Source organism: Oncorhynchus mykiss, chromosome 19 (genome assembly GCF_057628025.1).
Source record: "Oncorhynchus mykiss isolate SJ-2025 chromosome 19, ASM5762802v1, whole genome shotgun sequence".
Taxonomy (NCBI): Eukaryota; Metazoa; Chordata; class Actinopteri; order Salmoniformes; family Salmonidae; genus Oncorhynchus; species Oncorhynchus mykiss.
In genome coordinates, this window is record NC_143040.1 from 58432933 (window position 1) to 58577111 (window position 144179).

Genomic DNA, 144179 nt, shown 5'->3' on the forward strand with positions numbered 1-144179 from the left:
TTCTGGGTGGAGCGGGACGACTCCAGCAGGGCCTGTTTCTTCTGGGTGGAGCGGGATGACTCCAGCAGGGCCTGTTTCTTCTGGGTGGAGCGGGACGACTCCAGCAGGGCCTGTTTCTTCTGGGTGGAGCGGGACGACTCCAGCAGGGCCTGTTTCATCTGGGTGGAGCGGGCCGACTCCAGCAGGGCCTGTTTCTTCTGGGTGGAGCGGGACGACACCAGCAGGGCCTGTTTCTTCTGGGTGGAGCGGGACGACTCCAGCAGGGCCTGTTTCTTCTGGGTGGAACGGGATGACTCCAGCAGGGCCTGTTTCTTCTGGGTGGAGCGGGACGACACCAGCAGGGCCTGTTTCTTCTGGGTGGAGCGGGACGACTCCAGCAGGGCCTGTTTCTTCTGGGTGGAGCGGGATGACTCCAGCAGGGCCTGTTTCTTCTGGGTGGAGAAGGATGACTCCAGCAGGGCTTGTTTCTTCTGGGTGGAGCGGGACGACTCCAGCAGGGCCTGTTTCTTCTGGGTGGAACGGGACGACCAGCAGGGCCTGTTTCTTAGTCAGCCACCAATTGTGCAAGTTCTCCCACTTAAAAAGATGAGAGAGTCCTGTAACTTTCATCATAGGTACACTTCTACTATGACAGACAAAATGAGAAAAAAAATCCAGAAAATCACACTGTAGGATTTCTAATGAATTTATTTGCAAATTATGGTGGAAAATATGTATTTGGTCACCTACAAACGACACCAGCAGGGCCTGTTTCTTCTGGGTGGAACGGGATGACTCCAGCAGGGCCTGTTTCTTCTGGGTGGAGCGGGATGACTCCAGCAGGGCCTGTTTCTTCTGGGTGGAGCGGGACGACTCCAGCAGGGCCTGTTTCTTCTGGGTGGAGAGGGATGACTCCAGCAGGGCCTGTTTCTTCTGGGTGGAGCACGACGACTCCAGCAGGGCCTGTTTCTTCTGGGTGGAGCGGGACGACTCCAGCAGGGCCTGTTTCATCTGGGTGGAGCGGGCCGACTCCAGCAGGGCTTGTTTCTTCTGGGTGGAGCGGGACGACACCATCAGGGCCTGTTTCTTCTGGGTGGAGCGGGACGACTGAAGCAGGGCCTGTTTCTTCTGGGTGGAACGGGATGACTCCAGCAGGGCCTGTTTCTTCTGGGTGGAGCGGGATGACTCCAGCAGGGCCTGTTTCTTCTGGGTGGAGAAGGATGACTCCAGCAGGGCTTGTTTCTTCTGGGTGGAGCGGGACGACTCCAGCAGGGCCTGTTTCTTCTGGGTGGAACGGGACGACCAGCAGGGCCTGTTTCTTAGTCAGCCACCAATTGTGCAAGTTCTCCCACTTAAAAAGATGAGAGAGGCCTGTAACTTTCATCATAGGTACACTTCTACTATGACAGACAAAATGAGAAAAAAAATCCAGAAAATCACACTGTAGGATTTCTAATGAATTTATTTGCAAATTATGGTGGAAAATATGTATTTGGTCACCTACAAACGACACCAGCAGGGCCTGTTTCTTCTGGGTGGAGCGGGACGACTCCAGCAGGGCCTGTTTCTTCTGGGTGGAGCGGGATGACTCCAGCAGGGCCTGTTTCTTCTGGGTGGAGCGGGACGACTCCAGCAGGGCCTGTTTCTTCTGGGTGGAGAGGGATGACTCCAGCAGGGCCTGTTTCTTCTGGGTGGAGCGGGACGACTCCAGCAGGGCCTGTTTCTTCTGGGTGGAGCGGGACGACTCCAGCAGGGCCTGTTTCATCTGGGTGGAGCGGGCCGACTCCAGCAGGGCCTGTTTCTTCTGGGTGGAGCGGGACGACACCAGCAGGGCCTGTTTCTTCTGGGTGGAGCGGGACGACTCCAGCAGGGCCTGTTTCTTCTGGGTGGAACGGGATGACTCCAGCAGGGCCTGTTTCTTCTGGGTGGAGAACGATGACTCCAGCAGGGCCTGTTTCTTCTGGGTGGAGAACGATGACTCCAGCAGGGCTTGTTTCTTCTGGGTGGAGCGGGGCGACTCCAGCAGGGCCTGTTTCTTCTGGGTGGAGCGGGACGACCAGCAGGGCCTGTTTCTTAGTCAGCCACCAATTGTGCAAGTTCTCCCACTTAAAAAGATGAGAGAGGCCTGTAACTTTCATCATAGGTACACTTCTACTATGACAGACAAAATGAGAAAAAAAATCCAGAAAATCACACTGTAGGATTTCTAATGAATTTATTTGGAAATTATGGTGGAAAATATGTATTTGGTCACCTACAAACGACACCAGCAGGGCCTGTTTCTTCTGGGTGGAGCGGGATGACTCCAGCAGGGCCTGTTTCTTCTGGGTGGAACGGGCCGACTCCAGCAGGGCCTGTTTCTTCTGGGTGGAGCGGGACGACACCAGCAGGGCCTGTTTCTTCTGGGTGGAGCGGGACGACTCCAGCAGGGCCTGTTTCTTCTGGGTGGAGCGGGCTGACTCCAGCAGGGCCTGTCTCTTCTGGGTGGAGAAGGATGACTCCAGCAGGGCCTGTTTCTTCTGGGTGGAGCGGGACGACCAGCAGGGCCTGTTTCTTAGTCAGCCACCAATTGTGCAAGTTCTCCCACTTAAAAAGATGAGAGAGGCCTGTAACTTTCATCATAGGTACACTTCTACTATGACAGACAAAAAAATCCAGAAAATCACACTGTAGGATTTCTAATGAATTTATTTGCAAATTATGGTGGAAAATATGTATTTGGTCACCTACAAACAAGCATGATTTCTGACTCTCACAGACCTGTAACTTCTTCTTTAAGAGGCTCCTCTGTCCTCCACTCGTTACCTGTATTAATGGCACCTGTTTGAACTTGTTATCAGTATAAAAGACACCTGTCCACAACCTCAAACAGTCACACTCCAAACTCCACTATGGCCAAGACCAAAGAGCTGTCAAAGGACACCAGAAACAAAATTGTAGACCTGCACCAGGCTGGGAAGACTGAATCTGCAATAGGTAAGCAGCTTGGTTTGAAGAAATCATCTGTGGGAGCAATTATTAGGAAATGGAAGACATACAAGACCACTGATAATCTCCTTCGATCTGGGGCTCCACGCAAGATCTCACCCCGTGGGGTCAAAATGATCACAAGGTGAGCAAAAATCACAAAATCACACGGGGGGACCTAGTGAATGACCTGCAGAGAGCTGGGACCAAAGTAACAAAGCCTACCATCAGTAACACACTACGCCGCCAGGGACTCAAATCCTGCAGTGCCAGACATGTCCCCCTGCTTAAGCCAGTACATGTCCAGGCCCGTCTGAAGTTTGCTAGAGAGCATTTGGATGATCCAGAAGAAGATTGGGAGAATACCATATGGTCAGATGAAACCAAAATAGGACAAAGAATGCTGAGTTGCATCCAAAGAACACCATACCTACTGTGAAGCATGGGGGTGGAAACATCATGCTTTGGGGCTGTTTTTCTGCAAAGGGACCAGGACGACTGAAGGAAAGAATGAATGGGGCCATGTATCGTGACATTTTGAGTGAAAACCTCCTTCCATCAGCAAGGGCATTGAAGATGAAACGTGGCTGGGTCTTTCAGCATGACAATGATCCCAAACACACCGCCCAGGCAACAAAGGAGTGGCTTCGTAAGAAGCATTACAAGGTCCTGGAGTGGCCTAGCCAGTCTCCAGATCTCAACCCCATAGAAAATCTTTGGAGGGAGTTGAAAGTCCGTGTTGCCCAGCAACAGCCCCAAAACATCACTGCTCTAGAGGAGATCTGCATGGAGGAATGGGCCAAAATACCAGCAACAGTGTGTGAAAACCTTGTGAAGACTTACAGAAAACGTTTGACCTCTGTCATTGCCAACAAAGGGTATATAACAAAGTATTGAGATAAACTTTTGTTATTGACCAAATACTTATTTTCCACCATAATTTGCAAATAAATTCATAAAAAATCCTTCAATGTGATTTTCTGGATTTTTTTTTCTAATTTTGTCTGTCATAGTTAAAGTGTACCTATGATGAAAATTACAGGCCTCTCTCATCTTTTTAAGTGGGAGAACTTGCACAATTGGTGGCTGACTAAATACTTTTTTGCCCCACTGTATATCTGCATAGAGAGGGGAGAATGCAGAAATGAGTTAATTGCACGTAGAGAGGGGAGAGTAACGAGTAATTTGCCTGAGGGAGAAGGGCCCTGCAGAGAGGAGAGATAAGACAGATGTTATTTGTCTAGGGAGAGAGGGGATAAGACATGGTTATTGCCTTAGGAGAAGAGAGGGATGTTCTTTTCTTGCCTGAGGAGAGAGGGATATGCCGTACAGCCAAGGGGAGAGATCGGTTTCAAAATAGAGTGCATTCATTTACAGTCACTAAGAATGTACAACTTCTGATGTATCCTAGAAAATGTATGAGTAAGTTAATCAATTATAGCTGTCATAAACTGTTGTAGATTGCGTGATCGCCTACCACAGGGTTTTTGGGGTCGATCTTCAGGACCTCTTTGAAGGGGGAGAGTGCCTCTGAGTAGTTGTTCTGACTGAGGTAGACGAAGGACCTGAAACCCACACACAAGTCAGCTGGGTTACTTCAGTGATTCTGTGTGAAGATGTGACAATCGGCCATGTGACAGGAATTAACAGAAATGTCAATCAACACAGTGTGAATGGCACTGTTGTGTCTCCTAACAAAGCATCACAAAGTGGCAAATACACAAGTGTGACCCCCTGTTCCAACTCACATACTAGAATTGTGAGAGAAGTCTGACAGAATTACAGATAAATTCATCTCAGAAGTAATTACTTCCACTCATTCGTACCTGTTCATCAACACACGTGTCAGTAGGTCCAGTTCCCTTCTCCAGAGAAGAAATACTGCTGTTTTAATGTCTCCAATCTGGTCCAAAATAATCATTCAAACAAAAACACATTGGCATTATGTTGAGGAACCAAAAACACACTGGCATTATGTTGAGGAACCAAAAACACATTGGCATTATGTTGAGGAACCAAAAACACACTGGCATTATGTTGAGGAACCAAAAACACATTGGCATTATGTTGAGAAACCAAAAACACATTGGCATTATGTTGAGGAACCAAAAACACATTGGCATTATGTTGAGGAACCAAAAACACATTGACATTATGTTGAGGAACCAAAAACACATTGGCATTATGTTGAGAAACCAAAAACACATTGGCATTATGTTGAGGAACCAAAAACACATTGGCATTATGTTGAGGAACCAAAAACACATTGACATTATGTTGAGGAACCAAAAACACATTGGCATTATGTTGAGGAACCAAAAACACATTGGCATTATGTTGAGGAACCAAAAACACATTGGCATTATGTTGAGAAACCAAAAACACATTGGCATTATGTTGAGGAACCAAAAACACATTGGCATTATGTTGAGGAACCAAAAACACATTGACATTATGTTGAGGAACCAAAAACACATTGGCATTATGTTGAGGAACCAAAAACACATTGGCATTATGTTGAGGAACCAAAAACACATTGGCATTATGTTGAGGAACCAAAAACACATAGGCATTATGTTGAGGAACAAAAAACACATTGGCATTATGTTGAGGAACCAAAAACACATTGGCATTATGTTGAGGAACCAAAAACACTTTGGCATTATGTTGAGGAACCAAAAACACTTTGGCATTATGTTGAGGAACCAAAAACACATTGGCATTATGTTGAGGAACCAAAAACACTTTGGCATTATGTTGAGGAACCAAAAACACACTGGCATTATGTTGAGGAACCAAAAACACTTTGGCATTATGTTGAGGAACCAAAAACACATTGGCATTATGTTGAGGAACCAAAAACACATTGGCATTATGTTGAGGAACCAAAAACACATTGGCATTATGTTGAGGAACCAAAAACACATTGGCATTATGTTGAGGAACCAAAAACACATTGGCATTATGTTGAGGAACCAAAAACACATTGGCATTATGTTGAGGAACCAAAAACACATTGGCATTATGTTGAGGAACCAAAAACACTTTGGCATTATGTTGAGGAACCAAAAACACTTTGGCATTATGTTGAGGAACCAAAAACACATTGGCATTATGTTGAGGAACCAAAAACACATTGGCATTATGTTGAGGAACCAAAAACACATTGGCATTATGTTGAGGAACCAAAAACACATTGGCATTATGTTGAGGAACCAAAAACACATTGGCATTATGTTGAGGAACCAAAAACACATTGGCATTATGTTGAGGAACCAAAAACACATTGGCATTATGTTGAGGAACCAAAAACACATTGGCATTATGTTGAGGAACCAAAAACACATTGGCATTATGATGAGGAACCAAAAACACATTGGCATTATGTTGAGGAACCAAAAACACATTGGCATTATGTTGAGGAACCAAAAACACATTGGCATTATGTTGAGGAACCAAAAACACATTGGCATTATGTTGAGGAACCAAAAACACATTGACATTATGTTGAGGAACCAAAAACACATTGGCATTATGTTGAGGAACCAAAAACACATTGGCATTATGTTGAGGAACCAAAAACACATTGGCATTATGTTGAGGAACCAAAAACACATTGACATTATGTTGAGGAACCAAAAACACATTGGCATTATGTTGAGGAACCAAAAACACATTGGCATTATGATGAGGAACCAAAAACACATTGGCATTATGTTGAGGAACCAAAAACACTTTGGCATTATGTTGAGGAACCAAAATCACATTGGCATTGTGTTGAGGAACCAAAAACACATTGGCATTATGTTGAGGAACCAAAAACACATTGGCATTATGTTGAGGAACCAAAAACACATTGGCATTATGTTGAGGAACCAAAAACACTTTGCCATTATGTTGAGGAACCAAAAACACATTGGCATTATGTTGAGGAACCAAAAACACATTGGCATTATGTTGAGGAACCAAAAACACATTGGCATTATGTTGAGGAACCAAAAACACATTGGCATTATGTTGAGGAACCAAAAACACATTGGAATTATGTTGAGGAACCAAAAACACATTGGCATTATGTTGAGGAACCAAAAACACATTGGCATTATGTTGAGGAACCAAAAACACATTGGCATTATGTTGAGGAACCAAAAACACATTGGCATTATGTTGAGGAACCAAAAACACATTGGCATTATGTTGAGGAACCAAAAACACATTGGCATTATGTTGAGGAACCAAAAACACATTGGCATTATGTTGAGGAACCAAAAACACATTGGCATTATGTTGAGGAACCAAAAACACATTGGCATTATGTTGAGGAACCAAAAACACATTGGCATTATGTTGAGGAACCAAAAACACATTGGCATTATGTTGAGGAACCAAAAACACATTGGCATTATGTTGAGGAACCAAAAACACATTGGCATTATGTTGAGGAACCAAAAACACATTGGCATTATGTTGAGGAACCAAAAACACATTGGCATTATGTTGAGGAACCAAAAACACATTGGCATTATGTTGAGGAACCAAAAACACACTGGCATTATGATGAGAAACCAAAAACACATTGGCATTATGTTGAGGAACCAAAAACACATTGGCATTATGTTGAGGAACCAAAAACACATTGGCATTATGTTGAGGAACCAAAAACACATTGGCATTATGTTGAGGAACCAAAAACACATTGGCATTATGTTGAGGAACCAAAAACACACTGGCATTATGATGAGAAACCAAAAACACACTGGCATTATGTTGAGGAACCAAAAACACATAGGCATTATGATGAGAAACCAAAAACACACTGGCATTATGTTGAGGAACCAAAAACACACTGGCATTATGATGAGGAACCAAAAACACACTGGCATTATGTTGAGGAACCAAAAACACACTGGCATTATGTTGAGGAACCAAAAACACACTGGCATTATGTTGAGGAACCAAAAACACATTGGCATTATGATGAGGAACCAAAAACACATTGGCATTATGTTGAGGAACCAAAAACACACTGGCATTATGTTGAGGAACCAAAAACACACTGGCATTATGTTGAGGAACCAAAAACACATTGGCATTATGATGAGGAACCAAAAACACATTGGCATTATGTTGAGGAACCAAAAACACACTGGCATTATGATGAGGAACCAAAAACACACTGGCATTATGTTGAGGAACCAAAAACACATTGGCATTATGTTGAGGAACCAAAAACACACTGGCATTATGTTGAGGAACCAAAAACACATTGGCATTATGTTGAGGAACCAAAAACACACTGGCATTATGTTGAGGAACCAAAAACACATTGACATTATGTTGAGGAACCAAAAACACACTGGCATTATGTTGAGAAACCAAAAACACATTGGCATTATGTTGAGGAACCAAAAACACATTGGCATTATGTTGAGGAACCAAAAACACATTGGCATTATGATGAGAAACCAAAAACACACTGGCATTATGTTGAGAAACCAAAAACACACTGGCATTATGTTGAGGAACCAAAAACACATTGGCATTATGTTGAGGAACCAAAAACACATTGGCATTATGTTGAGGAACCAAAAACACATTGGCATTATGTTGAGGAACCAAAAACACATTGGCATTATGTTGAGGAACCAAAAACACATTGGCATTATGTTGAGAAACCAAAAACACATTGGCATTATGTTGAGGAACCAAAAACACATTGGCATTATGTTGAGGAACCAAAAACACATTGACATTATGTTGAGGAACCAAAAACACATTGGCATTATGTTGAGAAACCAAAAACACATTGGCATTATGTTGAGGAACCAAAAACACATTGGCATTATGTTGAGGAACCAAAAACACATTGGCATTATGTTGAGAAACCAAAAACACACTGGCATTATGATGAGAAACCAAAAACACATTGGCATTATGTTGAGGAACCAAAAACACATTGGCATTATGTTGAGGAACCAAAAACACATTGGCATTATGTTGAGGAACCAAAAACACATTGGAATTATGTTGAGGAACCAAAAACACATTGGCATTATGTTGAGGAACCAAAAACACATTAACATTATGTTGAGGAACCAAAAACACATTAACATTATGTTGAGGAACCAAAAACACATTAACATTATGTTGAGGAACCAAAAACACATTAACATTATGTTGAGGAACCAAAAACACATTGGCATTATGTTGAGGAACCAAAAACACATTGGCATTATGTTGAGGAACCAAAAACACATTGGCATTATGTTGAGAAACCAAAAACACATTGGCATTATGTTGAGGAACCAAAAACACATTGGCATTATGATGAAGAAAAGTAGTTGTAGTTCAAAGAGAGGCGTGTTCACCTGCAGGAATATGCGTCCTATCCCACTCAGCAGCTGCACTCTCTGCTGGGGCTCCTACTGAATGATGGAGTGATATGTCTCTACAGCTAGAACATAGTCCTGGAGAGAGAAAGACAAGAGGGGGGAGAAAGACGAGAGAGAGAGGGAGGAGAAAGTGAGAAAGACAGAGAGAGGGGGGAGAGAGAGAGAAAGATGAGAGAGAGAGATGGGGGAGAGAGAGGGGAGGGAGTGAAAGACAAGAGAGAGAGGGGGGAGAGAGAAAGACGAGAAAGAGATGGGGGAGAGAGAGGGGAGGGAGAGAAAGACAAGAGAGAGAGGGAGGAGAAAGTGAGAAAGACAGAGAGGGGGGAGAGAGAGAGAAAGATGAGAGAGAGAGATGGGGGAGAGAGAGGGGAGGGAGTGAAAGACAAGAGAGAGAGGGGGGAGAGAGAAAGACGAGAAAGAGATGGGGGAGAGAGAGGGGAGGGAGAGAAAGACAAGAGAGAGAGGGGGAGAGAGAGAAAGACAAGAGAGAGAGGGAAGAGAGAGAGAGAAGGAGGAGAGAGTGAGAAAGACAGAGAGAGATGGGGGAGGGAGAGAAGGACAAGAGAGGGGGGGGGGGGGGTAAAATCAGGTGTATTGACCATTAGCAGGGCAAGGTGTCCCTGGTCACAGTGTGCCCCTGCCATGGCTGTTCTTTAGCACACCATATCGCTCACATGCTGACTGAACTGCTGAACATGGTTGCTATGTAGCTGGGGATAGGAGAGAGGTCGGGTGGTGAGTTGGTGCAGTGGGTGTCTGTGTGTACATAAATATCACCAGCTGATGGCACTGTGGCTCTTTCAATTGTCCCCCCGGACAGAACACACTCTCCCTCTCCCTCTCCCTCGCTTCCTCTATTTCTCTCACTAACAAAGAATCCAGCCAGGGTGATCCTATGGGATACTTCTAGGAAGCCTGTGGTCTGCCATCATACATCTACAGACCAACACAAACAACACTTACACACAACAATCACTAACAAGCAACATCATTAGACAGGATTCTCTAGTGCTGTATAAAGTATAGAAGTCAATTAAACGTGATGAATGCAGTCTTCATCAAAGGATGATACAGAACCTGTCAAAATGATCATGTCTCCTGTGCCTGGCGGACACGGTGTGGTCCTCGACGGGTAGTGTTCTGCCTCTATCAATTACTGTAAAACTCCAGTCCATGGTAAGATCATCAAGCAGAATGGTGGTTTTGTTGCATGATAGTTTAGTGTTTCACCGTTTCTTCATTGGACTCTGAGGGTGATGATACTACTGAAGGTGTTATCAACTGGCAGGATAGATACACAGTGGCTTGGAGCAGGACATGCTTTAGCTAGCATCCGCCTGGCTATTCCACTGTCCGCATGTGTCTAGTCAGAGAGCAGGACGTGCTTTAGCTAGCATCCGCCTGGCTATTCCACTGTCCGCATGTGTCTAGACAGAGAGCAGGACATGCTTTAGCTAGCATCTGCCTGGCTATTCCACTGTCCGCATGTGTCTAGACAGAGAGCAGGACATGCTCTAGCTAGCATCCGCCTGGCAATTCCACTGTCCGCATGTGTCTAGACAGAGAGCAGGACGTGCTCTAGCTAGCATCTGCCTGGCTATTCCACTGTCCACATGTGTCTAGACAGAGAACAGGACATGCTCTAGCTAGCATCCGCCTGGCTATTCCACTGTTCGCATGTGTCTAGACAGAGAGCAGGACTGAGGGGAAGGTAGAATGAAGAGAACTGATCCACACACACGTACCTGACAAGACATCTCCAAACACACCCACTCACTGCACCAACACAACGCTGCTAAAACCTAATAACCCTTATTAGCCATTGTGTGTGTCCGTGTCTCTCGCTGGTCGTCATCCATTCTTCTAATTGCTCCACTAGCTTCCTGACAGCCCTGGACAGGCATGTGTGTGAATCTGTGACTGTGGGCATGTAAGAATGTGTCTAACTATGTCGATGAATGTGTGTGTTAAAGCATGGACAGTGGGGCAAACAAGTATTTAGTCAGCCACCAATTGTGCAAGTTCTCCCACTTAAAAAGATGAGAGAGGCCTGTAATTTTCATCATAGGTACACTTCAACTATGACAGACAAAATGAGGGAAAAAAATCCAGAAAATCACATTGTAGGATTTTTAATAAATATATTTGCAAATTATGGTGGAAAATAAGTATTTGGTCAATAACAAAAGTTTATCTCAATACATTGTTATATACCCTTTGTTAGCAATGACAGAGGTCAATTTTGGCCCATTCCTGCATGCAGATCTCCTCTAAGCAGTGATGTTTTGGGGCTGTTGCTGGGCAACACGGACTTTCAACTCCCTCAAAGATTTTCTATGGGGTTGAGATCTGGAGACTGGCTAGGCCACTCCAGGACCTTGAAATGCTTCTTACGAAGCCACTCCTTCGTTGCCTGGGCGGTGTGTTTGGGATCATTGTCATGCTGAAAGACCCAGCCACGTTTCATCTTCAATGCCCTTGCTGATGGAAGGAGGTTTTCACTCAAAATGTCACGATACATGGCCCCATTCATTCTTTCCTTTACACGGATCAGACGTCCTGGTCCCTTTGCAGAAAAACAGCCCAAAAGCATGATGTTTCCACCCCCGTGCTTCACAGTAGGTATGGTGTTCTTTGGATGCAACTCGGCATTCTTTGTCCTCCAAACACGAGTTGAGTTTTTACCAAAAAGTTATATTTTGGTTTCATCTGACCATATGACATTCTCCCAATCTTCTTCTGGATCATCCAAATGCTCTCTAGCAAACTTCAGACGGGCCTGGACATGTACTGGCTTAAGCAGGGGGACACGTCTGGCACTGCAGGATTTGAGTCCCTGGCGGCGTAGTGTGTTACTGATGGTAGGCTTTGTTACTTTGGTCCCAGCTCTCTGCAGGTCATTCACTATGTCCCCCTGTGTGGTTCTGGGATTTTTGCTCACCGTTCTTGTGATCATTTTGACCCCACGGGGTGAGATCTTGCGTGGAGCCCCAGATCGAGGGAGATTATCAGTGGTCTTGTGTGTCTTCCATTTCCTAATAATTGATCCCACAGTTGATTTCTTCAAACCAAGCTGCTTACATATTGCAGATTAAGTCTTTTTTTCTTCTAATTTTGTCTGTCATAGTTGAAGTGTACCTATGATGAAAATTACAGGCCTCTCTCATCTTTTTAAGTGGGAGAACTTGCACAATTGGTGGCTGACTAAATACTTTTTTGCCCCACTGTACATACACACAGGGGACTATGGTAGCTCTGTGCAGCTCTCCTTAGTGTTAGTGCCTCCCCCTCACACACACCTGTGCATGCACACACACCACACACACCTTCATCATGAGCAGACAGTTAGCCATGGAGTACATGACCCGACTCAGACAAGACCTCCACAGCTGAAGAGATTCTGCAACACACAAGAGGACAAATTGGTTTAATTTCAGTCATTTCTGACTCATTTACGCAGGTAGCTTTCGGGACAATTAATTAATTCATTCGATATTCCGCTGTACAAAAATACCGTTGACCATAACACACCCCAAATGCATGGGAGTACAAATATAGCAGCCCTCCCTTTTCTCTCCTCTCTCTATATCCAACTACCCCTCCCCTCATCAAACTAGTATTCCTATCACCTTCCAACCCATCAATTCATTACCCGAGAGAAGGAATTATAGAGGGAGAGAAGGCACTGCGACACCCTCTCTCTCTCTCACACTGTCTCTCTCCTCAGGCTAATTGTATAGGCTGTCACTGGGCTTATTTGCACTCATATGCAGTGGGTGTGTATTCATGTGTGAATGGGCCTGATTGTGCTTGGTGTGTACAGTATGTGTATAGAGAACCTGTGTGTGTTCAGTTGACTAAGACAATCACTCAGTGGGGATCTATTGAGATGCTCCAAGTCTGTGTTGAGACAGTGAGAGAGGGAGAGTGGGGGAGAGAGAGAGAGGGAGTGAGGGAGAGAGAGAGAGAGGGAGTGGGGGAGAGAGAGGGGGAGAGTGGGGGAGAGAGGGGGAGAGTGGGGGAGAGAGGGAGAGAGAGAGGGAATGTGGGAGAGATAGACAGACAGTGGGAGAGAGAGAGACAGACAGACAGTGGGAGAGAGAGAGAGACAGACAGTGGGAGAGAGAGAGACAGACAGACAGACAGACAGACAGACAGACAGACAGACAGACAGACAGAGAGAGAGAGAGAGAGAGAGAGAGAGAGAGAGAGAGAGAGACAGACAGACAGACAGACAGTGGGAGAGAGAGAGAGACAGTGGGAGAGAGAGACACAGACAGTAGGAGAGAGAGAGAGACAGTGGGAGAGAGAGAGACAGACAGTGGGAGAGAAAGAGAGACAGTGGGAGAGAGAGAGAGAGACAGACACAGACAGACAGTGGGAGAGGGGGAGAGGGGGAGAGACAGTGGGAGAGGGAGAGACAGTGGGAGAGGGGGAGAGACAGTGGGAGAGGGAGAGACAGTGGGAGAGGGAGAGAGACAGTGGGAGAGAGAGTGGGAGAGGGAGAGAGACAGTGGGAGAGAGAGAGAGACAGTGGGAGAGAGAGTGGGAGAGGGAGAGAGATTGGGAGAGGGAGAGAGACAGTGGGAGAGGGAGAGAGAGTGGGAGAGGGAGAGAGACAGTGGGAGAGGGAGAGAGACAGTGGGAGAGAGAGTGGGAGAGGGAGAGAGATTGGGAGAGGGAGAGAGACAGTGGGAGAGGGAGAGAGACAGTGGGAGAGAGAGTGGGAGAGGGAGAGAGAGTGGGAGAGGGAGAGACAGTGGGAGAGGGAGAGAGACAGTGGGAGAGAGAGTGGGAGAGGGAGAGAGAGTGGGAGAGGGAGAGAGACAGTGGGAGAGGGAGAGAGACAGTGGGAGAGGGAGAGAGAGAGTGGGAGAGGGAGAGAGAGAGTGGGAGAGGGAGAGAGAGAGTGGGAGACAGACAGACAGACAGACAGACAGACAGACAGACAGACAGTGGGAGAGGGAGACAGATAGACACAGACAGACAGACAGTGAGAGGGAGACAGACAGACAGACAGACAGACAGACAGTGAGAGGGAGACAGATAGACACAGACAGACATACAGACAGTGAGAGGGAGACAGATATACACAGACAGTGAGAGGGAGACAGATAGACACAGACAGACATACAGACAGTGAGAGGGAGACAGATAGACACAGACAGACAGTGAGAGGGAGACAGATAGACACAGACATACATACAGACAGTGAGAGGGAGACAGATAGACACAGACATACATACAGACAGTGAGAGGGAGACAGATAGACACACAGACATACATACAGACAGTGAGAGGGAGACAGATAGACACACAGACATACATACAGACAGTGAGAGGGAGACAGATAGACACAGACATACATACAGACAGTGAGAGGGAGACAGATAGACACAGACATACATACAGACAGTGAGAGGGAGACAGATAGACACATACATACAGACAGTGAGAGGGAGACAGATAGACACAGACATACATACAGACAGTGAGAGGGAGACAGATAGACACACAGACATACATACAGACAGTGAGAGGGAGACAGATAGACACAGACATACATACAGACAGTGAGAGGGAGACAGATAGACACAGACATACATACAGACAGTGAGAGGGAGACAGATAGACACAGACATACATACAGACAGTGAGAGGGAGACAGATAGACACATACATACAGACAGTGAGAGGGAGACAGATAGACACAGACATACATACAGACAGTGAGAGGGAGACAGATAGACACACAGACATACATACAGACAGTGAGAGGGAGACAGATAGACACAGACATACATACAGACAGTGAGAGGGAGACAGATAGACACAGACATACATACAGACAGTGAGAGGGAGACAGATAGACACACAGACATACATACAGACAGTGAGAGGGAGACAGATAGACACACAGACATACATACAGACAGTGAGAGGGAGACAGATAGACACAGACATACATACAGACAGTGAGAGGGAGACAGATAGACACAGACATACATACAGACAGTGAGAGGGAGACAGATAGACACAGACATACATACAGACAGTGAGAGGGAGACAGATAGACACATACATACAGACAGTGAGAGGGAGACAGATAGACACAGACATACATACAGACAGTGAGAGGGAGACAGATAGACACACAGACATACATACAGACAGTGAGAGGGAGACAGATAGACACAGACATACATACAGACAGTGAGAGGGAGACAGATAGACACAGACATACATACAGACAGTGAGAGGGAGACAGATAGACACACAGACATACATACAGACAGTGAGAGGGAGACAGATAGACACACAGACATACATACAGACAGTGAGAGGGAGACAGATAGACACACAGACATACATACAGACAGTGAGAGGGAGACAGATAGACACAGACATACATACAGACAGTGAGAGGGAGACAGATAGACACAGACATACATACAGACAGTGAGAGGGAGACAGATAGACACACAGACATACATACAGACAGTGAGAGGGAGACAGATAGACACAGACATACATACAGACAGTGAGAGGGAGACAGATAGACACAGACATACATACAGACAGTGAGAGGGAGACAGATAGACACATACATACAGACAGTGAGAGGGAGACAGATAGACACAGACATACATACAGACAGTGAGAGGGAGAGTGCTGTAACTATCAGATCAAGAGGAGACTAGTAAACAGAGCCTGAGCTCAGTCATCTGTTTATCCAATTATTGAAGTGTTGATCAACGTAACCAAGGTTTTATATATTGATTTATTTTCTCAATCTTCTAACCTTGTTTATGAATAAGTTCCTAAAAAATACATTATTTTGACAAACGGGCTTGACAGTAAATTAGTGGCTTTACCACCAAATTCGTTGCATAGGATTTTAAACCTTAATGGTTGTTTTGTGACCTTGTTAAAAGCTAGAGGGAAAGGAATGACTGATGTGAATAACACGGTGTCTGATATGCCTGTACTGTACCTTGTCTGTCCTGCTGGGTGAGGTAAATCATACAGCTGTCCCCAGACAAGCCCTGCTCTACAGGGGACACACATAGCAAGGTAGTCATTAACGCATCACTGCCTTAATTGGAAGAAAAAAGTGATGGAGGACACAATAGAAAGTTGGTGTGTGTATGTATGCGTGTATGTGTACACATGTTACTATAATTGTGAATGCCAGAAGTCCTCACAAGAATAGTAAACCAACTAAAATTCAGAGAATTGAGGACATTTTGTCAGTACTCCCTTATAAAAGCCTATTTTAGAGTTAGAAGTTAGAGGTTACGATTTTGAATGGGAATATATTGTTGGTCCCCAAAATGTCCTCACAAGTATAGGAAGACATAGATGTGTGTGCTCACAGTCTGACAGACAGTCCTCATGCTGTGTCGTCTGTCCAGAGACTCCTGTGGTTTCCCCAGGTACTGAGGCAGCTCTGTATGCAGCGCCCGCTACGAGAATGGAACCATGGAGCCTGAGAGAGAGAGAGAGAGAGAGAGAGAGAGAGAGAGAGGAGGGAGAGGTTGCACGCGTCGTTCACATACACCCACAGATGAAATGTACAGATGGCATTGTGAAATGCTTGCTGCAAAGCAGGAAGCCTTCTTTCTCCCTCTATCTACCTATCCAACACTCTCTCTCTTCCTCTCACCCTCTCTCCTCTCCCCTGAGGAAGGAAGGCCCTACCCAGAGGTGAGCAGTCAGACATGTGCCCGAACTCAAGAGTCTTTGATCTATGACTCTGATATCAGACACACATTCAGGTGGCTACAGAGCATCCTCTCTCTGTCTCTCTCTCTGTGTACAGCTCCTCTGGTAATCAGCAGCAGCCCTGAAAACCCCCATGACTCCTCTCTCTACAGCTCTGCAGTGACACACGGTGACATCACAGAGAGAACAGCCATGTTCTCCAGTACAAAGGGTCAGGGGTAAACCTGGATTCATCCTGACAAGTTAAAGACACATGCGATCATTTATCCACAACCTATGACTGGTGGATGAGGATCTTGAGCCTTAAAAATAAAAAAATTCCCTCTCACTTTGTCAACAGATTATCAGCTGATTTAGTTTTTCCCACAGTACATCCTGGTTGTTTGAGAGGAGAGGCTTGGTGCCCACTAAGGTTCCTTTTAAGAGTGAGATCATGGATAATAGATATTGGATGGGGGCAGCAGACCTTCAGATCTGAATCTTTGATGCCAGGCAGGAAGCAGTAGCCAGCATCTGGAGGCACCTACGGCAGCCCAAAGCATTTCATATTGAGGAATGGAAATTCAGTCTGCTCTCCCCTTGGACTGCTGTTTGGTGTAGCTTCACATGTTCACCTCGGTTCTCTGTGTGTGTCCACGGCCATGACTCAATAGCGATTGCCTCCACTACAGTAACCTCTAGGGCTGTAAAGACTAAAGCAATGGCACTCTATCAGAGAGCTGTTCAAGCAGAGTTAAACGGGGAAAACAACAACAACAGTGGCACTGAAGTGAAGTGTTGTCTTTGGTGGTTAGCAGGCTATTTCAATGGTTTGATCTGTGTCAGGGCGTTTGGTTAGTATTTGAAGTATACACTGAGTGTACACAACATCATGAACATTATTCTCTTTTATGGTGTCAATAACGGATGAGAAAGAAGGGTATTTAATGGGCAAGACAAAAGATTTAAGTGCCTTTGAACGGGGTATGGTAGATACCACTGGTTTTTGTCAAATCACATTTTATTGGTCACATACACATATTTAGCAGATGTTATTGCAGGTGTAGCGAAATGCTTGTTTCCCATGTGTATCACCACCCAAAGAACATCCAGCCAACTTGACACAACTGTGGAATGCTTTCAACACCTTGTACGGTCCATATGGGGGGGTGTAACTCAATATCAGGAAGGTGTTCTTAATGTTTTGTACTTGCGGTTACTAGTCCAACGCTCTAACCACTAGGCTACCCTGCCGCCCCACAAGGTGGTGTGTGTACCTCTCCTCCCAGGGTATACAGTATACTAGTATTCAGGGTATAGATCAGGTTGGTCCAGGTTTCCAAACGGCTCCAGTTCCATCTCAGCCTTCTGGAACAGACTCCAGCTTGGTGAGCAGGGCCAGGCGAACAAACCCCAGCTACAACAACACACACACATTACCAACTTTACATATGTGTGTGTGTGAGCCCGATACGGTCGTCCTCTGTGTGTGTGTCTTAGCCTGCCTCAGCCCTCCTGTCGGAGTGTGTGTGGTGTGTGCGTGTGTCAGCCCACTCTTGTCATCCGGAGTCTAATTTGTGCAGGCAGCTCCTGGCTTCCACCCCCATCCTCTCCTCTGCCACACACACATACACACGCTGCCACACATGCACATGTGCTGTGCCACACACACACACCCTGCCACACACACAGCCAGACAGGAGAGTATGTTAGACTTGCCTCTCTATTGCTGACACTGTACAGACACGTAGCTACATTAGCCCTGTCCCCGACAAAATAAAATCAAGAGTCTTCTGTTCTTTCGACCAATCAATTTTAAAACAGCCATTTCTCACTGAAACCGCTCTGTTACCGAAATCGCTCATTTGTTTCAGAAAAACATTCCTTATTCACTCAATCCTTACTCTCTTTACGTGACATATGTATGCATCTCATGGACGTGACCAATAGGGCCTGACCTATAGAATAGCATATAATTACATCAATAAATTGGTTATAACAAACTCTGAACTCCTAAACGGCAAAATAGATGCAGAGGACAGGACAAACTCGAAACGGGGGAATATTTAGGCAACTGGTTGCTCATGAGGTAAAGGGGAAGTTAGACGTGTGGAATACAATGTTACTAGTTGTAGAAAATCCTGGAGATAATAAATAAGTTAAGGAGGTAAGGTAAAGAGCAAGTGATGTGTGCATATTATGTGCTGTTAGATTACAATATCATTTTTCTGACCGTTTGAAACATTATTAACAACACTAAATAAAGTAGAAGTGTACCAGAGTCTGTTGCACAGTTTTTTTTGTCAAGCCTTTATTACAGCGAAGACTAAAAACGGCCTCAGTAAGTCACAGTATGAAGACTAAACAGGATGCGCTCTTAGGCCAACAGCTCAATGGTGGTTATACAAGTCTGCTATACTAAGCCTACTAATGATAATGACATGACTTATTATTATAAAGATGATTATAATAATAACAACAATAAGATGAGATCAAGAAAAAGGAGCATTAAATATTATTATTATAAATATTATTTTTTCGGACAATTTAGTAAACAACACTAAATCAATTATAAATTATACCAGTGGCTGTTCTAACGAGAAAGAAAAGTGGAAAGCCTTAATTAAAGAAAAGATTAAAAACAGACGAATTTGTGAAATGTTTTACTATTTAATTGCGTGAGGCTTGGTGTTCACGGAATCAGTAGGCTATTAAACACACACTTAAACAGGCAACAGAAGCAGTTTTATTTCTGTAGATATACATATATGGATGATTTATAAAGCCAGGCACATTTAACAGTAGCCGCACACAAGCCTAAGATCACCATGCGCAATGCCAAGTGTTGGCTAGAGTGGTGTAAAGCTCGCCGCCATTGGACTCTGGAGCAGTGGAAACGCATTCTCTGGCAGTCTGACGGACGGGTCTGGGTCTGGCAAATCCAGGAGAACACTACCTGTCCGTTCTCCTGGATTTCGCTACCTGCCCTCCACAAAACGGTAAAGTTGGAGTAGGAATAATGGTCTGGGGCTGGGGCTGTTTTTCATGGTTCCAGGCCCCTTAGTTCCAGTGAAGGGAAGTCTTAACGCAGCAGCTTGGGAAAAGCCCTTTCCAGCATGACAATGCTGCACAAAGCGAGGTCCATATAGAAATGGTTTATCAAGATCAATGTGGAAACACTTGACTGGCCTGCACAGAGCCCTGGGTGAATTGGAATGCAAGCCAGGCCCAATTTTTAATTTTTTTTTACCTTTACTTAACTAGGCAAGTCAGTTAAGAACAAGTTCTTATTTCCAATGACAGCCTGGGAACAGCCTGTTCAGGGGCAGAACGACAGATTTGTACCTTGTCAGCTCGGGGACTTGAACTTGCAACCTTCCGGTTACTAGTCCAACACTCTAACCACTAGGCTACCCTGCCGCCCCTAATCACCCAACATCAGTGCCCGACCTCACTAATTCTCTTCTGGCTGAATGGAAGCAAGTGCATATGTAAAACAGAAACATAACCACACAAAAACACTGTCACACTGTCACACAGACAGTACCAGTATCAAACTTCTATTGCCACACGGAAACCTAGACAGACAGAACAGACAAACACACAGGTACCAGTAGTGAGTCAGTGGTGTGGCTGGAGGGCTGGCCAGCCTTGCCTTAGCCCTGACCATGAGCTGTCAGCAGTCTGCCAGTCCGGTCCACTGCGGTGTGCCCGTTCTTAGTGCTCTACAGGTGCACAGGATGGGGACACAGCTGTTTCAACAAAACCACCAGACAAGGTGAGAGGACAGACACAGACACAATGACCCCCAACATGAATCAACCCCTGGCTGGCGGCAAACAGTTAAAAAGGACATCTTATATTTCTATATTTTATTTGTGATGGTAGAGTGGTGGTGCTGGTAGAGGTCAGTTAAAGGTCGGGGAAACACTGAGTAAGGTACAATGTGAGGGGACACACACATTAAAGCAACAGATGTCTCCGCAGGAGGGGGTGGGTACAGTACAGAGGACGAGGGGGTGGGGGGGCGTGTACATCCGAGCCTCCCCATCAGTAAGCATGACAAGGTCAGCCTGGAGATTGGGTTTTAACTGCACGGCAAAGGGCCATTCATCACAGTCAGCCACCTAATTAGGCATCAGAGAATTACACACTAGAGATAGAGAGAAAGACAGCCAGCCTCGACACCACGGCTGAACAGCCCACCCCAGATCCTGACCACAGCCTCCCTCCACACAACAGTAGAACAGACAAATGAAGAACCACCAACCCAGCAGACCCTACCCCCTCCTAGCAGACCTGTGAAAATCCTTTCACACCCACTGAGGGCACACAAAAGCCACAGATTGTCCTTAAGTGCTCCAATGGGAAATAGATAGAAGAAACAACACCCAGTGGCTAAACTCTGGTGCCCAAGCACCCAGCATGCCCTAAACTTGCTATCTAAGGACCAACTAGGGTCCCCCAGCCACATTCACACAGGCACAAACTATGTGAGATCACAGCAGGAAAGGGGTTACCACAGCACACAAGGAGTGATTTAAACACAACATTTATTTACTTCCCCGCCCTGCTACCATGAAAAGACCTTCATCCTGCTACCATACAGCAGGTAAACGCAAGCATTTCCTCTGACTGTGCCTCAAAACCTAACATCTACCTGGTCCACCACAACCCACAACCCTAAAAGACATGGCCTTCAACCGCAGCACCTCACACAGGCGCAATGGTCACCCCCCCCCCCCCCCCCCCCCCCCCCAGACCTGCGAGGCCCCCGCCCCCAGACCTGCACCTAGAGGACCTACATCCAGACCACAGCACCGCCAGGCACATCTAGAACAAGGCACCGCCAAGGACATCCAGAACACAGTACCACCAGGCACACCCAGAACACAGTACCACCAGGCACATCTAGAACACAGTACCACCAGGCACATCCAGAACACAGTACCACCAGGCACATCCAGAACACAGTACCACCAGGCACATCTAGAACACAGCACCACCAAGGACATCCAGAACACAGCACCACCAGGCACATCTAGAACACAGCACCACCAAGGACATCCAGAACACAGCACCACCAGGCACATCTAGAACACAGCACCACCAAGGACATCCAGAACACAGCACCACCAGGCACATCCAGAACACAGTACCACCAGGCACATCCACCCCCCCAACCCAACCAGTTAACACCCTCCCAAACTAACCATGGCCACAAACCATATAGGTCCCCCTAGATCAGCCCTGTTCCCCTCCTGCCCCCAACATGACAATCACACATAGACCCAGGCCTTGAGCAGAGCAACAGGCACAACCCCCACTCCTACACCCACCCAAGCCCCATCCTGAGACCTAAGAGGCATGTATCAGATACTCAGCATGATCTGCTCACAAATATTGGTCCAAGTGTAAACCGCACAAATAAGAACACTGGACACTATGGACCACAAAGCTTTACTCTCTCATCCTAGAATATACAAGGTCTTAGGTCATATGCTTTTGGTCTAAAGAGCAGGAATCCAGACACGTGTCATCCTGCAAAAACATGGTAAAGAGGAGACGGACCCACTGGTTGCCCTCTAGGTTACAGAGAGCTGGTCTCCCATCTACCAAACTACAAAGTGTTAGACAGGGAAGAGACTCAAAGTGTATGCTGATTTGGTATAGATCAGACTTAACCCACTCCATTAAATTAATGAAAACAGGAACATTGCACATTTGGCTAGAAATGAATAAGGAAATGATCTCAACAGAGAAAAATGTCCTCCTGTGTGCTACCTATATCCCCCCACTAGAATCCCCATACGTGAATGATGACAGCTTCTCCATCCTAGAGGGAGAGGGCAAAAATGTCCAGGCCCAGTGACATGTACTAGTCTGTGGTGACCTAAACGCCAGAACTGGACAAGAACCCAACATTCTCAGCACACAGAGAACACCTACCTGCAGGTGACAGCATTCCCTCAAATACACCCCCCTAGACACAACTACAACAAAACAACCAACAAAAATGGGTCACAACTCCTGCAGCTCTGTCACACGCTGGGTATGTACAAAGTGGGTAGGCTTTGAGGGGACTCCTACTCTAGGTACACCTATAGATCATCCCTTGGCAGTAGTAGGCCTTACTGTAGACTACTTTATTACTGACCTCAACCCAGTCTCTCAGAGCGTTCAGTCAGCCCACTGACACCCCTATCAGATCACAGCAAAATCACAGCCTAAATGAACAGAGCAAGTCACAATCATGACGCATCAAAGCCGAACAAACCACATACTATTAAGAAACGCTTAAGATGTAAGGAAAGTAGTGTAGAAACCTAACAAAAAATTATTGGGCAACAACAAATATATATATACATACATACACACACAGACACATACACTAAGAAAAAATAAGGAACAGCACATCAGAAATCAGCTCAATGTAATTGAAGAATCCATAGAATCTTACCACTTCTGGAAAAATTGGAACACACTAAACAAACAACAACGTGAAGAGCAACCTATCCAAAATTGATAAACCACTTCTCAAAATCTTTTCGGCTCTATAAAAAAAACATACAGTGCATTTGGAAAGTATTCAGACCCCTTCCCTGTTTCCACATTGTTACGTTACAGCCTTATTCCAAAACAAATTAAATTATATATTTTTTCCCTCATCAATCTACACACAATACCCCAAAATAACAAAGCAAAAAAAGTTGACATTTTTGAAAATATATTAAAAATAAATTTAAAAAAAATACCTTATTTAAATACAGTACCAGTCAAAAGTTCAGACACACCTACTCATTCAACGACTTTTCTTTATTTGTACTATTTTCTACATTGTAGAATAATAAAAGACATCAAAACTATGAAATAACACATATTGTCAATGTTCCAGGTGAATGGAATAAAGCGTAGTCAGGCGCAGGACACAGGTATGAGTAAAGCCATGATATTTACTCAATATCAACAATAATCCAACAAGGATAAACATGAACAATCCAGAACACGTACACGGAACACCTTGACGAAAACAATCACCCACAAAACAAAAGGGGAAGCCAGAGGGTTAAATAAGGAACATGATAATGGAATGAAAACCAGGTGTGTACAATGAAGACAAAACAAAACGAAAATGAAACATGGATCGGTGGTGACTAGAAAGCCGGTGACGTCGACCGCCGAATGCCGCCCAAACAAGGAGAGGGGCCCAACTTCAGCGGAAGTCTTGACACATATGGAATAATGTAGTAACCAAAAAAGTGTTAAAAAAAATCTAAATATATTTTATATTTGACATTCTTCAAAGTAGCCACCCTTTGCCTTGATGACAGCTTTGCACAAACGTGGCATTCTCTTAACCAGCTTCATGAGGTGGAATGCATTTCAATTAACAGGTGTCCCTTGTTAAAAGTTATTTTGTGGAATTTATTTCCTTCTTAATGCATTTGAGCCAATCAGTTGTGTTGTGACAAGGTATGGGTGGTATACAGAAGATAGCCCTATTTGGTGAAAGACCAAGTCCATATTATGGCAAGAACAGCTCAAATAAACAAAGAGAAACGACAGGCCATAATTACTTAAAGACATGAAGGTCAGTCAATCCTGAAAATTGCAGTCTCAAAAACTAAGCACTATGATGAAACTGGCTCTCATGAGGACCACCACAGGAAATGAAGACCCAGAGTTACCTCTGCTGCAGAGGATAAGTTCATAAATTCATGAGAATAACTGCACCTCAGATTTCAGCCCAAATAAATGCTTCACAGAGTTCAAGTAACAGACACATCAACATCAACTGTTCAGAGGAGACTCTGTGAATCATGTCTTCATGGTCAAATTGCTGCAAAGAAACCATTACTAAAGGACACAAATAATAAGAAGAGACTTGCTTGGGCCAAGAAACACGAGCAATGGACATTAGACAGGTGGAAATTTGTCCTTTGGTATGGAGTCCAAATTTTGGATTTTTGATTCCAACCGCTGTGTCTTCGTGAGATGCAGAGTAGGTGAACGGATGACTTCCGCATGAGTGGTTCCCACCGTGAAGTATGGAGGAGGAGGTGTGATGGTGCTTTGCTGGTGACACTGATTTATTTAGAATTCAAGGCACACTTAACCAGCATGGCTACCACAGCATTCTGCAGCAGTATGCTATCCCATCTGGTTTGGGCTTAGTGGGAGTGTCATTTGTTTTTCAACAGGACAATGACCCAACACACCTACAGGCTGTGTAAGGACTTGTTGACCAAGAAGGAGAGTGATGGAGTGCTGCATCAGATGATCTGGCCTCCACAATCATCCAACCTCAATCCAACTGTGATGGTTTGGGATGAGTTGGACTGCAGAATGAAGGACAAGCAGCCTACAAGTGCTCAGCATATGTGGGATCTCCTTCAAGACTGTTGTCAAGAATGTGCAAAGCTGTCATCAAGGAAAATAGTGGTTACTTTGAAGAATCTCAAATCAAAAATATATTTTGATTTGTTTAACATTATTTTGGTTACTACATGATTGCACATGTGTTATTTCATAGTTTTGATGTCTTCACTAATATTCTACAATGTATAAAATAGTAAAGATAATGAGTAGGTGTTTCCAAACTTTTGACTGGTACTGTATGTACAGACTCAGTGAGCATAGCCTTGCTATTGAGAGATGCCACTGTCGGAAGACCTGGCTCTCAAGAGAAGACAGGCTATGTGCACACTGCCCACAAAATGAGGTGGAAACTGAGCTGTACTTCCTAACCTCCTGCCAAATGTACGACCATATTAAAGACACACATTTCCCTCGGATCACACTGACCCATAAATAATAATAATAATTTTGTATTTCTTTTTTGGGGTTAGATAAACTCCCATATCTATTTGGTGAAATAGCGGTGTGCCATTAGAGCAGCAAGATTTGTGACCTGTTGCCACAAGAAAAGGTCAACCAGTGAAGAACAAACACCATTGTAAATACAACCCATATTTATGTTTATTTATTTTCCCCTTTGTACTTTAACTATTTGCACATCATTACAACAAATGGCAACAAATGATATGACATTTGAAATGTCTCTATTCCTTTGGAACGTTTGTGAGTGTAATGTTTACTGTTAATTCTGTATTGTTTATTATCTATTTCACTTGCTTTGGCAATGTAAACACATGTTTCCCATGCCAATAAAGCCCTTTGAATTGAATAGAGAGAGGGAGAGACCAGTCACAATAGACAGTTTCCTTCCTATACTGGAGCAGAGGTGGTCCATCATAGGAGATTTCCCTGGGACACTAACCAGGTTTCCATCTAACCGTTTTATGCCAGTAAAGTACATGTCAGATAAAACATGTCATGACAGGCCTGATGGAAACAGAACATTTGTTGGTAAACTTTCCAAATGTTGACAAAACAAAATACGCTAGAAAAAGGTTGGATGTCTTTCTGTTGGTAACATTAACTATGTGAGAAATGTTGGTGGAAACGCTTTCATGTGCAAATATTGATATAATAACCATTATATCAAAGTCAACTTAAAGTCACACGATGACATGTGTGGTCCTCCCAATACGACTCATCAGGAAAGCATGCAGTTTATTAGGCTACAGATTAAATACATTATGAACTTCACAGGGTGGTGAAAGTGCAAGGTGATGAGCTTGATGCTCCTTTTCAATAAATATTGAGTTGCTTATTCTGGTGACATGATCATCAATGTTTGTCTGCCATCTGACAAATGAAAATAATTTTGTCCAGAATAACATCATCATATAGGCTATACCCTCACTGTATCTGTGAGCTGCTGGCTGGAGAGCACGTGCCAATACCAGAGTGGGAACACATGCTATATAATGCAACATTTTGCTATATAAGGAAAAACAATGTGAGAAAACCATCAGAAGAGCTGAAAATGCAACGGAAACCCATTTAACTTGTCTTTTTTATTCGGTACATGGGAATCTAAGCTCAAAAGTTATTTTTATGTGCTCTATGTCATTAAGCACAGCCTTTGTCTTCGGTGCTTATTGTTCTTATGCAGATTTGAGAATAATTCCTTCAAAATTGGTTGCCAATTGGATGGAAACGTAGCTAGTGAAAGACATCCTTTCTCTCAGTCAAATGTTCTGTTTCCATCTCTTCTTCCCTTGCTCTCCCTCACGTACACACTCTCCCTCCCCCTCACCCCCTTGCCAGGGGTGCCTCTAAATCTTCATTAGGGGGTGAAATGAAGCCGAAAACGAGAGGCGGGGAGACGGCCAGAAGCAGCTGCATCCACTGAGACAGAACCCACAGCCCCCACAACAGCAACACTTCCTCACCCCCTCCCTATATTTGGCTCTGGCACTCACTGGGGATAGGCTCTATGATGTCTATGATGTACTGTACATACGCTCACACCACCCTTAGTATATCCACCATAGAGCCCAATGTAGTGGCAGCAAATCAGAAGTAGTGCCATCCCTGGTCAGCGAGGCTTCCAGCCAGGCTTACTGTGTGTGCTCATGACCTAACATGATGTCCTGCCACCCCACCTATGCACACCCAAACACTAGTAATGTGGAGAAAAAAAAAATCGAAACAGTTTCCTATCGCAATATTATAATCAATATTTTGACTCCAGGTATTGATCAGAAAAAATGTCATGAAATAAAAAGTAGCGTTAGCTAGCGCTAGTCGGCTGTACCTACGCCCAAAAATGTTTCTTCCTATAGCTTGTTTTCCATTTTATTTTTAAATGGTGTGCCCACATGTTTTCAGCACTTTGATCAAAACAAATGTTCTCGTGCTCTGTCTAGTCTCTCTGCAGCAGACATACACAGAGTATACAAAACATAAGGTACACCTTCCTAATATTGAGCATAGCCTACAGTATATCTACGATTTTATTACTTCTAAACTAAATAACTTTTTGGGGTTCTCGTAATCTTACAATGATGTTTTGATTCTTGCTTGGACAGTTGCTAATATTATATTTGGTTGTGATATTTGAAAAATAACTATTTTTGATACTTATTTTCCACCATGATTTGCAAATAAATTCATTAAAAATCCTACAATGTGATTTTCTGGATTTTTAGTTGAAGTGATCCTATGATGAAAATGACAGGCCTCTCTCATCTTTTTAAGTGGGAGAACTTGCACAATTGGTGGCTGACTAAATACTTTTTTGCCCCACTGTAGGCTGTAGCAGAAACTAGCCAAAGAGACATTTTACAGGTTGAAGTGTTTTTATAAGTTGATTTGCGATGACGACACAAACATAGTAAACAGGACATTCATACGAGGCTTAAAATCAAATTATAATCCAAAAGTAGTGTGAAACCCACTCATAAGCAACATGTAAATAGAGGCTTTTTTGCTAGCGTTCTATAAGGGGCTTGTAAGGTCCTGGGTGTCGTGAGGGTGAAATGAGGCACAGGAAAGCAGAGAGTTCAATAAAGTGCTACTTTAATGCACACACGGTGAACCACGGCCACCCCACTTTTGGATGCTCAAACAAAATGCCTGAGACACAGGGAACGAAAAGAGTCTAGCACTAGATACACCGACCACAGCTGGTGCAGGGGGGGCCTCCTCCTCCGGTACCCCTCGGCATGGCCCCTCCCAACTCCATCGGAACGGGAGCGGGGATGGGGAGTCCTGAGCTGGGGGAGCCGAAGGTGGAGAGAGGAGACCACTCCTCTCCCATCGGTCCATTCTCTCCATCACCTGATCCATAGCCGTTCCGATCCGATGGAGAACGGTGGTATGGTGGAGAACCCGTTCCTCCATCGATGGGAGAGGGTTGGCCGCTGCTCCTGCTGACTCCATTTTACCGGTGCGGGATTCTGTAAGGTCCTGGGTGTCGTGAGGGTGAAATCAGGCGCAGGAAAACAGAGAGTTCAATAAAGTGCTCCTTTAATGCACACACGGTGAACCACGGCCACCCCACTTTTGGGTGCTCAAACAAAATGCCCCAGACACAGAGAACGAAAACAGTCTAGCACTAGATACACGAACACGTACGTCTGTAGCAAACACCAGGGTTACAATAATCAATCCCGTACAAAGAAACGGGCGGGCCGGCTGACTAATAAAGCCCAACTAATTACAACAAACTCAAAACAGGTGTAATCAATAAACACATAAGGAGGGGAAGAAAAGAGTCACTGGCAGCTAGTAGGCCGGCGACGACGACCGCCGAGCGCCACCCGAAAGCGCCACCTTCGGTCGGAGTTGTGACAGGGCTCCCGAGTGGCGCAGCGGTCTAAGGCACTGCATCTCAGTGCTAGAGGTGTCACTACAGACACCCTGGTTCGAATCCAGGCTGTATCACAACCAACCATGATTGGGAGTCCCATAAGGGCAGCGCATAATTGGCCCAGCGTTGTCCGGGTTTGGCCAGTGTAGGCCGTCATTGTAAATAAGAATTTGTTCTTAATTGACTTGCCTAGTTAAAGTGTACATTTAAAAATATATATATACAAAAAAATAACAATCCCCTCTTGTTCTGCCACCAACTTGCACGCATTGCCCTTGTGCGGCAATGTTTGCAAACACAGAAAGGGGTCTATGGGCTGTAGTAGTAAAGGCCAAATTAAAGGGTCCAAAAATTCTAAATCAAATAGATAAATGTTCCATAGTATGACAATCATAAAACAAATCCATGTTATCTTAGACCCACCCCCCCAATAAGACCCCCCCCCCCCCCCCCAATAAGACCCCCCCACCCAACAACATGAATAATAGAATGGTGTATCCCAAGTGTGAATCATTTCAATTAGAAGAGGTGGGAGAGAAAACAGTAGAGTGATAATGCCAGGATTGATCATTTAGCTCCACTCATAATAATCTGCAATAAGAGGTACTCGGATCCCCCCCAAATCAAATGAGAATGAGATAAAATACACATTATATTGGCTGAAATTGAATGAGGAAATGCCGATGAACACAATGCGTATTGAGCAAGGCCACAGTGCAGAGCTAAATTAATACTCCCTCGTCTCTCACACTGGAGAAGGAAGTGGATTAGCCGTGCATAGTGTTTGCACACAGACACCAGCCAGGGAATCAACTTCATTTTAGCTCATCCCTTTTAATTCACCTATACTAAAAGGTTCAACAGAAGCCCTTAAGAGCATAGACATGTGCACGCACACAAACACACAGCTGGGGGAGAGAGAACTAAGAGGATGACAAGTCAGCTATTGTCAGATCATACACTGTTTGACTAGCCACAGTTCTGAGGGGTAGCAGTGAGTGATTCCATAGGAGAGCAGTTGAAACCAAGCAGGCCTTGGGCAGCCAGCCACCAGGGAGCTCCATCCCAACTCCATAGGAGAAGAGCCTAATACTTCAATAGAATGCCACTGGATTCCCTACTCATACACACACACACACACACACACACACACACAAGGCTGGATTATTAATTAGCAGCATTGTGGGTTTAAATAGGCTGAGCATTTCTAATTGTGTTGAAGATCACAAGTTCAGAGATTTTCTTTTGGTGAAGTAAAAACGCCCCGAAACCAAGCTGGCTGCACGCCCACTGCCAGGGCTCTCGCGAGGTGCCAGCCTCCAGCCAAACACAGTACAAAGGCTTCTCGCCCTATTGCGGGCCCTGTTCTGCATAACACACCAAGTTCCAGTGACACTTCAATTTAGCCACAGCATTTTGAATGAACACAGAGGGGAGAGAAGTAAGAAAGGCAGAGTGCACAATACACTAGCATCTAGGTGTGGATAGTGGTTAACTTGTCTTTGATGGTTTGGTGGAGGGCTGGAGTCCTTGTATTAGCGGCCCTGAGAGAGCCAGACTAGGGCTTTGCCTCCAGGCCAGAGGATGGGCTGGTGGCTGACTGTTCTAAAGACCACAGTAGTTTCTATTTGAAGGCGTCCAGACATCTAGAGCCCTGGGACAATAGAATAAAACAGATCATATGTGAAGTAACTATCTTAGGGCTTGCATAGAAACGATGTATTAAGCTATAATGGCGGTCTTGGAGAGTTCCAAACGATTCTCCTTTGGGTGACATCAGTCATTCACTGATAGACAGACAAACCGCTGACTTAGCACGGCCAAGTCTCAGTGTTGTAAAAGATTGTTGAGGTAATGCCAATTCTCTGGCTGTACACCTCCAGGTAGCTATAACGCAGATCAATGTGGTTACATAGGGGAGGGAGCATCAAGGCCGAGGCTGACCCAGCCAAGGTGGGAGTAACACCGTACCCAAAACCGGCCGTGCGCAAATTGATTTTGTCCCCCCACACCAAACGCGATCACAACACACAGGTTGAAATATCAAAACAAACTCTGAACCAATTATATTAATTTGGGGACAGGTCGAAAATCATTAAACATTTATGGCAATTAAGCTAGCTAGCTTGCAGTTATTAGCTAATTTGTCCTATTTACTTAGCTTGCTGTTGCTAGCTAATTTGTCCTGGGATATAAACGTTGAGTTATTTGACCTGAAATGCACAAGGTCCTCTACTCCGACAATTAGTCCACACATTAAACAGTCAACCGAATCATTTCAAGTCATCTCTCCTCCTTCCAGGCTTTTTCTTCTTTGGACTTTATATGGCGATTGGCATCTAACTTTCATAGTTACCACAATGACCGACCAAACTCAGTTAACCTTTCAATCAACCACGTGGGTAACCAATGAGGAGATGGGTCGTGGGTATCTGCTTCTATAAACCTATGAGGAGATGGGAGAGGCAGGACTTGCACCATGTTCAGCGTCACAAATAGAACTGACTTCTATTTTAACCTTTGGCAACAGACGCTCGTTGGCACTCGCAAACAGTGTGGGTGCAATTAAATAACATGTATGTTTACATTTATTTTGCGACGTGAGCGGTGTGGTCAGCATGTAAGGTGGAATGATGTTGATCATACCTCCCCCGGCCCCCGCCCTGTCCTCCACTGGACATTTGGCCCCAGCACACAGGCTCCAGGCCCAGACACCAGCACACTGGTAGGAGAGAGAGTTCATTGGCCGCAGAGGAAGAGAGGGATGGCGGGGGAATGGGGAGGAGATAGTTGGCTAATCAAAGTGACAGATTAGCCAGCACTGGGCCCTGCTGAGAGAGAGGGGACGCTGACCAGCCACAGGGAGAAATATAGGCCCTAGGCCAGAATCACTATGGAGAGGGATTCGGGAGAGGGGGCGACAGGTCACCAGAGGGAGGGAAGGTGACAGACAGAAGCCATGGATAATGCTGTGCAAGAGCGGGCAGCAGACATTGGCCACAAGAGAAGGAGGAGAGACAGGTCACACACACAAGCCTCCAAGGAAATGAGGGTGGGGTGAGAGGGAGGGAGGCCTTGAGCTCTGCTGAGCAAGAGGGGAAATGCTGACTAGCCGACTCAGGGGAGAGGACAGACGGGTCACTAGCCCTGAAAGGAAGAAAATAGAGAGGGGTAGAAGGAGAGAGAGAACCTGAGGGACAGATGGGTCACTAGCCTTGAAAGGAAGAAAAGAGAGAGGGGTAGAAGGAAGAGAGAGAGAGAACCTGAGGGACAGATGGGTCACTAGCCTTGAAAAGGAAGAAAAGCGAGAGGGGTAGAAGGAAGAGAGAGAGAACCTGAGGGACAGACGGGTCACTAGCCTTGAAAGGAAGAAAAGCGAGAGGGGTAGAAGGAAGAGAGAACCTGAGGGACAGAGGACAGACGGGTCACTAGCCTTGAAAGGAAGAAAAGAGAGAGGGGTAGAAGGAAGAGAGAACCTGAGGGACAGAGGACAGACGGGTCACTAGCCTTGAAAGGAAGAAAAGAGAGAGGGGTAGAAGGAAGAGAGAGAACCTGAGGGATAGAGGACAGCTAATCCAGCACAGACAAAAAGGACCTCTCCACAACATTATACAGGGTTGGGGTCAGTTCCATTTAAAGTGACAGTGTGTAGCTATGATATTTGGACTCAGTTACTGTATGTAAAGTTGGTGCTAATAAGATGTTAGTTGAGCTCTACCACATGTGAATAATGTTCACTCAGTGGTGCATATCACTACTGCCACTGTCTGTGGATCATCAGGGGATTGAATGATGGAGTGAGATAGATAGAGGAGAGAGAGAACACAGCATCTGTTCTCAAAGCCTCACTCTTACCACAGAGGCTGATTCCTCCTCTTTATCCCTCACATCCCCTCCCCTCATCTTTCTTCTTTCCCTGCCTATTAAATCTTCTTCCCTCCCTTCCTCCCCATCTCTTCTGTCATACTCCCTCTATCTTTCCTCTCCCCTTTCTTCTTCCCTTCCCTCATCTCTGTGCTCCTCCCTCTGTGTGAGCCAGCGTTTGTGTGGATGCAGTGGGTGCAGTCACACTCTGGCACTGCAGCATGAGTCACTACCAGCTCCCAGCAGCCCCAAGAATCAGGGGGGAGGAGTGTACACACACACATCTCACTAGTCAGAACAACCCCAGGGTACACACAGCTCTGTACAACCAGACACACACACACACCTTGCCAACATTTACTGAGCGAATCGAGAAAGAGACTACCCAGTTGTCTCAAATTTGGTGCAATCAATCAGAGGTATTGATCAGTGTAAGGTTGACTGGCTGAGTCGGTCTGGAGCTGTGAGGAGCAAAGCCCACTGACATTTCAACAGACCTGCCTGACTCACTCTACTTCTTTTTATTTTTCTCCTTCACTCCCTCTTTACACTGGGGGGCCGCCCACGCTGGCTGGTGTGCATCGGTAGAGTCAGTGACGCACACACACCAGGTGGTATTTTCAGCCTTCGGTCAAGTGGTCTACTCTGTGAGAGGGTGTGTATGTGTGCATCCATGCAGACTGCAGTCCAGCACCAGATGTGTATGTTTGTGTAAGCAGAGACCAGAAGGCCTTGAAATATGTACACAGCTCCCATGCATTATACATTGGCACAGCAGGAGAGAACTCAGAGCCTGGAGGATCTCCTCCCTCCCTTCTATTCTCTCTCCATCTCTCTGCCGGCTGCTATGGTGCATACGTTTTAAATACCAAGTGCAGGTCAGGGTCGTTTGCGGGTCAGCGGCTAAGATGGTGGGAGGAGGATAGGGTGAAGGAGGAGGAGAGGTCGCTATTCAGACTAATCTTCATGCTTTATGTAGGGGTAGGGGAGAGAGGTGAGCCAGAGAAATGATAGGGTATTTTATGGAGCTGTGCTATTAACAACACCATTCTATGAGGAAGGTGTGGCATACTCTAGGTAGTCATCACAGAATATCAAGGGTATCTATCTGCTGCATGCACACTACCCAGACTCAGCAAACATAGCCATTTACACGGTCTTCTATCACTGAATAAGTAGAAGTACAGCGATCTAAAGGTGAAAGAGGTAGACAGCACCTTCTGGTCTCCTCAGAGGGCAGCCATGCGCCGTACCTCTTATCAGCTTCACTCATGTTCAGAGCCTTGGCAAACGGGCAGTCTCCACCCGAGAACAGCCTGGTGAAGGGAATGGGGGTTTGTTCAGTCTGGATAGGCCCAAAGAAGGAGTTGGGGGTGGGGGTACCGGACTCTGAAGGCCCAAAGGTGGACAGAGAGGACCCAGAGGAGGCAGAGAGTTGGTGTTCCGGTGGGGCGGATGACTTTGGGGACTCTGCGTTAGGGTTGCTGACAGAGATGAAGGAGGAGGAGGTGGTGAAGGAGTCAAAGAAGTCAGTAGCCGGGTTGATATCGCCACTGTAAGAAAATAGCTTGGTGAGGCTGGCGGACCAGAGGAGCCAGTTTACTAGGGGTAATCTCTGTGCTCCCCCTGCCGCAGCCACTACTGAAGCTGGGTGATTTAATGAGGGTGGGCTGGAAGCAATGTGGCACCAGGGCCTGGGCTTTGGGCTGGCTGAAGATGGTGCACACAGGGATGGGCTCGTCCTTGGTTGTGGTCCCTTTGCTGCTGGCCTCCAGGGGTGTTGCCTCATGCTTAGGGGTGCCTGGGCTGGGGGTGCTGTCCTCTGGGGTTACAGCAGAGACGGAGACAACATCCTGCTCTTCAGTAGTAGGCTCTGGTTTCACATCATCCACTGGTTCCTCAGGGCTAGAGGCTACTGGACTTGTCTGTATCATCGCAGCCTCTATCTTGATCTCAGTAGTGTCTTGTCCAATCAGATCATCCACTTTCTCCTCCTTCTTCTCTTTCTCCACTGAGGTCTCTTTAACCACTGCTGCTGCTGGCTCCTCCTCTCTCTCCTCAAATTGCTCCAGCAGGTTGTCCATGGGAACCACATGTTCCTCCTCACTGTTGTTGGTGGAGTCAGAGATCATGACACTCTCCATCATATGGTCGTTGAGCTTGTCCATCAGGCTCTCTGAGGGTGTGCTGTGGCTGTCCTCCTGGGGAGTGATGAAGGACTCGCACCCCAGGTCAATAATCTCCTCCAGGAACAGGACAACAGAGGAGGGTGAGAGGGTGGGGGCTGGCTCTGGAGGGATACGGTCTTCACTCAGGTTGGGTTCAACCTCCACTGCCCCTGTGATGTCCAGGGTGACAGGAGTCTCGTTGCTATCCATATTTTCCCTGAGAATAATAGTATGTAGGAATCATAAATCCGGTTACCTAAAAATATGATGTATTGTAAGTACTTTATCATGTTCTTTACAATGAAATGTATCATACGGGCTTAGAATACAATGATTAATTCAATTTCTATGGCTAGTAACTTAGATTGTTGTGCTTTTTGGGTAATGATGGCTAGCTAAAGTTAGCGTGCTATGCTACAGGTGCTTCAAATGGCAAAAAAAGGACATAACTACCTTTATAAATATATTCCTACAAATCACTTGCTTACATAAATAACATGTAGCGATGCATCAGCCTGCCCCATTAAACTGTAAACCAATGTAAACAAAAACAAGGCGCTTTAGATTACCTTTGCTAAGGAATGATGACGGCTACTGCGCTACGGCAATAGTGCGCCTGCGTGAATCTTCCAGGAAGTGAAATGTACAGTGTCCAACAGGAATCAAATTTCCTACGTAGCTGTCGAATCGGTATTCTTAAATATTTTACGCATTTTAAACCGTAAACATCTGCTTTCTCCAGATATATTTACGGACATTCACTGTACGCTACGTAAGTATTTATTTGAACATTTGCGGAATTAAAATAACATCCAGCGAGGTGATGGATAAACAGTTTATTTGTAAAATCTCACAATAAACGTAACGCTTTCAAGCAATAATAATACGCTTGCAACATACGTGGGACATGGAGGACGATGCACCTGTGATATACGGCCTCGAATTTCAGGTACAGTTCCACGTCGGAGATATGCATGCATTAACGTTAGCTGGATTCAGTATAGCTATGTCAGACAACCTCGTCCTGCCACAGTATTTGGGCGTTAGAGACGTCAACGAGGAGTATGACTTGTCGACATCTCTAACGGCCAAATACTGGTGCAACCTCGTCCTAGCTATGCAACTCCAATGTTGACAAATATTAATCTGAACTCTCTTCAATGTACGTCAACATTTTTGCTTTGCAATGTCATCATGTTTTAGTGATACATTCGTCACGTAAAGCCCTGTATAGGCATAGCATTACATACTGTACATACATGCACTACCGGTGCACTACCGGTCAGGAGTTTTAGAACACCTACTCATTCAAGGGTTTTTCTTAATTTGTACAATGTTCTACATTGTAGAATAATAGTGAAGACATCAGAACGATCAAATAACACATATGGAATCATGTAGTAACCAAACAAATGTTTTTTTATTTTTTTTATTTGAGACTCTTCAAATAGCCTCCCTTTGCCTCGATGACAGCTTTGCACACTCTTGGCATTCTCAACCAGCATCTGGGGCAGTCTTGAAGGAGTTCCCACGTATGCTGAACACTTGTTGGCTGTTTTTCCTTCACTCTGCGGTCAGACTAATCACAAACTATCTTAATTTGGTTGAGGCCGGGGGATTGTGGAGGCAAGGACATCTGATGCAGCACTTCATCACTCTCCTTCTTGGTAAAATAGCCCTTACACAGCCTGGAAGTGTGTTGGGTCATTGTCCTGTTGAAAAACAAATGCTAGTCCCACTAAGCCCAAACCAGATGGTATGGCGTACTGCTGCCGAATGCTGTGGTAGCCATGCTGGTTAAGTGTGCCTTTAATTCTAAATAAATCACAGACAGTGTCACCAGCAAAGCACCCCCACACCATAACATCTCCTCTTCCATGCTTCATGGTGGGAACCACACATGAGGAGATCATCCATCTCACAAAGACACAGCGGTTGGAATCAAAAATCTCCAATTTGGACTCCAGACCAAAGGACAAATTTCCACCGGTCTATTGTCCATTGCTCGTGTTTCTTGGCCCAATCAAGTCTCTTATTCTTATTTGTGTCCTTTAGTAGTTGTTTCTTAGCAGCAATTTGACCATGAAGGCCTGATTCACGCAGTTGATGTTGAGATGTGTCTGTTACTTGAACACTTGAACACTTCATATAATGTTTACATACCCTACATTACTCATCTCATATGTATATACTGTACTCTATACCATCTACTGCATCATGCCATCTTGATGTAATACATGTATCACTAGCCACTTTAAACAATGCCACTTTTATATGTTTACATAGCCTACATTACTCATCTCATATGTATATACTGTACCCAATACCATCTACTGCATCTTGCCTATGCCGTTCTGTACCATCACTCATTCATATATTTTTATGTACATATTCTTCATTCCTTTACACGTGTGTGTATCAGGTAGTTGTTGTGAAATTGATAGGTTAGATTACTCGTTGGTTACTACAGCATTGTCGGAACTAGAAGCACAAGCATTTCGCCACACTCTGCTAACCATGTGTATGTGACAAATAAAATTGGATTTGATTTGAAGGCTTTTTTGGGGCTGCAATTTCTGAGGCTGGTAACTCTAATGAACAGAGCAGAGGTAACTCTCTGTCTTCCATTACTGTGGTGGTCCTCACCAGTTTCATCATAGCGCTGTTGTATCTCTTTGCTTAATTTGAGCTGTTCTTGCCATAATATAGACTTGGTCTTTTACCAAATAGGGTTGTCTTCTGTATACCCCCCCTACCTTAATGCTCAAATGCATTAAGAAGGAAAGAAATTCCACAAATTAACTTTTTAAGAAGGCACACTTGTTAACTGAAGTGCATTCTAGGTGACTACCTAATGAAGCTGGTTGAGATAATGTTGTCATCAAGGCAAAGGGTGGCTAGTTGATGAATCTTAAATATAAAATATATTTTGTTTTGTTTGACACTTTTTTTTGGTCAATACATAATTCCATATGTGTTATTTCATAGTTTTGATGTCTTCACTATTATTCTACAATGTATAAAATAGTAAAAAATAAAGAAAAACCAGTGAATGAGTAGGTGTTCTAAACCTTTTGACCGGTAGTGTACATTAGTTACAGTTTTACAATGTACCAACTGTATTTTGTTTTGCAGGCTCGTGCACTTACTTCTCAGACAGCTGAATCGGATGCCATTCGCTTTCTTGTGGGCACTCAATCTCTCAAATTTGACAATCAGGTGAGTCAAACGACTGTACTTACCAAGTGTAGTACACCTTACAGCTGTATATAGCCTATCCAGTGGAAGACCATCTAGGAAGGGTATTGGTAGTGTCTGTTCTTCTAATGTGGGGCCCACTTTTGGATGTAATCTAAAGTTGTACTAAAAGCGTACTATATATTTTTGATGGGAACAACATCCACAGTGGACTCACTTGATCCTTTATCTGATGTAGCTCTTTGGCTGTGTAGTTCTGTGTGGACCAGGTAGTGTTGTGTGGACCAGGTAGTGCTGTGCGGACCAGGTAGTGCTGTGTGGACCAGGTAGTGCTGTGTGGACCAGGTAGTTCTGTGTGGACCAGGTAGTGCTGTGAAGACCAGGTAGAGCTGTGTGGACCAGGTAGTGCTGTGTGGACCAGGTAGTGCTGTGTGGACCAGGTAGTGCTGTGTGGACCAGGTAGTGCTGTGCGGACCAGGTAGTGCTGTGCGGACCAGGTAGTGCTGTGTGGACCAGGTAGTTCTGTGTGGACCAGGTAGTGCTGTGTGGACCAGGTAGTTCTGTGCGGACCAGGTAGTTCTGTGCGGACCAGGTAGTTCTGTGCGGACCAGGTAGTTCTGTGCGGACCAGGTAGTTCTGTGCGGACCAGGTAGTGCTGTGCGGACCAGGTAGTGCTGTGCGGACCAGGTAGTGCTGTGTGGACCAGGTAGTTCTGTGCGGACCAGGTAGTGCTGTGTGGACCAGGTAGTGCTGTGCGGACCAGGTAGTTCTGTGCGGACCAGGTAGTTCTGTGCGGACCAGGTAGTGCTGTGCGGACCAGGTAGTGCTGTGCGGACCAGGTAGTGCTGTGCGGACCAGGTAGTGCTGTGTGGACCAGATAGTGCTGTGTGGACCAGATAGTGCTGTGTGGACCAGATAGTGCTGTGTGGACCAGATAGTGCTGTGTGGACCAGATAGTGCTGTGTGGACCAGGTAGTGCTGTGTGGACCAGGTAGTGCTGTGTGGACCAGGTAGTGCTGTGAGGACCAGGTAGTGCTGTGAAGACCAGGTAGTGCTGTGAGGACCAGATAGTGCTGTGTGGACCAGGTAGTGCTGTGTGGACCAGGTAGTGCTGTGTGGACCAGGTAGTGCTGTGTGGACCAGGTAGTGCTGTGTGGACCAGATAGTGCTGTGTGGACCAGGTAGTGCTGTGTGGACCAGGTAGTGCTGTGTGGACCAGGTAGTGCTGTGAGGACCAGGTAGTGCTGTGAAGACCAGGTAGTGCTGTGAGAACAGGCTTAGCCTTGGCCTTTGGCACTATTATTGGGCTGACTACAACCCATCCTTGTGTGTGTGTGCGTGTGTGTGCGTGTGTGCGCGTGTGTGCGTGTGTGTGTGTGTGTTTCCTAGGTCATCATGCAGACAGACCACAGAAACAGTTGGCCATAAATGTGTGTGTGTAATTACTGATTTCAGAGAGGGAGAGAGGAGAGACTGATGTCTGTGTTGAAATGGTTTTGGCATCCTTTGGTGAGAAAATGGTCTATGTTTTTTTTTTAAATTCTGGCTGTGGGTGTTCAAATATGTCGCTGGAGCCCATTCCAAATCTATCCTGGTGGTTGAACAGACAAACAGTACTTATGTTTGATCACCCACGCCATGTTTTTGAGAGGAAAATACTTCTAATGATAGTACTGCTGTGACGCCTGCACCAAGCACTGTTGTTGAGAATTGAAAAACAGACTTTTAGGTGTTTTGTACCAGCATTTCTGAATGCATTGCAGTCACAACAAAGGGAGCAATAATTTCATCCCATCCTTATCACAATGCTGTTTCACTTATGATTATTGGCTGTTCCAGCAAGTGGACTCCTCCTTGAAGATGGTTTCAGTCCCACCCCCAGCCATTGGTCACATAGAGACACCACCTGATTGTCTCTGGCCTCAGGTACTTATACAGTAGCTTGGACGTGTCACTAAGCTTCCTGCCTCTGTAATGTGGGCTTCAGATATCTAATTTATACCCTCCCTTCCTCTCACCTTAAGTGCCACTCCAGCCTTGAGAGGGCAGCGCAATATGAATGGCAGAACTTTGGGGCTCCCCCAGTTTGTGTGGCATTAAAACATCTCAGCCCTGCCACTTCTGCCAGTTCCCTTCTCCTCTGTCCCACTTACTGTCATCCGCACCACTAAAGAGCTTTAACTAAAGGCCCAAAAGTGGGGACCGTCGGCTAGCTCCTTTTTATCCATAATTACAACAGGCTGGGAAGGAAGCCCGACTGGGCTGAGAGAGGGATGCAGGGATAAGTCACTCCGCTGGCTCCGGCTGGGGAATAACGCAGGATAAATCACCCATGGGACTTGTCCTCCACCCTGGGTTCATTCAGGGGCCCTATTACTGCTCTTCCTCTTCCCTCCAATTACCCTGTCCCACCAACACCGGAATTTATTTGTGTGTCTCCCCTCCATAAAATTATAACTTTGTGTAATAATCTTTGCTCGTTGTGGTCCAGCCCAAGGTTAATGGCAGCCTGTGTGACTTTGAGGCAGCTGAAGGACGCTGTATTCTGCTGCTCCGATACTCTGCTCCTCTCCTCCCTGCCTGTAAAAAGTGAATAGGGTAGAGGAGTGCCTGGAGTTATTGTCCAGTGCAACCAGATTAATGGCCCCCACAGTGTCGTGAGACTCAGCCTTATTAGAATGACGGGTGTTATTAACCACATCAAACCTCTTGATTGTCGCTGCTTTACCACCTAAGTCAAATATCTATAAAATAGATTTCCATAATTGTCAATTCAAATAGGCCTAAGTCAAGTCAATAGAAGTTCCCATGTCCTGCACACAGCTTGCTTGCAAATATTAGGCCTACGTTTTCTATTGTAATGCCAACTCTTTAGTCTGCTGACCTTGAAGATGATAGCAAGATAGCTTCATGGCTGTTAGACAAACTGCAATCTATTAAACAGGAAGCTTTGGGTCCACAACACCTCTCAACCATTGCCCAATGAAATTGCCATTGATAAAATGCAATTGTGTTTGTTGTCTGTAAGTGTTTGCCTGCCCATACCATAACCCCACTGCCACCATGGGGCTATCTGTTCACAACGTTGACATCAGCACATCACTTGCCCACACAACGCCATACATGCTTTCTGTCATCTGCCCGGCACAGTTGAAACCGGGATTCATCCGTGAAGAGCACACTTCTCCAGCGTGCCAATGACCATCGAAGGTGAAGATTTGCTCACTGAAGTCGGTCACAATACCAAACTGCAGTCAGGCCAAGACCCTGGTGAGGACGTGAGCACGCAGATGAGCTTCCATGAGACGGTTTCCGACAGTTTGTGCAGCAATTCTTTGGTTGTGCAAACCCACAGTTTCATCAGCTGTTTGGATGGCTGTCTCAGACAATCCCGCAGGTGAAGAAGCTGGATGTGGAGTTCCTGGTCTGGTGTGGTTACACGTGGTCTGCGGGTTGTGAGGCCGGTTAGATGTACTGCCAAATTCTCTAAAACGACAATGGACGCAGCTTATGATAGAGAAATTAACATCTCAATTAACATCTCTGGCAATAGATCTGGTGGACATTCCTGCAGTTAGCATTTCAATTGCACGCTCCCTCAAAACTTGAGACATCTATGGCATTGTGTTGTGTGACAAAACTGCACGTTTTAGAGTGCCTTTAGCACAATTGTCCCCAGCACAAGGTGCACCTGTGTAATGATCATCCTGTTTAATCAGCTTCTTGATATGCCACACCTGTCAGGTGGATATATTATATTATATATATATATAACTATATATATATATATATATATAGTTATATACAGTGCCTTGCGAAAGTATTCGGCCCCCTTGAACTTTGCGACCTTTTGCCACATTTCAGGCTTCAAACATAAAAATATAAAACTGTATTTTTTTGTGAAGAATCAACAACAAGTGAGACACAATCATGAAGTGGAATGACATTTATTGGATATTTCAAACTTTTTTAACAAATCAAAAACTGAAAAATTGGGCGTGCAAAATTATTCAGCCCCTTTACTTTCAGTGCAGCAAACTCTCTCCAGAAGTTCAGTGAGGATCTCTGAATGATCCAATGTTGACCTAAATGACTAATGATGATAAATACAATCCACCTGTGTGTAATCAAGTCTCCGTATAAATGCACCTGCACTGTGATAGTCACAGAGGTCCGTTAAAAGCGCAGAGAGCATCATGAAGAACAAGGAACACACCAGGCAGGTCCGAGATACTGTTGTGAAGAAGTTTAAAGCCGGATTTGGATACAAAACGATTTCCCAAGCTTTAAACATCCCAAGGAGCACTGTGCAAGCGATAATATTGAAATGGAAGGAGTATCAGACCACTGCAAATCTACCAAGACCTGGCCGTCCCTCTAAACTTTCAGCTCATACAAGGAGAAGACTGATCAGAGATGCAGCCAAGAGGACCATGATCACTCTGGATGAACTGCAGAGATCTACAGCTGAGGTGGGAGACTCTGTCCATAGGACAACAATCAGTCGTATATTGCACAAATCTGGCCTTTATGGAAGAGTGGCAAGAAGAAAGCCATTTCTTAAAGATATCCATAAAAAGTGTCGTTTAAAGTTTGCCACAAGCCACCTGGGAGACACACCAAACATGTGGAAGCAGGTACTCTGGTCAGATGAAACCAAAAATGAACTTTTTGGCAACAATGCAAAACGTTATGTTTGGCGTAAAAGCAACACAGCTGAACACACCATCCTCACTGTCAAACATGGTGGTGGCAGCATCATGGTTTGGGCCTGCTTTTCTTCAGCAGGGACAGGGAAGATGGTTAAAATTGATGGGAAGATGGATGGAGCCAAATACAGGACCATTCTGGAAGAAAACCTGATGGAGTCTGCAAAAGACCTGAGACTGGGACGGAGATTTGTCTTCCAACAAGACAATGATCCAAAACATAAAGCAAAATCTAAAATGGAATGGTTCAAAAATAAACATATCCAGGTGTTAGAATGGCCAAGTCAAAGTCCAGACCTGAATCCAATCGAGAATCTGTGGAAAGAACTGAAAACTGCTGTTCACAAATGCTCTCCATCCAACCTTACTGAGCTCGAGCTGTTTTGCAAGGAGGAATGGGAAATAATTTCAGTCTCTCGATGTGCAAAACTGATAGAGACATACCCCAAGCGACTTACAGCTGTAATCGCAGCAAAAGGTGGCGCTACAAAGTATTAACTTAAGGGGGCTGAATAATTTTGTACGCCCAATTTTTCAGTTTTTGATTTGTTAAAAAAGTTTGAAATATCCAATAAATGTCATTCCACTTCATGATTGTGTCCCACTTGTTGTTGATTCTTCACAAAAAAATACAGTTTTATATTTTTATGTTTGAAGCCTGAAATGTGGCAAAAAGTCGCAAAGTTCAAGGGGCCGAATACTTTCGCAAGGCACTGTATATAACTCATTTGTGCACAAAATTGTAGAGAAATAAGCTTTTTGCGTGTCTCAAATTTCTGGGATCTTTTATTTCATCTCATGAACCGTGGGACTAATGCTTTACATGTTGCGTTTATATTTTTGTTCAGTGTAAATAAAAAAGGAAATAGTAACACAATAAAATTACAGTGATAATAACATACTAATTTCACAGATAGTGACCCCTGCCTGCTCTGGTGTTCCACACGTTACTTATCATATGTCGTGAAGGGTGCAAACTAGATTTGATCGGTTTTCCTCTATTGGACCTTTCTTTCCGTCTAAGACGTGGCACTCTCTGTAACTCCTCTGAATCTGATTTCAAGTTCTGAAGGAGTGTTTAATCGCTGCTTTTAAGAGGAAATCAAGACAAAAATCGCAGTGGGTGTGTGAAGTTAATATATCTTAATAAGTGATGTCTGCATTTAAGGTTGTGTTCACTGTCATATTAAAGACGGAACCTTTTTGTGTGAGGGGTGCTTTGAACTGCTGAGGGTTAGGGCGACTGGTGAAAGATGAGGGGGAGGAGGCGCTCCTCTGTCTGTTCTCACTAGAACCTTGTCCACACTGCTCTCCCCTCTATCGCTCTCCTTCCCTCACTCTCTCTCCTCCCGCCTCTCTCTCTCTCCGCTCTTCCTTTCTCCTTTCCACAGATCCACATCATTGACTTTGATGATGAGAATAACATCATTAGTAAGAGCGTCCTGCAGCACCAGGCAGGGGAGATATGGCACATCAGCGCCAGTCCTGCAGATAAAGCCGTGCTGACGACCTGCTACAACAAAAGTGAGGCTCCCGCCCGCGCTCCCCTTGCATCTCTCTTTTTTTCTCCTACTCTCTCTGTCTGTCTGCCTCTCTCGCTCTTTATCTCTCATTTTTTCAGTCTCTTGTTCCTGTCTTTATGTTACTAGTCTCTCTCACAACTAGGGGCCAGTGTTTTTCCTGCTCAAGTTGTGTGTTCAGGAAAATCTCATGACCCCATAAGGTATAGCAACTGCATTCTGCCTTGAAATGAAAGGATGTTACTTAAGGTAACCATCTAGGCAAGGCGGTGAGAACCCTGCTAGCCAGCCATGTGTACCCCTGACCATGGCCAAGATATGACACACAAGCCCAGACTCACACCATGCTCCCACCCTGCCATTTCACGCGAGCAATTATGCTAAAGTAACACGTCCCATTTCTCTCACACTCCTTCTGGCAACAGTTGCCTCGAGACAATTACAAATCTAAACAAACATGAAGAGACGATTTGAATGAGAAAGAGTGGAGAAAAAAAAAGTAATTACATTTCTGAGTTTATTAGATGGATGCCTTTGGCCTTGGTGGGGTTAGTGACAGTTGGAATCAGCTCTGGGTGTAGGCTACTGTAGTTGTGAAGAGAGAAACCAGGAGAGAGGCATTGAAAACAAGGCCACAGCACTCTCACTCTCCTCTCTTTGGGGAGGGCTGTGATACACATTATGTCAGAGTGCAGTTCAAGAGAGAAATGTAATTACCATGACATCCAATCTAATGGAGTAGCCCCAGTCAAAAACACGTGAAGATCATATGCCCTCACTTTACCCACTATCGTTTTCTCTACAGGTGCTGCTGAGGCCAATTCCTTCCTATTCACTGTCTGATCTGGGGAGATGGGCTGTCTCTCTTGTTGTGGTGTGTTGGAGGTGTGAACGGGGCATAGCTTTACATGTGTAGACAGCCATGACAGAGTGAGAGACTGGGAGAGCAGGGAGGCGTGGAGGCCAGGGTAGGCCTTTAGGGGCAGCTGAAACCAGAGGGAGAGGCCCACAGTTAGTTAGTCTCTCGCTATGTCTCTCATTCTGTTTCTCTTTCTTTATATCTCCTCTCTCTTGCTCTATTGCTCTCTTTCACAATCTTCATCCCTCTCTCTGCCTCTCTTCTCAGCTGGGCCCTACACTCTTCAGCTCACATGATGACAGCTGCTGCTGGAATGGGTTAGACCTCAGAGACCAGACCAGACCATCCCACTGTAGACACACATGCATGTCAGACATGGAATTTATTTTTATGAAGAATGTTTCTGTCACTTGACATGCTCGATCTATCTACTCACGGTCAGCTCGCTGTACATTTCAGGACACTCAAGAAATGGATTTGATTGCAAGCCAGCACCTACAGGGATCTAGCTGTACCAGGTTTATGAGAACCCCAAAACAGGTCCCTAAGTAGGTCCTATAGATCTGGTCCAGCTGGAACCCTGCATGTGCTGTCTTTCATTCACACCCATGTCCTGAGTGAGTTCCCAGTTCCCACACCTTCTTCGGGTCTGTAACTCTGCCTGTTTCTCCTGTCCCCTCCAGCCAGTGAGAGTCGCGTGGTGACGTGTGGGGCTGTTTGGAGGATGCCCCCAGAGTGGGAGTCAGGGAGCCATGAATCCCCAGATGATCCCCACAACTCCCACAACCCCCAGAACCTGGAACTCCTCTGTCACCTTGACAACAGCTCCCACGGCAACGCCTCCTGGTAGGTTTCACTCAGACCATAACCTACAGCTACAATACTGTATACAACAAAACACAACACAGTCATATCAATTCAACCCTGAAACTATAGGGTTTCCACAACCTCCTGTTTTGATCATTTTCTCTGCTCTTTTCCCCCTTGTTCTCTGTTCCTCTATCTCATCTGCTTTCCTTCTCCCCCTCTATCTCTCTATCTTTCACCGTTTGACTCCATCTCCTTTTTTTTTGTCTTTTTAAAATCTATCGCTCTGCTTTTCACCATTTATACCACTATACTCACTTCATTCTCCCTCTTCATCTCTTATCACCCTCTGTCACTTTCCCTGTCTCTCTGTCGCTCTCTCTCTCTCCTTCCCTCACTCCCTCTCTCTCCCTCCCATACAGAAAGGTATCCTGGTCTATACTTTACCATACTATCCAGCAAATCAAAAGTATTTCTGTGAAAGTTATCAGAACATTAGTTTGGTTGTGGCAAATATTCTCATAGCGCTAGAACTGTCCAGTCGAGGTGATGATTATAGAATGTTTGTATAAAACATTTGCCTGATATTGCAAGAATGTTCCTAGAACATATTTAATCTGTTCTTTAAAGATTCCCAGAATGTTTCATTAGATTGTGGGGACAAGGGATATGTTCCCAAAACACAAAAACTGTCCGGTTGTGCTGACATTTACGTGAAGTTTGTATCAGGGTGCACCAAACGTTGCTTTGATGTTGCAAGAATGTTGACAGAACAGCCTTTCTGAATTCTTTAAAATTTCCCAGAACATGTAATTAGGTTGTGGGAACAGTGTAGGTACATGGGTTCCCAAAACACAAAATATGCTTAGTTGTGATGACATTCATACAATGTTTAAGTTGGGTTGCACAGGACATTACCTTCATCACATATGTTGAAAGTCTTGAAAATGTGATTTTATTTAGATAGTGCTTCCTTTAAATAACTTGAACATTTGATTTGAATTGTTGTGTGTTCATATGCTTCTCAGAACCTTCAAACTAAGAACCTTCAAACTCAATAAGAAAACAATTTGACGTTTCCTCAATTTCAAAATCACATTTCATAATAAAACATTTAACACGTGATGAAGAGAAGTGCACAGCATATAAAGAGGATGAAGTTATGGTGAATAACACCGTTACCCAGAGAAATAGGTTAGACTTCTTATGGCTGTAGGGGCAGTATTGAGTAGCTTGGATGAAAGGTGCCCAGAGTAAACGGCCTGCTCCTCAGTCCCAGTTGCTAATATATGCATATTATTATTACTATTGGATAGAAAACACTCTGACGTTTCTAAAACTGTTTGAATGATGTCTGTGAGTATAACAGAACTCATATGGCAGGCAAAACCTGAGAAGAAATCCAAACAGGAAGTGGGAAATCTGAGGTTGGTCGATTTTCAACCCAGCCCCTATTGAATACACAGTGGGATATTGGTTAGGTTGCACTTCCTAAGGCTTCCACTAGATGTCAACCGTCTTTAGAAACTTGAATGAGGCTTCTACTGTGATGTGGAGCCGGATGGGAGCTGTTTGAGTCAGTGGTCTGGCAGAGAGCCAGGTCCTGGTCAAACGCATTTCACATGATGGCGACCTGCGTTCCATGGCTTTTCTACAGACATAGGAATTCTCCAGTTGGAACGTTATTGAAGATTTATGTTAACAACATTTTTGAAGTTTTCGTTCGGCTGGACCTGCACGAGCGTTTGGATTTGTGTACTAAACACGCTAACAAAAGTAGCTACTTGGACATAAGTAATGGATATTATCGAACAAAACAAACATTTATTGTGGAACTAGGATGCCTGGGAGTTCATTCTGATGAAGATCATCAAAGGTAAGGGAATATTTATAATGATATTTCTGATTTCTGTTGAACATGGCGGATAATTTATTTTTTTCTGAGCGCCGTCTCATGATTTGCTTTTCTGACACAGCGGTTGCATTAAGGAGAGGTATATCTATATTTTCATGTCTAACAATTGTATTTATCGACATTTATAATGAGTATTTCTGTAAAATTATGTGGCTCTCTGCAATATCACCAGATGTTTTTGGAACTAGTGAACGTAACGCGTCAATGTATACTGAGATTAACTTTATCAAACAAAACATACATGTATTGTGTAACATGAAGTCCTATAAGTGTCATCTGATGAAGATCATCAAAGGTTAATGATTAATTCTATCTCTATTTGGGCTATTTGTGACTCCTCTTTGGCTGGAAAAATGGCTGAATTTTTCTGTGAGTTGGTGGTGACCTAACATAATGTGGTGTTTTCGCTGTAAAGCCTATTTGAAATCGGACACTGTGGTGGGATTAACAACAAGATTACTTTTAAAACGGTATAAGATACATGTATGTTTGAGGAATTTTAATTATGAGATTTATGAATTTGGCGCCCTACACTTTCACTGGCTGTTGTCATATCAATAATAATAATAATAATATATATTTTTTTTAAACACAACATACCATTGGAACACAGGAGTGATGGTTGCTGATAATGGGCCTGTGTATGCCTATGTAGATATTCCATAAAACCATCTGCCGTTTCTAACTACAATAGTCATTTACAACATTAACAATGTCTACACTGTATTTCTGATTCATTTTGTTATTTAATGGACAAAAAATGTGCTTTTCTTTCAAAAACAAGGACAATTTTTAAGTGATCCCAAACTTTTGAACTGTGGCGTACATACACTACCCGTCAAAAGATTTAGAACACCTACTCATTGAAGGGTTTTTCTTTATTTTGACTATTTTCTACATTGTAGAATAATAGTGAATATATCAAAACTATGAAATAACACATATGGAATCATTTAGTAACCAAAAAAGTGTTAAACAAATCAAAATAGATTTGTTATTTTTCAAATAGCCACCCTTTGCCTTGATGACAACTTTGCACACTCTTGGCATTCTCTCAACCAGCTTTATGAGGTAGTCACGGATAACACGATCCATCATACATATTTGGTGTGTCATCATTGTGGTCTCTGACGTGTGAAACAAACTTCAACTTGCGCCTTTTTTCAATGCTGAATTAGAATGTTATTGAGAAAATAGAGGATTGTCAAATTCTTTGGCGCAAACGTCCTCTCTGAATTTAAAACTAATCCTCAAAGTAATAATCTAGTTTTTCAAAATGATCTGTAATCTAATTCCAATATTGCTGGTATTACAGTTAACGTTTTTTGTAATCTCTTACATGTAATCCGTTACTCCCCAACCCTGCCTACAATACAATCATCAAATGAGAATTGCCATTCAATATGGAAAGAAACATAATGGGGATGTATTCCAGTCTGCTTTCTTAAGCTTTCATTTGCATGCTGAGAGTGTTGTGGTAAAATTTGGTCAAGCTTTTACTGTATATAACATTTGATAAATGTTCTTGTACTGTTCTGAGGACCTCCAAAGACGAGGTAAAATGTATATTGTGTGAACATCAATGGAATATTATGTTAAACCTAAAACAAATATGCTCTGAACTTCAGTCTTACAACATAAAGGAAATGTCCTGTGCAGCCTAACCTAAACCTTGTATGAATGTCATCACAATTGAGCGTGTTTTGGGAACATATCTCTTGTCACGTCCCCACAATGTTACCACAACCTAATGAAACGTTCTGGAAACCTTTAAAGGACAGACAAAATGTACTCCGGGAACATTCTTGTAACATCAGGTCAAGGTTTTTTGCACCCTAAAAGAAACATTGTAGAATCATTCCACACAAATGGACAGTTTTTATGTTTTGGTAACATATTTTTTGGGATGTCCCCACAATGTTCACACAACTTAATGAAACAATCCGGGAACCTTTTAAAGAACAGATTAAATGTTTTATAGTTAGTATACGTTCTTGCAACATCAGGCAAATGTTTTATGCAAACATTCTATAATCATCTCCACGAATGGAGTGTTCTTTCACAGAACCTATTTTGGATGGCTGGGAAAACATTACTGTTACATTGTGTTATTACATTACCTGGAAACCTAAAGAGAACCTAAAGAGGACTCCTAATGTTAGATACAACTCTAGCTAGATCATAATGGGAATCTTAGCTAATATTCTGGGAATGTTCCCCGTTAGCTTGGCATGCTGTGCTGTGCTGTGCAAAGTATTGACTGACCTACATATCCCAGGGCTCAGCCACTGCTCACACCTTTTCTTATAGCTGCATACACTACATTCACCATCATTTAATGTACAGGAAAATAAAATCAATGCTCAGCCCATTTTTTTACTTCGGCAGCTGCCTCATCCCTTTGGAAAAAATGATGCATTTTAGCATTTCAAATGACATGTTTCCATTTTGAGTCTTCCCTGAGCAGTATTTTCTCATTTTAGAGAGGTGTGTGTGTGTGTGTGTGTGTGTGTGTGTGTGTGTGAAAGCCTTCTGTTGATGAAGATCCAAGGGTGGGTGAGGTGTGACTCTGAGGAGGAGATTGATTCTGGTGTCAGACATCCTCAGAGCTGCAACATTCTGAATGGCATGTTTCTTTATCTGTTTCTATATCTGTGTATGTGTTCTGTTTGCTATGTGAGCCTTGTATCCTTTGCTTTGTTGTATTGGCTCTGAGAAATGGATGGCTTTGGTTTGGTACCCACCTCGTCCATCTCTTTCAGGCTGCAGCCCCCGCTCCCTCTGACTACACTGGCAGGAGTACAGCAATCAGTGTGTGTGTGTGTGTGTGTGTGTGTGTGTGTGTGTGTGTGTGTGTGTGTCTGTGTGTCTGTGTGTCTGTGTGTCTGTGTGTCTGTGTGTCTGTGTGTCTGTGTGTCTGTGTGTCTGTGTGTCTGTGTGTCTGTCTGTCTGTCTGTCTGTCTGTCTGTCTGTCTGTCTGCGTGTGAAGCCTTGTTTGAGCGAGAGTATGTCTGTCTGTACGTCCTTTATGCCTGTCCCACCATCCTCCACCACATTTCTTATATTCAGCCACCATATCCCTCCTTAGTCTGGGTGGACAAACATTTTGGCTAGTGTCATGTTGTGAAGCGTGCCTGGATTGAAGAAACAAACAAAGCTTTAAAATATATATATATATATATATATATATATATATATATATATATATATATATATATATATATATATATATATATATATATATATATATATATATATATATATATATATATATATATATATATATATATATATATATATATATATATATATATATATATATATATATATATATATTTCTCTCCCCTGCTTTGGGGAGCCAAGCACCTCATTTCGACTTGGAGCAGCACCAGGCTCAGGAATCGATTCCCATGGAGCAATTAGGACCAATCAGGGCCTGGGTGAGCACCTTGAGGAATCATGAAGCTCAACAGACACACGGTTTTATTGTCTACACTGTGGGGTGACAGGAGGGGGGGTAAAGTTTGTTTTGTTGTATGTCTACGTGGGCTGGGGTGTGTGTATGTCTGAGTGTGGAGCCTATTTGGACAGGGGTGTGTGTGTCTATGAGTGTGGAGCCTATGTGGACGGTGTGTATGCCTGTGTGTTGTTGGCGGGGGGGTGGGGGGGATTTATCACAGAGTGTGATTTGCACTCCAAGGGACTGTTAGCAATCAATGTTAGCCCAATGGGAGCCCAGACAGCCAGATAGTCATGCAGGCCAGTCAATACTGTCAGTAATGTGAGCGGCCATGGCGACCCGTCTTCAATTGTACACTAACACGGCATGGCTGATTTTTAATCCTGCCCCCCCCCCCCCCCCTCACACACACACACATTTTACGTTGTTCCCTCTCATCCCCTTTTTCTTAGTTCCTTTCTCTCTCTCTCTCTCTCTCTCTCTCTCTCTCTGCCTTACCTTGGACTTAGCTCTATGCTACTGATCCCTCACTGTAACTCTGTAGCCAAGCCAAACTGATTTCTCTGTGTGTCTCTATTCCCCAAAGCAGACCAGTCTAATACCATGAGCAGTGTGTGCATCTATTGCTATCGAATTAAACTCATCTGAATGCAAAGCAGACAAGGAAACAATCTCATGAGAAGGAAGAAGGCAGGCATCTTGTCCTATACTGTCTGAGCTATAAACTCCCTTCCCCAGCAGTCCTCCATGTATTTACATATTCCCTCCCTACCAGGATGCCATGCCGCTCTAGTTCAAATGCACATAGCTTATATTCTTTAATAAGAGACCCTCACTGGCGTCATAAAGGACCTCTCTGTCTCGCTCTCTCTCTAAAAATTCAATGTATATTGAAGGGGCTTTTTTGACATGGGAAACATATGTTTACATCGCCAAAGCAAGTGAAATGGATAATAAACAATACAGAATGAACAGTAAACATTACACTCACAAAAGTTCCAAAATAATAAAGACATAATACGGTCATACATTTGGCAGGAGGTTAGGAAGTGCAGCTCAGTTTCAACCTCATTTTGTGGGCAGTGTGCACAGAGTCTGTACATAGTCAAAGGTTTCCTTTGTGGGTCAGTCACAGTGGTCAGGTTTTCTGCCACTGTGTGCTGTCTGTTTAGTGCCAAAAATCATTCTAGTTTGCTCTGTTTTTTTTGTAAAATCTTTCCAATGTGTCAAGGAATTATCTTTTTGTTTTCTCATGAATTGTTTGGGTCTAATTTTGTTGCTGTCCTGGGGCTCTGTGGGGTCCGTTTGTGAACAGAGCCCCAGGACCAGCTTGCTTAGGTTCATTTCTCTGTAGGTGATGGCTGTGTTATGGAAGGTTGGGAATCGCTTGCTTTTAGGTGGTTGTTGAATTTAACGGCTCTTTTCTGGATTTTGATCATTAGCAGGTATCAGCATAATTCAGCTCTGCATGTAATTTTTGGTGTTTTACGTTGTACACAGAGGATATTTTTTGCAGAATTCTGCATGCATTCTCAATTTGGTGTTTGTCCCATTTTGTGAATTCTTGGTTGGTGAGCAGACCCCAGACCTCACAACCATAAAGGCCAATGGGTTCTATAACTGATTCTAGTGTTTTAGCTAGATCCTAATTGTTATGTCAAAATGTATGTTCCTTTTGATGGCATAGAAGGCCCTTCTTGCCTTGTCTCTCAGATCGTTCACAGCTTTGTGGAAGTTACCTGTGGTGCTGATGTTTAGCCCGAGTTATGTATAGTTTTTTGTGTGCTCTAGGGCAACAGTGTCTAGATGGAATGTGTATTTGTGGTCCTGGCAACTGGACCTTTTTTGGAACAAGATCTAGGTGCTGCTGTAGGCTGTCCTTGGTTGGGGACAGAAGCACCAGATCATCAGGAAACGGTATACATTTTACTTCAGATTCTACCAGGCTGGGTGTTGCAGACTGTTCTAGTGCCCTCGCCAATTCGTTGGTATATATGTTGAAGAGGTTGGGGCTTAAGCTGCATCCCTGTCTCACCCTCTGGCCCTGTGGAAAGAAATGTGTGTTTTTTTTGCCAGTTTTAACTACACACTTGTTGTTTGTGTACATGGATTTTATAATGTCGTATGTTTGTCCCCCAACACCACTTTCCATCAATTTGTAAAGCAGACCCTCATGCCAAATTGAGTTGAAAGATTTTTTTAAATCAACAAAGCATGAGAAGACTTTGCCTTTGTTTTGGTTTGTTTGGTTGTCAATTAGGGTGTACAGGGTGAATACATGGTCTGTCGTATGCAAATTTGGTAAAAACCCAATTTGACATTTGCTGAGGAAATGTACGAGTCTGCTGTTAATGATAATGCAGAGGATTTTCCCAAGGTTGCTGTTGACGCATATGCCCTGCTAGTTATTGAGGTCAAATTTGTCTCCACTTTTGTGGATTGGATCAGTCCTTGGTTCCAAATATTTTGGAAGATGCGAGAGCTGAGGATGATGTTAAAGAGTTTAAGTGTAGCCAATTGTTACATCTGGTAAGACAAGGGGTGGGGGTGTGTGTCTTTTTGTCAATAACAGCTGGTGTGCAATGTCCAATATAAAAGAAGTCTTGAGGTATTGCTTGCCTGAGGTAGAGTACCTTATGATAAGCTGTAGACCACACTATCTACCAAGAGAGTTGTCATCTGTATTATTTGTAGCCGTCTATTTACCACCACAGACCGATGCTGGCACTAATGCCGCACTCAACCAACTCTATAAGACCATAAGCAAAGAAGAAAATGCTCACCCAGAAGCAGTGCTCCTACTGCCAGGGACTTTAATACAGGCAAACTTAAATACATTTTTTTTACCAGCATGTCATATGTGCAACCAGTGGGATAAAAAACTCTAGACCACCTTTGCTACACACACAGAGATGCATACAAAGCTCTCCCCTGCCACAAGTCCCTCCTGCAGCAAAGCACTCCCACAACATGATGCTGCCACCACCGTGCTTCACGGTTGGGATGGTGTTCTTCGGCTTGCAAGCCTCCCCCTTTTTCCTCCAAACATAATGATGGTCATTATGGCCAAACAGTTCTATTTTTGTTTCATCAGACCAGAGGACATTTCTCCAAAAACTATGATCTTTGTCCCCATGTGCAGTTGCAAACCGTAGTCTGGCTTTTTTATGGCGGTTTTGGAGCAGTGGCTTCTTCCTTGCTGATCGGCCTTTCAGGCTATGTCGATATAGGACTCGTTTTACTGTGGATATCGATACTTTTGTACCTGTTTCCTCCAGAATCTTCACAAGGTCCTTTGCTGTTGTTCTGGGATTGATTTACACTTTTTGCACCAAAGTATGTTCATCTCTAGGAGACAGAACGCGTCTCCTTCCTGAGCGGTGTGACGGCTGCGTGGTCCCATAATGTTTATCAGATGAACGTGGTACCTTCAGGCGTTTGGAAATTGCTCCCAAGGATGAACCAGACTTGTGGAGGTCTACAATTTTAGATAGGGATTGAAATACATCCAAAGGTACACCTCCAATTGACTCAAATAATGTCAATTAGCCTATCAGACGCTTCTAAAGCCTTTACATCATTTTCTGGAATTTTCCAAGCTGTTTAAAGGCACAATCAACCTAGTGTATGTAAACTTCTGACCCACTGGAATTGTGATACAGTCAATTATAAGTGAAATAATCTGTAGTCTGTAAACAATTTTTGGAAAAATGACTTGTCTTGCACAAAGTAGATGTTCTAACCTACTTGCCACAACTATAATTTGTTAACAAGAAATTTGTGGAGTGTTTGAAAAATGAGTTTTAATGCCTCCAACCTAAGTGTATGTCAACTTCTGACTTCAACTGTACATATCCCAACCAGAAGCCATGGATTACAGGCAACATCCGCATCGAGCTAAAGGCTAGAGCTGCCGCATTCAAGGAGCGGGACACTAATCTGGATGCCTATAAGAAATCCCAATATGCCCTCAGACGAACCATCAAGCAAGCAAAGCGTCAACACAGATTAAGATTAAATCATACTACACTGGCTCTGACGCTCGTCGGATGTGGCAGGGCTTGAAAACTATTACAGACTACAAAGGGCAACCCAGACGTGAGCTGCTCGGTGACGCGAGCCTACTAGACGAGTTAAATGCCTTTTATGCTTATTTATGCAAGCAACACAGAAGCATGTACAAGCTGTTCTGGATGACTGTGTGATAACGCTCTCGCTATCCGATGTGAGCAAGACCTTTAAACAGGTCAACATTCACAAAGCCGCGTGGTCAGATGGATTACCAGGATGTGTACTCAATGCATGCGCAGACCAACTGTCAAGTGTCTTCACTGACATTTTCAACTTCTCCCTGACTGAGTCTGTAGTACCGACATGTTTCAAGCAGACCACTATAGTCCCTGTGCCCAAGAAAGCGAAGGTAACCTCCCTAAATGATTACCACCCGGTGGCACTCACGTTGGTAGCCATGAAGTGCGTTGAAAGGCTGGCCATGGCTCACATTATCAGCATCCTCCCAGATACCCTCGACCCACTCCAATTCGCATATCGCCCGAATAGATCCACAGATGACACAATCTTAATCACTCTCCACACGGCCCTTTCCCACCTGGACAAAATGAACACTTAAGTGAGAATGCTATTCATTGACTACAGCTCAGTGTTCAACACCATAGTGCCCATGAAGCTCATCATTAAGCTGAGGACCCTGGGACTAAACACCACCCTCTGCAACTGGATCCTGGACTTCCTTACGGGCTGCCACCAGGTGGTAAGGATAGGCAACAACACATCTACCACTCTGATCCTCAACACTGGGGCCCCTCAGGGGTGTGTACTTAGTCCCCTCCTGTACTCCCTGTTCACCCACAACTGCGTGGCCAAGCACGACTCCCAACACCATCATTAAGTTTGCTGACGACAGAACAGGCATGATCACGACAACGATGAGACAGGGAACTGGCAGTGTTGTGCCAGGACAACAACCTCTCCCTCAATGTGAGCAAGACAAAGGAGCTGATTGTGGACTACAGGAATAGGTGGGCCGACTCGGCCCCCATTAACATCAACGGGGCTGTTGGAGCGGGTCGAGAGTTTCAAGGTCCTCGGTGTCCACATCACCAATGACCTATCGTGGTCCAAACACACCAAGACAGGCGTGAAGAGGGCACGACAAAACATTTTCCCCCTCAAGAGACTGAAAAGATTTGGCATGGTTCCCCAGATTCTCAAAAAGTTGAACAGCTGCACCATCGAGAACATCCTGACCGGTTGCATCACTGCTTGGTATGACAACTCCTCTGCATCTGACCGTAGGAAGCTAGAGAGGGTAGTGCATACGGCCCAGTACATCACTGGGGCCAAGCTTCCTGCAATCCAGGACCTATATAATAAGCTGTGTCAAAGGAAAGCCCATAAAATTGTCACCCAAGTCATAGACTGTTTTCTTTGCTACCGCTCGGCAAGCGATGCCGGACTGCCAAGTCTAGGTCCAAGAGACTTCTTAACAGCTTCTACCCCCAAGCCATAAGACTCCTGAACATCTAGTCAAATTACCTGTTTCCTGTACCCCCACACACACTGACTCGGTACCGGTACCTCCTGTATATAGCCTGTATATAGCCTCTTTATTGTGTTACTTTTTATTATTTTTTACTTTTGTTTATTTGGTAAAAAAAAAAAAAATTTAACTGCATTTTTGGTTAAGGGCTTGTAAGTAAGCCTTTCACAGTAAGGTCTACACTTGACAAATATTTTGACAACTAAAGTTTGATTTGATAAATTTGTGGTCTGTTTATTTATTTATTTATATATATATATATTTTTAAAAAAAATAAATAATTCCCCAATTTCATGGTATCCAATTTGTAATTAGTGTCTTGCCTCATCGCTGCAACTCCCGTATGGACTCAGGAGAGTGGTAGGTCGAGAGCCGTGCGTCCTCCGAAACACGACCCAACGAAGCCACACTGCTTCTTGACACAATGCCCACTTAACCCGGAAGCCAGCCACACCAATGTGTCGGAGGAAACATCGTTCACCTAGTGACCGTGTCGACGTGCATGCGCTCGGCCCGCCACAGGAATTGGTACTGCGCGATGGGACAAGAAAAACCCAGCCGGCCAAACCCTCCCCTAACCCGGAAGACGCTGGGCCAATTGTGCGCCACCCCATGGGTCTCCTGGTCACAGCCGGATGCGACAGAGCCTGGAGCCTTTGAACCAGGATCTCTAGTGGCACAGCTAGCAACTGCGATGCAGTGCCTTAGACCACTGTGCCACTCTAGAGGCCTGTATATTTTATAATTGTTGTATTTTGTCCTGTAATTCATTCTATGTAATTGGAGAATACAGTGGGTTCTGGGTCTTTAATAGTTGATTCTAAGATGTATATTTGATCATGTAAATGTTTTTTCTGTTTGTTCTTTGTTATAGAGCCAAAAGGGTTGGAGAAGTGGTATATCCATACATCTCTGTTTTGGATAGATAACTCTTCATGTTGTTGATGTTTGTTTATAGTTTTCCAATTACCCCAGAAGTGGTTAGATTCTATGAATTCTTCAATTACATTTAGCTGATTTCTGATGTACCCTTTCTTCTTTTTCTCTCTCTCTCCTTTCTTTCTCTTATGATTTAAGCTAATTGATATAATTGGGGGGGCTGCTTTCATAAATCTGTGTGTGGTGATTAAATTGACTTCAGATTGGAGCTGTTTTTATAGAATAAATGAATGAGAGAGAAGGAGAGGGACAGAAAGCTCCTTGGCTGGTGTGTGTGCCTGCCTGCCTGCCTGTCTGTCTGCCTGTCTGTCTGCCTGTCTGTCTGCCTGCCTGCCTGCCTGCCTGTCTGCGTATTTGTGTCCTAGGCCTGTGACTTCTAACACCTTGGTAGGGCAGTAAAAACTGTCCCCCTCATCCATGGATTTACAACCTCCATAAACTCTTCTACTCTTCGCTCTCTCCTTTTCCCTCTGCCCCTCTCTTCCCCCTATCCCCTCACAACAGATGGAAGCAAGTTACAGAGTTGGATGAAATCCTGAGAAAGACTAACTTTGTCCCTCCCTCTTCCGCTTCCATCCCTTTATCCCTCCCACACACACAGCACAGTGGAGGCTTTATTTGTGTTGCTCTGCCCTGATGAATGACTCAGAGGGGTTGGACCAGTCTCATTTATCACCACTAGAACTAAGGACTAATCAGTCTATAGCAGGTCTATAGCAGGTACATGAAGGGGCTCTTATCTACTGGGTGTGTGTATGTCGTATTGTGGTCATTTGACTACAAACTTGTCATATCATGGTCATAAACTTTGGTTACAGTAGTTGCAGCCCTTGCAGGCCAAGTTGTGTGTGTGTGTGAGAGAGAGAGTGCTTTTGTGCGCATCATACTATGGTTGTATATAAGTGTTTGTGTTTTCTCTCACTGAAGTGTGTGTTCATGCATGTGTGTCCTGTGAACTAACCCCCCCCCCCCCCCCCCCCTCCCTCGCTCGCTCTGTCTCTCTCTGCTGCAGTGTCCTGTGGGAGCCCATGGGAGATGGGAAGCATGTGATCTCTCTGGCTGATAACCACGCTCTGCTCTGGGACCTGACGGAGAGCTCTACCCAGGCCACGGTGAGACACGCACTCACACCGCCATACATCTGCCCATACCCTGTGCTCATTATTTGATAACCACCGTATCAGACTGGTCTTATCTTTCCCTCCCTCTCCTACAACAGAACTGTCCAGGGGTGTGCTCTGCTCCCCTCACCAAGATCACCTGATTCCTTACTGAAACACACCATGTATCTGGGCTAGCTTCAGTGGCTCCGCTAGGTGTTCTTCCTTACTGAAACACACCCTGTATTTGGGCTAGCTTCAGTGGCTCCGCTAGGTGTTCTTCCTTACTGAAACACACCCTGTATCTGGGCTAGCTGCAGTGACTCCGCTAGGTGTTCTTCCTTACTGAAACACACCATGTATTTGGGCTAGCTTCAGTGGCTCCGCTAGGTGTTCTTCCTTACTGAAACACACCCTGTATCTGGGCTAGCTTCAGTGGCTCCGCTAGGTGCTCTTCCTTACTGAAACACACCATGTATCTGGGCTAGCTTCAGTGGCTCTGCTTGGTGTTCTTCCTTACTGAAACACACCCTGTATCTGGGCTAGCTACAGTGGCTCCGCTAGGTGTTCTTCCTTACTGAAACTCACCATGTATTTGGGCAAGGGTAAACGTCTCTGCTGTTTGGGTCCCGTAGCTACCAGGATGTAGCAGCGTGAAGCGCACTCTGTTTTGACTGTGTGAGAGCAAACTCTTGCATCGCGCCCATCTCAGTGTCTGCGGTCCTGCTCGTTGCAACGCCATCTCGCTGAGTTGACCTTTTAAGTCCTTCTTGTGTAAAAATATGTACTGTTTTCCCCACTGCCCTGTCCCAACCCCCATGCATGCTAGTTTTATTTTGAACTATACCTATTAAAAGGTACATGTCCAAAGTACTATTTGTTGTCACACAGTTGGTCTACTCAGGACTAGTTGGTGGTCATACTGTTTAGTAGAAACTCTCTCCTCTGACAGTGAAGTGCCATCCCCACTACTAATGAAGTGAGGTCTCATTGCTATTTACTGTTCTGATTCTCCACTCCACTGCGTCTGTTATTAAAACATCCATAGTTCTATAGTAGACATGAAGTGTGTGTACTCACTGTACTGTGTAGGCTGGTCAGTTAATGTTCCATTAGCAGATAGCTGCCTGGATGCAGTGGGGAGGTGCTTCATGAATAATGGGCTTACGTAATTAGTAGGCCAAATTCATGTTCTCGTACAGAGATCTGCATATAGGCCAGCCAGGTTGCAGGCACAACGGGGCACAACACAGGACTTGAGGTTTCTCTCTGTGTGTGTGTGTGTGTGTCCGTCATAATGCAAACCTGTGAAGAATCACTCGTCAAGAGATTGCAGTCAGACACGCACACGCTCTCTCCTACTCTGTGTGTGCGGAGGAGTCTTAGTGGAAGGCACAGTGTCCCCCTGTGCAGTGATACTGACGTCAGACTGTGCTGCAGAGCAGCGGAGCTATCAAGTGACACAGCTTGCCCTGGACATGGCAGCCATTAAACATGAAGGGAGGGGGGAGGAGCCTGACAGCCAAGACAGATTCCTCCAGTATTGTTGAGAATGCTAATCTTCTCCACTCTATCCCTCTCAGCCACTCCCCTCTCCTCCATCCCTCCCTCCTTTCCCACTTCCCTTCCCTCTATCAGAGGCTCTCAGGCTGATGTGTTCATCACAGGCATGTCTGTCTGTCCAGCTGCACCATGGGTTTGTCTGTCTCATTGGTCCAGGGTGGATTAATTGTGCGTGTGTGTGTGCGTGTGCGGGCACGCTCAATTAGAGACACTGCTGGAATTGAGTGAGAACATCTCCTCCGGCTCACGGCACACCCACACACCTTATCCATTGCGACTGTACACACACACACGCTCCGACACAGTCGGTTCACACTCCATAAATGTGTGACTATTTGGCAGATATGAATGTTTTATCTGACGCCGCTTGCTAAAGGTAGGCGTCCTTCTGTTTTTTCTATGCTGTCTCGCTAGTGCTGCTAATATGGTTAGCTCTAACATAGCTGGGAGCTAGGCAATAATCACATTTATAAGAAGAGTTGAGTGTATGGATCTCTGTCTCTCTCTACCCCTCTCTTCACCTCTTCTCCTCTCTTTCTCACTCAATCCACCCCCGTTCCTTCCATTTTCATTCCCCTACCTTCTCTCCCTCTCCTATGTCCGCCCTCCTCTACCTTCTCTTCCCTCTATACCTGAGATAATGTGACTTTCCCTAGCCTGTGCAATAAGGGAACAATCGATGAGAGAGAGAATTGTTCAGTGACCCTGTGTTATTATTATCTACTGTAGGTAAAGATAGCAGGTTGACATGCAGAAGTATGAAATGAGTCAGTACACACTTAGAGGGTCCATCATGGTCAAACTGGTGATCCATGAGTAACAGTATATAGATATTCACAATGTAAACATGAACCCGTCATTGACTGCTGTGTGAAGGAGGGTGAGGTATTGCTAGCTATACAGTACCTTAGGGAAGGCCTGTCCATACCGATCCATCAATACATTAACTCTTACCTCTCCATACCCCATGATTGACATGTGTGTGTTCAGGTGTAGTAATCGTTAACCCTTTCCCTTCCAGATCTCTAGCAGTGCCACCTTAGAGGGTAAAGGTCAACTGAAGTTCACGGCTGGGAAGTGGAGTCCACATCACAACTGTACCCAGCTGGCCACAGCCAACGACACAGCCATCAGAGGCTGGGACCTCCGTACCATGAGGTATTGGTACATACTAACTGTATTCAGCCAACGACACAGCCATCAGAGGCTGGGACCACCGTACCATGAGGTATTGGTACATACTAACTGTATTCAGCCAACGACACAGCCATCAGAGGCTGGGACCACCGTACCATGAGGTATTGGTACATACTAACTGTATTCAGCCAACGACACAGCCATCAGAGGCTGGGACCTCCGTACCATAAGGTATTGGTACATACTAACTGTATTCAGCCAACGACACAGCCATCAGAGGCTGGGACCTCCGTACCATAAGGTATTGGTACATACTAACTGTATTCAGCCAACACCGTACCATGAGGTATTGGTACATACTAACTGTATTCAGCCATTATGTTCTGAACAACAACCTATTCATAGTCCTGTAGTACTGAACTATGTAGTAGAATAACTACACTTTTAGTCATTAGTATTAGAAAACAATGAGTTCTAGTATTAAATGTGGTCCTTATTTGGTGGTTACACTAAGGCTCAATGTGATGCTCCTACCAAACCCCACCCAAACTGGACAGACCAAAGATAAGTAACAGAATACCTCATCTGGATGAGTGGATAGGTTATCACCCCCACACCGATTCCACCTATCCACCCACTACCAACATTGACCTTAAAGCCACATTCATATCCGTACATTATCTGCTATACCCCCACTGTACACTCAGTATCATTACAGAGAGATGGTGAGAGAGGGAGGGAGGTCAAGTTGTGTGTGTGTGTGGGCTCTGCTAGAGGAATAATAATCACCTTTCTATCGATTGCTCCGGTAACACCAAAGCGCTGGAGAGAAATTGAGAGAGAGGAGGAGTGGAGAGGGAGAGCAAGAACGAGGGTGAGAGAGTATAGAGAGAGGGAGAGAAAATATTAGAAAACTGCAGGAGAGTGTGGTGTGTGTGTGTGGGAGCTGTGTGTGTGAGAGCTGTGTGTGTGAGAGCTGTGTGTGTGAGAGCTGTGTGTGTGAGAGCTGTGTGTGTGAGAGCTGTGTGTGTGTGTGAGAGAGCTGTGTGTGTGTGTGTGTGTGTGTGTGTGGTGTGTGTGTGTGTGAGAGCTGAGTGTGTGTGTGTGTATGAGAGCTGAGTGTGTGTGTGTGTGTGAGAGAGCTGTGTGTGTGAGCTGTGTGTGTGTGTGTGTGTGAGAGAGAGAGCCGAGTGTGTGTGTGAGAGAGCTGAGTGTGTGTGAGAGAGCTGAGTGTGTGTGTGAGAGAGCTGAGTGTGTGTGAGAGAGAGCTGAGTGTGTGTGTGTGTGAGAGCTGGGTGTGTGTGTGTGTGTGAGAGAGTTGGGTGTGTTTGTGTGTGAGCTGAGTATATGTGTGTGTGTGTGTGTGTGAGCTGAGTGTGTGTGTGTGAGCTGAGTGTGTGTGTGTGTGTGTGAGAGCTGGGTGTGTGTGTGAGCTGGGTGTGTGTGTGTGAGAGAGAGCTGTGTGTGTGTGTGTATGAGCTGAGTGCGTGCGTGCGTGTGTGTGTGAGCTGTGTGTGTGTGAGCTGAGTGTGTGCGTGTGGGTGAGCTGAGTGTGCGTGTGGGCGAGCTGAGTGTGCGTGTGGGCGAGCTGAGTGTGTGCGTGTGTGTGAGCTGAGTGTGTGCGTGGGAGCTGAGTGCGTGCGTGCGTGTGTGTGTGAGCTGAGTGTGTGCGTGTGTGTGAGCTGAGTGTGTGCGTGTGGGTGAGCTGAGTGTGCGTGTGGGCGAGCTGAGTGTGTGCGTGGGAGCTGGGTGCGTGCGTGTGTGAGCTGAGTGTGTGCGTGTGTATGAGAGCTGAGTGTGTGTGTGTGTGTGTGTGTGAGAGAGCTGTGTGTGTGAGCTGTGTGTGTGTGTGTGTGAGAGAGAGAGCCGAGTGTGTGTGTGAGAGAGCTGAGTGTGTGTGTGAGAGAGCTGAGTGTGTGTGTGAGAGAGCTGAGTGTGTGTGAGAGAGAGCTGAGTGTGTGTGAGAGAGAGCTGAGTGTGTGTGAGAGAGAGCTGAGTGTGTGTGTGTGAGAGCTGGGTGTGTGTGTGTGTGTGTGTGAGAGAGTTGGGTGTGTTTGTGTGTGAGCTGAGTATATGTGTGTGTGTGTGTGTGTGAGCTGAGTGTGTGTGTTTGAGCTGAGTGTGTGTGTGTGTGTGTGAGAGCTGGGTGTGTGTGTGAGCTGGGTGTGTGTGTGTGAGAGAGAGCTGTGTGTGTGTGTGTGTGAGCTGAGTGCGTGCGTGCGTGTGTGTGTGAGCTGTGTGTGTGTGAGCTGAGTGTGTGCGTGTGGGTGAGCTGAGTGTGCGTGTGGGCGAGCTGAGTGTGCGTGTGGGCGAGCTGAGTGTGTGCGTGTGTGTGAGCTGAGTGTGTGCGTGGGAGCTGAGTGCGTGCGTGCGTGTGTGTGTGAGCTGAGTGTGTGCGTGTGTGTGAGCTGAGTGTGTGCGTGTGGGTGAGCTGAGTGTGCGTGTGGGCAAGCTGAGTGTGTGCGTGGGAGCTGGGTGCGTGCGTGTGTGAGCTGAGTGTGTGCGTGTGTGTGAGCTGAGTGTGTGCGTGGGAGCTGAGTGCGTGCGTGCGTGTGTGTGTGAGCTGAGTGCGTGCCTGTGTGTGTGAGCTGGGTGCGTGCGTGTGTGCGTGTGTGCGAGCTGAGTGTGTGCGTGTGTGTGAGCTGAGTGTGTGCGTGTGTGTGAGCTGTGTGTGTGAGCGGAGTGTGTGCGTGTGTGTGTGTGAGAGCTGAGTGTGTGTGTAAGAGCTGAATGTGTGTGTGTGTGTGTGTGGGAGTTGTGTGTGTGTGTATGAGAGAGCTAAGTGTGTGTGTTTATGTGTGTGTGTGTGTGTGCGAGAGAGAGAGAGCTGAGTGTGTGTGTGAGAGAGCTGTGTGTGTATGTGTGTGTGTGTGTGAGCTGTGTGTGTGTGTGTGTGAGCTGTGTGTGTGTGTGTGTGTGTGTGAGCTGTGTGTGTGTGTATAAGAGAGCTAAGTGTGTGTGTTTATGTGTGTGTGTGTGTGCGAGAGAGAGAGAGCTGAGTGTGTGAGAGAGAGCTGAGTGTGTGTGTGTGTGTGTGTGAGCTGAGTGTGTGTGTGTGTGTGTGAGCTGTGTGTGTGTGTGTGTGTGAGCGAGAGCTGTGTGTGTGTGTGTGAGCTGTGTGTGTGTGTGAGAGCTGTGTGTGTGTGTGAGATAGCTGGGTGTGTGTGTGTGTGAGAGAGCTGTGTGTGTGTGTGTGTGTGTGTAAGAGAGCTGGGTGTGTGTGTGTGTTTGACCAACTGTGTGACAACAAATAGTACTTTGGACATGTACCTTTTAATAGGTATAGTTCAAAATAAAACTAGCTTGCATGGGGGTTGGGACAGGGCAGTGGGGAAAACAGTACATATTTTTACACAAGAAGGACTTAAAAGGTCAACTCAGCGAGATGGCGTTGCAACGAGCAGCACCGCAGACACTGAGATGGGCGCGATGCAAGAGTTTGCTCTCACACAGTCAAAACAGAGTGCGCTGAGTGTGTGCGTGTGTGTGAGCTGAGTGTGTGCGTGGGAGCTGAGTGCGTGCGTGCGTGTGTGTGTGAGCTGAGTGTGTGCGTGTGTGTGAGCTGAGTGTGTGCGTGTGGGTGAGCTGAGTGTGCGTGTGGGCGAGCTGAGTGTGTGCGTGGGAGCTGGGTGCGTGCGTGTGTGAGCTGAGTGTGTGCGTGTGTATGAGAGCTGAGTGTGTGTGTGTGTGTGTGTGTGTGTGAGAGAGCTGTGTGTGTGAGCTGTGTGTGTGTGTGTGTGAGAGAGAGAGCCGAGTGTGTGTGTGAGAGAGCCGAGTGTGTGTGTGAGAGAGCTGAGTGTGTGTGTGAGAGAGCTGAGTGTGTGTGAGAGAGAGCTGAGTGTGTGTGAGAGAGAGCTGAGTGTGTGTGAGAGAGAGCTGAGTGTGTGTGTGTGAGAGCTGGGTGTGTGTGTGTGTGTGTGTGAGAGAGTTGGGTGTGTTTGTGTGTGAGCTGAGTATATGTGTGTGTGTGTGTGTGTGAGCTGAGTGTGTGTGTTTGAGCTGAGTGTGTGTGTGTGTGTGAGAGCTGGGTGTGTGTGTGAGCTGGGTGTGTGTGTGTGAGAGAGAGCTGTGTGTGTGTGTGTGTGAGCTGAGTGCGTGCGTGCGTGTGTGTGTGAGCTGTGTGTGTGTGAGCTGAGTGTGTGCGTGTGGGTGAGCTGAGTGTGCGTGTGGGCGAGCTGAGTGTGCGTGTGGGCGAGCTGAGTGTGTGCGTGTGTGTGAGCTGAGTGTGTGCGTGGGAGCTGAGTGCGTGCGTGCGTGTGTGTGTGAGCTGAGTGTGTGCGTGTGTGTGAGCTGAGTGTGTGCGTGTGGGTGAGCTGAGTGTGCGTGTGGGCAAGCTGAGTGTGTGCGTGGGAGCTGGGTGCGTGCGTGTGTGAGCTGAGTGTGTGCGTGTGTGTGAGCTGAGTGTGTGCGTGGGAGCTGAGTGCGTGCGTGCGTGTGTGTGTGAGCTGAGTGCGTGCCTGTGTGTGTGAGCTGGGTGCGTGCGTGTGTGCGTGTGTGCGAGCTGAGTGTGTGCGTGTGTGTGAGCTGAGTGTGTGCGTGTGTGTGAGCTGTGTGTGTGAGCGGAGTGTGTGCGTGTGTGTGTGTGAGAGCTGAGTGTGTGTGTAAGAGCTGAATGTGTGTGTGTGTGTGTGTGGGAGTTGTGTGTGTGTGTATGAGAGAGCTAAGTGTGTGTGTTTATGTGTGTGTGTGTGTGTGTGCGAGAGAGAGAGAGCTGAGTGTGTGTGTGAGAGAGCTGTGTGTGTATGTGTGTGTGTGTGTGAGCTGTGTGTGTGTGTGTGTGAGCTGTGTGTGTGTGTGTGTGTGTGTGAGCTGTGTGTGTGTGTATAAGAGAGCTAAGTGTGTGTGTTTATGTGTGTGTGTGTGTGCGAGAGAGAGAGAGCTGAGTGTGTGAGAGAGAGCTGAGTGTGTGTGTGTGTGTGTGTGAGCTGAGTGTGTGTGTGTGTGTGTGAGCTGTGTGTGTGTGTGTGTGTGAGCGAGAGCTGTGTGTGTGTGTGTGAGCTGTGTGTGTGTGTGAGAGCTGTGTGTGTGTGTGAGATAGCTGGGTGTGTGTGTGTGTGAGAGAGCTGTGTGTGTGTGTGTGTGTGTGTGTGTGTTTGACCAACTGTGTGACAACAAATAGTACTTTGGACATGTACCTTTTAATAGGTATAGTTCAAAATAAAACTAGCTTGCATGGGGGTTGGGACAGGGCAGTGGGGAAAACAGTACATATTTTTACACAAGAAGGACTTAAAAGGTCAACTCAGCGAGATGGCGTTGCAACGAGCAGCACCGCAGACACTGAGATGGGCGCGATGCAAGAGTTTGCTCTCACACAGTCAAAACAGAGTGCGCTTCACGCTGCTACATCCTGGTAGCTACGGGACCCAAACAGCAGAGACGTTTACCCTTGCCCAAATACATGGTGAGTTTCAGTAAGGAAGAACACCTAGCGGAGCCACTGAAGCTAGCCCAGATACATGGTGTGTTTCAGTAAGGAAGAACACCTAGCGGAGCCACTAAAGCTAGCCCAGATACATGGTGTGTTTCAGTAAGGAAGAGCACCTAGCGGAGCCACTGAAGCTAGCCCAGATACAGGGTGCGTTTCAGTAAGGAAGAACACCTAGCGGAGCCACTGAAGCTAGCCCAAATACATGGTGTGTTTCAGTAAGGAAGAACACCTAGCGGAGCCACTGAAGCTAGCCCAAATACATGGTGTGTTTCAGTAAGGAAGAACACCTAGCGGAGTCACTGCAGCTAGCCCAGATACAGGGTGTGTTTCAGTAAGGAAGAACACCTAGCGGAGCCACTGAAGCTAGCCCAGATACAGGGTGTGTTTCAGTAAGGAAGAACACCTAGCGGAGCCACTGAAGCTAGCCCAAATACATGGTGTGTTTCAGTAAGGAAGAACACCTAGCGGAGCCACTGAAGCTAGCCCAAATACATGGTGTGTTTCAGTAAGGAAGAACACCTAGCGGAGTCACTGCAGCTAGCCCAGAGCTGTGTGTGTGAGCTGAGTATATGTGTGTGTGTGTGTGTGTGAGCTGAGTGTGTGTGTGTGAGCTGAGTGTGTGTGTGTGTGTGTGAGAGCTGGGTGTGTGTGTGAGCTGGGTGTGTGTGTGTGAGAGAGAGCTGTGTGTGTGTGTGTATGAGCTGAGTGCGTGCGTGCGTGTGTGTGTGAGCTGTGTGTGTGTGAGCTGAGTGTGTGCGTGTGGGTGAGCTGAGTGTGCGTGTGGGCGAGCTGAGTGTGCGTGTGGGCGAGCTGAGTGTGTGCGTGTGTGTGAGCTGAGTGTGTGCGTGGGAGCTGAGTGCGTGCGTGCGTGTGTGTGTGAGCTGAGTGTGTGCGTGTGTGTGAGCTGAGTGTGTGCGTGTGGGTGAGCTGAGTGTGCGTGTGGGCGAGCTGAGTGTGTGCGTGGGAGCTGGGTGCGTGCGTGTGTGAGCTGAGTGTGTGCGTGTGTATGAGAGCTGAGTGTGTGTGTGTGTGTGTGTGTGAGAGAGCTGTGTGTGTGAGCTGTGTGTGTGTGTGTGTGAGAGAGAGAGCCGAGTGTGTGTGTGAGAGAGCTGAGTGTGTGTGTGAGAGAGCTGAGTGTGTGTGTGAGAGAGCTGAGTGTGTGTGAGAGAGAGCTGAGTGTGTGTGAGAGAGAGCTGAGTGTGTGTGAGAGAGAGCTGAGTGTGTGTGTGTGAGAGCTGGGTGTGTGTGTGTGTGTGTGTGAGAGAGTTGGGTGTGTTTGTGTGTGAGCTGAGTATATGTGTGTGTGTGTGTGTGTGAGCTGAGTGTGTGTGTGAGAGCTGGGTGTGTGTGTGAGCTGGGTGTGTGTGTGTGAGAGAGAGCTGTGTGTGTGTGTGTGTGAGCTGAGTGCGTGCGTGCGTGTGTGTGTGAGCTGTGTGTGTGTGAGCTGAGTGTGTGCGTGTGGGTGAGCTGAGTGTGCGTGTGGGCGAGCTGAGTGTGCGTGTGGGCGAGCTGAGTGTGTGCGTGTGTGTGAGCTGAGTGTGTGCGTGGGAGCTGAGTGCGTGCGTGCGTGTGTGTGTGAGCTGAGTGTGTGCGTGTGTGTGAGCTGAGTGTGTGCGTGTGGGTGAGCTGAGTGTGCGTGTGGGCAAGCTGAGTGTGTGCGTGGGAGCTGGGTGCGTGCGTGTGTGAGCTGAGTGTGTGCGTGTGTGTGAGCTGAGTGTGTGCGTGGGAGCTGAGTGCGTGCGTGCGTGTGTGTGTGAGCTGAGTGCGTGCCTGTGTGTGTGAGCTGGGTGCGTGCGTGTGTGCGTGTGTGCGAGCTGAGTGTGTGCGTGTGTGTGAGCTGAGTGTGTGCGTGTGTGTGAGCTGTGTGTGTGAGCGGAGTGTGTGCGTGTGTGTGTGTGAGAGCTGAGTGTGTGTGTAAGAGCTGAATGTGTGTGTGTGTGTGTGTGGGAGTTGTGTGTGTGTGTATGAGAGAGCTAAGTGTGTGTGTTTATGTGTGTGTGTGTGTGTGTGCGAGAGAGAGAGAGCTGAGTGTGTGTGTGAGAGAGCTGTGTGTGTATGTGTGTGTGTGTGTGAGCTGTGTGTGTGTGTGTGTGAGCTGTGTGTGTGTGTGTGTGTGTGTGAGCTGTGTGTGTGTGTATAAGAGAGCTAAGTGTGTGTGTTTATGTGTGTGTGTGTGTGCGAGAGAGAGAGAGCTGAGTGTGAGAGAGAGCTGAGTGTGTGTGTGTGTGTGTGTGAGCTGAGTGTGTGTGTGTGTGTGTGAGCTGTGTGTGTGTGTGTGTGTGAGCGAGAGCTGTGTGTGTGTGTGTGAGCTGTGTGTGTGTGTGTGAGCTGTGTGTGTGTGTGAGAGCTGTGTGTGTGTGTGAGATAGCTGGGTGTGTGTGTGTGTGAGAGAGCTGTGTGTGTGTGTGTGTGTGTGTAAGAGAGCTGGGTGTGTGTGTGTGTTTGACCAACTGTGTGACAACAAATAGTACTTTGGACATGTACCTTTTAATAGGTATAGTTCAAAATAAAACTAGCTTGCATGGGGGTTGGGACAGGGCAGTGGGGAAAACAGTACATATTTTTACACAAGAAGGACTTAAAAGGTCAACTCAGCGAGATGGCGTTGCAACGAGCAGCACCGCAGACACTGAGATGGGCGCGATGCAAGAGTTTGCTCTCACACAGTCAAAACAGAGTGCGCTTCACGCTGCTACATCCTGGTAGCTACGGGACCCAAACAGCAGAGACGTTTACCCTTGCCCAAATACATGGTGAGTTTCAGTAAGGAAGAACACCTAGCGGAGCCACTGAAGCTAGCCCAGATACATGGTGTGTTTCAGTAAGGAAGAACACCTAGCGGAGCCACTAAAGCTAGCCCAGATACATGGTGTGTTTCAGTAAGGAAGAGCACCTAGCGGAGCCACTGAAGCTAGCCCAGATACAGGGTGCGTTTCAGTAAGGAAGAACACCTAGCGGAGCCACTGAAGCTAGCCCAAATACATGGTGTGTTTCAGTAAGGAAGAACACCTAGCGGAGCCACTGAAGCTAGCCCAAATACATGGTGTGTTTCAGTAAGGAAGAACACCTAGCGGAGTCACTGCAGCTAGCCCAGATACAGGGTGTGTTTCAGTAAGGAAGAACACCTAGCGGAGCCACTGAAGCTAGCCCAGATACAGGGTGTGTTTCAGTAAGGAAGAACACCTAGCGGAGCCACTGAAGCTAGCCCAAATACATGGTGTGTTTCAGTAAGGAAGAACACCTAGCGGAGCCACTGAAGCTAGCCCAAATACATGGTGTGTTTCAGTAAGGAAGAACACCTAGCGGAGTCACTGCAGCTAGCCCAGAGCTGTGTGTGTGAGCGGAGTGTGTGCGTGTGTGTGAGCTGAGTGTGTGTGTGAGCTGAATGTGCGCGTGGGAGCTGAGTGCGCGTGGGAGCTGAGTGTGTGTGTGCGCGTGGGAGCTGAGTGTGTGTGTGCGCGTGGGAGCTGAGTGTGTGTGTGCGCGTGGGAGCTGAGTGTGTGTGCGCGTGGGAGCTGAGTGTGTGTGTGTGCGTGGGAGCTGAGTGTGTGTGCGTGAGAGCTGAGTGTGTGTGTGAGAGAGCTTAGTGTGTGTGTGTGAGAGAGCTGAGTGTGTGTGTGTGAGAGAGCTGAGTGTGTGTGTGTGAGAGAGCTGAGTGTGTGTGTGAGAGAGAGCTGAGTATGTGTGTGAGAGCTGAGTATGTGTGTGAGAGCTGAGTGTGTGTGTGAGAGCTGAATGTGTGTGTGTGTGTGTGTGTGTGTGTGGGAGTTGTGTGTGTGTGTGAGAGAGCTGTGTGTGTATGTGTGTGTGTGTGTGAGCTGTGTGTGTGTGAGCTGTGTGTGTGTGTGTGTATGAGAGAGCTAAGTGTGTGTGTTTATGTGTGTGTGTGTGTGCGAGAGAGAGAGAGCTGAGTGTGTGAGAGAGAGCTGAGTGTGTGTGTGTGTGTGTGTGTGAGCTGAGTGTGTGTGTGTGTGTGTGTGTGTGTGTGTGTGTGAGCTGTGTGTGTGTGTGTGTGTGAGCGAGAGCTGTGTGTGTGTGTGAGCTGTGTGTGTGTGTGAGAGCTGTGTGTGTGTGTGAGATAGCTGGGTGTGTGTGTGTGTGAGAGAGCTGTGTGTGTGTGTGTGTGTGTGTAAGAGAGCTGGGTGTGTGTGTGTGTTTGTGTGTGAGCTGGGTGTGTGTGTGTGTGTGTGTGTGTGAGAGAGCTGGGTGTGTTTGTGTGTGAGCTGAGTATATGTGTGTGTGTGTGAGCTGAATGTGTGTGTGTGAGCTGAGTGTGTGTGTGTGTGTGTGTGTGTGAGAGAGCTGTGTGTGAGAGAGCTGTGTGTGTGTGTGTGAGCTGAGTGCGTGTGTGCGTGTGTGTGTGTGAGCTGAGTGTGTGCGTGTGGGCGAGCTGAGTGTGCGTGTGGGCGAGCTGAGTGTGCGTGTGGGCGAGCTGAGTGTGCGTGTGGGCGAGCTGAGTGTGAGCTGTGTGAGCGGAGTGTGTGTGTGAGCTGAGTGTGTGTGTGAGCTGAATGTGTGCGTGGGAGCTGAGTGCGCGTGGGAGCTGAGTGTGTGTGTGCGCGTGGGAGCTGAGTGTGTGTGTGCGCGTGGGAGCTGAGTGTGTGTGTGCGCGTGGGAGCTGAGTGTGTGTGCGCGTGGGAGCTGAGTGTGTGTGTGCGCGTGGGAGCTGAGTGTGTGTGCGTGGGAGCTGAGTGTGTGTGCGTGGGAGCTGAGTGTGTGTGCGTGAGTGCTGAGTGTGTGTGCGTGAGTGCTGAGTGTGTGTGTGAGAGAGCTTAGTGTGTGTGTGTGAGAGAGCTGAGTGTGTGTGTGTGAGAGAGCTGAGTGTGTGTGTGAGAGAGAGCTGAGTGTGTGTGTGAGAGCTGAGTGTGTGTGCGTGAGAGCTGAATGTGTGTGTGTGTGTGTGTGGGAGTTGTGTGTGTGTGTGAGAGAGCTGTGTGTGTGTGTGTGAGCTGTGTGTGTGTGTGTGTGTGTGTGAGCTGTGTGTGTGTGTATGAGAGAGCTAAGTGTGTGTGTTTATGTGTGTGTGTGTGTGTGCGAGAGAGAGAGAGCTGAGTGTGAGAGAGAGAGCTGAGTGTGAGAGAGAGAGCTGAGTGTGAGAGAGAGAGCTGAGTGTGTGAGAGAGAGCTGAGTGTGTGTGAGCTGTGTGTGTGTGTGTGTGTGTGTGTGTGAGCTGTGTGTGTGTGTGTGTGTGTGTGTGTGTGTGTGTGTGTGTGTGTGAGCTGTGTGTGTGTGTGAGAGCTGTGTGTGTGTGTGAGATAGCTGGGTGTGTGTGTGTGTGTGTGAGAGAGCTGTGTGTGTGTGTGTGTGTAAGAGAGCTGGGTGTGTGTGTGTGTGTGTGTGTGGGCGAGCTGAGTGTGCGTGTGGGCAAGCTGAGTGTGCGTGTGGGCGAGCTGAGTGTGCGTGTGAGCGAGCTGAGTGTGCGTGTGTGTGAGCTGAGTGTGCGTGTGAGCGAGCTGAGTGTGCGTGTGTGTGAGCTGAGTGTGCGTGTGTGTGAGCTGAGTGTGCGTGTGTGTGAGCTGAGTGTGTGCGTGTGTGTGAGCTGAGTGTGTGCGTGGGAGCTGAGTGCGTGTGTGCGTGTGTGTGTGTGAGCTGAGTGCGTGCGTGTGTGTGTGAGCTGGGTGCGTGCGTGTGTGCGAGCTGAGTGCGTGCGTGTGTGTGAGCTGAGTGCGTGCGTGTGTGTGAGCTGAGTGTGTGTGTGAGCTGAATGTGTGCGTGGGAGCTGAGTGCGCGTGGGAGCTGAGTGTGTGTGTGCGCGTGGGAGCTGAGTGTGTGTGTGTGTGCGTGGGAGCTGAGTGTGTGTGCGTGGGAGCTGAGTGTGTGTGCGTGAGAGCTGAGTGTGTGTGCGTAAGAGCTGAGTGTGTGTGCGTGAGAGCTGAGTGTGTGTGCGTGAGAGCTGAGTGTGTGTGCGTGAGAGCTGAGTGTGTGTGCGTGAGAGCTGAGTGTGTGTGTGTGAGAGCTGTGTGTGTGAGAGCTGAGTGAGAGCTGAGTGTGTGTGTGTGTGAGTGAGAGCTGAGTGTGTTTGTGTGTGTGTGTGAGTGAGAGCCGAGTGTGAGAGCCGAGTGTGAGAGCCGAGTGTGAGAGCCGAGTGTGAGAGCCGAGTGTGAGAGAGCTGTGTAAGTGAGAGCTGAGTGTGTGAGTGAGAGCTGAGTGTGTGAGTGAGAGCTGAGTGTGTGAGTGAGAGCTGAGTGTGTGAGTGAGAGCTGAGTGTGTGAGTGAGAGCTGAGTGTGTGTGTGAGAGCTGAGTGTGTGTGTGTGAGTGAGAGATGAGTGTGTGTGTGTGAGTGAGAGCTGAGTGTGTGTGTGTGTGAGTGAGAGCTGAGTGTGTGTGTGAGCTGAGTGAGAGCTCTGTGTGTGTGTGAGCTGAGTGAGAGCTGTGTGTGTGTGTGTGAGCTGAGTGTGTTTGTGTGCCTGTTTTTGTGTGACAGCGTGTGTGTGACTGCATGTGTGCAGTTGGTGCAGCAGCTGTGTGATGGCAGCCTGTGAGCACGGTCCAGTGGCTCCTCAGACATCCTCTTTGGTGAGTGTCTGCTCTGGCTCTTCACACTGTATGCCAGCCCAAACCGGCCTGCCCCTCTTGGCCCCACTCAGGGACACTGAAGGAGAACGCTGTCTACTGCTCTCTCCAGCAGGCTTAAAGACACAGGAAACTTAAAGACTTAGTACACACCGGCCATGTGTGTGCGTGTGCGCCTGTGTGTGTGCGCCTGTGTCTGGGTGGATGAGCCTGTGTGTGGGCAGATGAGCCTGTGTGTCTGAGCGTGTGTCTGAGCGTGTGTGTGAGAGTGCGCGTGTGTGTTGTGAGCGCGTGTGTGTTGTGAGCGTGCGCGTGTGTTGTGAGCGCGCGCGTGTGTTGTGAGTGCGCGCGTGTGTTGTGAGTGCGCGCGTGTGTTGTGAGTGCGCGCGTGTGTTGTGAGTGCGCGCGTGTGTTTTGAGTGCGCGCGTGTGTTGTGAGTGCGCGCGTGTGTTGTGAGTGCGCGCGTGTGTTGTGAGTGCGCGCGTGTGTTGTGAGTGCGCGCGTGTGTTGTGAGTGCGCGCGTGTGTTGTGAGCGAGCGCGTGTGTTGTGAGTGCGCGCGTGTGTTATGAGCGAGTGCCCGTGTTGTGAGCCAGCGCCCGTGTTGTGAGCGAGCGCTTGTGAGGGCTTTTGTGTGTGAGGGCGTTTGTGTGGGTTTGTGAGCGTGAGTGTGTGTTTGTGTGAGTGTGCGTGAGCGTGCGTGCGTGAGTGTGTTTTTGTATGAGCGTGAGTGCTCTATTGCTAGCTGGGGCTGTCATAGGGGATGTTCTCTCAGTACATCAATCCCAAACCCTGTTTGCACCCACATTCCGCAGTGAGAGGGCAGCACACACACCGTCAGCTGTGTGACAACTGTCAGGCCTCTGCAACATGCACCACAGGATACATACAGAAACACACACCGTCAGCTGTGTGACAACTGTCAGGCCTCCGCAACATGCACCACAGGATACATACAGAAACACACACCGTCAGCTGTGTGACAACTGTCAGGCCTCCGCAACATGCACCACAGTATGCATACAGAAACACACACCGTCAGCTGTGTGACAACTGTCAGGCCTCCGCAACATGCACCACAGGATACATACAGAAACACACACCGTCAGCTGTGTGACAACTGTCAGGCCTCCGCAACATGCACCACAGTATGCATACAGAAACACACACCGTCAGCTGTGTGACAACTGTCAGGCCTCCGCAACATGCACCACAGGATACATACAGAAACACACACCGTCAGCTGTGTGACAACTGTCAGGCCTCCGCAACATGCACCACAGGATACATACAGAAACACACACCGTCAGCTGTGTGACAACTGTCAGGCCTCTGCAACATGCACCACAGTATGCATACAGAAACACACACCGTCAGCTGTGTGACAACTGTCAGGCCTCTGCAACATGCACCACAGTATGCATACAGAAACACAATGCAGTGCTGCAGTCAAGCTGGCCTCTCTAGTTTCTCTGTACTGTACAGTAGCACACAGTACTGTGGGTAACACTTTACTTGACGCCCAGCATTATAACACGTTATGACACGGTCATAACCATGTCCTAATATGTCATAACAGCTGACATAACTTGTCATAACCTGTTATAATATGGTCATAACACTGTCATGACATATTTAGACCTGTTGTGACATATAATGTGTTATTTTATATATTTTTATGACCCCTACATGAGTGTAAAATTCCTGGACAACAAAAGAAGGTATGAAAACCAATAAAACAGGAGAGAAATGGCATATGAGGAAGTATTTCATAGGCAGCAAAATGCCAAGCTGATTATTGAGTTGAGGCTGTCAGTGAAAGCATCTAAAATATGTGTGACGATAATGTGTCTTCAGTATAATTTTAAGATGTTTAGACTAGAGGTCGACTGATTATGATTTTTCAACGCCGATACCGATTATTGGAGGATCAAAAAAAGCCGATACCGATTAATCAACCGGTTAAAAAATATATATATATATTTGTAATAATGACAATTACAAAAATACTGAATGAACACTTATTTTAACTTAATATAATACATAAATAAAAATCTATTTAGTCTCAAATAAATAATGAAACATGTTCAATTTGGTTTAAATAATGCAAAAACAAAGTGTTGGAGAAGAAAGTAAAAGTACAGTATGTGCCTTGTAAAAAAGCTAAAGTTTAAGTTCCTTGCTCAGAACATGAGAACATGTCAAATATAGTGGTTCCCTTTAACATGAATATTCCCAGTTAATACGTTTTAGGTTGTAGTTATTTTTGGAATTATAGGACTATTTCTCTCTATACCATTTGTATTTCATATACCTTTGACTATTGGATGTTCTTATAGGCACTATAGTATTTCCAGCCTAATCTCGGGAGTTGAAAGGCTTGAAGTCATAAACAGCGCTGTGCTTCAAGCATTGCGAAGAGCTGCTGGCAAATGCAGGAAAGTGCTGTTTGAATGAATGCTTATGAGCCTGCTGCTGCTATATCAAATCATTGACTTAATTGTAATATAATAAACACACGGAAATATGAGCCTTAGGTCATTAATATGGTCAAATCCGGAAACTATCATTTCGAAAACAAAACGTTTATTCTTTCAGTGAAATACGGAACCGTTCCGAAATTCGTATATTGCACAAATCTGGCCTTTATGGAAGAGTGGCAAGAAGAAAGCCATTTCTTAAAGATATCCATAAAAAGTGTTGTTTAAAGTTTGCCACAAGCCACCTGGGAGACACACCAAACATGTGGAAGAAGGTGCTCTGGTCAGATGAAACCAAAATTGAACTTTTTGGCAACAATGCAAAACGTTATGTTTGGCGTAAAAGCAACACAGCTGAACACACCATCCCCACTGTCAAACATGGTGGTGGCAGCATCATGGTTTGGGCCTGCTTTTCTTCAGCAGGGACAGGGAAGATGGTTAAAATTGATGGGAAGATGGATGGAGCCAAATACAGGACCATTCTGGAAGAAAACCTGATGGAGTCTGCAAAAGACCTGAGACTGGGACGGAGATTTGTCTTCCAACAAGACAATGATCCAAAACATAAAGCAAAATCTACAATGGAATGGTTCAAAAATAAACATATCCAGGTGTTAGAATGGCCAAGTCAAAGTCCAGACCTGAATCCAATCGAGAATCTGTGGAAAGAACTGAAAACTGCTGTTCACAAATGCTCTCCATCCAACCTCACTGAGCTCGAACTGTTTTGCAAGGAGGAATGTGAAAAAATTTCAGTCTCTCGATGTGAAAAGCTGATAGAGACATACCCCAAGCGGCTTACAGCTGTAATCACAGCAAAAAGTGGCGCTACAAAGTATTAACTTAAGGGGGCTGAATAATTTTGCACGCCCAATTGTTTTGTTAAAAAAGTTTGAAATATCCAATAAATGTCATTCCACTTCATGATTGTGTCCCACTTGTTGTTGATTCTTCACAAAAAAAATACAGTTTTATATCTTTATGTTTGAAGCCTGAAATGTGGCAAAAGGACGCAAAGTTCAAGGGGGCCGAATACTTTCGCAAGGCACTGTATATACCCTGACTCTGCTTTCACAGAACATAAGAGAAATGACCCAATTTCCCTAGTTAATATTGCCTGCTAACATGCATTTATTTTAACTAAATATGCAGGTTTAAAAAAATATACTTGTGCATTGATTTTAAGAAAGGCATTGATGTTTATGGTTAGGTACATTGGTGTAACGACAATGCTTTTTTCGCGAATGCGCTTGTTAAATCATCACCCGTTTGGTGAAGTAGGCTGTGATTTGATGATAAATTAACAGGCACCGCATTGATTATTTGCAAAGCAGGACAAGCTAGTTAATATCATCAACCATGTGTAGTTAACTAGTGATTATGTTAAGATTGATTGTTTTTATAAGATAAGTTTAATGCTAGCGAGCAACTTACCTTGGCTCCTTGCTGCACTCGCGTAACAGGTGCTCAGCCTGCCACGCAGTCTCCTCGTGGAGTGCAATGTAATCGGCTTCCAAAAATGCAGATTACCTATTGTTATGAAAACTTGAAATGGGCCCTAATTAATCGGCCAACCTCTAGTTGAGACAAGAAGAAGGGGACAGGTGTGTTCGCCCAGGGAGCCATGCAAGCTAGAACCGCCACTGGCAATGAGCATCGGTCTGGTTTCTCTGTCATGTTAATGTTGAGGGAGCATGCACGCTTGAGCACGTATAGTAGTAGTTGCCTACCTGGCCTGCTGCACGCTAATCTAGGAAAGTGCCCATTTGGGGATGTTTGATATCTGATGGTCTTAGTCACCAGGTCTACCACTAATATGCTTAGCTTCTCAGTTATTTTTTCTTCACCTCACACAGTAAGTCAACGAAGTCTGTTTTTGTTTTACATATTGCTAATTATAGCCTAATAGTTCCTCACTATTGGCCTATTTGAATTATCTTGCCAACAATCTCTCCCTCGATAATCACCAAGCCTCGGTGTGAAAGTGCAAAATATCATCATCTGATGATCCCATATATCCAATGGAACGTCATAAAATACATTTCTTTCTCTTGCGCAGAAACAGCTGTCAGTGCCAGCTCAGCGGGAAACTCTGGGCCCGGAATAGGCTAGTGTATACAATGTTGCAAGTTCCCAAGAGACAGTTTCTGGAAGGATCCAGTTTTTTTGATTTGATACAAAATTGCACTTCACTATGCGCTCATTTAGGCCATTTAGCCGCCAATGATGACGGTTTATCAAGCAATGTGTCCATATGGCAGAGGCTGATGCTTTCGCGTTAGTTTCATTTCAACGTTTTTATTCAGATTTGTATGATTTAACAACGTGACGATGATTTTGAGAAACGGAAACGTTATTATTGAAATGAAACTGTTCCATGAAAATGCACAATCATAACTGACATGCAGATGGTAGGATGATTTGTCTGCTTCTCCAAACTTGAAACTCAAGCGTTGCCTGTGAATTCTTTATAAAATAATTGCCTCCACTTTTCTATGGTTGGTTTTATAAGCAAGGTAAGACATGCCTCATAATATGAAGTCAAACATTCAGGTTTTAAACAATTAAATATGTTTTCAAAATGCATACTGCCTACGGTTCACATTGTAAAGTGGTGGGTGATGTGCTGATAGCCTTCCTACCATTGTTTTTCTCCTGGTCAATTTGGTTAGCAACAATTTTAATTTATCTCCTTTTTTGCTTTTTGGGGGCAAAAGCCAGCAATTACCGGATAATGAAAAGCCTGGTGTGAATAGTATAGTATGCTATGTTTAGTATAGTAGGCTATGTTTTACATTTCAATTTAACATTGTTGTGAATTACTTACTTACCAACCACACTAACCTCTACTTTTAAAGCGGATGTGTTTTCAATAAAGTGTTTTATCCCCATGTATCCAGGCGTGTTAGGGAAGAGATGGAGTAGACAGCAGAGCTGTGTGATTGATGCTAGTTCTATTTGCTCCATCACACTCTGGGTCGAGAGACTCACTGCAGGGACTCAAACAGTCACACTGGCATCCGACAACAATGGAGAACAGGATAGAATAGGACAGCCATCTCACCCAGACAGAGAACTACAGTCACTAGAGCCCACTGGTGCTGCTCACTTCTAAACCAGAATGATGTGCTATGTTTTGGTTATGTAGAAGGATGGGATAGAAAAAGTGGATTTTCTTCAGCCCTCAGCAGTTTGATACTAACAGTTTATCAAAGTTGTCTACTGCGAGCGACATGTGTTTTGTTTATTTGACGTTAACCTCCCGAACTTTGTCTGTCACATCAATCATCCATGACCTTCTCTTCTGCTGTCCCCAGGATGGCAGACCGGTCACAACATTACTGTTACTGGACAACTTCAGACATGCTTGGATGTGTGGGAAATATTATACCTCTCCATTAAATAGATTATGGGTTTATTTAGAAATGTCAGATGTACAGTTGAAGTCGGAGGTTTGCATACACCTTAGCCAAATACATTTAAACTCAGTTTTTCACAATTCCTGACATTTAATCCAGGTAAAAATTCCCTGTTTTAGGTCAGTTAGAATCACCACTTTATTTTAAGAATGTGAAATGTCAGAATAATAGTAGAGAGAATGATTTATTTCAGCTTTTATTTCTTTCATCACATTCCCAGTGAGTCAGAAGTTTACATGCACTCAGTTAGTATTTGGTAGCATTGCCTTTAAATTGTTAACTTGGGTCAAACGTTTCGGGTAGCCTTCCACAGGCTTTCCACAATAAATTGGTGAATTTTGGCCCATTCCTCCTGACAGAGCTGGTGTAACTGAGTCAGGTTTGTAGGCCTCCTTGTTCGCACACGCTATTTCAGTTCTTCACACAAATGTTCTATAAGATTGAGGTCAGGGCTTTGTGATGGCCACTCCAATACCTTGACTTTGTAGTCCATTTTGCCAACTTTGGAAATATGCTTGGGGTCATTGTCCATTTGGAAGACCCATTTGCAACCAAGCTTTAACTTCCTGACTGAAGTCTTGAGATGTTGCTTCAATATATCCACATAATTGTCCCTCCTCATGATGCCATCTATTTTGTGAAGTGTACCAGTCCCTCCTGCAGCAAAGCACCCCCACAACATGATGCTGCCACTCCCGTGCTTCAAGGTTGGGATGGTGTTGTTTGGCTTGCAAGCCTCCCCCCTTTTCCTCCAAACATAACGATGGTCATTATGGCCAAACATTTTTATTTTTGTTTCATCAGACCAGAGCACATTTCTCCAAAAAGTATGATCTTTGTCCCGTGCAGTTGCAGTGGCTTCTTCCTTGCTGAGCGGCCTTTCAGGTTATGTTGATATAGGACTCGTTTTACTGTGGATATAGATTATTTTGTACCTGTTTCCTCCAGGCATCTTCACAAGGTCCGTTGCTGTTGTTCTGGGATTGATTTTAACTTTTTGGACCAAAGTACATTCATTTCTAGGAGACAGAACGCGTCTCTTTCCTGAGCGGTGTGATGGCTGCGTGGTCCCATGGTGTTTATACTTGCATACTATTGTTTGTACAGATGAACGTATGGTACCTTCAGGCTTATGGAAATTGCTCTCTATGAGGAACCAGACTTGGCTGATTTCTTTTGATTTTCTTATGCTGTCAAGCAAAGAGGCACTGAGTTTGAAGTTAGGCCTTGAAATACATCCACAGGTACATCTCCAATTGACTCAAATGATGTCAATTAGCCTATCAGAAGCCATGACATTTTCTGGAATTGTCCAATCTGTTAAAAGGCACAGTCAACTTAATGTATGTAAACTTCTGACCCACTGGAATTGTGATACAGTCATTTATAAGTGAAATAATCTGTCTGTCAACAATTGTTGGAAAAATTACTTGTGTCATCCACAAAGTAGATTTCTTAACCGTCTTGCCAAAACTATAGTTTGTTAGCAAGAAATTTGTGGAGTGGTTGAAAAACAAGTTTTAATGACTCCAACCTAAGTGTCCAACCTAAACTTCTGACTTCAACTGTATACTTTTGAGAGTTTATTGGCATGGCTGTTCATATTTACACAGTAACACTAGGAACACTTTGTTGCTCTGAGACTTTTAAGCATCAGGAATTGCTTTATTATTGGCCATAAACATATCCATCAATCAACCCACAATTTTGATGTAATGATCCCTTACTTTTGTGCATGGACAGTCTCTCCCTCCCTCCTTCCTTCCCAACTCCTCTCAAAGCTAGGCTTTAATTTTGATAAACGATGAAACTGCAGTTGTCATAGAAACGGAGACCTGTGATGAGTGTGATATCCAGTCCATCCCCTCAGCATAGCGATGTATCACCCAGACTGAGGTTAGAGGGGGCAGTGTGTGTGTGCACATGTTCCTGTGTGTAATAGCTTGTTTTGGCCCTCACAGCCGTAAGGGAGAACGAGTAGATTTAGTTTCACTGTGTCCGGAGGCTTAAGCTAGGAAGTTCTATAATCCCTAATACTTTGTCAGGAGGGTTCCAGCCAGTCTTTGCTCAGGATTCCCATTTTATATTTGCTAGGTGGAGGGAGGGGAGCAGGATGCTCGGAAGCATTCTGGAAGCACCGAAACTAACCCAATTTCCTGCTCCATTTCCCCTGTGCGTCCTTTTCCATGGAGGACAGAGTTTACGACACACACACTGTCACACCATGGCCAGAGGTCACACCGGTTACAGAGGAGTCAGTCAATCGGGGGTAGATTGTGCATATGACTGCAGAGTGACACCACACACACCCCGGAACACCGAATCGGTGTGAAATGCTATACATCAAAATATCATCTCAAGTCATTTTAAAAGCCACAAGATGAAACGCTGTTGACATTTTTTGGGGTGAGAGGGAGGGAGCTGATGCCAGTGTCTGGTCGCTCTGTGACGTCCCAAACCATATAGTCATAGAGCCATATAGACTGTCATCCTGACCTCATTGATGCCATCAGGTCATTGTATTTTACCTCCATTTTTAATGAGATCAGCAGGTGGCAGGGTACATGGTGTTTGGTGGAGGAGAGCAAGGAGCACTGTGGGCAATACTTTTCCATAGGCCGCCGTGGTTCCTCTTCAGTCATCACAGCGGGAGATGGAGGAAAGATGAGAGGAGGAATGGAGGGGGATAGGTAGGGAGGAATGAGGAGGGAGAGATAAGTGGAGGGGGAAGGGGAGGACAGAAGAGAAGATGAGAGGAAAGGTGTATGTTCCTGTCCAGTTGAGAGGACAGAAGGTTTACAACAAACAGCATCTGAAGCAGAAAAGTATTTCCTCCTTCTTCTTCTCTGGTCTTTCATTCCTTTTTTGGTGCCTCAACACTTACCTCTCCCCAGCAGAGAGGAGTAGGAAGTCAAGGCCGTGTGTGATTATGACTCCTGGCTTTATAACAAGTCAGGCTTTTATAGGGCAGGAAATCCAGTCTGGCCTTCACCTAGTGTACAGCACCACTACAGGCTTCTATCTCTGATAGATGTCATCAGGGAGGGTTGTTCTGGTGTATTCTCCTTTCTCTCTCTCTCATTTCTCTCTCTTTCTCTATCATTCCCCCTCTCTCTCTTGTCCCCAGTCAGATCTACTGCATCGAGAATGCTCACGGCCAGCTGGTTCGAGACCTGGACTTCAATCCTAACAAACAGTACTACCTGGCCAGCTGTGGGGATGACTGCAAGGTCAAATTCTGGGACGTGAGAAACATCAACGAGCCAGTTAAGACCCTGGAAGAGCACTCCCACTGGTGGGCACCTGTGCTGCGCTGTAGACACACACGCACAGGACACAAGCACACACACACACACACAGCAGATACATCCACATTCTTCCCATCTTTGTGGCATAGTACTTGTAGCCTCAAACCCACTCTTTGTACAACCAACAGAAGATTAACATTATCCCTACCAATAAGCATCAATTTGCTAACAAAGGACACTGAACAGTCCTATCCCACTCATGTATGTGTGCTTACCCTACTGTATATACTGGCCCGGGCTTGTCAAAATGTACTGTATGTCTAGTTATGACAAGAAGTTTGCTGCTGCTACAAACATGCATTCATGTAAAGAACTTGTCCATCAGAGGTTAAGTACATTGCACTGCCATGTTCAGGCATGGCCGGCCCGCTCATTAGGCAGGATTAAGCAGCCTCCTATGGCGGCAGATTGACAAGGGTGGCATTTTCTGAGCTAAACTGACCAAGACTCACCTCTCGTAATTCTGCCTAAAAACAATGACAATTTCTCTCAACTAGTGGCATATGTGCTTTTTAGGTGAGCGCTGATGCCGCCCTGTGATAAGCAGTGCACACTTTGTTTAACAAAATATTTAGCTTGTCCATTCCCAGTGCGCCTCTCCAGAGTGCTGTTGGAGAGATGCATCGCTGCGGCGCTCCACCAACATGCCGTCAAATAAATCATCTAACATAAATCATGTAGCAGATACTGTATAGGATATTGTAGAAAGAGTATGTGGCATTTTCTGTAACCTACAGGCTGGAGATAAAATGCATGACAATGTAATGAGACGGACACTTTTTCTCCGATCAAGTAGCCTAACCTAAATGGCACCCAATCAAATAAAAAATGCGCTGACATGTTAAAAAACAACATATCCTAACAACAGGACAGGTCGAAGTAAAACGGACAATCACAACTGTTGTCCAGGAGTTTCACCCCATCAGTGATTTTAAGTTTGTATCTGTCAACTTTTGACAAGCTGATCATAGCGAAAAATAATCAATCATGGACTTCGATGTTTGGTTCAGATTTAGTGTAGTCTAGACCGGCCTTGATTTCCACGGACATTGATTTGTGGTCCGGTCTGGCCCATATTTGAACCAATCATAGACCTTTATGTTTGGTTCAGATTTTGTCTGGTCGGGACCAGCCTTGATTTGGCCCAAACAAAACATAGTCTATAAACGTACTTTCAAATTTCATTCAGTAACAAAAATGAGCCTGATTTCAACATCAGGGAAAATATATATTTTCAACATCTGGAAAAATAGTATTTTCTACTTTCATTCAGAACAGAAAATAAACCGGATTTCAACGTCCAAAAAATATGATTTTTCAACATCCTGGAAATTATGTATTTTAAACGTACGGAAAATATGTCTTTTCATCTTTCATTCAGAACCTAAATTGAACCACACTTTAACGTCTGGAAAATACATCATACGTTTTCAACGTCATTTTACTTAATGGGACTGTTCCACTTTTGTGGGGGGTAGCATTTTCTGGTCTCGCCTAGTGCAGCAGAATGGCAAGGACCGGCCCTGTGTTCAGGTGTTATAGGTGCTTACTGTAGCTATTCTGTGATGAGCTGCAGTGCTCAGGGCTATGTAAGTAGCTAGCTGAACACAGTGCCCTGCAGTATTCAGGGGTGTGTGTACTATGTCTGTAGAGACACGCTCTCAGATAATGACTGTCTGAGAGCCATGCCGTTGCTGCAGCTAGAGCAGCACACCAATCACTGCATGATAAAAACACACACATACACACACACACACACACACACACACAGGATGCTATCTCTGAAAGACAGATAGACGGGCCAAATGTATCCTTAACAGTGTAGATGTCTATTCTGATAGATAGTAGGTTCCAGCCTACCAGTGTTTTCTGAACAGTGCTTCGAGGGCGTCAGGGCTCTGCTATTAGGGACATTTTTTTTTTAGAAGGGAAGAGGAAAGAGTGCGCTGAGGCAGCTTTTCTGTCAACAGGCCAGTTATTCTTCAATCACACTCGATAAGGAGCTAGGATCCACCACTGAGCTCTGCCCTAGGATGAGAGAGACTGACTAACCATCATTACACAACACCTTACGGCAGTACAAACTAAACAGCAGAGAAACAAAGCCCATATCCATCTCAATTACCACATACAAATGAACTGAAGAGCCAGAGGGCAGGTTGCTATTTATTGTCATGACTTTTGCTCTAGAAGCAGCTATGCTGAGTGGTCACTAGCTGGCACAGCCACAAAGTCATAAAATCTGATTTCACTAACCTTAAATTAAGACCAAAAAGCTAATTTTGTTTTCATACATTTTTACGATATTGCCAATTTTGACTTTTCAGCTGGCCCATCTAGCAGAAATTGCTCAGTTCTACCTCCAGGATAAGACTCATGACAATAAACGTCAACCTGCACTCCGAGGGAGAGACGGATAGTGGAGAAAAGGAGATGTATAGATACTAAAATTGGATGTATTAAAAACACCCATTCACTGATTCCCTGTCTGTGTGCCCAGGGTGTGGAGCGTACGCTTCAACCACTCTCATGACCAGCTGGTGCTGACCGGCAGCAGCGACAGCAGGGTGATTCTGTCCAACATGGTGTCCATCTCCTCCGAGCCCTTCGGTCACCTGGTGGACGACGATGACCTCAGCGACGGAGAGGACAACCACCAGGACGAGAAGTATGGACCCTAAGTCAAAACCTTTACGACATATGTCCACTCAGTCATAACTTGTCAACACTGTCCACTTTCTGACATGACTGTCCAGAACTGGCCCCCTTTGAGCCATATTGGACCAACCTCAGCCTTAGCTGTCCACAGTCATCACTGTATCCATCATCTCATGGTCAGTGCAACAGTCGTCCAGTTATTAGTAATCATATCTTTGATACATTTGATTCAGCGCTGTACTATGGTCTTCATGAACCTCTGCTATTCTTTGCCATGCCCTATTTTGTTCCGTTTCTGTGCCGACTCTCTACCACTACACATTGTAATAATATATATATATATAGATAGATAGATCGATAGATAGATAGATAGATATTTTTTAAAGCATACAGTAACTAGCCTATTATGTGTATAGGAAGCCAGGGTCAGCTGTGTGGCGGAGTACTGTGCCTGGTATAATCACAACCAGACCTTGAACAGAGACTGAGTAATATAACTAGACCTCTGTTTGTGTGTGGTAGGCAGCCTTGTCCTTAACTCACCCTATTCAACTCATCTCACCCGTATGTGTGTTCTAGAACTAAGGAGCCCCTGCAGGACAGTATCATCTCTACCTATGAGGAGCATGAGGACAGTGTATACGCGGTGGAGTGGTCCTCGGCAGACCCATGGCTCTTTGCCTCACTCAGCTACGATGGCAGACTGGTCATCAACAGGGTCCCCCGCGCACTCAAATACCATATCCTGCTCTAGACAGACCTCACACTGGACTGAGAAAAGAGGGATAGAGGGCAAGGTTTGGGGGGGGGGGGGGGGAGGAGAAGTAGGAATCACGAGAGAGGGATAGAGGGCGATGGATGGGGACAGAGGGGGAGGGGTGTGGAGAGAGTGATAGAGGGCGAAGAATGGTGAGGGATGGGAGAGAGGAATAGAGGGGGAGGGATGGATAGAGGGGGAGGGATGGGGAGAGAGGGATAGAGGGGGAGGGATGGGAGAGCGGAATAGAGGGGGAGGGATGGGAGAGCGGAATAGAGGGGGAGGGATGGGAGAGCGGAATAGAGGGCGAGGGATGGGGGGAGAGAGGAATAGAGGGGGAGGGATGGGAGTGAGGAATAGAGGGCGAGGGATGGGCATGGGAGAGAGGAATAGAAGGGGAGGGATGGGGATGGGAGAGAGGAATAGAGGGGGATGGATGTGGAGAGAGGGAAAGAGGGCAAAGGATGGGGAGAGAGGGCGAAGAATGGTGAGAGAGGAATAGAGGGCGAAAAATGGGGAGGGATGGGAGAGAGGGATAGAGGGATGGGGATGGGGAGGGATGGGGAGAGAGGGGGAGGGGTGTGGAGAGGGCGAAGAATGGGGAGAGAGGAATAGAGGGGAAGGGATGTGGAGAGAGGGAAAGAGGGCAAGGGATGGGGAGAGAGTGATAGAGGTCGAAGAATGGGGAGTGATGGGAGAGAGGAATAGAGGGCGAGGGATGGGGATGGGAGAGAGGGATGGGAGAGAGGAATAGAGGGCGAGGGATGGGGAGAGAGGAATAGAGGGGGAGGGATGGGGAGAGAGGAATAGAGGGATGGGAGAGAGGGATGGGAGAGAGGAATAGAGGGCGAGGGATGGGGAGAGAGGAGTAGAGGGATGGGAGAGAGGAATAGAGGGCGAGGGATGGGGAGAGAGGAATAGAGGGGGAGGGATGGGGAGAGAGGAATAGAGGGGGAGGGATGGGGAGAGAGTGAGGGGGAGGGATGGGAAGGGAGGGGGAACCAACTGTGTTCGAGGGCCATCAGGAGAGCCACACTCACCAGACCCTGCACCTACACGCTCTCGCATTCCCTCTTGCTATTCCTCTCTCGCTCTCCGTCTCTCTCGCTCTCCGTCTCTCTCGCTCTCCGTCTCTCTCTCTCTCTCTCCGTCTCTCTCTTTCTCACCCTCCCATTCTATGAACTGATAAGGCTACACATTCCATTCCCCTTTAATGATGCAGATGACTATGTATGTTTGGACAGAAAATACAGAAAAACTGCTATATATCTGTTCTGAACATTGTCAATTAAATGCTATGAATGTAAACTGAATTTTGTTCATTATTATTGGTGAACAGTTACTTTACTAAGCTTTTATAAGGGGATCTTCTGAAGGCTTTTCTCTTTGACTGTGAGCCCATAGGTAGTCTTGTCAGAGATGCCTGTGGGGGATCCCTGCATGCCTCAATGGCAGCTTAACCCTGGGGAATGACTGGAGGTCGACACATGGCATCATGGTTCCTAGATCACCACTCTCTCCCCAAACCCTCTCCCAAACCCTCTCCCAATCTTTCCTTCTCTTCCACTATCTCCTTGCCCTTTCTCCTCTTCCTCCACCCTTCCACTTCGAGCCCATCTCCTCTCTTCTCCTGCTTCCATTTCCTCCTTCTCCCCCATCCCTGTCTTCCTGTACAGCATGTGTTGATGCTGGTCGATAGTGACAGTGCAGAGGTTCGTTAGAGCCAGACACCACTGACAGCCCTTTTAATTGCAGCTTGACTCTGCTCAGGGCTCAGTCTCCGAGCAGAGCTCCATGGTGCCAGGGGAGGCTGTGGGTCTTCATTAACCATGCCCAGGATGGTGTCCAGGACTGGTCTTGAATGCAGAGTAACACCCTTCCCCTCCTCTGGAAGGCAGCTCACATCTACACCCCTCATTATAGCCCAGTCAATTATTGAAAAGGGGATTGGGGTGCAAGTCTAAAGTGGTTTGGAAGCTGAAAACATAATCTTCCCCAACCCATCCTTCTATCTATACTGTCTTTAACTTGGGATTGCGATGCTTATCGGTTGGAAACACAAATGCACACACACTGTGCCCCAGCGGCACACACCCCGTTCCCCAGCGACACACACATCCCTCTCCTTTGTCCACTAAGATGCTGCTGGTGTGACAAGCTTGTAAACAATTAGTGTGTTCTTTGTATTCTATCAGAACTCTCGCTGTGTGTGTGTGTGTGTGTGTGTGTGTGTGTGTGTGTGTGTAAGTGTGCTGGTGACTGAGGAAGCTTGCATGCCGAGACTGAAAGACACAAATATAGAGGGGTGTCATGACGTTGGCCTGGGGGGTAGGTTTATGACAGTCATAAATACCTCTTTCCCCCTTTTTCCTCTCTCTACCCTACTGATGTTACATTTGCAAAACCCTTGATTAAACATAGAGATTCTGGGAACATCAGAAAGTGGGGGGAAATCAACTATATTCTGGTAATCCGACCAATGGAACATATGCGGTGGTACTTAATGAATAGGATATCAGTTCGGTTGTCATCTGAGACATTCTCATGTGGAAAGTGGAAAGTCTACACATCAGAGTTATCGGATTCACATGGAATTGTTGTTCAATTTAAATGTTTGAATATGAAATTATTCGTGATGGGATGAAATGTGATTTTAGCTTCTAAAATGTGAGATTTGGGTTTTCATAAGATAGGGCTCTGCTCAATCAGTGGCCCGCCCCTGTGAAGAGACATGGGCTATAAAACTTTTCAAACACGCCCTCCTCTCCCTTCCTATATAAGCCCTTGACGACAATATAACCACCAAGGACGTGAGGATGACGGTCCGATGTCAGAATGGTTCAGATAATAACTACAGAACGAAGCCAACATCAGCGTGAGCTTTGGTTGCGAATGGTATGGACTTTGAACTCTTATTCACTACAGAAGTGATACCTCCTAGCCGTTGAGTTAGCAACAGCAGCTGCAAACGAGGGTTAGGAAGGAACAGACAGAGTATGCCGTCTACCACACAACGACGTTACTACAACGTATTCAATTTACCAGCAGATACATTCTTCAAGGGACAAAGGACTCGGTTGGCAACATGGCCTTCCATCTACCACCAACCTGCCGAAGCGCAGCTCAGAGTAAATATTTATTGCATTTTCCTTTTCCAAATGGGCGGTAATTTAGAATGCATAAGATACTGTATTTACGATAGCACAGCTTCACCCTTTGTTCCTCAGTCTTCCCGCTCTTTCACTCAAACCCAGCCCCTTTTCTTTTGTGTAACCAGCTGTCATATCTGTTCCGCCAGCTAGGGACGTTTTCCTTTATGACGTAATTTGTAATCAAGTTATGATTTAAATATGTGTATGTGAAATTCTGTGTGATTAGTTAGGTATTTAGTAAATACATAATTAAACCCAATTTTGTATTGCTGATTCAAATTGTTAGCCAGGGTTCGATAACTAAGAATTTACTACTTTCAGATGAGACTGAATTAAGATGATGATTAATATTGACTGCTATTGATGTAAAATATTACTAGGTCTTTAAGAGTTTATTCGGAAGATAACAGCTCTATAAATATTATTTTGTTGTGCCCGACTCTCTAGTTAATTACATTTACATGATTAGCTCAATCAGGTGATATTAATTACGGAGAAATTATTTTATAGAATAGTATGTTATATCACTTAATCCGGCATAGCCAAAGGGGTAAAGGGGGGTAAAATAGGGGTAAAATATGGACAGAGGTGTGGATAGGCATCAATAGATGGATGACAAAAATATTCCAGTAATTCAGCTATCTCCATCACAGGTGCAGATCTTTTAATCTCGTAACAAACATCTGAATACGTGCCTCCTGAGTCCTCACTGACACCACCTGATCGGTATTCCTCAATGGCCTTGCTATTAGTACATTCACAGTAATAGAGTAAACTAACAATGCTCCATTGATATTCAATATGCAGTCTCCACCTGTGGAGAGAGAAGAGGACTGCTGATACTGCAGATGACTGGAACACTGTGCTGCTGTGCTGTGTACCACTGTTTTAGTATCCACAGGCTACACCACATTACTTCCCGGCCCCAGTCCCTCTCTTCTGTTAAAACTTCGGGAGTCCAGTGTGAATCAGGGGTGGTGAGGTGTTTTCGGAGGTGACTGCTTTAAATATCGTAGGAAACAGCCGATGGAAATGTGACGCATGCAGTAGCGTCGAGCTCCCAGAGTTCAACTGTTCCACCCGGCGCAACTGCCAAGTATTGTTTGTGTCACCCAGTCATGTGACCTCTAGTGTACATGCCAGCGGTGGTGACGAGCATCTTCACGCCACGACCCCGGATCTCCTAATCCTAGTGTGACTGTTAGTGAATACCAAGAGACATATAGAGGAGAGGAAAATGTAGCATTTATTTCATATGTTTCAAGTAATACTAAGCTTTAATGGTATTTTATATACAATTTCATATGCAATCTAAATATTATGCAGACTGGCAGCTGCTTGTCTGAAAACCCCTCCATAAAGTCCTGTCGCACTCTTTCCTGCTTTCAGCTTCATTGTCTCAATTTCTCCTTTATCTTGGCATGAATTTAAAAAATACTCTCCATTCCTTCACACATGGACTTCTGCTTGAATTATTTTTTTAAACGCAGGGTAATACGTGTGCCCTACCTTTTGAGTGTGTAGGCGGAATTGGATTTAGCTGCTCTGAAATGAAGTAAATGGCTCTCCAAGAAGGATGGAGAGGAAAACTGGCCCTGGAAACATCAGAGGGTCATTAGAAGGACCCATGGGAAGTTGTCTGAGCGTTGGGAATTTGTTGGGAATGCTGTGGAAAAAGAAGTAAACAACTGAGAAAGACTGAGGGAAACCTTTAGAGACCATTGTGCCATCTGTGAGGTGTTCTGAGGGTTGGGAGCAGGTTTGATATGTGTTCTGGAATATGTTGGGACTTGGGAATGTTGGGGTAGAGAGTTACAAACTGTCTCTCTCTTTTGTGCTGGCATTGCGTACAGGAAAGAAATGTCCTAGGCTACTGGCTCGATGGCGGTGGAAGTGGTGTAAACACAGAAACATGGTCTGAGTCCTTTGATGTTAACGCACATAACTACTTACACTGACAAACCTCCAAAAGACAGAGAAAGCTAGCTAGTGCCTGAGTCATATCTTTACTCAGCAGGTCAAGTGCTTTAGCTGGGGCCAACGAGACTATTAAGCCCTCACTGAAATCACAGGTACAGTCTATATTTAGGAAAATATTCTTAATCCTTTTCTTTCCCTAGTTCCGTTTCTGAATCTCTGATTTAATTGGGTGTCTTCCCCCCATCCCTGTCATGGACATGGGTAGGTCTACTTAGGGGTACACCCACCAGTGCTTGCATATTTATATGATTTTCTGTAGTTCTTTACAAAAGCCACACAAAAGGCCCAACATTCTCTTCATAGCACTTTTTTTTATCTCCATGTTGTAGCCCAGTGTCAAATTCATATAAAGAGTCCTGATGTTTGATGTCATTAAGCCTTTGTCAAACAGAATGACCCACTTTCTTATGGGCAACGCAGTACAACGCAGTACAATGGACATCACAGCAGGCCATGTGGCTCCTTTCTCAACCTCATTGTTCCTATATTACAGAACAAGCGCCAGTGGATGTGCTGTTATTTATGGGGCTTTACCAGCATAAGGCACATATAATTGCCTCTCAAAAGCTGTAATTGCTTTCATCTCTCATGTCCAGCGCCAAACGTCCACACACATGCCCTCCGTGTCTCCATGGAGATAGTGGCTATGCTTGATTTTTTTTATGTTACCTTTATTCAACTAGGCAAGTCGGTTAAGAACAAATTCTTATTTACAATGACATCCTACACCGGCTAAACCCAGACGATACTGGGCCAATTGTGCGCCACCCTATGGGACTCCCAATCACAGGCGGTTGTGATACAGCCTGGAATCGAACCAAAGGTGTCTGTAGTGACACCTCTAGCACAGAGATGCAGTGCCTTAGACCACTGCGCCTCAGGAGCCCACAAACTGAGGGACATTGAAGCCATGATGTCGCCCAGAGTGGGGATGGAGTGTGTATATGCAATGGTCGCTTTGTGTGTGTGTGGAACTGTATTGTTCTATTTGATGTGTGCAATGTTGGTTGTACAGGGCTGATTTTCAGGTACATAAATACAGAGTATTTGTAACTCGTTCTTATTTGGAATGAAGGCTACAGTAGCAAGCAGTTTTTATGCTGATAAAGTTAATGAAACACAGTCTGTCTCTGCAAACAGTATGTTTTATTCAATGAGTATATAGGTCTGACAAGGGGACATTTCATGGAGGACTGCTTGATATGATACGAGTGTATGGCGGAGTCCATCACCAGAGTTGTGGCAATGTGATGTGGCAGGTTGAATGTGTTAGATCAATGGAGCACAGATTAAGGACATGGCAGAGGCCACAGCCACTCACAACCTGTGTGTCAATCACACGGTCACACGGTCACACAGTCACACAGTCTTGCTTGAAAAGGTCACACCATGAAATCCATTCAAACCAATTTAGTTCCTCCCCAAACACCTCTAAGATTTTTTTTAGCATTTCAATCAATTAGGATTTAATTAATGAATAGATTTTTTAAAACTTTGGTCTTCAAAGTTATTTCTAAACTGTCGTTTTAAATTCTGGGAGCCATTTGTCATTTTATAAGAAATACAATATTTGATTGTAATCGAAGTGTATTATACTGTGTACGTTACTGTAGGGGAGAACTTCAAATATGGATTTGAGTCATGACAGCAAATTGTATCAAATATAGTGTGTGTGTGGTTAGCTATAACATGTACACTGAACAAAAATATGATATATTTTCAATACGCACAAAAAGCGTATTATCATTAAATACATTATTACATATTAATAGTATTTATAATATAATATTATTTATAATATTTATATATTATATTTTTTATTGAACCTTTATTTAACTAGGCAAGTCAATTAAGAACAAATTCTTATTTACAATCGACGATGCTGGGCCAATTGTGCGCCGCCCTATGGGACTCCCAATCACATCCAGTTGTGATACAGGCTGGAATCAAACCAGGGTCTGTAGTGATGCCTCTAGCACTGAGATACAGTGCCTTAGACCTCTGCGCCGCTCGGGATCCAATTATACATATAATTATGTATAGAAATTAGCACTGGTCTCGGATGTTAGTCAGCCTACAATTTATCAGTTCATGCAAGGAGATTTTTACAGTTTAGTATGATATTTGTTAGTCGGAATGGAGAAAGCCCCTTCATACAGTCTGCTGATTGGAGGTGATTGTTCCCTTTCCTCTTCATTATGCTGAAACACACCTCTGTTTCTTGCCACCATCTTCTTCTATCTTCTTCAGCAGCTCTGTCACCTGTGTGCCATCGCCCCTGTTCTGATTTTTGAAGACATGCTACCTGTTTTTACATTTCTCAACAAGCCACTGGAGGGCCTTCCCTTCACAACCATTGAGCAGCACATTGAGAATATCTCCCAGACAGTCCCCCATAGGTGAACAGCACTGTAGTGTGACTACAGACTCTCTCACTGAGAAGAGACAGGTATTTTCCTGAATGGAAACAAGGAGAGTGTGGGGTCCTGGGGGACACACTGAGTGTAACAGTATTGCTTCCTTCCCTCTACTCGCCCTACCAGGGCTCGAACAAGGGACCTCTGTACACATAGGCAACAGCCACCCTTGAAGCATCGTTACCCATCGCTCCACAAAAGCCGCGGCCCTTGCAGAGCAAAGGGAACAACTACTTCAAGGTCTCAAAGCGAGTGACGTCACCGATTGAAATGCTATTAGTGCGCATCACCGCTAACTAGCTAGCCGTTTCACATCGGTGACACTCACCCCCCTTTTGACCTCCTTTTTCCGTAGCAACCAGTGATCAGGGTCAACAGCAACAATATACAGTGCCTTGCGAAAGTATTCGGCCCCCTTGAACTTTGCGACCTTTTGCCACATTTCAGGCTTCAAACATAAAGATATAAAACTGTATTTTTTTGTGAAGAATCAACAAGTGGGACACAATCATGAAGTGGAACGACATTTATTGGATATTTCAAACTTTTTTAACGAAACAAAAACTGAAAAATTGGGCGTGCAAAATTATTCAGCCCCTTTACTTTCAGTGCAGCAAACTCTCTCCAGAAGTTCAGTGAGGATCTCTGAATGATCCAATGTTGACCTAAATGACTAATGATGATAAATACAATCCACCTGTGTGTAATCAAGTCTCCGTATAAATGCACCTGCACTGTGATAGTCTCAGAGGTCCGTTAAAAGCGCAGAGAGCATCATGAAGAACAAAGAACACACCAGGCAGGTCCGAGATACTGTTGTGAAGAAGTTTAAAGCCGGATTTGGATACAAAAAGATTTCCCAAGCTTTAAACATCCCAAGGAGCACTGTGCAAGCGATAATATTGAAATGGAAGGAGTATCAGACCACTGCAAATCTACCAAGACCTGGCCGTCCCTCTAAACTTTCAGCTCATACAAGGAGAAGACTGATCAGAGATGCAGCCAAGAGGCCCCTGATCACTCTGGATGAACTGCAGAGATCTACAGCTGAGGTGGGAGGCTCTGTCCATAGGACAACAATCAGTCGTATATTGCACAAATCTGGCCTTTATGGAAGAGTGGCAAGAAGAAGGCCATTTCTTAAAGATATCCATAAAAAGTGTTGTTTAAAGTTTGCCACAAGCCACCTGGGAGACACACCAAACATGTGGAAGAAGGTGCTCTGGTTAGATGAAACCAAAATTGAACTTTTTGGCAACAATGCAAAACGTTATGTTTTGCGCCACTGGGTGAGCATTTTCTTCTTTGCTTATGACCCTGTATACCTGTTGAGTGCAGTCTTAGTGCCTACATTGTGGTCATAAATAGACAGCTACAAAACATATAGATAAAAAACTCTTGGTAAATCGTATGGTCTACAGCTTATCATGAGGTATTCTAAGTCAGGTGAGCAGAACGTTGAGACTTCCTTAATATTAGAGATCGCGCACCAGCTGTTGTCAACAAAGGCACAAACACCTCCTCCCTTGAGCTTACCTGACGCTGCCATTCGTTTCAGAACAGTTGAAACTGAAGCAGCAGCACGGCCAGGTGGACTGGGGACAGCAAGGAGTCATCATGCCAGGTAGTCCTGAGGCATGGTCCTAGGGCTCAGGTCCTCCAAGAGAGAGAGATAATTAGAGAGAGCATACTTAAATTCACACAGGACACCGGATAAGACAGGAGAAGTACCCCTGATATAACAAACTGACCCTAGCCCCCCGACACAAACTACTGCAGCATAAATACTGGCGGCTGAGACAGGAGGGGTCAGAAGACACTGTGGCCCCATCCGATGATACCCCCGGACAGGGCCAAACAGGAAGGATATAACCCCACCCACTTTGCCAAAGCACAGCCCCCACACCACTAGAGGGATATCTTCAACCACCAACTTACCATCCTGAGACAAGGCCGAGTATAGCCCACAAAGATCTCCGCCACGGCTCAACCCAAGGGGGGGGCGCCAACCCAGACAGGAAGATCACGTCAGTGACTCAACCCACTCAAGTGACGCACCCCTCCTAGGGACAGCATGAAAGAGCACCAGTAAGCCAGTGACTCAGCCCCTGTAATAGGGTTAGAGGTAGAGAATCCCAGTGGAGAGAGGGGAACCGGCCAGGCAGAGACAGCAAGGGCGGTTCGTTGCTCCACAGCCTTTCCGTTCATCTTCACACTCCTGGGCCAGACTACACTCAATCATATGACCCACTGTCTTCAGTAAAGACTTAAAGGTTGAGACCGAGTCTGCGTCTCTCACATGGGTAGGCAGACCATTCCTTAAAAAATTGAGCTCTATATGAGAAAGTCCTGCCTCCAGTTGTTTGCTTAGAAATTCTAGGGACAAAAAGGCCTGCGTCTTGTGACCGTAGCGTATGTGTAGGTATGTATGGCAGGACCAAATCGGAAAGATGGGTAGGAGCAAGCCCATGTAATGCTTTGTAGGTTAGCAGTAAAACCTTGAAATCAGCCCTTGCCTTGACAGTGTAGGGAGGCTAGCACTGGAGTAATATGATGTTGGTTCTCGTCAGGATTCTAGCTGCCGTAATTAGCACTAACTGGAGTATATTTGGTGCTTTATCCGTGTAGACGGAAAGTAGAGCATTGCAGTAGTCTAACCTAGAAGTGACAAAAGCATGGATACATTTTTCTGCATAATTTTTGGACAGAAAGTTTCTGATTTTTGCAATGTTACGTAGATGGAAAAAAGCTGTCCTTGAAACAGTCTTGATATGTTCGTCAAAAGAGAGATCAGGGTCCAGAGTAACGCCGAGGTCCTTCACAGTTTTATTTGAGATGACTGTACAACCATCATGATGAATTGTCAGATTCAACAGAAGATCTCTTTGTTTCTTGGGACCTGTCCGATTTTAAAAGTAGGAAGTTTGCAGCCATCCACTTCCTTATGTCTGAAACACAGGATTCTAGCGAGGGCAATTTTGTGGCTTCACCATGTTTCATTGAAATGTACAGCTGTGTGTCATCCGCATAGCAGTGAAAGTTAACATTATGTTTTCGAATGACATCCCCAAGAGGTAAAATATATATAGTGAAAACAATAGTCGTCCTAAAACAGAACCTTGAGCAACACCGAAATTGACAGTTAATTTGCCAGAGGACAATCCATTCACAGAGACAAACTGATATCTTTCCGACAGGTAAGATCTAAACCAGGCCAGAACCTGTCCATGTAGACCAATTTGGGTTTCCAATCTCTCCAAATGAATGTGGTGATCGATGGTATCAAATGCAGCACTAAGATCTAGGAGCACGAGGACAGATGCAGAGCCTCGGTCCGACGCCATTAAAAGGTAATTTACCACCTTCACAAGTGCAGTCTCAGTGCTATGATGGGGTCTAAAACCAGACTGAAGCATTTCATATACATTGTTTGTCTTCAGGAAGGCAGTGAGTTGCTGCGCAACAGCCTTTTCTAAAAAAAATTAGAGGAATGGAAGATTCGATATAGGCCGATATTTTCTGGGTCAAGGTTTGGCTTTTTCAAGAGAGGCTTTATTACTGCCACTTTTAGTGAGTTTGGTACACATCCGGTGGATAGAGAGCCTTTTATTATGTTCAACATAGAAGGGCAAAGCACAGGAAGCAGCTCTTTCAGTAGTTTAGTTGGAATAGGGTCCAGTATGCAGCTTGAAGGTTTAGAGGCCATGATTATTTTCATCATTGTGTCAAGAGATATAGTACTAAAACACTTGAGCATCTCTCTTGATCCTAGGTCCTGGCAGAGTTGTGCAGATTCAGGACAACTGAGCTTTGAAGGAATATGCAGATTTCAAGAGGAGTCCGTAATTTGCTTTCTAATAATCATGATCTTTTCCTCAAAGAAGTTCATGAATTTATTACTGCTGAAGTGAAAGCCATCCTCACTTGGGTAATGCTGCTTTTTAGTTAGCTTTGCGACAGTATCAAAAATACATTTTGGATTGTTCTTATTTATTAAATTGGAAAAATAGGATTATCGAGCAGCAGTAAGGGCTCTTCGATACTGCACGGTACTGTCTTTCCAAGCTAGTCGGAAGACTTTCAGAGCTCGGGTATTTTCTGTATACCAGGGAGCTAATTTCTTATGATAAATGTTTTTAGTTTTTAGGGGTGCAACTGCATCTAGGGTATTGAGCAAGGTTAAATTGAGTTCCTCAGTTAGGTGGTTAACTGATTGTTGTCCTCTGACGTCCTTGGGTAGGCAGAGGGACTCTGGAAGGGCATCAAGGAATCTTTGTGTTGTCTGTGAATTTTTGATGCTCCTTGGTTTGGCTCTGAGCAGATTATTTGTTGCAATTGGTGGTCCGATAGTCCATGATTATGAGGAAAACATTAAGATCCACAACATTTATTCCATGGGACAAAACTAGGTATGACTGTGACAGTCAGTAGGTCCAGAGACATGTTGGACAAAACCCACTGAGTCGATGATGGCTCCGAAAGTCTTTTGGAGTGGGTCTGTGGACTTTTCCATGTGAATATTAAAGTCACCAAAAATTTGAATATTATCTGCTATGACTACAAGGTCCGATAGGAATTCAGGGAACTCAATGAGGAACGCTGTACATGGCCCAGGAGGCCTGTAAACAGTAGCTATAAAAAGTAATGGAGCAGGCTGCATAGATTTCATGACTAGAAGCTCAAAAGACGAAAACATATTTTTTTTTTTTTGTAAATTGAAATTTGCTATGGTAAATGTTAGCAACACCTCCACCTTTGTGGGATGCATGGGGGATATGGTCACTAGTGTAACCAGGAGGTGAGGCCTCATTTAACACAGTAAATTAATCAGGCTTAAGCCATGTTTCAGTCAGGCCAATCACATCAAGATTATGATCAGTGATTAGTTCATTGACTATAATTGCCTTTGAAGTAAGGGATCTAACATTAAGTAGCCCTATTTTGAGATGTGAGGTATCACGATCTCTTTCAATAATGACAGGAATGGAGGAGGTCTTTATCCTAGTGAGATTGCTAAATCCACTTGTCCACTTTGTATTTCATAGGCAGATTCTTGGTGATATAAGAAGAGCAGAGGCCTTCTTTCAGTGGAGAAAAAAAACACAGTGTATTGACTCAATGCTCCAGCAAAGATAGCCATATCACTGGTCCGCTTCATCTCCCGACATCCTCGGACCTGGATGGACGTGAAATAATGACTTGTATCCAAATCAAATCAAACTTTATTTGCCACATGCGCCGAATACAACAAGTGTAGACTTTACCGTGAAATGCTTACATACAAACGCCCTTAACCAACAGTGCAGATCAAGAAGAAGAAAATATTTACCAATTAGGCTAAAATAAAAAGTAATAATAAAATGTAACACAATAAGAATAAGAATAACAATAACGAAGCTATAAACAGGGGTCACCGGTACTGAGTCAGTGTGCAGTGGTACAGGCTAGTTGAGGTAATCTGTACATGTAGGAGGTGATGATGTGACTATGCATAGGTAACAAACAAACAGCGAGTAGCAGCAGTGTACGGGGGTCAATGTAAATTGTCCGGTGGCGATATTCATGAATTGTTCAGCAGTCTAATGGCTTGGGGGTAGAAGCTGTTGAGGAGCCTTTTGGTCCTAGACTTGGTGCTCCGGTACCGCTTGCCGTGCGGTAGAAGAGACAATTTTATGGGCTTTCCTCTATTATATAGGTAAAGAGACTTCCGGCGCTGACAGATATGGCCGCCTCGCTTCACATTCCTAGGAAACTATGCAGTATTTGTTTTTTTATGTGTATTTCTTACATTGTTACCCCAGGATATATGATGTTTTATAACATACAGTCGGGAGGAACTATTGGATATAAGAGCAACGTCAAATCACCAACATTACGACCAGGAATACGACTTTCCCGAAGCGGATCTTCTGTTTGGTCCACCACCCAGGACAATGGATCAGATCCTCTGTTTGGTCCACCACCCAGGACAATGGATCAGATCCTCTGTTTGGTCCACCACCCAGGACAATGGATCGGATCCCAGCAGGCGAAACAAAACAATGGCGCAGCAGAAGGGCCAGACGGAGCGGTCTTCTGGTCAGGCTTCGTAGACAGGCACATCGCACACCGCTCCCGAGCATACGACTCGCCAATGTCCAGTCTCTTGACAACAAGGTAGATGAAATCCGAGCAAGGGTTGCTTTCCAGAGAGACATCAGAGATTGTAACGTTCTTTGTTTCACAGAAACATGGCTCACTTGGGATACGTCATCAGAGTCAGTACAGCCACCTGGCTTCTTCACGCATCGCGCCGACAGAAACAAACATATCTCTGGTAAGAAGAAGGGCGGGGGTGTATGCCTTATGATTAACGAGATGTGGTGTGATCATAACAACATACAGGAACTCAAGTCCTTTTGTTCACCTGACCTAGAATTCCTTACAATCAAATGCCCGACCGCATTATCTACCAAGAGAATTCTCTTTGATCATAATCACAGTCGTGTATATCCCTCCCCAATCAGACACATTGACGGCCCTGAAATAACTTAATTTGACTCTATGCAAACTGGAAACCACATGTCCTAAGGCTGCATTTATTGTAGCTGGGGATTTTAATTAACAAGGCTAATCTGAAAACAAGGTTCCCTACATTTTATCAGCATATCGAATGCGCGACCCAGGCTGGCAAAACCCTGTATCATTGTTATTCTAACTTCCGCGACGCATATAAAGCCCTCCTCCGCCCTCCTTTCTGTTCATAGACAGAAACTAAAACAGGAAGCGCCTGTGCTCAGGTCTGTTCAACGCTGGGCGTACCAATCGGATTCCACGCTTCAAGATTGCTTCGATCACGTGGACTGGGATATGTTCCGCATAGCGTCGGACAATAACATTGATGAATATGCTGGTTCAGTGTGTGAGTTTATTAGAAAGTGCATCGGTGACGTTGTACCCACAGCATCTATTAAAAGATTCCCCAACCAGAAACCGTGGATTGATGGCAGCATTCGCGCAAAACTGAAAGCGCGAACCACTGCTTTTTAATCAGAGCAAGGTGACCGGAAACATGACCGAATACAAACAGTGTAGCTATTCCCTCCACAAAGCAATCAAACAAGCTAATCGTCAGTATAGAGACAAAGTAGAGTTGCAATTTAACGGCTCAGACACGAGAGGTATGTGGCAGGGTCTACAGTCAATCACAGACTACAAAAGGAAAACCAGCCTAGTCCCTGACCACGATGTCTTGCTCCCAGACAAACTAAACAACTTCTTTGCTCGCTTTGAGGACAACAGGGTGCCACTGACACTGCCCGCTACCAAAACCCGTAGGCTCTCCTTCACTGCAGTCAACTTGAATAAAACATTTAAGTGTTAACCCTTGCAAGGCTGCCGGCCCAGACGGCATCCCCAGCCGCGTCCTCAGAGCATGCGCAGACCAGCTGGCTGGTGTGTTTACGGAATATTTTCAATTAATCCTTATCCCAATCTGCTTTTCCCACATGCTTCAAGAGGGCCACCATTTTTCCTGTTTGCAAGAAAGGGAAGGTAACTGAGCTAAATGACTATCGCCCTGTAGCACTCACTTCCGTAATCATTAAGTGCTTTGAGAGACTAGTCAAGGACTATATCACCTCCACCCTACCTGACAACCTAGACCCACTTCAATTTGCTTACCGCCCCAATAGGTCCACAGACGATGCAATCACACTGCACACTGCCCTAATCCATCTGGACAAGAGGAATATCTATGTAAGAATGCTGTTCATCGACTACAGCTCAGCATTTAACACCATAGTACCCTCCAAGCTCATCATTAAGCTCGAGACCCTGGGTCTCGACCCCGCCCTGTGCAACTGGGTCCTGGACTTCCTGATGGGCCGCCCCCAGGTGGTGAGGGTAGGTAACAACATCTCCACCCCGCTGATCCTCATCACTGGGGCCCCACAGGGGTGCGTTCTCAGCCCTCTACTGTACTCCTTGTTCACCCATGACTGCGTGGCCATGCACGCCACCAACTCAATCATCAAGTTTGCCAGGCCATACCAGGCGGTGATGCCACCGGTCAGGATGCTCTCGATGGGGCAGCTGTAGAACCTTTTGAGGATCTGGGGGCCAATGCCAAATCTTTTCAGTCTCCTGAGGAGGAAAGGTTTTGTCGTGCCCTCTTCACGACTGTCTTGGTATGTTTGGACCATGATAGTTTGTGGTGATCTGGACACAGAGGAACTTGATACTTTCGACCTGCTCCTCTACAGCCCCATCGATGTTAATGGGACCCTGATTGGCCCGCCTTTTCCTGTAGTCCACAATCAGCTTGTGACGTAGAAGTCCGTCACTGGCCGCGGGCAGCATTTGGTTCTTTAACGCACACACATATTCATCACTCCTCCCTGCGCCATTATAACATAAGTTAACAATGTGGGTCGACACACAAATTAACTTCTGTCTTGGTGCAGGCATTTCACACATGTTCATATTTGAGAGATACAATAATTATTATACTTATCAATGTTGTGGATGAGCGCATTGTTTGTTTGCTCTGTTCCTCTCTCTCCATCTCTGTAGCTTCCGGGTATGCTGGAAAAGGACCCGAGCTAAGGGAATTGGGTTGGCTTTATAGTGCCTGTCCCAAATGGCTCATTACTGCATATGGGCATATTGAAAGATATTGTCAGTAGTGATGTAATGTTGTAAATGTTATGTTGTGATATTGTTTAAAACCGTGTTGCAATGTATATCCTTTAGTATGTTTAGTTCATGGAAAATGTAGGTTTGTATTGTTAATTGATTAATTAATTAGGGTTAATTGTTCTGAGGGGAGGGGCTAGCCCTACAAAAGGAGCCTCTCTCCAGTCTCTAAAGAGGCATTTTTTGGATTGAGCTGTGGATGGGGCAGCATTGTTTTTAAGCTGTCCCATAAGGTAGACGTTGATGGCAGTACTGTTGTTTTTTGTTCCTGAATCACTTGTAAATAAACACCTTTGCACAGAAGAACTTTTGCGGCTCCGCCATCTTTTTATTTTGATAGAGGTTAGGTTATCCAGTTTAGCCTTCTGGCCTACTCTACGTGACACAGCTCCTTTGTCTTGCTCACATTGAGGGAGAGGTTGTTGTCCTGGCACCACACTGCCAGTTCCCTGACTCCTCCCTATGGGCCGTTTCATCGTTGTCGGTGATCAGGCCTACCACTGTTGTGTCGTCAGCAAACTTAATGATGGTGTTGGAGTTGTGTTTGGCCACGCAGTCGTGGGTGAACAGGGAATACACACCCCTGAGGGGCAGTGTTAAGGATTAGCATGGCAGATGTGTTGTTGCCTACTCTTGCCACCTGGGGGCAGCCCGTCAGGAAGTCCAGGATCCAGTTGCAGGTGTTTAGTCCCAGGGTCCTTAGCTTAGTGATGAGCTTCGTGGGCACTATGGTGTTGAACGCTGAGCTGTAGTCGATGAACAGCATTCTCACATTGATGTTCCTTATGTCCAGGTGAGAAATGGCGGTGAGGAGTGCGATTGAGATTGCGTCATCTGTGGATCTGTTGCGTGGCATGAGAATTGGAGTGGGTCTAGGGTTTCCGGGAGGATACTGTAATGTGAGCCATGGCCAGCCTTTCAAAGTTCTTCATGGCTACCGACGTGAGTGCCACCGGGTGGTAATCATTTTAACAGGTTAACTTAGCTTCCTTGGGCACAGGAACTATGGTGGTCTGCTTGAAACATGTAGATATTAGAGGTTGAAACATCAGTGAAGGCACTTGAAAATTGGTCCGCTCATGCTTTGAGTACACGTTCTGTGAATGTTGACCTGTTTAAAGGTTTTGTTCACATCAGCTACCAAGAGCGTTATCACACAGTCATCCAGAACAGCTGGTGCTCTCGTGCATGCTTCAGTGTTGCTTGCCTCAAAGCAAGCATAAAAGGCATTTAGCTCACTGGGCAGCTCTTGTCTGTGTTTCTCTTTGTGTTCCGTAATAGTTTTCAAGCCCTGCCACATCCAACGAGCGTCAGAGCCGGAGTAGCAGGATTTAATATTAATCCTGTATTGACGCTTTGCTGGTTTGATGGTTCATCTGAGGGCATAGCGGGATTTCTTATAAGCGTCCGGATTAGTCTCCTGCTCCTTGAAAGTGCTCTGACAGTTGGTGCTTAAAGCTAGTGAGGGACATAAGTGTTTCCAGTTTCAGAGGTTTTTGTAGTTCGTTCCAGTCATTGGCAGCAGAGAACTGGAAGGAGAGGCGGCCAAAGAAATAATTGGTTTTGGGGGTGACTAGAGAGATATACCTGCTGGAGCGTGTGCTACAGGTGGGAGATGCAATGGTGACCAGCGAGCTGAGATAAGGGGGGACTTTACCTAGCAGGGTCTTGTAGATGACATGGAGCCAGTGGGTTTGGCGACGAGTATGAAGCGAGGGCCAGCCAACGAGAGCGTACAGGTTGCAATGGTGGGTAGTATATGGGGCTTTGGTGACAAAACGGATTGCACTGTGATAGACTGCATCCAATTTGTTGAGTAGGGTATTGGAGGCTATTTTGTAAATGACATCGCCAAAGTCGAGGATTGGTAGGATGGTCAGTTTTACAAGGGTATGTTTGGCAGCATGAGTGAAGGATGCTTTGTTTGCGAAATAGGAAGCCAATTCTAGATTTAACTTTGGATTGGAGATGTTTGATATGGGTCTGGAAGGAGAGTTTACATTCTAACCAGACACCTAAGTATTTGTAGTTGTCCACGTATTCTAAGTCAGAGCCGTCCAGAGTAGTAATGTTGGACAGGCGGGTAGGTACAGGTAGCGATCGGTTGAAGAGCATGCATTTAGTTTTACTTGTATTTAAGAGCAATTGGAGGCCACGGAAGGAGAGTTGTATGGCATTGAAGCTTGCCTGGAGGGTTGTTAACACAGTGTCCAAAGAAGGGCCAGAAGTATACAGAATGGTGTCGTCTGCGTAGAGGTGGATCAGAGACTCACCAGCAGCAAGAGCGACCTCATTGATGTATACAGAGAAGAGAGTCGGTCCAAGAATTGAACCCTGTGGCACCCCCATAGACTGCCAGAGGTCCGGACAGCAGACCCTCCGATTTGACACACTGAACTCTATCAGAGAAGTAGTTGGTGAACCAGGCGAGGCAATCATTTGAGAAACCAAGGCTGTCGAGTCTGCCGATGAGGATGTGGTGATTGACAGAGTCGAAAGCCTTGGCCAGATCAATGAATACGGCTGCACAGTAATGTTTCTTATCGATGGCGGTTAAGATATCGTTTAGGACCTTGAGCGTGGCTGAGGTGCACCCATGACCAGCTCTGAAACCAGATTGCATAGCAGAGAAGGTATGGTGAGATTCGAAATGGACGGTAATCTGTTTGTTGACTTGGCTTTCGAAGACCTTAGAAAGGCATGGTAGGATATATATAGGTCTGTAGCAGTTTGGGTCAAGAGTGTCACCCCCTTTGAAGAGGGGGATGACCGCAGCTGCTTTCCAATCTTTGGGAATCTCAGACGACACGAAAGAGAGGTTGAACAGGCTAGTAATAGGGGTGGCAACAATTTTGGCAGATAATTGTAGAAAGAAAGGGTCCAGATTGTCTAGCCCGGCTGATTTGTAGGGGTCCAGATGTTGCAGCTCATTCAGAACATCAGCTGAGCAGATTTGGGAGAAGGAGAAATGGGGAAGGCTTGGGCGAGTTGTTGTGGGGGGTGCAGTGCTGTTGACCGGGGTAGGAGTAGCCAGGTGGAAAGCATGGCCAGCCGTAGAAAAATGCTTATTGAAATTCTCAATTATGGTGGATTTATCAGTGGTGACAGTGTTTCCTATCTTCAGTGCAGTGGGCAGCTGGGAGGAGGTGTTCTTTTTCTCCATGGACTTTACAGTGTCCCAGAACTTTTTTGAGTTAGTGTTGCAGGAAGCAAATTTCTGCTTGAAATAGCTAGCCTTGGCTTTTCTAACTGCCTGTGTATAATGGTTTCTAGCTTCCCTGAACAGCTGCATATCACGGGAGCTGTTCGATGCTAATGCAGAACGCCATAGGATGTTTTTGTGTTGGTTAAGGGCAGTCAGGTCTGGGGAGAACCAAGGGCTATATCTGTTCCTGGTTCTAAATTTCTTGAATGGGGCATGTTTATTTAAGATGGTTAGGAAGGCATTTTTAAAAAATATCCAGGCATCCTCTACTGACGGGATGAGATCAATATCCTTCCAGCATACCCCGGCCAGGTCGATTAGAAAGGCCTGCTCGCTGAAGTGTTTCAGGGAGCGTTTTACAGTGATGAGTGGAGGTCGTTTGACCGCTGACCCATTACGGATGCAGGCAATGAGGCAGTGATCGCTGAGATCTTGGTTGAAAACAGCAGAGGTGTATTTAGAGGGCAAGTTGGTTAGGATGATATCTATGAGGGTGCCCGTGTTTAAGGTTTTGGGGAGGTACCTGGTAGGTTCATTGATAATTTGTGTGAGATTGAGGGCATCAAGTTTAGATTGTAGGATGGCTGGGGTGTTAAGCATGTTCCAGTTTAGGTCGCCTAGCAGCACAAGCTCTGAAGATAGATGGGGGGCAATCAGTTCACATATGGTGTCCAGAGCACAGCTGGGGGCAGAGGGTGGTCTATAGCAGGCGGCAACGGTGAGAGACTTGCTTTTAGAGAGGTGGATTTTTAAAAGTAGAAGTTCAAATTGTTTGGGTACAGACCTGGATAGTAGGACAGAACTCTGCAGGCTATCTTTGCAGTAGATTGCAACACCGCCCCCTTTGGCAGTTCTATCTTGTCTGAAAATGTTGTAGTTTGGAATTAAAATGTCTGAATTTTTGGTGGTCTTCCTAAGCCAGGATTCAGACACAGCTAGAACATCCGGGTTGGCAGAATGTGCTAAAGCAGTGAATAGAACAAACTTAGGGAGGAGGCTTCTAATGTTAACATGCATGAAACCAAGGCTATTACGGTTACAGAAGTCGTCAAAAGAGAGCGCCTGGGGAATAGGAGTGGAGCTAGGCACTGCAGGGCCTGGATTCACCTCTACATCGCCAGAGGAACAGAGTAGGAGTAGAATAAGGGTGCGGCTAAAAGCAATAAGAATTGGTCGTTTAGAAAGTCTGGAACAGAGAGTAAAAGGAGGTTTCTGGGGCGATAAAATAGCATCAAGGTATAATGTACAGACAAAGGTAAGGTAGGATGTGAATACAGTGGAGGTAAACCTAGGTATTGAGTGATGAAGAGAGAGATATTGTCTCTAGAAACATCATTGAAACCAGGAGATGTCATTGCATGTGTGGGTGGTGGAACTAATAGGTTGGATAAGGTATAATGAGCAGGACTAGAGGCTCTACAGTGAAATAAGCCAATAAACACTAACCAGAACAGCAATGGACAAGGCATATTGACATTAAGGAGAGGCATGCTCAGTCGAGTGATCAAAAGGGTCCAGTGAGTGGAGAGGTTGGTTGGGGGTCACGGCGATTTAGACAGCTAAATCGGTAGCAAGCTAGCATAGGAGCAAGCTAGCATAGGATGGAGGTCTGTTATTAGCCAACTCTTGCGTTCCATCAGTAGATTAGTGGGTTTCCGTGTGGTAGAGGGGATTAATCCAAACCACACAACAACAACAAAAATAAAAACAATAGATATAGTAATAGAGGCCCAAGAAGAAAATAAATAAATAAATAAATAAATAAATAAATAAATAAATAAATAAATAAAAATAAAATAAAAATTGTCCGATTGTCTATTCAGATAGCAGCCGATAAGATAGCCAACGGCTAGCAGGCCGCAGATGGGCGCCCAGGCAACGTTGCGCCGGAGGAGCCAGCCGGACAATTCCCTCGGGTAGACAACGTCGGCAGTCCAGCTGTGAAGGCCCGGTGGGGCTCCGCGTAGGCAGCAAAACGGGTCCGGATAGGTGACTGCAGCCCAGGAGTGATTGATGGAACTCTTCAGCTGGCTAGCTCCGGAACAATTGATGTTAGCTCCGGAATCGACGAAAGCCGATAGTCACACGGATAGCAGCTAGCTAGCTGTGAGATCCAGGTATGGATGTCCAGAGCCAGCGGCCGAAATCCGGTATGTTCCGTTCCGAGCCGCGCTGTGCTGCACCGCGCCGTACAAAACTGCCGATAGATTCTCGAGCCAAAGGACAGCCGATGACCACAAACCGTGGTTAGCTGAGTACTAACGATTAGCCAGTAAATAAGCTAACTAGCTTCTGAACCAGCTTCAGAGTAGCTTCTGGACCAGCTTCTGGCTATCTCCCGGCTAGCTTCTGGCTAATTTCTGGCTAGCCTCTCGGAGGATTACAGATCTGAGGTAAATAATACTTTTTTATATAAATATAATTTGGTGAAGCGGATTGCAGGAGAGTGTTCTGAAGATGAGTTTTTGGAAAATTAAAAATGTATGTGAAAAAAAAAGTTGTAAATATATCTATATACGGGACACGACAGGACGAGGACAAAAATACGTCTGAACTGCTATGCCATCTTGGGGCAAATTGAGTGAGTGACTGGTACTTTCTGCTTTAGTTTTTGCTTGTAAGCAGGAATCAGGAGGGTAGAATTGTGGTCAGATTTGCCAAATGGAGGGTGTGGGAGAGCTTTGTATGCATCTCTATGTGTGGAGTAAATGTGGTCTATGATTTTTTTCCCTGGTTGCACATGTGGCATGCTGGTAGAAATTTGGTAAAACTGATTTAAGTTTGCCTACATTAAAGTCCCCGGCCACTAGGAGCGCCACTTCTGGGTGAACATTTTCTTCTTTGCTCATGGCCTCATAGAGTTGGTTGAGAGCCGTCTTAGTGCCAGCTTCGCTTTGTGGTGGTAAATAGACGGCTACGAATAATACAGATGAGAACTCTCTTTGTAGATAGTGTGGTCGACAGTTTATCATGAGGCGAGCAATACCTTGAGAATTATTTAATTTTAGACATTGCACACCAGCTGTTATTGACAAAAAGACACACACCCCCACAACTCGTCTTACCAGAGGTAGCGTCTCTGTTCTGCCGGTGCATGGAAAATCCCTACTGCTCTATATTGTCCATTTCTTTGTTCAGCCACGTCTCTGTGAAACATAAGATGTTACAGTTTTTTTTTATTAGGCCTCCCGGGTGGCGCAGTGGTTAAGGGCGCTGGGTTCGCGCCCAGGCTCTGTCGTAACCGGCCGCGACCGGGAGGTCCGTGGTGCGACGCACAATTGGCCTAGCGTCGTCCGGGTTAGGGAGGGCTTGGTCGGTAGGGATGTCCTTGTCTCATCGCGCACCAGCGACTCCTGTGGCGGGCCGGGCACAGTGCGCACTAACCAAGGTTGCCAGGTGCACGGTGTATCCTCCGACACATTGGTGCGGCTGGCTTCCGGGTTGGAGGCGCGCTGTGTTAAGAAGCAGTGCGGCTGGTTGGGTTGTGTATCGGAGGATGCATGACTTTCAACCTTCGTCTCTCCCGAGCCCGTACGGGAGTTGTAGCGATGAGACAAGATAGTAGCTACTACAACAATTGGATACCACGAAATTGGGGAGAAAAAGGGGTAAAAAAATAAAAAAATAAAAAATGTTTTGACAGTTTTTAATTTCTAGTTGGTAGGTCATCAATTTTATTTTCTAACGATTGCACGTTAGCAAGGAGAATGAAAGGCATTGGGAGTTTACTCGCTCGCTTCTGGATTCTCAGAAGGATCCCCGATCTGCGTCCACTTTTCCGGCTTCTTTTCTTCATGCAAGGCGAGGATCTGGGCCTGTTCCTGTGAAAGCAGGATATCCTTCTCGTTGGACTCGTTAAAGGAAAAAGTTGCTTCCAGTCCGCATTGAGTAATCGCTTTTCTGATGTCCAGGAGGTATTTTCGGTCATAAGAGACGGCAGCAGCAACATTATATACAAAATATTGTTAAAAAATAAGTAAAAAAAAAAAACTACATTTCTCAATTGGTTGGGAGAATGTAAAACGTCACCCATATTCTTCGGCGCCATCTTTCACAAATCACGGGTGACTTGCCTGATTAGCTACTGCTACTGTATATATTGTATATATTAATCTCTGTTAACCCAGAAGAAAAATATTTTCTAATTTGGTCAGCTGTATTACCCATGTAGGTATTGAACCAGGTGAGTGGGACAAAAATAGAAGCTGTTGATGTTTATGGAAGTTTTTTCCACATGTTCAGCTGGCGTGTGTGTGTGTGTGTGTGTGTGTGTGTGTGTGTGTGTGTGTGTGTGTGTGTGTGTGTGTGTCCACAGTGTGTTCTGCTTTCTCGTCTATGTCAGATAGAACACTCGTCTCTGACACACTCATGGGAACTTCCTGACCCAGATCTGTTTCCCCTGCACACCCAACAGAGCGAGCAGCAGACACACACACACACACACACACACACGCCTGAAATGTGGGTCATTGACAAGATGTCAGGTGAGGACTGATGAACCCCGGTGATACAGAGGGGCATTGAACCTTCACTGTGGCATTCGCCTTAAGACGGGAAGCCATCGGGAAACAAGGTTGGATGACTTACACAAACAGGCACAGACATGCACACTCAAATGTGCACACACAAACATTTATTTGAATGCTGTTTTGCGACTGCTTTGTCAATCCTGAGCATTTCTGTGGTCTGAATGGCAGAGAAGGAGTTACGATTAATTCAACAGCCTTCAGAAGATTTTGAAGTCAACTTGTCTCAATGCAGTTCAATTTGTGTAGTCATTGCTCAGCTGGCCCTTTGAGAGGAAGCCAAGAGCTTAACCCTCCAATAAATACGTGAGCCATTTGTATATATACACTAAAGTTTGGGTTCACTAAGAAATGTCCTTGTTTTTTGAAAGAAAAGCACATTTTTTGTCCATCAAAATAACATCAAATTGATCAGAAATACAGTGTAGACATTGTTAATGTTGTAAATTACTATTGTAGCTGGAAACGGCAGATTTTTTATGGAATATCTATATAGGCGTACAGAGGCCCACTATCAGCAACCAACACTCCTGTGTTCCAATGACACGTTTTGTTAGTTAATCCAATTTTATCATTTTAAAAGGCTAATTGATCATTAGCAAACCCTTTTGCAATTATGTTAGCACAGCTGAAAACTGTTGTTTTAATTAAAGAAACAATAAAACTGTCCTTCTATAGACTAGTTGCGTATCTGGAGTATCAGCATTTGTGCGTTCAATTACAGGCTCAAAATGGGCAGAAACAAAGACCTTTCTTCTGAAACTCGTCAGTCTATTCTTGTTCTGAGAAATGAAGGCTATTCCATGCGAGAAATTACAAAGAAACTGAAGATTTTGTACAATGCTGTGTACTAGTCCCTTCACAGAACAGCACAAACTGGCCCTAACCAGAATAGAAAGAGGAGTGGGAGGCCCCGGTGCACAACTGAGCAAGAGGACAAGTACATTAGAGTCTCTAGTTTGAGAAACAGAAGCCTCACAAGTCCTCAACTGGCAGCTTCATTAAATAGTACCCGCAAAACACCCGTCTCAATGTCGACAGTGAAGAGGCAACTCCGGGATGCTGCCCTTCTAGGCAGAGTTGCAAAGATTAAGTCATATCTCAGACTGGCCAATAAAAATTAAATATTAAGATTGGCAAAAGAACACAGACACTGGACAGAGGAACTCTGCCTAGAAGGTCAGCATCACGGAATCGCCTCTTCACTGTTGACATTGAGACTGGTGTTTTGCAGGTAATCGAACCCACAAATTCTGATGCTCCAGATACTCAACTAGTCTAAAGAAGGCCAGTTTTATTGCTTCTTTAATCAGAACAACAGTTTTCAGCTGTGCTAACATACTTGCAAAAGGCTTTGCTAATGATCAATTAGCCTTTTAAAATGATAAACTTGGATTAGCTAACATAACGTGCCATTGGAACACAGGAGTGATGGTTGCTGATTATGGGCCTCTGTGCGCCTATATAGATATTCCATAAAAAATCAGCCGTTTCCAGCTACAACAGTCATTTACAACATTGATAATGTCTACACTGTATTTCTGATCAGTTTGATGTTATTTTAGCGTACAACAAAATGTGTTTTTCTTTCAAAAACAAGGACATTTCTAAATGACTCCAAACCTTTGAACGTTAGTGCATGTATACATGTTTTTGACATTTAGCAGATGCTTTTATCCAAAGCAATTTAAAGTCATGCGTGCATACATTTTATGTATGGGTGGTCCCTGGAAGCAAACCCACTCTCCTGGCATTAAAAGTGCCATGCTCTACCAACTGAGCTACAGTAGAAAAGCCAGGCGCGTCTGTGACGGTAGTAAAGAAGGACTCTCATTGATTGAAAGAACAGGAAGAGACCTTGAGAGGTAACATTATCGCCATTGTAACAGTTAATCCTTAGCACACAATACTTAACAGTAGGAGACTTCAGTATCATCATCGTCATATTACTCTTCATCATCCTCCATCATCATCCTCTTAATCTTCATCAGCATGGACATCATCATTATTCTGCAGTCGTACTCTGGTTTTTAGGCTCAGTTCCTTCATATTTATAATTTCACTACAGGGAATATGGTTATATTACATTTTCATGCATTGTGTGCTTACCCCCGGCGTTTGGGATTGCTTTTGCTTTTCATTGTTTCAACCATCATGCATATTTAACCCTAATTATATGTTATGAATATTTGATTGAATGCATATCAATTACCCTGCATATGCAATAAGTATCTGTTGAATAAGGGTTATGTATATGCATGTAAAACTGTACTGTCTCACTCGACTTAATGATCGCTGGCTGTCCATTTCTAATAGATCTCAATACACTCCTCTCTCCTCTCTTTTTCTTTTTTTTCTCTCTCTCTCTCTCTCTCTCTGTCATTCTCTCTCTCTCTTTCTTTCTGTCATTCTCTCCCACTCACCGTCTCTCTCTCGCTCTCTCTCTGCCTCTGCCACAACAATGACTGTTATTACCTCTATCAAAAGCTGCTCTGAGCTTCATTCATGGCTGTAAAAATCTACTCTATGGTGTAGGCCTCTTTATCTGCTGTGGCGTGGGACTGTATGTGCATATGTGTGTGTATATCTTTATGGCCTTATCTAAAATAAGGCTTTCCCTCCCTTTCTTCCCCATCCCTTTCTCCCTCCATCCCTTCTTCTCTCCTTCCCTTCCTCCTCCACTTACACTTTCCTGTGATGTGGGCGGAGAGGGAGCGCGAGAGAGAGAGAGAAGGAATTAAGAAGTGACCTATATAGGAAGTTGTTCCCAGCACCATCCAGCTCCAGCTGCCTGCTGCATTTCAAGAAGGCTCCTATGAATAATGCAGAGGATAACTCAACACTGCTGCCTTCAATAAATCCATCCTCAATGAGTGTTGATGACAGTGGGCCTGTACCTGTGTGTGTGTGCGAGTGAGTGAGTATCTGTGTGTCTGTAAGGTGTATGGAGACGCGGAGCAGTGTCATTGCCCCGGGCGCAGTCAAGGTAGCCCTAGGTGAAAACTGAGACTTTGAAAAGTACATGAAAGCTCTAGGAACAGCGGGGGACTGACAGTGTGTGGGGGGGACCTTGGGGTGTTATTGAAAGGAGGATACATTGATCCAGTTTTCAGGGGATGTTTGCTGGTTTGAACCTGACCCTACCCAGAGACTCCCAAGCAGCAGATGTAGCGGGCCACGGCTGGCACACACGTGTCACTGCCCAGACAGGTGTTACCAGCAGAGGTGGGCCATCCACTGTCTGCCATCTCCCTGGCCATGATAAATGACAACAGCATGTCCACCATCACACCAGTAAGCCACAGCCAGCCCACACATCTTCTGGAGTATTGGCTCTGGTACTGTAGGAACAGGACAGTGCCATGTGCTAGAAGTCCAGATGTCAATTTCAAGATGGTTTTGTGATGATTTTCTTATAAGTAAAGTTTTGGGAGTGGAAAATAGGTACTGCCTGTTGGGTATTTGTATACAGTCAGTTTTGCAGGACTAAATGATAGTCTACTGTATTTATTTCAACATGAGCCTGTGTGTCTGTGTATTTGTGGACACCGTATGCATCTGGACGCATTTCTACTGCGATTTTTGCATGGTGTTCAGTATGTCAGAGCCTAGGTTTTCACACAGGGTTCAGAGGACAGAACGAGCTTGTGACTGAGCCTCAGCCCACAGCACAGGATTTGATAATCATGCTAATGTTTGATCCAGATAAGATGTGTATTGGTGAATATGGACTGCACATACAGTTGAAGTCGGAAGTTTACATACACTTAGGTTAGAGTCATTAAAACTCGTTTTTCAAACTATAGTTTGGGCAAGTTGGTTAGGACATCTACTTTGTGCATGACACAAGTCATTTTTTCAACAATTGTTTACAGACAGATTATTTCACTTATAATTAACTGTATCACACTTCCAGTGGGTCAGAAGTTTACAAACACTAACTTGACTGTGCCTTTTAACAGCTTGGAAAATTCACAAAAATGATGTCATGGCGTTAGAAGCTTCTGATAGGCTAAATTACATAATTTGAGTCAATTGGAGGTGTACCTGTGGATGTATTTCAAGGCCAACCTTCAAACTCAGTGCCTCTTTGCTTGACATCATGGGAAAATCCAAATCAATCAGCCAAGACCTCAGAAAAAAAATTGTAGACCTCCACAAGTCTGGTTCCTCCTTGGGAGCAATTTCCAAACGCCTGAAGGTACCACGTTCATCTGTACAAACAATAGTACGCAAATATAAACACCATGAGACCACGCAGTCATCATACCGCTCAGGAAGGAGACGCGTTCTGTCTCCTAGAGATTAATGTACTTTGGTGCAAAAAGTGCAAATCAATCCCAGAACAACAGCAACAGCGGACCTTGTGAAGATGCTGGAGGAAACAGGTTCAAAAGTATCGATATCCACAGTAAAATGTGTCCTATATCGACATAACCTGAAAGGCCGCTCAGCAAGGAAGAAGCCACTGCTCCAAAACCGCCATAAAAATGCCAGACTACGGTTTGCAACTGCACATGGGGACAATGATCATATTTTTTGGAGAAATGTCCTCTGGTCTGATGAAACAAAAATATAATTATTTGGCCATAATGACCATCGTTATGTTTGGAGGAAAAAGGGGGAGACTTGCAAGCCGAAAGAACACCATCCCAACCATGAAACACAGTGGTGGTAGCATCATGCTTTGCTTCAGGAGGGACTGGTGCACTTCACAAAATAGATGGCATCGTGAGGAGGGACAATTATGTGGATATATTGAAGCAACATCTCAAGACATCAGTTTAAGCTTGGTTGCAAATGGGTCTTCCAAATGGACAATGACCCCAAGCATACTTCCAAAGTTGTGGCAAAATGGCTTAAGGACAACAAAGTCAAGGTATTGGAGTGGCCATCACAAAGCCCTGACCTCAATCCCATAGAACATTTGTGGGCAGAACTGAAAAAGCATGTGCGAGCAAGGAGGCCTACAAACCTGACTCAGTTACACCTGCTCTGTCAGGAGGAATGGGCCAAAATTCACCCAACTTATTGTGGGAAGGTTGTGGAAGGCTACCCAAAACGTTTGACCCAAGTTAAACAATTTAAAGGCAATGCTACTAAATACTAATTGAGTGTATGTTAACTTCTGTCCCACTTGGAATGTGATGACAGAAATCATTCTCTCTACTATTATCCTGACATTTCACATTCATAAAATAAAGTGGTGATCCTATCTGACCTAAAACAGGGAATTTTTACTGGGATTAAATGTCAGGAATTGTGAAAAACTGAGTGTAAATCTATTTGGCTATGGTATATGTAAACTTCCGACTTCAACTGTGTGCAAAGGCCTTCCATAGTGGTGCTGGACTCATTCATGGAGAATGTACGGGGGATATTTAATTTAAATGGTAAGTAGAGGAAGTTGTTGAAATCTGATGTTTTTTTGTTTGCGGATATGAAAATATCTCAGTTTTTCCCGAAACAAGCAGTGATTTGTGACCAACAGTTTAATAGAATGACTACTCAGACTTGTTTAAAACTGTAAATTGGAATGGGAAACTAACTACCTAAGGAGGTTTGTTTTAAGTGCTTTGCTTAGGGTTAAAGGCATTGTTTCGGGCAGTAACATGTCAACAATGTGCAAATAGACTTGATACGGAAAACCAGTGGTTTTGACCAGGCACTAATGATATATTTTTATTTAACCAGGCAAGTCGGTTAAGAACAAATTCTTATTTACAATGACCGCCTACACCGGCCAAACCCAGACCACGCTGGGCCAATTGTGCACCGCCCCATGGGATTCCCAATCACAGCAGGTTGTGATACAGCTTGGATTCAAACCATGGCGTCTGTAGTGACACCTCAAGCACAGATGCAGTGCCTTAGACTGCTGCGCCTCTCGGGAGCCCAGATGATGTCATGCTACAGTATACACTATCTCTTCTTCTTACAGTGGAGCTGAATGTGAATATGATGGTGTTCCAATGTTAATCGTCTCCTATGCAAATTGCATCGTCATGCAAGGCCCATGGTAATTAAAGGAAGGCTGGAGATTGGTGGGTTTCTCACGGCTTACTGCACATGGCGTCTGCTCTGTCCCCACATCCTCTGCCTCCCTCGCTCAGCCTTCCTCGCTCAGCCCTCCTCCCTCGCTCCTCAGCCCTCCTCCCTTGCTCCTCAGCCTTTTGGGTAGGAGAGCGAGGGACAAGCCCTCCTTCCTCTCAACCTCTGGGTGAATATTCAGCACTCTGAAAAGCCTGGTTAAAGCCGCTTGTTGCTAAGGAGATAACACACACAGACTTATGCTTTCCCCTCCTCCCATCTGATCACTATCGGCAACTACAATAGTCTGCCATGTCTATCTATCTCTATGGCTATGGTCAGAGTAGGGCTCATTCACAGTACATCTAACTGCAGACACAGTAATGACTGTATAGCTGGGAAAAAAGTTGAGTTGAGTCACTAGAGTGGCAAAGCAGACATTCGCTAGTAATGACCTCTAAACAAGCAGGATAGCAGGATCTCACCAGCTGTAGATATGATACCCAGTCCTCAACACCCGTGGAAATGGCAGCCAGACACATGTGATGTGTTGATGTGACATTTACACATATCTCCATAACCATGGCCGTTATTACACAACTTGTTGCGGTGGTTTTATTCAGACGTCCATATTGTTTTGTGTAAGTATGTGAAGACGTTTACTTGACTGAGATGTTTGATGAGGTACAGATGTAGGATCTTCATTTGATCACCCTGTTGCAGGAGAACATTCCAGAAATTTGAGGTTTAAAAAGGCTTCTGAAATGTGTAATTTCCACTTTGAAATTCAGGCTTGATTCTCCCTTATGAAAAATGGATCAACCCCTACAAACATTTTCATTAATTATAATCCACATAATAATTCAAATTTCTTGTTGCTGCAGGATTATTTTCCTGGTGTAGAAAACTGACTAAAAGTAAGATATGTAGGCAACTGGTAAGGAAAGCTATTGATTCACACCACTCTCTGAGGGCCTCTTTAAGAGCCTCCTATAAACAGAGATAAACCTTCTATAGACAGCATCTTGTTAACACAGCACACTAACTGACTAATGGCTGATGATTTAGGGAACGCTCATAGTTATTTATCACTGCTAACTCTTCTTATTAAAAGCTGGACTTGGAACTGAAGGACTCTCGTAATTTAGCTCTCAAAGAGACAGGCCCTCCTATTTGATAAGTGTATGCAGTCATAAAAGAAGTGTGAATTTATCTCTATGTCAATGATTGTACGCTTTACCTGGCAATTGAGTGGGCCCCCATCTCTTATAATAAGTGAATTCAACCTTTCCTTGAAGAAAAAGTCAAACATTTTCAGAAGTGCATCTTCGATATTGGCAATCTCTTCTACCTCTAACTCCGAATAAGTTCTCATTTCCCACCACATGAAAACGATAAGAGACATTAGTAGTAGAACCTGGCAGTAATGTAAAATGGTATCCCCCATACTGTTATGGATATTCTCATTCATTAGGCAGTCTAAAATGACGCCTGCTCCTCCAGCTTCTCCATTTGCAGCTTCTATCATTATCTCTCTCTCTCTCTCTCTCACTCACTCACTCACTCACTCACTCACTCACTCACTCACTCACTCACTCACTCACTCACTCACTCACTCACTCACTCACTCACTCACTCACTCACTCACTCACACACACACACACCTTAATGATGTTGTGCTGGGATGGATGACATGATGTGATGACCCTCTATAGGGTGGCAGTAACGGAACACCACTCTAATGGACAGGAGATGGTCACAGCTATAATACCATCATGACCTGTGGATGGCGATTCTCTCACTATAATTCGGCCAGGCTGGGCTGGTTTCTGTAGTAATAGGTCACCCTCTGACCTTTGACCCTAACCCCACACCCCTCACACTGCTCAGAGGTAGATGGTGGTGATACATGTAGTTTTATCTCCCTGGAGACTGGCTGAATATGCTGATGGAAGGTGGGACAGGTCACTGTTGTTGATATTGTCACTGCATCTCCCTGTTACTCCTGTTATAGTGTGCCTTCAGCAAGTATTCACACCCCTTGACTTTTCCCAAATTTAGTTGAGATTAATTCACCTTTCAGCAGGACAATAACCTAAAACACAAGGCCAAATCTAGACTGGAGTTGCTTACCAAGAAGACAGTGAATGTTCCTGAGTGACCGAGTTGCAGTTTTGACTTAAATCTGCTTGAAAATCTATGGCAAAACCTGAAAATGGTTGTCTAGCAATGATCAAAAAACAATTTGACAGAGCTTGAAGTTTTTTGTAAAGAATAATGGGAAAATATTGTACAATCCAGGTGTGCAAAGGTCTTAGAGACTTACCCAGAAAGAATCACAGCTGTAGTTGCTGCCAAAGGTGCTTCTACAAAGTATTGACTCAGGAGTGTGAATACTTACACTACCGTTTAAAAGTTTGGGGTCACTTAGAAATATCCTTGTTTTTGAAAGAAAAGCACATTTTTTTGTCCATTAAAATATCATCAAATTGATCAGATATACAGTGTAGACATTGTTCATGTTGTAAATGACTAGTGTAGCTGGAAACGGCTGATTTCTCTTATGGAATATCTACCTAGGCGTACAGAAGCCCATTATCAGCAACCATCACTCCTGTGTTCAAATGGCACGTTGTGTTAGCTAATTTAGCATTTTAAAAGGCTAATTTATCATTAGCAAACCCTTTTGCAATTATGTTAGCACAGTTGAAAACGTTCTGATTAAAGAAGCAATAAAACTGGCCTTCTTTAGACTAGTTGAGTATCTGGAGATTCAGCATTTGTGGGTTATTATACAGTATAACGATGCTATAAGCCAATGGTTCTCAATCCAGGTGCTGAGGACCCAAAGGGGGGCACATTTTAGTACACAGTTGATTCAAATTATCAACTTATCATCAAGCTTTGATGATTTGAATCAGGTGTGTAACGCAATGATTTATATGGGACTGTTGATCCTTCAGGCTCCGTGTGTACGCTAGCTACCTGGTGGGACTGATATGGATGGCTGTGACACAGAGCATTGTGTTGTTGTATGTTCATCTAGTTTATCATGTGTTTTGGAGGCCAATAGTTTAATCTAGTCTCGCGAACACCGACGATTTAGCTGTCATTAGGTTTGACATAGAGAAATAGGTAGACATGATATGTGTTCACCTGATCTGGCATGTTGTAGCAGAATGGAAGCTACTAAGGCAGTTGCACAATCTGTTCAGTTAGGATTCATGGCTCGTATCAAGAGTGATATTGGAGAATGCTAATAATGTCAACACTCACACACACGCGCACACGCGCACACACACACACCTCCCCCCACCCCAGCCCACACACAGACAGACTTACAGCTATGCCGTAGAGCGTCTGTCTCTGTCACTGCGGGGCACTGCGGTAGTGTTTTAATTGTTTTATAGGAGTGACAGACAGGAGAAACAAGTGGACTAGTTTTCTAAGTTTTCCCTCCAGTGCAGGCTGAGGCTCCATGCTAGACAGTCAATTACAGAGAGTGGAATTGCCCAGGGGTAAACATATGGGAGGGAGATAACACTCTGCCCTGTGGAGGCTCTCAGAACTTTCCAGACAGACACTCTCTCTGTCTCTCACAGATCTTGCAACACTGCAGTCTGTTATAACCTCCACTAAACACAGGACAGAGAGGAGAAGTGTGATGTGAATATTTGTATACATAGATGTTGAGTTAATACCGTAGGTGTAGGGATTATCCTGTTTGAATTATTATCAATATTCAGCATTTGTAACAGAATGAACAATATATTATAGATGTCGGATCTTAATTTGAGCCAGTCTCCTATGGCAGGAAAATAATCCTGCAGCAACAGGAAACGTGAATTATGTGGATTATAGTTAATGGACATTTTTTAAATGATTGATACATTACATACAAATTAAACTTTAGAAGCCTTTTTAAACCTCAAATACACTACAAGAAATGTATCCTGCAACAGGGTGATCAATTAAGACCCTACACCTGTATATTGCTTCGGACTGTCTTCTTGGCCTTCAGTTTGTAGAGGTTGATAAACTGTCTGTCTTAGTTCACATTCTGTGCTTTTAAACCCAGGAGTCGTGTGTTGAAGGACAACGTGAGCTTAGAATGTTCTGTGTAAAGTGTGATTACATCATGATCGCCATAATAACCCATAATCAACACTCCCTCAATGTTCCCTCAACGTTAATGCAGCCCCCCCTCCTCCCAATTAGACATATCAATTACAGGACACAGCAGTCTGTCACTCACACCACTCCAGTTGTTCAAGCATGTGATGTGCTCACTTGTGGCCACAGTCTCAGCCGACTCAGCAAATAAATGTAGGGAACAATCTTAGGATCAGTCCCATCACTTAGCCAATTAGGAGATAGCGAGACAGACGACCATTACCATAAGGACCAATCAATAGCGGAAACCAGAGGTGCAGCTAGGGTTTACATTGGTTCTAATGGAGGGGACGGGGTCACCGCTCTGTTTTGACAGACAGATAGACCAACCTGTTAGAGAAGTCCAGTTACAGGATGTCAGGATTGAAAGGTTTCACCTTGATGATTGTTAACATGATAACCATTGTGGCGGTGTGCTGATCACCAGAGGAGTTTTTACTCAGTTAGCAGGAAATGGCAAGGATGTCATATAACATTTGACATTTTTCACTTCTAGTTTTGTTTGACATTTGTGGATATTTTTCAGGAAGCTGTACAGAATGACCATATATTTTGTTGATAGTTCTGACAGTTGATGAGGACAAGGAAATGGTTTTGTGATCCAGCACCTCTCTGGCCAGACAGACAGACAGTGGTGCGATAGGGAGGGTTTCTCTGCTAATCACAGGTTATTGCCCTCAGGGATCTTTATTGCAACAGACTATCTCTCTGACACCCCCCCCCCCCCCCCCCATTCATCACCATCATTCATCTCTCTCCCACCCTCTCACCCCCCCCCCCCCTCGCTCCCTCCCACCCACCCTCTTCCTCCCTCCATCCCTCCCTCTCTCTTTCCATCACATGGTCTGAGTCTCATTCTGGACACAGAGTCTCTCCAATCCTTCCCATGTTTATGCCTGTAGTATGAGCACAATTCTAGTGTCTCTGTCTTATATGTGGTGTGGACATCTACTGTAGTTGCAGCTTTGAATGTAGGCTTTAAGCCTGAAAATATTATTCTCCACTATGTCCCTATTCATGGCCACATTGAAAGAAATCACCTTTATAGTAAACATTTGCAGGTAAACAATAAAATGCAATTCCCAATGTGACGAGTAGCCAAGATTCGGGACACGATTCAGTAACAGTAGTCATTGCAGCCTAAGTTAATTTAATTCATGACTGTTTGCAAAACCAAATAGACCGTTGTGAACAGAGGGCATATTTCTTTGTAGTATACTGCATAACAACGGGGTGTGTGAGAGAGCGAGAGTGAGAGAGAGTGAGAGAGCGAGATCGAGAGACAGACAGACTGAGAGACAGAGAGAGGAGAGAAAATGAGAGGGGTGTTGTAATTAAATTAGTAAACACAGGATTGTGCCTATTAAAACTGAACACAGATGGAAAGCTATGCAATCCATCAGGAGAAGAGCGCTCACCTCGATCCAGCACCAGTGAGGGGAAAGCACAGTTGCCTGTTTTTCTTGCTAGACTAGTGTGCTAGTAGCCTACTTGTTCGACATGGGCAGGAGCAGGCCTGCGAGCAGAGGGCGAAATGTTCCTTATTTGATATTGGTCCCATTCGCTTTTCGCCAACTTTAGAATTGTAAACTAATAGAAATAGAAGTGGAAGTAAACTCAAAGTCAATTGTATTAAATTGCCAAAATGATAAAATGACTCCTCTCAATACATAAATAAAATAATTCAAAACAGGTTAATTCACCAGAAAGCATGATTTGGCCCCAGATGATAGTTTGCCTCTAAAAATAATAAACTGGAGTGCATGGAATGCTTTACTATAAAGGTGCATTTTCTATGCTGAGAATTTGTTTCCCCAAACTTGAAACTCATGCTCTGCCTATGGGAGAGGGACAGAAAGGGAGAGAGACCTGATTCAACTCAAACTAAACTGTCTATCATACAGCAGTGTGTCCAACTCCAACCCCCCACAACTGAATAGATAAGAGCATATCATGAGAGCACCGCATACATAACAGAGCTGAGAGCTCTCCAAGAATACTGTACACTACATGTGGACACCTGCTCGTTGAACGTTGTCGAACAGCTCATTCCAAAATCACGGGCATTAATATGGATTAGCCCATGCTAAAACGGCCTTCACTCTTCTGGGAAGGCTTTCCACTAGAAGATGTAGCATTTTTGTGGGGACTTGCTTCCATTCAGCCACAAGAGCATTAGTGAGGTCGGGCAGTGATGTTGTGCGATTAGGCCTGGCTCGCAGTTGGCGTTCCAATTCATATCAAAGGTTTTATATGGGGTTGCGGTCAGGTCCCTGTGCAGGCCAGTCAAGGTATTCCACACCGATCTCGACAAACAATTTCTCTATTGACCTCGCTTTGTGCACAGAGGCATTGTCACGCTGAAACAGGAAAGCGCCTTCCCCAAACTTTTGCCACAAAGTTGTATGTTGTAGCATTAAGATTTCCCTTCACTGAAACTAAGGTGCCTAGCCCGAACAGCCCCAGACATTATTCCTCATCCACCAAACTTTACAGTTGGCACTATGCATTCAGGCAGGTAGCGTTCTCCTGGCTTCCACCAAGCCCAGATTTGTCCGTAAGACTGACAGATGGTGAAGTGTGATTCATCACTCCAGATAAGGTGTGTCCACTGCTCCAATGGCGTCTGCTTTACACCACTCCAGCCGACGCTTGGCATTGCGCATTGTGATTTTAGGTTTGTGTGCGGCCGCTCGGCCATGGAAACCCATTTCATGAAGCTCCCAACGATCAATTATTGTGCTGAACTTGCTTCCAGAGGCAGTTTGGAACTCGGTAGTAAGTGTTGCAACCGAGGACAGACGACTTTACAGGTTACGCGCTTCAGCACTCGGAGGTCCATTTCTGTGAGCTTGTGTGGCCTATCACTTCGGAGTTGAGCCGTTGTTGCTCCTAGACGTTTCCACTTCACAATAAAAGCACTTACAGTTGACCGGGGAGCTCTAGAAGGGCAGAAATTTGATGAACTGACTTGTTGGAAAGGTGGCATCCTATGACGGTGCCATGTTGAAAGTCACTGAGCTTTTCAGTACGGGCCATTCTACTGCCAATGTTTGTCTATGGAGATTGCATGGCTGTGTGCTCGATTTTATACACTTGTCAGCAACGGGTGTAGCTCAAATTGCCAAATACACTAATTTGAAGGGGTGTCCACATACTTTTGTATATCCTGTGTGTGTACTTCTTCTGCTAGATACTGTAAATCTAGCCAATATAATTGGTCCATTAGAAAGCCATGTAGCTAGCTGTGATTCTAGGCAGCTAAGCATAAAATATATTACGTTTTTCCTCTCCCCTACCCCAATCCCATGGTCGTTTATATCAATAATGCAACAGATATTTTTTTTTGCATCTCCACCAATTCTTTCAGTTTTACCATCTCACCACCAGGAGGTGCTGTAACACCTTCAGCACCCCTACTTCTTGAAGCTATGCCTCTTTCCCTAGCAGAGTGTTGGTTCTTCCATTCATTTGAATAATGAAAGTATGAGAAGCAGGGAGACCTTGTAAACTGGAACATTGTACTGTATTTCAGCATTATTAAACATTATAAACTGGGTGGTTCAAGCCCTGAATGCTGATTGGCCTTCAGCCGTGATATATCAGACCGTATACCACGTGTATGAGAAAACATGTATTTTTCTGCTCTAATTATATTGGTAACCAGTTTATAATTGCAATTAGGCACCTCTGAGGTTTGTGGTATATGGTCAATATTCCACGGCTAAGGGCTGTATCTAGGCACTCCGAGTTGCGTTGTGCGTAAAAAAGCCCTTAGTCGTGTTATATTGGCCATATACCACACTCCCTTGTGCCGTATTACTTAATTGTTAAAACGTGTTGTTTGGATCCTAGATGCTGATTGGTTTGATAGCAGGGAGTTATAGCATCACAATCATTACATTCTCCGGGTAATGCCTGGACAGTCCCATTAGATTTATCAATGCACATACAGACGTAGGATCTTAATTTGAGACAGTTTGCTACAGCAGGAAAATAATCCTGCAGCAATAGGACATTTTTATTATTATGTGGATTATAATTAATGGACTTTTTTCTGGGAAAATGTCAGTGTAAATTACAAACTTCAGAATCCTTTTTGAACCTCAAATATAGTTTTACATTTCCTGCATTGTAAGAAAGTTGTCCTGCAACAGGGTGATCAAATTAAGATCCTACATCCATAAACGCAGTTCTTCTTCTTAAATTGAATAGATCACTTGAAACTGCTGCATTTCTCGAATTACAAAAGCAAAGCTTTAGATATAAAACCTCTCCTTGAGGAGTTGAGGACAACCTCAAATGGAGGGTCAAGGATATTTTTGTGACATATTTTGGTCGATAGTGATGGCTCTAGAATGTACTGTCCCCAATGAGGTCTTGAATAATGACTAAATGACTTGAATGTGTATTATAAATATAATACATCCATAGCCTTCAACACGTTGTTTTTTTAAATGTACGGCACAGTAGTAGTGAATGGCGAAGGTTCATAAAGATGGAGGCCCCAAGTACTTACCACAAACACATCATTTGCTATGTTCGCCATATTGTACAATACTCTCCATTACTCTTTTTTTGGTATTGGCATTAGCACACTATACATGATCCCAATAAAAATACAAAATAAAGTAGACTGTGCTAATTTATCCCCCTAGAGTTTGTGTGCTCCCCTGCGGAAATCTAATTAGCATAATACGTGAACAAATTCCCATCAGATATCTTTTTTTGCATTGGCTGCGTCTCAATCCACCACATTCCGCATCTGCGGTGGAAGGTAGCCGAGCTACGGCATTGTAAGGTAGCCGAGCTAAGGCATTGTAAGGTAGCCGAGCTACGGCATTGTAAGGTAGCCGAGCTAAGGCATTGTAAGGTAGCCGAGCTACAGCGCTGTAAGGTAGTCGAGCAACATCGTTGTAAGGTAGCCGAGCTACGACGTTGTAAGGTAGCCGAGCTACATCGTTGTAAGGTAGCCGAGCTACAGCGTTGTAAGGTAGCCGAGCTACAGCGCTGTAAGGTAGTCGAGCTACATCGTTGTAAGGTAGCCGAGCTACAGCGTTGTAAGGTAGCCGAGCTACAGCGTTGTAAGGTAGCCGAGCTACAGCGCTGTAAGGTAGTCGAGCTACATCGTTGTAAGGTAGCCGAGCTACAGCGTTGTAAGGTAGCCGAGCTACAGCGTTGTAAGGTAGCCGAGCTACAGCGCTGTAAGGTGGTCGAGCTACATCGTTGTAAGGTAGTCGAGCTACATCGTTGTAAGGTAGCCGAGCTACAGCGTTGTAAGGTAGCCCGAGCTACAGCGCTGTAAGGTAGTCAAGCTACATCCTTGTTTGTCAGACCATGAGACATCGCGAAAGTCAGTCTTCTCACATATGGTAGTAGGTGCGAGGTGCACCAGTTTGAGTGTGTCAACAACTACAACACTTCTGGGTTTCCTGTGTGTATCAAAAATGGTCCACCACCCAAAGGACATCCAGTCAACTTGACACAACTGTGGGAAGCATTGGAGTCAACATGGACCAGCATCCCTGTGGAATGCTTTCGGCACCTTGTAGTCCATGCCCCGACGAATTGAGGCTGTTTTGAGGTCATTAGGGGTTGCAACAAAATATTAGGAAGATGTTCCTATTGTTTTGTACACTCAGTGTGTATGGAAGTAGTTTTGTGCAAAAAAGAGGTTAAATATGGGTAATACAAATAAAATAAAATCTCTCAAATATAGGACAGACACTTTAAAAAAAAACTTCCTTTTGATTTATTTATTGACTATCTGTTTTTCGATATATGAATCTGTTATTCAATGCATTTCTAAAGTCTAATAGTAGTATGATCAAATTCAATGTTTCATCCAGTAACCTTTAACATATTTCTTTGATACCTTAAAGGGGCCTAAAATAAAAAATCTAATAGATAAATGATCCTTGGTATGGTCATCATAAAACAATTCCACAATGTTAGCTTAGTAGATTCCTTGTAAATGCCTCATTCTGGGGTTTCCTGTAGTTTTGGAACCTTGCAATTTACCTGTTAAAAGTTTTTCTATCATTGGGATCAGGTGGGATTGATTATCCCAGTTCTAGCCTGAAGGTCTTTGAGATGAATAGATCATTATGGTGTGTTTTGCGGTACTGTAGACTCCCTTCAGTAGTCAGACAGGTGTGTTGGATGGCATCAGAATGTTATGAGACATCGCCCATAAGGACCTGGATGAATCCACACAAGTTATTACTCCAGTCTGAGGCTGACGTTTGTCTTCATCAATTCTTAAACTCATAAGACTCCTTGCCTTTCTCCCTCTCCAAATTGTACAATCTATCAGCCAGCTCCAATTCTTTTCCCTTCCTCCCTCCTTTCCTCTCTCTCCTCATGTCGCCCTCTTTCTGCAGAAGGCAACGGAGTGGCAGTGGATCGTGATATTATCCCCAGGCTGTGAGAGGATGGGCTTTATTTTGCAGTGGTAATGACTAGCAGCCTCCTTTCCCTTCTCTTTCACCCCGTCTCTCCTTTACCCTCCCTCTACCCTCCCTTCTCTCCTTCACCCTCCCTCTACCCTCCCTTCTCTCCTTCACCCTCCCTCTACCCTCCCTTCTCTCCTTCACCCTCCCTCTACCCTCCCTTCTCTCCTTCACCCTCCCTCTACCCTCCCTTCTCTCCTTCACCGTCCCTCTACCCACCCTTCTCTCCTTCACCCTCCCTCGACCCTCCGTTCTCTCCTTCACCCACCCTCCCTCTACCCTCCCTTCTCTCCTTCACCCTCCCTCCACCCTCCCTTCTCTCCTTCACCCTCCCTCTACCCTCCCTTCTCTCCTTCACCCTCCCTCTACCCTCCCTTCTCTCCTTCACCCTCCCTCTACCCTCCCTTCTCTCCTTCACCGTCCCTCTACCCTCCCTTCTCTCCTTCACCGTCCCTCCACCACCCTCCCTTCTCTCCTTCACCCTCCCTCTACCCTCCCTTCTCTCCTTCACCCTCCCTCTACCCTCCCTTCTCTCCTTCACCCTCCATCGACCCTCCGTCCTCTCCTTCACCCTCCCTCTACCCTCCCTTCTCTCCTTCACCCTCCCCCACCCTTTCCCTGCAGCCCCCTCTCTCTGGCCTGTCTCGTTCATCTAGTTGGTGGTATGTCATGGTGGTGGACTGCTGCCCTGGTCTGTCATCCACCCCTCTCACTAATTACGGCCCAGACAAAGGCATCTGATTCCCCGTCTCTGTCAGCCCCAGTGTAGAAGAGAGTTCATTTCACACTTACTGCATGCTTTAATTAATAGAGGGGGGAAAACAAGGAGATACACACCCATCTCCTACAGGGGGTGGGGGAGTCGGGGGGTGGTATTTGTGTGTGTGCACGCGCGCATGCGTACAAGTTTGTGTTCTTTCATGTACGTGTGTGTACCCTGTGATTAGTATGAGTTGTTTATTCATCTTGTTTCTGTTTGTGTGGGTGTGTTTCTACAGGACACGTTAGGTCTTTTGTCTGCCATCAGTTTAAATTACATATATTATTTTCTCTCTGTCTGCACCTTAGTGTGTTTTATTTTTAGATGTATTTTAACGAGAACTAAATTGGATTATAATGGCTCATTAACGGGTACAGCCTTGCTCTGTTATCTCTGATCTGTCCTCTGCACTGGCAGCTGCAATGTGAAGAGCATCACTACTACAACACAGCTCACTCTCAACACAATACTTTCTTTCTCTCAACACAATACTCACTCTCTTTCACTCTCAACACAATACTTTCTTTCTCTCAACACAATACTCACTCTCTTTTACTCTAAACACAATACTTTCTTTCTCTCAACACAATACTCACTCTCAACACATTACTTTCTTTCTCTCAACACAATACTCACTCTCTTTCACTCTCAACACAATACTTTCTTTCTCTCAACACAATACTCACTCTCTTTCACTCTCAACACAATACTTACTATCTCTCACTCTCAACACAATACTTACTCTATCTCAATACAATACTTACTCTCTCTCAATACAATACTTACTCTCTCAACACAATACTTTCTTTCTCTCAACACAATACTCACTCTCTTTCACTCTCAACACAATACTCACTCTCTTTCACTCCCAATACAATACTTACTCTCTCTCAATACAATACTTACTCTTTCTCACTCTCAACACAATACTTTCTTTCTCACAACACAATACTCACTCTCTTTCACTCTCAACACAATACTCACTCTCAACACAATACTTTCTCTCTCTCAATACAATACTTACTCTCTCTCTCTTACTCGTTTAACACAACATTTACTCTCACTCTCTCTTGCAACACAATACTTACTCTCTCTCACTCAAGCATTTCGCTACACTCGCATTAACATCTGCTAACCATGTGTATGTGACAAATACATTTGATTTGATCAATCTCTCTCGCTCTCTCAACGCAATGCTTACTCTCTCAACACAATGCTTTCTCACTCTCTGTCTCTGTCTCTGTCTCTCTCTCTGTCTGTCTGTCTGTCTGTCTCTCAACACAATACTTTCTCTGTCTCTGTCTCTCTCTCTCTCTCTCTCTCAACACAATACTTACTCTCACTCACTCTCTGTCTCAACACAATAGTCTCTATGCATCTCACTAACTCTCAACACAATACAACAACAGGCAGACACAGCACGGAGCTACCTTGGTCATGGTGTTGTTGAGGTACAGATGGATGACAGCAGTATCTATTATGGTTGAGTTTATCAGAGTGAGTAAGGCAAACGATTTCAGCTGTTTCCATGGCTATTGTCTAACCACGGCTGAATCCTCTACCTAGCATGGCAGTCTATGACTAGCAGTTTCACACCTGTTCCAGTGTTGCTTTCTTTCACTATGTGCCTCTTCATGCGTTATTTGTATCTCTCGCTGCATGACTTCAAATAAAATAAAATACAACTTAATTGGTCACATACAACAGGTTTAGAATTTAGAGTGAAATGCTTACTTACAAGCCCATTGCCAACAGTGCAGAGTTAAAAATTAAGACAAATATTTGCTAAATAAAAAAAGGAAATTGTAACACAATAAAAACAATAATGAGGCTATATACAAGGAGTATCAGTACTGAGTCAATATGCAGGGGTACTAGGTAATTGAGGTAATACTGTATGTACATGTGGGTAGGGGTAAAAGTGACTGGGCAACCAGGATATATAATAAAGTGTGAAAGTGTGTCTATGTCTGAGTGTGTGTGTGTGGCGTCAATGTGTGTGTGTTGTGTGTGTGTGTGTGTGTGCGTGTGTGCGTGTGTGTGTGTGTGTGTGTGTGTGTGTTGGAGTATCAGTGTAGTATGTGTGAGTGTGTAGGTAGAGTCTGGTGGGTGCGCATAGAGCCAGTGCCAGTGTCAGTGTAAATACATTAAGATAAATAATAAAGGTTGTAGCCATTGGATGAACTGTTCAGCAGTATTATGGCTTGGGGGTAGTAACTGTTCAGGTGCCTTTTGGTCCCAGACTTGGCGCTCTTGCACCACTTGACGTGCGGTAGCAGAGAAAAGAGTCTATGACTTGGGTGGCTGGAGTCTTGGACAATTTTTAGGGCCTTCATCTGATATAGAGGTCCTGGATGGCAGGGAGTTCGGCCCAAGTGATGTACACTACCCTTTGTAGCGCCTTGTGGTCGGATGCCGAGCAGTTGTCATACCAAGCAGTGACGCAGTCTGTCAAGATGCTCTCAATGGTGCAACTATAGAACTTTTTGAGGATCTGAAGTCCAAGGCCAAATCTTTTCAGCCTCTTAAGGGGGAAGAGGTGTTTGCTGTGCCCTCTTCATGACTGTGTTGGTGTGTTTGGACCATGATAGGTTCTTAGTGATGTGAACACCGAGGAACTTGAAGCTCTCGTCCCTTTCCACTAGAGCCCGTCGATGTGAATAGGGGCATTCCCCCGGCCCTCCGTTTCTTGTATCTCCTTTGTTTTGCCCACATTGAGGGAGAGGTTGTTGTCCTGGCACCACACTCCCTATAAGTTGTCTCATGGTTGTCAGTGTTCAGGCCTACCACCGTGGTGTCGTTGGCAAACTTAATGATGATGTTGGAGTCGTGCTTAGCCACGCAGTCGTGGGTGAACAGGGAGTACAGGAGGAGACTGAGCACACACCCCGAGGGGCCCCCGTGTTGAGGGTCAGCGTGGTCGATGTATGCATCCATAAGCATCTTTAGTTGTCAGGATATCTACAGTTGAAGTCGGAAGTTTACATACACTTAGGTTGGAGTCATTAAAACTCATTTTTCAAACACCCCACAAGTTTCTTGTTAACAAACTATAGTTTTGAAAAGTTGATAGTAGGACATCTACTTTGTGCATGACACAAGTAATTTATCCAACAATTGTTTACTCACAGATTATTTCACTTATAATTCATTGTATCACAATTCCAGTGGGTCTGAAGTTTACATGCAATAACTTGACTGTGCCTTTAAACAGCTTGGAAAATTCCAGAACATTTCTGATAGGCTAATTGACATAATTTGAGTCAATTGGAGTCATACCTGTGGATGTATTTCAAGGCCTACCTTCAGACTCAGTGCCTCTTTGCTTGACATCATGGGAAAATCAAAAGAAATCAGCCAAGTCCTCAGAAAGAAAATTGTAGACCTCCACAAGTCTGGTTCCTCCTTGGGAGCAATTTCCAAATGCCTGAAGGTGCCACGTTCATCTGTACAAACAAATAGTACGCAAGTATAAACACCATGGGACCACGCAGCCGTCATACCGCTCAGGAAGGAGACGCGTTCTGTCTCCTAGAGATGAAAGTACTTTGGTGCAAAAAGTGAAAATCAATAGTTAGTTTTTATCAAAGATTCTCTGTAATGAGTTATTACGTGATTAGACTGATTAATCATGTAACCGTAATTACTAGGAAGTCGGGGCACCAAGGAAAAATATTCAGATTACAAAGTTATCATTTCCTAAAATGACTTTTCAGATATTTTATCTGATCTATTAGTCTTCGAATTAATGAATTATTTACTACCTCACGTTAGTCTCATTCCAAACGTCGTAAATTGTTGGTTATCTTCATGAACCCAGTCTCAGTACGAGTCATCCATACATCAATTGTCTTAAATCATTTATTTATTACTAACTAAGTAATTCACAGAAATGCATGAAAAAACAAACAAGGTAAATGTGGTTACATGAAATGATAGGAGAATGTGCCCTAGTGGGCTAAACCGGCATGGGGGCTTGTTAGACAAAAGGGGAAGTGGGGGTCGACTAAGAAGTCACTACAGAGATAATAATTCTAACAATTGAAATGCTAATCCTTTACACATGAACGCTCACTCATTCGGGAACAATTGCAATCAGTATATATATATTTACGCTCAGTGTGTCGTCTTGATCGCTGGTGAAAAGTTTGTTTCTTTTGTAGAATTGTCCGTCTCTCTCCCTCTCTCTCTCGGTTGTGGTTAGAGATGATTGTTCAGAGTGACATTCGTTATAGATTGGATGTTTTTTGGCGGTTGTCGTTCTTCGCGTTCAATGATACCGAATTTCTAGCTGCAGACTAGTAATTAATATCAAAGACTTGTTCTTATTCTGTCGGTATCGATAGTCTAAGAGTTTAGCGTGGTATGGTTAAAAGATTCAGCAATGGTCTACAACCTTTGTCCTCATAATGGAGAAAAACCTGGTCTGCAACCTTTAGCCATCTCGTAATTGAGGTAAGCTCGGTCTGCTGATCGAACACCCGAGTGGGGGTTTTATTCGGAAGGGCTGAAGAGGGCTGTCCCAGGATGTCTGACCCTAACTGGGCTCAGGGGTGGTCCTCTGATTTAGTTCAAATCAAAAGGGAATTGTATTTTTCTTCATTAAACAGTCCAAAATCACATTACACAATTATACAAACAGTATCATACTCACTCATTCATCTTATACAACAATTAGATGTAAACTTCATATCTGAGGCTATTCTATAAACAGCATTATGGTAATGTGGCCACACCGTCTCCCATGAGCTTCCCCAAGTTGTGACAAATGGACCAGTTCGTAACTGAATTCTTCAGGGATCTTTTATACTTTCTCCGGAACATGAAATTCGTTCGTACCTCAAGTTCTGTGAGGTGGAAGGATTTCCTTGGTTCTCCATGAAAATCTACTCTCTCTGTACTGCGTGTCCTTGAGGAGATTCTCAGGAATTTATGACATCTCTCTGACCACAGCAACCTAGTTGAAGGAGGAAAGGGGGAGGAAGGGAGATGGGGCTTGCTATACCTAAAGAGGCCAACTTCATGACAGTGGGCAGAACTGAAAAGGCGTGTGCGAGCAAGGAGGCCTTACAAACCTGACTCAGTTACTCCAGCTCTGTCAGGAGGAATGGGCCAAAATTCACCCAACTTATTGTGGGAAAAGTTAACCATTCCAAACACTCCCAAATACTAATTGAGTGTTTGTAAACTTCTGACCCACTGGGAATGTGATGAAAGAAATAAAAGCCGAAATAAATAATTCTCTCTACTATTATTCTGACATTTCACATTCTTAAAATAAAGTGGTGATCCTAACTGACCTTTGACAGGGAATTTGTACTGGGATTAAATGTCAGGAATTGTGAAAAACTGAGTTTAAATGTATTTGACTAAGGTGTATGTAAATGTCCGACTTCAACTGTATGTACACAACATTAGGAACACCTGCTCTTTCAATGACATGGACTGACCAAGTGAATCCAGCTGAAAACTATGATCCCTTATTGATGTCACTTGTTAAATCCACTCCATTCAGAGGGTGAATGAGCAAAACAAAATATTTAAGTGCGTATGGTAGTAGGTGTGGTAGTAGGTGCCAGGCACACCTGTTTCAGAGTGTCAAGAACTGCAACGAGGCTGGGTTTTTCACACTCAACAATTTCCTGTGTGTATCAAGAATGGTCCACCACCCAAAGGACATCCAGCCAACTTGACACAACTGTGGGAAGCATTTAAATCAACATCCGCCAGCATTCCTGTGGAACACTTTCAACACCTTGTAGAGTCCATGCCCTGACGAATTGAGGCTGTTCCTTGTTCAAAAGGCAGTGCAACACTATATTAGGAAGGTGTTCCTAATTGTATTATGTACATGCTTTGTGTGTACACGTCACATAGATTTCCACTCATACCTAATATACATCTCATTATGCCAACCAGCGAGGATGATGCCTAGGCAGTTACACTTTAACAGTACTGCATGACCAGACAGACAGTATTTCTCTCAATATTTCTATAATGTGAATATGTAAAGCCATGTAGTGTAGCTCTGCTCAGACCTGTGTGAGTTTTGTGCGTACGTGTGTGTGTGTGTATGCGCGCGTGCATGTGTGTGTGTTTGTGTGGGTGGGTGCGTGCGTGTGTGAGTATGCACTCATGTGTGTTGAGATTGTTATGCGTCCTGTCTACTCATTTGTTAATAAATAAATAATTCCAGATGTTTCCTTAACTGGAACTTCAGGGAGACCGCAGTATGAAAATACAAAACCGAGCTAACCATCTGTGTAGTTGGTGCATTGAATTCATGTGTTGAGTTCACCGAAGTACAATATTCATATTGTACTGTACATAGGTGTTGAAACATTATTTTCCTTCAGAAGTACTGTGTCAGTTCTAAAGAATAAAAATATGTCTGCTGTGGAAATCCACTTTAAGAGCTACACACTGCTTTCAATTAGGACTGTGTTTCATACGGTGAGAAAAGGGGCTGTTGATACGGCTGTCATTCCTCACGTTGCCACAGTTGAAGATGGAGTCATTGTTTCTCCTGATCAGCATCCAGTAGCTGGGACTTCTACATGCCATGTTCAACTGAGGCTTTTTGTCCCCTGCGTGGTACAGTCCTCTAATACAGTATAGTGTGGGTCACTCATGGTCAAATACAGCACTTCTCAGGCCTTTGCCTCTCTTAGTCTCAGTGTCTATGTCTAGCTAGTGGGAAATAACTAGCTAGTAGTGCATAACTAACTAGACGTGCATAACTAGCTAGACATGCATAACTAGCTAGACGTGCATAACTAACTAGACGTGCATAACTAGCTAGACATGCATAACTAGCTAGTGGTGCATAACTAGCTAGTGGTGCATAACTAGCTAGATGTGCATAACCAGCTAGTGGTGCATAACTAGCTCGACAAGCATAACTAGCTAGAAGTGCATAACTAGCTAGAAGTGCATAACTAGCTAGTGGTGCATAGCTAGCTAGATGTGCAAAACTAGCTATTGGTACATAACTAGCTAGATGTGCATAACTAGCTAGATGTGCATAACTAGCAAGTGGTGCATAACTAGCTAGTAGTGCATAACTAGCTTGACATGAATAACTAGCTAGTGGTGCATAGCTAGCTAGTGGCGCATAACTAGCTAGACGTAAATAACTGGCTAATGGTGCATAACTAGCTAGTGGTGCATAACTAGCTAGATGTGCATACAGTATCTAGCTAGATGTGCATAACAAGCTAGTGGTGCATAACTTGCTAGAAATACATAACTAGCTAGAAGTGCATAACTAGCTATTGGTGCATAACTAGCTAGGGGTGTATAACTAGCTAGGCATGCATAACTAGCTATTGGTGCATAACCAGCTAGACATGCATAACTAGCTAGATATGCATAACTAGCTAGTGGTGCAAATCTAGCTAGAAGTGCATAACTAGCTTGACATGCATAACAAGCTAGTTGTGCATAGCTAGCTAGAGGTGCATAACTAGCTAGACATGCATAACTAGCTAGTGATGTATAACTAGCTAGACGTGCATAACTGGCTAGTGGTGCATAACTAGCTAGATGTGTATAACTAGCTAGAAGTACGTAACTAGCTAGACTTGCATAACTAGCTAGTGGTGCATAGCTAACTAGATGTGCATAACTAGCTAGTGGTGCATAACTAGCTAGTGGTGCATAACTAGCTAGATGTGCAAAACCAGCTAGTGGTGCATAACTAGCTAGACATGCATAACTAGCTAGAAGTGCATAACTAGCTAGACGTGCATAACTAGCTAGTGGTGCATAACTAGCTAGATGTGCATAACCAGCTAGTGGTGTATAACTAGCTCGACATGCATAACTAGGTAGAAGTGCATAACTAGCTAGAATTGCACAACTAGCTAGAAGTGCATAATTAGCTAGTGGTTCATAGCTAGCTAGATGTGCATAACTAGCTATTGGTGCATAACTAGCTAGTGATGCATAACTAGCTAGAAGTGCATAACTAGCTAGTGGTGCATAACTAGCTAGACGTGCATAACTAGCTAGTGGTGCATAACTAGCTAGTGGTGCATAACTAGCTAGATGTGCATAACCAGCTAGTGGTGCATAACTAGCTAGACATGCATAACTAGCTAGAAGTGCATAACTATCTGTTGGAGCACCACTAGCTGGTTATGCACAACTAGCTAGAAGTGCATAACTAGCTTGACATGCATAACAAGCTAGTGGTGCATAGCTAGCTAGAGGCGCATAATTAGCTACACATGCATAACTAGCTAGAAGTGCATAACTAGCTATTGGTGCATAACTAGCTAGATGTGTATAACTAGCTAAAAGTGCGTAACTAGCTAGACTTTCATAACTAGCTAGTGGTGCATAGCTAGCTAGACGTGCATAACTAGCTAGTGGTGCATAACTAGCTAGACGTGCATAACCAGCTAGTGGTGCATAACTAGCTAGACATGCATAACTAGCTAGAAGTGCATAAATAGCTAGAAGGGCATAACTAGCTAGAAGTGCATAACTAGCTAGTTGTGCATAGCTAGCTAGATGTGCATAACTAGCTATTGATGCATAACTAGCTAGACGTGCATAACTAGCTAGTGGTGCATAACTAGCTAGAAGTGCATAACTAGCTTGACATGCATAACAAGCTAGTGGTGCATAGCTAGCTAGACGTGCATAACCAGCTAGTGGTGCATAATTAGCTAGACATGCATAACTAGCTAGAAGTGCATAACTAGCTAGACGTGCACAACTAGCTAGTGGTGCATAACTAGCTAGACATGCATAACTAGCTAGATGTGCATAACTATCTAGTGGTGCATAACTAGCTAGAAGTGCATAACTAGCGTGACATGCATAACAAGCTGGTGGTGCATAGCTAGCTAGAGGTGCATAACTAGCTAGACATGCATAACTAGCTAGTGATGTATAACTAGCTGGACGTGCATAACTGGCAAGTGGTGCATAACTAGATAGATGTGTATAATTAGCTAGAAGTGTGTAACTAGCTAGACTTGCATAACTAGCTAGTGGTGCATAAATAGCTAGAAGTGCATAACTAGCTAGTGTTGCATAACTAGCTAGTGGTGTATAACAAGCTAGAGGTGCAGAACTAGCTTGACATGCATAACAAGCTAGTGGTGCATAACTAGCTAGACGTGCATAACTAGCTAGTGGTCATAACTAGCTAGTGGTGCATAACTAGCTAGATGTGCATAACCAGCTAGTGGTGCATAACTAGCTACACATGCATAACTAGCTAGAAGTGCATAACTAGCTGTTGGAGCACCACTAGCTGGTTATGCACAACTAGCTAGAAGTGCATAACTAGCTTGACATGCATAACAAGCTAGTGGTGCATAGCTAGCTAGAGGCGCATAATTAGCTACACATGCATAACTAGCTAGAAGTGCATAACTAGCTATTGGTGCATAACTAGCTAGATGTGTATAACTAGCTAGAAGTGCGTAACTAGCTAGACTTTCATAACTAGCTAGTGGTGCATAGCTAGCTAGACGTGCATAACTAGCTAGTGGTGCATAACTAGCTAGACGAGCATAACTAGCTAGTGGTGCATAACAAGCTAGACATGCATAACTAGCTAGTGGTGCATAACTAGCTCGACATGCTTAACTAGCTAGAAGTGCATAAATAGCTAGAAGTGCATAACTAGCCAGAAGTGCATAACTAGCTAGTGGTGCATAGCTAGCTAGATCTGCATAACTAGCTATTGGTGCATAACTAAATAGAAGTGCATAACTAGCTAGTGGTGCATAGCTTGCTAGTGGCGCATAACTAGCTTGACATGCATAATTAGCTAGACGTGCATAACTGGCTAGTGGTGCATAACTAGCTAGACGTGCATAACTAGCTAGTGGTCATAACTAGCAAGTGGTGCATAACTAGCTAGATGTGCATAACCAGCTAGTGGTGCATAACTAGCTAGACATGCATAACTAGCTAGAAGTGTATAACTAGCTGTTGGAGCACCACTAGCTGGTTATGCACAACTAGCTAGAAGTGCATAACTAGCTTGACATGCATAACAAGCTAGTGGTGCATAGCTAGCTAGAGGCGCATAATTAGCTACACATGCATAACTAGCTAGAAGTGCATAACTAGCTATTGGTGCATAACTAGCTAGATGTGTATAACTAGCTAGAAGTGCGTAACTAGCTAGACTTTCATAACTAGCTAGTGGTGCATAGCTAGCTAGACGTGCATAACTAGCTAGTGGTGCATAACTAGCTAGACATGCATAACTAGCTAGACATTCATAACTAGCTAGATGTGCATAACTATCTAGTGGTGCATAACTAGTTAGAAGTGCATAACTAGCGTGACATGCATAACAAGCTGGTGGTGCATAGCTAGCTAGAGGTGCATAACTAGCTAGACATGCATAACTAGCTAGTGATGTATAACTAGCTGGACATGCATAACTGGCTAGTGGTGCATAACTAGCTAGATGTGTATAATTACCTAGAAGTGTGTAACTAGCTAGACTTGCATAACTAGCTAGTGGTGCATAACTAGCTAGATGTGCATAACCAGCTAGTGGTGCATAACTAGCTACACATGCATAACTAGCTAGAAGTGCATAACTAGCTGTTGGAGCACCACTAGCTGGTTATGCACAACTAGATAGAAGTGCATAAATAGCTAGAAGTGCATAACTAGCTAGAAGTGCATAACTAGCTAGTTGTGCATAGCTAGCTAGATGTGCATAACTAGCTATTGATGCATAACTAGCTAGACGTGCATAACTAGCTAGTGGTGCACAACTAGCTAGGTGTGCATAACTAGCTACAGGTGCATAACTAGCTTGAAGTGCATAACTAGCTTGACATGCATAACAAGCTAGTGGTGCATAGCTAGCTAGACTTTCATAACCAGCTAGTGGTGCATAATTAGCTAGACATGCATAACTAGCTAGAAGTGCATAACTAGCTAGACGTGCATAACTAGCTAGTGGTGCATAACTAGCTAGACATGCATAACTAGCTAGATGTGCATAACTAGCAAGTGGTGCATAACTAGCTAGAAGTGCATAACTAGCGTGACATGCATAACAAGCTAGTGATGTATAACTAGCTGGACGTGCATAACTGGCTAGTGGTGCATAACTAGCTAGATGTGTATAATTAGCTAGAAGTGCATAACTAGCTAGTGGTGCATAACAAGCTAGATAACTAGCTAGATGTGCCTAACTAGCTAGTGGTCATAACTAGCTAGTGGTGCATAACTAGCTAGATGTGCATAACCAGCTAGTGGTGCATAACTAGCTAGTGGTGATTAGCTAGCTAGAGGCGCATAACTAGCTAGATGTACATAACCAGCTAGATGTGCATACAGTATCTAGCTAGATGTGCATAACCAGCTAGTGGTGCATAACTAGCTAGACATGCATAACTAGCTAGTGGTCCATAGCTAGCTAGAGGCGCATAACTAGCTAGACATGCATAACACTGCTAGTGATCCATAACTAGCTAGACGTGCATAACTAGCTAGTGGTGCATACAGTATCTAGCTAGATGTGCATAACAAGCTAGTGGTGCATAACTAGCTAGACATGCATAACTAGCTAATGGTCCATAGCTAGCTAGAGGCGCATAACTAGCAAGACATGCATAACTAGCTAGTGATGCATAACTAGCTAGACGTGCATAACTAGCTAGTGGTGCATAACTAGCTAGACATGCATAACTAGCTAGACATGCATAACTAGCTAGTGGTCCATAGCTAGCTAGACGTGCATAACCAACTAGTGGTGCATAATTAGCTAGACATGCATAACTAGCTAGAAGTGCATAACTAGCTAGATGTGCATAACTAGCTAGTGGTGCATAACTAGCTAGTGGTGCATAACTAGCTAGACGTGCATAACTAGCTTGTGGTGCATAACTAGCTAGTGGTGCATAACTAGCTAGATGTGCATAACTAGCTAGATGTGGATAACCAGCTAGTGGTGCATAAATAGCTTGACATGCATAACTAGCTAGAAGTGCATAACTAGCTAGAAGTGCATAGCTAGCTAGATGTGCATAACTAGCTATTGTGCATAACTAGCTAGACATGCATAACTAGCTAGGTGTGCATAACTAGCTACAGGTGCATAACTAGCTAGAAGTGCATAACTAGCTTGACACGCATAACTAGCTCGTGGTGCATAGCTAGCTAGTGGCACATAACTAGCTAGACATGCATAACTAGCTAGACGTGCATAACTGGCTAGTGGTGCATAACTAGCTAGACGTGCATAACTAGCTAGTGGTCATAACTAGCTAGTGGTGCATAACTAGCTCGACATGCATAACTAGCTAGAAGTGCATAACTAGCTAGAAGTGCATAGCTAGCTAGATGTGCATAACTAGCTATTGTGCACAACTAGCTAGACATGCATAACTAGCTAGGTGTGCATAACTAGCTACAGGTGCATACCTAGCTAAAAGTGCATAACTTGCTTGACACGCATAACTAGCTTGTGGTGCATAGCTAGCTAGTGGCACATAACTAGCTAGACATGCATAACTAGCTAGACGTGCATAACTGGCTAGTTGTGCATAACTAGCTAGACGTGCATAACTAGCTAGTGGTCATAACTAACTAGTGGTGCATAACAAGCTAGATGTGCATACAATATCTAGCTAGATGTGCATAACCAGCTAGTGGTGCATAACTAGCTAGACATGCATAACTAGCTAGAAGTGCATAACTAGCTAGTGGTGCATAACTAGCTAGACATGCATAACTAGCTAGACATGCATAACTAGCTAGATGTGCATAACTAGCTAGTGGTGCATAACTAGCTAGATGTGCATACAGTATCTAGCTAGATGTGCATAACCAGCTAGTGGTGCATAACTAGCTAGACATGCATAACTAGCTAGTGGTCCATAGCTAGCTAGAGGCGCATAACTAGCTAGACATGCATAACTAGCTAGTGATGTATAACTAGCTAGACGTGCATAACTGGCTATTGGTGCATAACTAGCTAGATGTGTATAACTAGCTAAAGTGCGTAACTAGCTAGACTTGCATAACTAGCTAGTGGTGATTAGCTAGCTAGAGGCGCATAACTAGCTAGACATGCATAACTAGCTAGTGATGTATAAGTAGCTAGACTTGCATAACTAGCTAGTGGTGCATAGCTAGCTAGACGTGCATAACTAGCTAGTGGTGCATAACTAGCTAGTGGTGCATAACTAGCTAGACGTGCATAACTAGCTAGTGGTGCATAACTAGCTAGTGGTGCATAACTAGCTAGATGTGCATAACCAGCTAGTGGTGCATAACTAGCTCGACATGCATAACTAGCTAGAAGTGCATAACTAGCTAGAAGTGCATAGCTAGCTAGATGTGCATAACTTGCTATTGTGCATAACTAACTAGACATGCATAACTAGCTAAGTGTGCATAACTAGCTACAGGTGCATAACTAGCTAGAAGTGCATAACTAGCTTGACACGCATAACTAGCTTGTGGCGCATAGCTAGCTAGTGGCACATAACTAGCTAGACATGCATAACTAGCTAGACGTGCATAACTGGCTAGTGGTGCATAACTAGCTAGACGTGCATAACTAGCTAGTGGTCATAACTAGCTAGTGGTGCATAACTAGCTAGATGTGCATACAGTATCTAGCTAGATGTGCATAACCAGCTAGTGGTGCATAACTAGCTAGACATGCATAACTAGCTAGAAGTGCATAACTAGCTGTTGGTGCATAACTAGCTAGACATGCATAACTAGCTAGACATGCATAACTAGCTAGATGTGCATAACTAGCTAGTGGTGTATAATTAGCTAGAAGTGCATAACTAGCTTGACATGCATAACAAACTAGTGGTTTATAGCTAGCTAGAGGAGCATAACTAGCTACACATGCATAACTAGCTAGTGATGTTTAACTAGCTAGACATGCATAACTGGCTAGTGGTGCATACCTAGCTAGATGTGCATAACTAGCTAGAAGTGCGTAACTAGCTAGACTTGCATAACTAGCTAGTGGTGCATAGTTAGCTAGACATGCATAACTAGCTAGTGGTGCATAACTAGCTAGTGGTGTATAACTAGCTAAACATGCATAACTAGCTAGTGGTGCATAACTAGCTAGAAGTGCATAACTAGCTTGACGTGCAATACTAGCTAGTGGTGCATAGCTAGCTAGTGTTGCATAACTAGCTAGACATGCATAACTAGCAAATGATGTAAAACTAGCTAGACGTGCATAACTGGCTAGTGGTGCATAACTAGCTAGATGTACATAACTAGCTAGTGGTGCATAACTAGCTAGACGTGTATAACTAGCTAGACGTGCATAACTAGCTTGTGGTGCATACCTAGCTGGACATTAATAACTAGCTAGTGGTGCAGAACTATCTAGACGTGCATAACTAGCTACAGGTGCATAAGTAGCTACAGGTGCTGTAACATACACTCCCACTTGGAAATTGTTTAACATTTGAATCACAATTTCTCCCAGCAATCATAATTTGTAGTATAGGGCAGTAATTACACCAGATGATTACATGAGAGTGGAAGTACAATAGAGAATTCAATTGCAGACTGACTATACACATTTTTTTGCTTTTCGTAACTGTTTTATGTTAGGGTATTATTGATGAGAAATCCAGGTGTCTACGATGAAATAGCTTGATTGTGTGCTCATCAAATAATTGTCTTTTTAAAATGTATTCTTGAAGAGTTCTGATTATTCCCATCAACCAAGATAGTTAAATACAAAGAACAAGACAGAAGTCAATTTTGTTTGTTTAGTATGAAAGAACATTGTGTGTTCTTAGTGAACAAGTATTATAATAGGCTGTGAGTGGGTGTTTTTGTCTGATTAAACTTGATGAGCATAAACGACATATGTTTTAAAAAATCCAGGTGTCTTCAACAAATGTAGTTGTACAATGTAGTACGAATGTAGTAGTGCAATGCTGTGACTTTTCACAAGAGTAAAACCATCGATGCTAAAGTAAACCATCAAGCTAATAGCAGCGAGCCGGCGATTCAGCACCACTGATGAGGACAGTTCAGCACCACAAGGTGGTGGACAGTGACCGTCTCAGGCGCAGCCACTCTCCACATAATGGGAAGGAGGCCAAAACCGGACGTAAGACCTTTAGAATCCTGAAAGAAGACTCTACTACCAATTAGGTTTGCTTGCTTGCTCAGCCATATTGACTTTTCCAACAAAACTTTAGAGTTGTCAATGCTAGTATAGGAAAATAAACGGTGTGGAAAGCTCACAGACATTGTTCATGATAGAGAGAAAGATCACAGACGTACTACCGGCCACAGTGATGGACTCTCCCTCCCCTTCTGTTACTCCATTATGTGCGAAAGGTGTTTGACTTCCTTCCCTACGTCCATCAGCCATCAGTGACTAACTCCCTGGCAAGGTGCCATGTAGTGGACTACGGAGCGTAGGAGGGAGAGGTAGAGCAATGGAGTGGGAGCATAGGTGGTAGAGTGGGGTAATGTCCAGAGGCTAATGCACCCGTCCTCGTTACAGGATATTAGTGTGTCGCTCCACATCACTCCCCCTCGGGACCATCAAAGCAGCTTAATGAAAGGGGTCAGAACCGAGGCGCCATACTCCGTTTAGCAGCGTTCCCTTGATGGATAGCCAGGCCGGGTCCCATTGCGACCATTGTCAGGAGAAACAAAACACCTGGGCCAGGGACATCTCCCCCTGGCTCTCCCCACCCCACTGCTCCCAGCATGGCCAGGGATACAGGTGTTCACTCCATCTGAGGACGACAGAAATTAGTGTAGGAGTAATACAACCATAATATAATATTCAATCTGACTCCTTATCACGTGACAAAGTAGACAAGGTAGCGAGGCTTGCATCACCACTCCAAATACTGTCCAAATAAGCAATTATTAAGAGGCTGAGAGACAGAGAGCTAATATCTTGCTATCAATGTCCTAGCATTAAATTATTGAGTTAAATTTAGCTCAGAGCTGCACAGTTAGAGGCTAAGCATACATACTATGTGTAGTGCAAATAACTTTTACCATTAAACCATACATCAAATATAAATTCAAAGAGTACTGTATTACTCAGAAATATAAGGACTACTGTTCGTATCCATTTAAAAGTATTCAGATGTATTACAATTATGCAATAGGAATATAATTATCAAATGGTACGTACCAACAAGTCTTCGTGGGACAAAACATCTAAAA

General features: G+C 44.8%; 2 protein-coding genes and 1 pseudogene across 4 annotated transcripts; 1 reads left to right on the top strand and 2 right to left on the bottom strand.

Moving 5' to 3' along the window:
• Positions 1-670: 670 nt before the first annotated feature.
• Positions 671-1744, bottom strand: LOC118941488 (uncharacterized). Its single transcript, XM_036954997.2, has 2 exons — positions 1484-1744; positions 671-1330 (listed from the first exon to the last, which is right to left on the bottom strand). Exons 1-2 carry the CDS (start codon positions 1742-1744, stop codon positions 722-724), a joined length of 870 nt encoding a protein of 289 aa, XP_036810892.2. The 3' UTR covers positions 671-721.
• Positions 1745-2739: 995 nt separating this feature from the next.
• LOC110498062 (trafficking protein particle complex subunit 12-like) lies at positions 2740-35960 on the bottom strand (annotated as a pseudogene). The gene is made up of 8 exons (XR_016489029.1): positions 35867-35960; positions 34347-35553; positions 16715-16827; positions 16333-16384; positions 12665-12738; positions 9315-9413; positions 4773-4849; positions 2740-4511 (listed from the first exon to the last, which is right to left on the bottom strand). The product of XR_016489029.1 is annotated as a trafficking protein particle complex subunit 12-like (transcript).
• Positions 35961-36105: 145 nt separating this feature from the next.
• On the top strand, positions 36106-86700 carry LOC110498063 (EARP-interacting protein homolog). 2 transcript variants are annotated; one of them, XM_021574629.3, is made up of 9 exons: positions 36106-36246; positions 38433-38516; positions 44596-44728; positions 46267-46429; positions 59277-59376; positions 61949-62085; positions 83037-83204; positions 85718-85885; positions 86455-86684. In XM_021574629.3, the coding sequence occupies exons 1-9, from the start codon at positions 36205-36207 to the stop codon at positions 86627-86629; spliced, it is 1170 nt and encodes a 389-aa protein (XP_021430304.1). In that variant the 5' UTR covers positions 36106-36204; the 3' UTR covers positions 86630-86684. The 2 variants fall into 2 exon arrangements, with proteins under 2 accessions (XP_021430304.1, XP_090067583.1); XM_090211457.1 differs by lacking the exons at positions 36106-36246; positions 44596-44728 and having other exon boundaries at positions 38427-38516; positions 86455-86700.
• Positions 86701-144179: the final 57479 nt, after the last annotated feature.

What these genes read in the sequence shown, in the direction of transcription:
- LOC110498063 (XM_021574629.3), top strand. Translation starts at nt 36,205, where the DNA reads ATGGAGGACGATGCACCTGTGATATACGGCCTCGAATTTCAG. An exon ending in CTCTCAAATTTGACAATCAG is followed by an intron (nt 38,517 to 44,595) that starts GTGAGTCAAACG and finishes TCCTTTCCACAG; the next exon opens with ATCCACATCATTGACTTTGA. An exon ending in TCCCACGGCAACGCCTCCTG is followed by an intron (nt 46,430 to 59,276) that starts GTAGGTTTCACT and finishes TCTCTGCTGCAG; the next exon opens with TGTCCTGTGGGAGCCCATGG.
- LOC118941488 (XM_036954997.2), bottom strand. Translation starts at nt 1,744, where the DNA reads ATGAAACAGGCCCTGCTGGAGTCGTCCCGCTCCACCCAGAAGAAACAG. An exon ending in AGGCCCTGCTGGTGTCGTTT is followed by an intron (nt 1,331 to 1,483) that starts GTAGGTGACCAA and finishes CATCTTTTTAAG; the next exon opens with TGGGAGAACTTGCACAATTG.